Below are 144,179 nucleotides of genomic sequence, written 5' to 3' on the forward strand. Positions count from 1 at the left end.
ACGGCGGCCAGTTATGATGTTTGGTTATAATATATCTACAAGTCAGACATACTATTAGTTAAAAAACTTGTTTTACAAAAAAACAAACAACACCGCACAGAGACTCATTTTAGGTTAACCAATTTTCACGACCTATCAAACAGTACCAAATAATGATAACATCGCATCTCGCTTATTCTTGAAGAATGAGATTGGCCGGACAGTCAGCAGTTTTACGTGTAAACAGTTATTATCGTGATAGTAATACACTATTGGTGCAAGTAAATCCATGCACGTGTACAGGCGCTACTAAATAATTATAATTATAAAATAAATATTGAGTAAATAATGGTTTTTTGCGATTATCCCAAAATGGCAGGATGCGGAGGTTATCGATTTTCGAAAACTATAAATAAGTGTAAATGAGTTATTATATCAAACAAAATTTTGATGTGTCGCGAAATTCTAATTGGTTTACCTACTTATAAAGGTTGAAAAACACTAATCTAGAATACCCATAGTATTTTAGTCTGTGGATCCATCGACGTGATTTGAAACTATGCATAGTAGCCGATAAATAAAAAGCCATCTATTCGAGTATGTACTAAAATTATTTTATTTCAAAATACTACAAAATTTAGATAATAAATTACATTTTGTTGTCATCGGTTATTAACCCTGGCCCCAATAAAACATAGTCGGTGTCGGATTCGGAAGTGCCATCATCAGCTGAACATTACCAACGTTTTCTTGAGAGTTCAATGCACCGTCGACACCAGCAGTTTCCGTAAGCTGATAAAATCTCTGCGGGACCGATTGGGGAATATTTAGAATTGTAGGATTCAGCTGGTACGAAGGCTGTGCCGGATTCGCGGACAATAGTAATTGTAAGAGGTTTGTATTTGCAGGATTGGTAGGATTGGTAACATTTGTAGAATCGGTAGGATTCGTAGAATTAGTAGTATTGGTAAAATTTCGATTAGAGATTGATATAGTAGTATTATTAACCAAATTCATGGATGTGGTTAAATTTTGTGTCATTGGAATACTATTACTGAAAACTGTTGAGGGAATCGTAATAATACTGCTGTTAGGATTGGCATGATGCTCTGCTACGGTATTGCTTATTAAAATTGTAGGATTGATAGAAATTGTTGTATTAGCGTCGTTTGATACAATTTCATTGGCTGATTTTTTAGTGTTGGTTGTGTCAGCTGAATCAACTCGACTGATAGGGTTTGCAGTGTCAATTGTAAGATTTGTAGGATTTATTGGAGTCAAAGAGTAGTTTGGGTGCTTAATCTCCATATGCCGCAGCATCGTGTCATCGTTAAGGCACCTGAAAAATACGCATAAACGTTAGTGTTGTGATAATTCAAATCAGCTACGATTGCCAACTTAAAAAATGCAAAATTACAAAAGTAAATTACAAGAAATGATTCATCTATAAAAATATACTAGCGGATCACTTGTACACATTTAATTTCTACTACTTAATATTAAAAAATTCATCTGGCAACACTGCAAAATACTCTTTACCATAGAGTATAAAAAAAATATGTTTTATAACATGACATACTATCTACTTTTTATATTTTATGAAAGACATTTTATAAATATAAACCAGTGATGCACAACATATTTGATAGAAGGGCCAATTTATCTATTTTCAAATTTTTCACGGGCCGTAGTGGGTAAAAGTGTTGAAAAATAATGATATAAGGTAATGACACGGCCCCAAAATGTAGGCCCTCAGCCGGCATTTTTCCTTAATAAATTAGTGACGTCACAACTTTTCGATCCGACCGTGAATGTCGATTTTACTTGCAAAATACGTGCCTAATCTCTAAACAAAGCTATAGTTATTGTGTATTGAGTCCCGTAGTGCAGTCTGAGTGACTTATAGCCCCTCAGAATGAACTACGGATGAATTCTCTTTCAAGGGGACCAAATGGTCTTATAAGGTGGAATGTAAGTAATTGAAATGTATAGGATTAAGGTTAAAAATAGATAATAAATTGTAAACGACTTATGGGATATCATTTGCTAAACATTGTAAATAAATGTTCATTTGTATTTAATCTGATTTTGAATTATATAAAAATAAATTTTATTTTTTTCTAAATTGAGTCGCGATGTTTTCACCGCGGCCAAAGTAAAATAACTTAAATAAATAAATTATGATATCAAATATTGTCGTATTTAAAATCTAATGATTACGTTTTGTAAGTACTGATTACGCACACTTAATTTAAATAACAAATTAATATTTCGAATTATAATAAAAAGGGTACCAATTTAAGTACCTACTTTTGTAAAAGTTAAATGAAGGAATTTCGAAAATAGAAATTCTGACAATGTAAGTCTAAGGACTCGGTTGCTCTCTTAATTTACGAATAAAAATTATTCTTTAGATCTGTCAATTAACCTCGACAGATCAATATTAAATTACCCAAAGTAGGTAATTTTCAAACTTAATAAATGAAGGCTTGTCATAGAAATTTTGATTGAAACTAATGTTATACCTTTAAGTTGAAGTGTTCTATAAATATAATTGAATAAATTTTAACCGCAACCCTTTCCGATCATCCATAATTAGCCCGCAAAAGTTCTGCATAAAAGAAACGGACAAGTTTGTTTTTCTGCCATTCTCTTTGCAAATACGTAGCCAGTCGGTAGTCTTAATGATTCACGCCTCTGTTACGTATTATTTTTAGCGAAAATATTTTCATTTTTCTTTTCCGTTAGCTCGATAAATGAACTAACAGATATTTGGACAATTTGTGCCAAAAGCCCTATAAGGACTTTCACGATTGTTATCAAACTTGTACCGCCTATAGGTATTAATTAATTATATATTTTTATTCTATTGAATGTTCATAATTTTCCGGAAAAGCCGGGAAATAAACGACTTTTCTGTGATTGGTCCAAAACTTTGGCCATTAGCTCTGTGGAGGAGGTAGAACGATCTCCCATTGGTCCATATTTCGAATGACGTCAAAATCTCGGGTTTTTCCCGCTGTGAATCTATATAACGGCCTGTATTTTATGTACCGTTAGTAGTCGATCTTCTCATATCACCGTGAGGTTGTGCCCGAGGGTGCACCAAATTCACATAGTTTTAATTATTTTCGCGAAGTAATTCGTTCGCGAAGATTATTCCCGACGCGTCACGAGTTGATACGTCATCGCAGCCGACACGTGTTCGGGCTGTCAGTTGATAACGTGAATAATACTGCGACGCGTCATCGTTCGCGAAGTTATTTCCGCGATAAATATTTTCTTTTTTTTTTTTTTTTGAAAGAGCATAGCTCTTCAAAGTTTACGGTCGGCGACTCATAGTTATAAGGTGTGATCGTACATAAATTAAATATAAGAGAATTATAATTAATTAACTTTATTTAATAATTAATTTAAATAAGTTTTATAAAATAATTATGCAATTATTTGAAATTAAAATTAAAGTGTATAATTGTTAATAAACAATTAAATAAAAGGAAGATAAATTTACTATTGCAAATAATTTAATAAATAATTTAAACTGAATTACCACAAGGAGTTTTATTTTGAAAATAATCTACGAAGTATTTTACGGAAAACATCTGATCTGAAAATAGTGACAGGTGGTCAGCTGTCTCTGACATTTACGTAAATATTTACGAAAATAAATTCAAACTAAAAGTTAATTGGATAATTAATAACCTTGACGTCTACCTATTATTAGGTGGCGATTCTAAATAATATAAAGTTAAATAATATCGATCAAGTGTATTCCAAAAGTGTCAATCAAGAACTTTAGTTGATCACCCTCTCCCTCAATAGCACTGAGCTAGCCGAACAAAGGTTCTCGATCGGTCACAAGGTTGGACCGGTTGAAGATAGTGTACCTTTGGGACTATTCGGGGACCGGGGTGAACGTCAGTAAGCCAGTAAGGTAAAACATATTGTTTCCTATCTTAAAAGTGCATAACAATCATACTGAATAACAATCAACACTATTTTTATTTATTCCTTTAAAAAATCATAAAAGAATGCTGTTTTCTTATTTATTTTTTTGATTACTCGTATGAAATCTATGGAATTCGAAATTCCTTACTTTACTTACTTACCCATATGAGTTTAATATGTATTTTCTCACAGAAAAATATACCTAGATTACACTTACCTCATTTGTTGGGGTAAGTGTAACACACGTCCCTAAAATTATATTTTGAGTTATTTAGAAAAAATCTTTGACTTAAATAACATTATTTTCAGCGTATATTTTTAATGAGTTTATTTACGTGATCAAAATTTCAAAATCGGACAACTATTGTTTGACTTTCATTGGTTAAAAGTTGATTTTTTATTTTATAGGTTACACTTACCCTGGCTCACCTCATTATACTAGATGAGACATACATTTTATTATTTTAAACTTAATCGTTACATATCAGCTACTCCAATCACTCTCCACTCTGCATTACGGACATATGTATTTGGATGATAGAACTTAGTATATAGGAAATTAGAATTTTGTCGTATTCAATGAAGAATTTGGTGAAAGTATGAAGATGAAGTACTTGTTATTTTGGGCTGCGGTTTGTGCATCTCTTATATAAACCATTACACTGTGAAAGATTTTATAAAATATTCTTCGTAAGGCTCGGTTCAGACACAGCGGATTCCAGTCAATTTGTACAAGCTTTTATATTCGTTAGTCAACCACAAAAAGATAGATCCCGTGCAGAATCCGAAAGAGTGATCCGACAAGCGGTCCAATCCGGGCAGAATCTGCCATGTCTGAACCGAGCCTAAAAGAGAGTCTCATATAGGCCTAATACCTATGTTTCCAATGCACTGTGAAAATCACCAAACAGTGCTCCGAACCGATTTATTTCTTAGTACGCTCACACGAGGACTGGCTTGTGTTGAATATTAGAGTTGACATTCCGTGCATCACTTCAAAACAAGTCCTAACATGCAATTTTACATGCACACTAAATGTTTCAAGACGCTCATTAATTTCTTTCATACTGAGGTACTTAAATTAATTTTTACTCTTAAGTGAGTGCATAAATTACAAACCTTTTTCTACATATGACGCACTTTCCCCCGCCTCCGGCATGCAATCTGGAGTGCTTCAAAAGATTTTTCCTGAACACCGCTTTGTAAGGGCAATGTTGGCATTCGAACCTCTGTTTGTGTCGTGCCAGGTGACGCTTGTATGACGTTTCCAATGTGAAGCGTTTTTCTACGGAGCATTGTGTGCATTTAAATGGCTGCTCACCTGCAATGATTCATTTTTCAACAAAAACATGTTTCAAATACTCATCATATCATACATCATAAATACTATTCGCGTAAATTCGTGTTTATGTTTGCCTATGTTTGAAGACAGAATGCCAGGCTCAGGCATTTCTTTTGAATAATTTAAAATCTCGGGTATGTGTGAGATATTGTGAGGAATATTCAACACTAATTTAAATTCATTTTAATTTAAGTTGATATGACTGTTTCAAAAAGAGCTTCGCTGTTTATCCGATATATGCCGCTAGGCAGGGTAACCACTTCAAAGCAAAATATTATTCGGGATTTCCCTCTGTTCAAATGAAATATCACTTGTACGCGAATATTTTTGGGAACTCCCTTTGTACAGTTGGAATATTTTTTGTTGAAGTGTGTTATCTTATTTATTTCGCGCCTGGAATTGGAGTGTGTAGTTCATTTCTTTCTTGTGAGCCTTACATATTATAGTACGCACGGGAAGAAAAATTCGTTTATAATATTTGCTAAATTATTTCGGGAATTCGTCAGTACGTTCACAATTGCGATTGCGTTTCTTGATCTGTGAGTGTTTGTTTCAATTGTGTTTCTTCTGTCAAGTGACAAGATTAATTGTATAGTACAAAGTTTTTTTTATTAACAAATTTATATTATCAATTCATAGTTTCTACGGTGTTTGAACTATGTTTGTGACTTTCCGTTTTGATTTTTTCCACTGCTTGAATATGGAAGGAGAATCGAGTACTTCGGGACTTCATCAATCGGCTGAAGATCTCTCTTTTTCTATCTCAACTGGGTTGGCATTACTCCTAAATCTGACGAGAGTGATTTTGAATTAAATGATGACGAAGAAGAAGATACATCTCATTCTTCTACTGTTGATGAATCGATGTCAGTTTTCGAATGGGAAACTGGAGATTTTGGGTCAAAAATAAAATCATTCAATAGCTCAAAATCAGAATCAGATTTTGAAAGTTTCGGAATTGGATTTTTTTAAATTGTTCGTGGAAGATAGTCTTATAAATTAAGAAGAGAACCAAGGCATCGGTGTAAACAATGCAAAGTGGCCCTCTGCTTGGTACCGTGTTTCGAAAATTACCACACAGTAGAACACTATTGACTTGAAAACTCTTTCTACAAGTTTTGTGGCAACCCTGACAACTGACCCTGACGTTGAACAAAATAACATATTGCTGGTTTCGTGGGCAAATTACTGACATGTAGTATGCATTCAATCTTAAAACAATGAAGCGATGATTTTGAAAATAAAGTTGTAATTAGGGATTGCAATACCGGTATTTCAAAACCGGTATTCAATTATTTAGCGATACTGAAATACCGGTATTTTTGGTATTAGGAAAGCATACACGTATATGTTTTTCAAAAATGACTTTAATGATATTTTTTCATTACTTACTTAGTATGTACTATTTACTATTATATTAAATTTAGTGTATAAGTTTTATGCTGCCAAAATGCAAATATAATAACTGAAACCAACAAAAGTTAACAAAACTCCTTAAATATACTCATAGAATTGTCGCAATGAATTAACATATTTCGAAAGCGAATTCGTGGCAAATATTTCCAATTATTCTATAACAATCCGTGACGATGGGTGGAGGTAGGCTGTTAAGACCAGCCAAAAATATTTCAAGCTAAACTTTGTCAGTCGTACGAATTTGTTTTCATTGTAATAAGACTTCAATTTACATACGTAGATATTGGTTAGTTTTCAAATTCAATTAAACACTGCGAAACTAAGCCAGTATTGATATATTCATTCGGTATTGCAATCCCTAGTTATAATATATTGCTCAGCCATGAATTTTTCCATAATAAATTTTCATGTAATTTCATATTATCATACCGGTATGTGAACCCTCATGCTCTAGAAGTGTGTCATGAAGTCGGAAGCCTTGCCCGCAGTGGCGGCAAACCAGCAGACGCGCCTCGTGCCTCTTCTTGTGCTGCCGCAGCCGTGCCGCAAGTTTTGTAGTGAACGGACACCGATCGCAAGAAAACGGTTTCAAATCACTGTGCTTAACTTTCTTGTGAGCTGACAGCTTGCATGAATCTACAGACCTGTTAATTATCAATTAAATAATATATTACACAAACAATATAGTGGAACAACTTAACCTTGAAATTGCGCAGATTGGGATTTCTTCGAAGTACTAATTACATTATTGTTACCGTGATTATTTCCGACTGCTCTTACATGAAGCCAATTGCATCATTTTGTCGCGGTCGGCGTCCCTCTAACTATGTCATATATTCTGTCAAAACTATCGAACTTCACGCTGATGTGGTATATTTATAATATTACTTGGTTTATTACTAGGGTGAAGATTCCAGCGCATCTATTTACACAAGGCTGCTATCGGTGGCTATCGAGGATAGATTATCATATTTATGTATGCATTGAGGTATTATAATTGTTACAATAAGTTAATCGTCTAAACCAGTGTTCTTCAACCTTTTAACACCCGCGGCCCGGTGAACATGAGAAATATTTTTCGGACCAGTATTAGCCAGAAATAATAACCATTATAGATAGAATTTTATTTATTAAATCTGATGTTTTTAAATTACAACTTTTGGTTAGTGCCACATCTGCTGCTGCTTCTTTGTAGGCAAATTTGATATACGTGGTTGCAGCATTGTTTCTGAGAGACGAAGCGCTGCATTAACATCCATTCGATTTCTCTGTTTGGTTTTTATTACTGACATAGATGAAAAAGTCTTTTCACATAAATAGGAAGTCGAAAAAATTACCAATAATCTGATCTTTTTTATTCAGAGATGGATATTCTTTATTAAGGGATATCCAAAATTGAGACAATGATTGCATTTTATGTCTGGACACCAGAGTGACATCAGGAAATAGCTCGATCAGCTTTTCTTTCTCACGAGGATCAAGTGTGCGCATGATTTAATATCTTCCAAAAAGGGATTATCAATCCAGAGGTTAGAGATCCGCCTTTACGTAGATCTTAATTTTCAGAGAAATGTTTATTAAAGTTTTGAGCTGACGCTTTTAACGCGATGTTGAATATGACTTTCTGGTATCTGCAGCATTTCATCTAGTACAAATTCCCCGAATCGTATAGCGATATAGTCGGTTGTTAGCATGGTGAAAGCTTTCGCGGACCAGTAATAAGTTCTTGCGGACCAAAGGTTGAAGAACACTGGTCTAAACAGTAAAAAAGTGCTATTTTTTGACTGGCAGTTTTCATACTTTATGATATTGTTTGTTTCAAAAATTGGACTCCTGGTGGTAGCCGACCTTCAGTAGAGAATGGCAAAAGAAGTAGAAAAATGTTTAGAAGATGTCAACTAGATTATTATATATAAAATGTAATTGCAGTTTCTAGAATCTGCTAGAAGTTTACTGACCTGTAATCACATTCGTCGCATGCGTATGGTTTTATCCCTTGATGTTTGTTGAGATGAATTTTGAGGTATCCCTTAGTTGTGCATCTAAAATCACACTGGCTGCATATATACGGCTTGTCACCTGAAATTTGACAACCATTCCTATCAAAAAAGTCAGCATTCACTCGACAGTAATCGTTTATTAAATGTATTCGTCTGGTATTTCACTACCATATAAAATATTTAATGACCCATGTTTCGCTTATGTATGAGTGGATACCTACTAAAATTGACCACACTATTTCAAAACATCGAGAATAATTGAAAAGCTGAGCATAAACACGATCTAAGTAGCATAAGTATCTGTGTTGAGTAAATTGATATCAAAGTTAAAAATGCAATTGTAAATTCTACATAATTGTTTCAAAACTATATACCTAAATGACGCATAATAAATTTTAGTTTCCAAATAAAAGGTTAACATTATACCAGCACATCTATTCTATACACAAGACCATGGCCCCCACAAAGGGGGGGGGCTGACAGGGCTCTAGCCTCAGGCCCAAGCTCAGGAAGGGCCGGCGTGGCGAATCGACCAGATAAGTAATTTGAACACACATCTCAAATTCTCTCAAATAGTAAAAAAAAGTCGCCTGCTGCGCTATTTATCTTTATTTCTTATTTTAAATTATGTGGTTGTACGATAGAATTTTTAATTGTTTATCGATACTCGACAACTCCATAATTCAAATAGATGAATTCAAATACTTATACAAAAAACACTAAATATACACATTAATTTTACCGCGTACCTACACCATTTGGAAAACGCTACTGTAGAGCGTCACACTGCCTTTATCTTTAGCAATAGGTAGGGGGCCCGTCAAAGATCCTAGCCTGGAGGTCCGCTTCAGGATGTGGGGGCCATGCGCAAGACTACTATCGGCGGCTATCAAAGGTAGTTTATTATATTTTTGTATTGAGGTATTATAATTGTTACAATTAGTTAGCTGTCTTAACAGTAAAAACTGTCTATTTCACACAGCCAAGAGAAGTGCTGTTAAAACATAGCACTTATTGTAAATATAATAATTATTACAACCAACTTATTGTAAAAATTATAATACCTCAATACAAAAATATGAAAAACTACCCTCGATAGCCTCTGATAGCGGAAAATAGCAGTCTTGTGTACAGAATAGATGCGCAAGTTTAAAAAGTTTTGTTCAACATACACATTATGAGATTGTTTTCAAAAGTAGTCAACTCCATAAAAAAAGTTTTTTTTTAGGAAATGCTAGTAATTATCTCTCCAAAGTGTTTGACATTATATTGTGATTTTCAGAAATTCAACATCAAATTGTTTAACCGGATGTATGCCACAAGCATATTTACGGACATAGAAATTCGCGGCTCACCGGGTACCTACCGCCATGCAGCTTTCAGCATTTAATGGGTGATAAAACCTACTAAAGATGGGACTAATTTTCGATAGTGACCAAATCCATTTTATCATTGCAAAGGCCAACATCTTGCTGAATGCCATACATCATGAAGGTGATCAGAGAGACGACGTCTTTGTTTTGTTGCTAGTAAACACAAAACGTTTAAAAAAGACAAATTTGATGAAAATATCGCATTTTCTCACTTTGTCAAAAAGTAGATTTCGTCATTGAAACTAGAAAATTGTGTAACTCCAAAAATGCTACTTTACAGGAAAGACAAAAAAACATTATGGTTTCGAATACAAATATATGGTTATGGATTTGAATCATCCATGATTTAAAAATGTTACAATTTTTTTGGAATTACGTCATTTGCAAGACAGGTAGATATTAAGGGGGAGACGCATGCCAGCAGAGAACCTAGCGGAAATATACGAAGCTTGCAATTTGAGATTTTTTTTGATAATTTACAATTTCAACTGTATTATTTAATAAATGTGTATCCGAAAACATTAAAAAGATTTTTTATTTTTTTTTAAACTTAAAGATAAACTTACAGTTGTAAAAAAATGTAATAAAATGTGAATTCATTGCAGGGTCAAATCTTATTATTGCATTATATTTTATGGTCATAATTATCATTAAAATTTAGTTTATTAAGTTTTAGATTTTATGTGGTTTAGATTTTTGACTAATTCATCGTTTTAATATTTTTTATATATATTTTAAAAAACATCGATTTTTATAAAAATATAAATGTGTAGGGGAGAGCAGGTAGGATTCGTACACTTTTTACTCTAAGCCGTATAAAAACAAAACTGTAAGATATTTTTAAATAACTTCAATGCTGTTATATATCCAATATATTTGGCTTTAATAATAGTGAAGTATAGTTTAGATACAAATCAGCATGGCGAAGCTACGGTAACTTTTCTGAAAAATGGAAAACGTACGAAACTACCCCACACGTGGGGTAGCTTCGTACATAGTGTGGGGCACATTCGTACATAATGGGGAACCTTCGTACAGTCAAAGAAAATGCTATTTATTCAATGTAATATATTCATGTATTGAGATCAAAGCTAACACAGAATCAGCCTTCATGTAATAATAATTAAGAGTTATTGTTTTTAAAGTGCTTATAACTACTTAGTCATAAAAACATAACACTTTTATTTATTTTTTTGTTAATAAAGGAACGAATAAACCAACATTATAAAATTAACCATTAGAGTAATAGGTCTTAATCGTATTTAATAGTTGTACTATCCAACATTATATATAGATAGGTCTTTTTCGAAGCTAAATATTATCCGGGCTGTTCTTGCTGTAAAAGCAGATTTTGATACCGGGAAAACACATACCACATCTGATATGTAAACTGTTCCTTCATCTTTGGTAGTGGGAAAGACAAATTTCCAGGTATGAGGCTTCTTCCTTAAAAATGAAACTTTGTATTCAACAGGACTATATTTTTTAAGCACCTGCCCAAGATAATTTAAACGGTCTTTGTTTTCTTGAACTCTACTATCATAAAGCGTTCTTCTTTGATGTTCTCTGACGTAACTGGAGTTTCATTGTCAGTATCCGATCCTTCAGACGTCTCTTCGATGAGAGAACAACAACTTTCTCTTAAACTCATATTAGCCTCATCCTTACAATCAGTTTCATCCTGACTATCAGTCTTTACAGTTTTATTTTGCCTCTTTGGTTTAGTTGTCCCTGAAGTTTTCTTCTGTCTCTTTGTTTTGGTTCTTGTATCTGACAGTAAATATAATGCTCGCTTCATCTCCTTAGCCCCTTGTTTCCTCTCTTGCTCTTGCTTCTTCAACTGTTTTGCTTTTTCTATTTCTTCTAGTCTATTTTTTTCAGTCCATAATAGTCCAGATAGGGCCGGATAATTTCTGGAGTTATTAATCCTACAGTTGATGAAGATGCAGGTGCAGTTGCAGGCGATAGCAAGGAGGGTGATACTGGCGCTGAGCTCCATGGAAGATCTTGTTGAGTAATCTCTGTTTCTGCAGGTAGAGTTTCTGGCACATTGGCATCTTGGCCCGCTGTAGAAGTTGATTGTCCACCTTACGTGGATTCTAACGGCTGCATCTTGCATCATTGCATCTTCTGTTCCTGTCCCCTTTTTCACATATATTCGCGGCATGGTTCTGTAACAATAATATTTTTGGTGAACAATCTTTCTACTGCCACGCAGTTAGGAATGGGGAGCATTCGTATTGTACGAATCTACCCCACTTATAACTGCACGAAGGTACCCCAAACCGAGAAATCAACAAATTAATTGAAAATAAAAATAACCGCTACAGTTAGCCTAAAATGACTATTTACATATTAAACAAAGTTATCACTCCATAAACTATACTAAGTCACTTATAACATTCGTGCAAAACTTATAACAGTTAAGCGTGTTCAAAAGTGAATACAAAAAATACTTACGTAGAGCGAAAACACGTATCGGCGTGCTCCGTCGAAGCTGTTGGCCGCACTGATGCCCTGCCCCGCGGTTACACTATGCGTATGAGCGGGAGTCTTACATACAAACGTGAGCACGCCAATGAATTGGATAGTGAAGATATTGCCACTGTACGAATGCTCCCTGTGTACGAATCCTACCTGCTCTCCCCTATAACTTGAAATCTTTTTATTTATATCAACTCGAGCTTCAATATTGTGACCATGCCTAAAATAAAATTTGAAAATAAAGATACGCGAAAGTCTATTGTATTGAATATTATGTTTCATTTGGAGCAGATCGGGTGAAAAAAAATATGTATTCTAATGATACCTGAATGTGTCCGTTTGTGGACAAGTAAAGTGTAGCGAGTGGCAGCCGAGTAATCACATTGGTCGCAGCTGTGCGGGCGCTCGCCTGTGTGTGTTCGCAGGTGCTTTGTGAGTGATTCCCTCTTTTTGAACCTAGAATGAATAGAATCATTAAAACAATTTTAATTTCAAATTAAAAACTGCTACTGTTCTATTTTCAAATGCTTTCCCTTTCCGGTATAAACAATACAAGTGACATCTTTAAATCTGCGATGATTAAAAATACCGTAATGTGTACAACTGATATTTTTTAATAACTAAATAACATGGATATCCACCGGAGCCTAATAAGTAGAGGTTGTAATACCATGAACCAATAATATTCATTAATTCTGATTAATTAATAAGTGAGTATTAAGAAAGCATTTCAAGCAAGCACAAATTTTCATGACCCTAAAGTTGTGATTATATTGAGATGCATGTCGCGTACCGTCACGCTGTCACGGCGACAAATTTAGTCTATGGTTTCGTCATTTTGCAGAATATTATGAACAAACACGATCTATGTAAATTCATTGATGGAGTAACCTAGTAACGAGTCTCTATAAATTCAATAATATTTTGAACAGAACCTAACCCGCAGACCATAGATAATAGACATCATTATAGTAGAAAATACATAGTGCCAACTTCTAAAAACAAAAAACACGCAATATTGACATGATTTGAAAATGTGTAGGCATTAGAAAATGATAAAAAACGTTCATTGAAAATGCAGGTGTCGATGCAGTGCAGTTCATCGTGAGGTGACCTCATCGTTGTTTTGGTAATTGTGGCAGATTGTGCTAACTGAAAATGTTCGTTCAAAGATTTAAAATGTGCTACGGCATGGGAGCATCAGTATGATAACATTTTAAAAATCAAGAAAAACGATATTACACACTTTTTTCCCATAGCGGCAGCTTACTGTGACGTCACGTGATAGTATGCGACATGCACCATAATATATTTCGCGCTTTAACGGATTAATAATATAAAATGTTATACTCACGATCGACCACAGAAGTGACAGGTCCACGGATTACAGCATGTATGACGCAGACCAGATAGTTGGGGCCTACCTAATAATGTGTCACCATTAATATCACCCAAGACCAAAGAATTCTTCCTATCGGCATCTAAAATAATATAATAATATGTGGTACGTTAATAATCAAGACTTGTACATACTTACCTACAATACATACATAGAAGGATACTTGAGTTGCCAAGTCAGTTATCACTACTTTTTCTATTTTTACAGGTTTTTCAACCTGTCATAGCTAAACACAAAGGGACCTGGGACACCAATGATGTCTTTAGGCATGTCGACTGCTTAATCTACAACCCAGCCAACTGTACTTTTGACCAAAAATGAGATTTTGATGGCGTTTTGCTAAAAAGCATGTTTTCTATGCTCATCATGGCTCATCATGGCTGACAGGGCTCTAGCCTGAGGGCCCGGCGTGGTGGAAGTGAAAAAAGCACGCACTATAAATTTTCTATAATGGTAAAGAAGTCGCCTGCGGTGCTAATTTCCTTAATAACATAATTAAAATTAAAAAATATGTGGCTGTGTGATATAATTTGATGTCATATGAATACGTGTATTAATTAAGGCGCTAAGTACCAAAATAATAAAAACTGAGATTATTATAGAAAAATGTTCTACATACCAACGCCAATAACTTCAACTATAGTCTAAGTGCCTCAAGCAAGTCAAAAAAATACAGCAAAATAATTAAACCTGTCGACGTTGTAAGTCCGTTGCCGTGTTTTATTTATAATCATGTAAGTAGTACTGCAGTGGTCAACGGCATTCAATATAAAATAGCTGACGATGGTGTGTTGACACTTGCGAGTTCTTAATACCTAAAATTATAGAAGCTGCCGTGATTGCTTCACACTGTAAAACTACATTTTTCAAAAGGTCTGCTTCATGAAATTTTACTGCAATGACTCGGTATTTTGTAACTACAGGCAATACTACTTTTTGGTACTTAGAGCCTTATTTAATACACGTATTCATTATGATGATTCACATAATTAAAATAATGATAATTCACATGTAGAATTTTATTTTATAATTAATTTAAGTGTGTTTCCCGACTTACAAAATGGCTTTTTATCTAATATGGCGATGGGTTGCATGTTATTTGGTTACCACAAAAGGAGGTTGCGATCAGTGCTTCGTAATATTATGCTGAGCGCCGACATCTCAATAAATCAAATGGATTTATTTAAAAATCGCTAAGATACACGGAATACCCTTAACCTTATCATTCTAAGGAAACCACTTGGGGAACATTATTGTAGAAAATCACACTGCTATTAACCTTAGCGATGGGTAGGGGGCCCACCATGGATCCTGGCCTGGGGGCCTGCTTCAGGATGTGGGGGCCATGATGCTCATACAAAATTTCAAACTCCTAAACCTATAAATAAATGCATTACCGTTCTTCACACAAAATAGCCAACTGCAGGTGCCAAATTTCCGACATCGTAAATTGTTAAATTCCGCTTGCTAGTTAAATTATTATGTTTTTTCTCCTTCCTGAACAATTTGCCAAAGTGGAGTTAGCCGGTTTGAAGATTAAGCAATATGTAACTTTGGCATACAAAATACATTCGATATACGATTCTTGCTTTAAACATTTATCTTAACTATATAACATTTGCTTGAGCATACACACGCTCGAAATATGAATTAAATGATGCCAGTTATTTTAGAAATACGTTTTATTTGGTTTTCACATAATTTTCATTCAACCAACACATATTTTTATCCATCTAAATCCAATCACGTGGAGCGTCATTTGGCGCCGTGTTTATATGTATGCCTGTTGGAGGGAAGTAAACAATGGGAATGTAATTGGAAAAATGCACATTCGCCAGCTATACTTACGGGGCTTGAATTTGAATTTCGGTTCACTATTATAAATCCTTTCTATGCTGCAATTAGTTAATTGGTGTAATTAACGTACAGCAGTTAAACGGTTAATAAGTAACTACCTACTTAAAAAATGCTTCATTGTTCACATAATATGTACATGCAATAATTTATTTATTAATAATGTTTATAGGTAATTGATATATTTTAATCCATGTTAATATTTAATGATTTTAACCTGGAATTTTCTAATTTTATTTTTCATTTTAAATAATTACAGCCAAGTTTCAAACCAAACATTAACACCAGAAGAATAAAACCGCCGTCGGCAGACTATAATTTCCATACATTTCTCTCTTTGCAAAAATACAGTTTTGTTTTTCTGATTATGCCCGATTACATAATACGCACTTAGGTATAAAAAACGGTGTGTGTACTTATGTATGCGCATTAGAAGTTATACTTCTTTGGCGTAACAAAACAAAAACAAGACTTGTGATAACCTAGATTCTTCGACTAGCTCTGGTGTGGTGATTTAGAACCAGGTTCACAAAATAAATAAAAGTGTTTCTTTGGTTCATCGAACTATTCAAATTATTTGTTTTTCTTATTGGTAGGAAGTTGAAATGGAGTGTTTAAAATTATCTTGTTGCTTCATTCCGTATTTATTAATATTATTTGATATTACTATTTCAATTATCTTGCTAACTTACACACTCAGAAAAAGGGCCGCTTTTTCGAGCGCCGCTGGTTTAAACCTATTTTATTGCTTCATTCCGTAGTTATTAATATTATTTAATATTACTATTTCAATTATCTTGCTAAATTACACACTCAGAAAAGGGGCCGCTTTTTGGAGTGCCGCTGGTTTAAACATATTTTATTGCTTCATTCCGTAAATCAGTATCAAATATTGACATCCGCCGCAGTATTAACAGCCTGCCAATAAGGGAATTTATTGGCAATGACAACACAGTAACAATATAAAAAAACAAGAATATCAAATTTATTTTACCTCCATTCATAGGCGATATTTTATCTTCATCGTCTGTTTTTCCTACTGCTGTGGATTTTAAAGACAAATTTTCTGTATCACTACGAAGAGATTTTTTTAATATGCCGCAAGCCAAACATGGTTTCGTATCAATAATTACTGTATCATGGCTTTTCCGGTGATTGATCATTCTGGAACTAAAATAGGAGAGAAAGAAAACATATAATTTAAACATAGCTTATGGATATTAAGATGTGGTATAAATTTGTTTGCGTATCGATGTATGCGACTTACCGCTCGTCAGTCTTGAAGCCGCAAATATCACACTCGTATGTTTTTAGGCCGGTGTGCTTCTCTTTGTGATTTACAAGCATATCTGCTCGATATGTCCTGAAAATAAAACCACAATATTATGTAATAAAACCCTGAAGATCACATTATCACATCATGTATCGATGGGGAATCCCCACTCAGGCATCAAATCCCTGTAAAGCTGTGATTATATTATGATGCACGTTGCGTACTGTCACGGCAACAAATTTAGTCTATGGTTTAGTCATTTTGCAAAATATAATGAACGATCCCCATCTCCTAAACTCAATGATGGAGAGATGGATTCATGCTAATTTCAATTAATTTTAACAGTGTCTACATGTGCGTATGTAAAAATCACTTGCAATATTACATCCATAGATAATATTTTGAACAGACCCAACCTGCAGACCATAGATAATAGACAACATTCTTATAAAAACAAAAAAAACATGCAATTTTGACATGAGTCGAAAATGTGTAGGCATGTAGAAAATGATAATAAACGTTCATTGAGTATGCGAGTGTCGATGCACTGCGGTACACGTGAGGTGACCTCATTGTAGTTCTGGTGATTTCGGCAGATTTTGCTAACTGACAATGTTTGTTTAAAGGTTCAAAATGTGCTACGGAATGGTAACATCAGTCTGATAACATTTTAAGCATCAAGAAAAACGACATAACACACTTTTTTGACTTCACGTGATAGTGAGCAACGTGGATCATAATATAATCGCAGCTTTATAGTCCCTTTCCTGGTGTGTGTGGTCTAAATTGAGGAGACTCATAAATTCGTAATGTACTATGATTTCTAATAGGTATGTATCTGAAATGATCCAAATTACATATTGTCAATAAAGAATGCGAGGTTCTTAAATCTTGTGAATTATTCATTGAATAAAAAATAGTTTAATTAAAAATTATTAGAATGTAGTATGTTAAAACTATAATTTTGAGAGATCCTGACACCGTGTAGGACTGATTCAAAGTCACAAAAGATGGTCGCCAATATTAATGAAATTTGATAACATTTTGGACGCATATTATTGTTGGTTAATTACGGCTTGTTTAGGTATGACACAGGTTACTTAACTCATACAGCGCTGACGACACGGCAGCAGTATCGGCATTAGATGGTCATTAGATATAATTAGCATGTTATTTAACTTGTTGCATTTAATTACTATTTAATTACCACATTTAAATAATATGCTAATTATATCGAATGGCCAATTAATGAGGGCAGAAACGGGTGTGCTGTCCGCGTGGAAAGGATTACATGTGGTAATTACGTATTAATTAACTGGTCTGCAGTGAATGAGTTAAATGGTAAAGCACATTGTCCGGATGCAGGATCAAGTGTTGCAATAATAACATTTTTTTCCTTATATGTATATTTTTAAGTTGTTGATATAAAAATAAAAATTAAATAGATTATAAAAATGTAAGTTATAAAAAATATGTGAATAATAAAAAAATAGAATAAAAAAAATGATTATAAAGTATGTATACGTATATTTCCAGTTTATGTGTATCCAGGTATTATACTACCCAATGTGAAAACTTTTATTCCGTATTTGTGCCTTTTCTGTTTATTATACTATCTAAATCTAAATATAATTCGACCGCGAAATGGCACCATGCTCTCGTCAACACATATGGACAGGTGACCGGCGAAGTGGCCGGCCCGGCGCAATAGAATAAATTAACTTGTTGGCGCCGCGACGGACACATGTGGCCGGCACATCATAAAAACCAATATTTACGTAAAAAAAACATTATATTCTTTCATTACCTATCAAATAATACCTTAGAGACAAATAATCATTTTTTAACTATTTTATGTAAAACTAGTTGGCGATCAATGTGTCAAATTATGCATTTATAAATAAATATACCACATTAGCAGCGTGAAGTGCTATAGTTTTGACAGAAAACAAGATATAGTCAGAGCGATGCCAAGTGGGAGATAGTGATGCAAAAGACGGTGTAAATGCAGTTGAACATAACAACCATAACAATAATCACATTCACCCTACCTAACTGCTGCGCACAAGAAAAAAATCGCATCTATGCATATTCAAGGTTAAATTGTTCCACTAGATTACAGTGATTTTTAATCAGTGGCCATGTTCATAATGAGTGTTCTACGAGATAAAACTATGTATTACTTAGATACCCATTATATTACAACGTTTTTCTTAGCTCGTATTCTTATTTGTCCGGTGGTTGTTTGTCCGGTACAAATCTTGCAATCGATTTTTAACTAACTTCCCGACTAGCTAGACATTTGAAACTTTTAGAATATATCAGAACACGATGCCAATGCATTTTTTTAATACTTTTAGCCATCTTTAAGTGGAATTGATTTCATTTTCAGTTAATTCTGTTTTGTATGAAAAGTTATTTTGGAAGAAATCCGTAAAAAGTAAAACAATTATTGGTTGCTAAGTGGGTCCTAGCAACTAAATTATTAATATTAATATATACGTGCGTTACTATGGAAATCAATATGAAGTGTCAAAATGACATTTCAGTATATTTAATCAGTATTTCTATCAAGTACAAATTTTTTTGATCGTTTAAGCTAGTCAAGTCAAGTTTATATGATTCAACAGATAATTTAAAAACGTTGTATGTAAAAAGTTCTTTTTATCTTGTAATTATTTATTATAAATTCATAGCTACTCAAGTAGTAATTTTTTAATGATCAGGACCGGTTTCGTTCGACTAAAAATACATTGTCAAAATCGATCTACACGAATAGGTGTCTAAAAATAATGAAATTGTGGTTTATATTAATATTTTTGGGAACCAGTATTGTAAAACAAATATAGATAATAAACAACTTCTCATCATCAACTACATTTCGACAAAAATTTCAGTTAGGGCTATTCATGTTATGGGGACAGTATAGTCACATACGTGTATTGGCATTGGTCGCACGAGAATGAGAATTCCTTTTGAGTGGCGTGACGCGCGGAGTGCATCTTCAGATCGTTCGATGTGACGAAGCGTCTTTGGCAATGTTGGCAAGCGTGCGGACGATCGTTTGCATGACGCCGCAAGTGAATTTCAAATGGAGTACGTTTCACGCAGCGAAACTCGCAACTGTCACAAAAGAATCTAGAACATAAAATCAATAGGGTTATAATCATGAGCTCTCTCAGAAGACGATTAATGATTTTGACATCATATCATTGCTGTAAATATGGTTACAAATAAAGGGAAAATATATTTTCACATATCAATGGATTATTTTAACATGTTATATTAAAAATAATTACAAGATAAAAAGAACTTTTTATATACAACGTTTTTAAATTTTCTGTTGAATCATATAAACTTGACTTGACTAGCTTAAACGATCAAAAAAATTGTATTTGATAGAAATAATAGTGAAATGTCATTTTGACACTCATATTGATTTCCATAGTAACTCACATATATATTAATAATTTCCTAGCAACCAATAATAGTGGATTGGATTACAGATTTCTTCCGAAATAACTTTTCATACAAAACAGAATTAACTGAAAATGAATTTAATTCTACTTAAAGATGGCTAAAAGTATTAAAAAATTGCATGTGCATCGTGTTCTGATATATTCTAAGAGTTTCAAATGTCTAGCTAGTCGGGAAGTTAATTAAAAATCAATTGCAAGATTTGTACCGGACAAACAACCACCGGACAAATAAGAATACGACCTAATAAAAACGTTGTAATAACTTTTATTTGGCTCCTATAAGCGAAATCCATCTCCAAATCTGTGAACATGCCTAATACATGAATAATTATTACGATTCAATTCTATATTGAATAGTTATATGATGACCCAGTAATTTTAAGATGGCCTCTGTTGCATTTATATCATCATAGTAGGTATGCCATTTAAAGTTAAAACTTGTTACAAATTGGGCTTAGGTTTTACTGAATTTAAAATGGTGTTTGAATGGTTATTGTTTTAGACAGATGCCAACAATAATAGTGAAGTTTGTTACAAACGAATCCGCAACACTGAATGAAGTGCAGCTAATTTAAACAGTACGCGATTGCAGAACTACAAGGTTCCAACTGTTAATTTTTTGGAGAAAGAAAAGTCAACAATGAGACAATTCAGAATACTACTTCATTGTTAGGTTTGTGTCAAAAATAAACACTTAGAACCTTGTAGTATTAGGCTTGCGAGTAGTCTATGATTTATTTTTTTCAGCTTTTCAGAATTTCATATCTTATTTAGGTTTTGTTTGGTAGACTAAGTTTGCTTTAACACCTTCAAAAAATGTTTCAGAAATACCATTGAGTATTTTAATACTAAAATTTCATAATAATTATTGTAATCAAACTTTTACTTCTCCAGGTTCTAGCGGGTTATGTTATCGGAATGAGCTCTAACCTGTAAGCTCCTTTCTCCTTTTTAACGGGAGGAATGTAGATGGATGACCCGATTGAATTATTGTCGTTTAAACTGGACGATCCACTCTGGAACTTTGTTTTCTCTGGATTTGCGAATTTCTCGTCATTAGACATCTCGTTTGGCTATAAGAGTGTCGAAATAGGTTATTGCTTGTATGGTGGAGCGGTTATAATGCCATGGGTTCCTGGCTGATAACCCAGGTTTGGCAAATTAACATGTCCTTTTTCAATATGTGTTTGAGCCCAAAGTATGGATATAGGTTGAGTAAGTGGCTAACATCCATTTCTCATAAAAAACAAAAATCCGTTAATACAATCTCCACTCCGCAGAGGCCTATATGAACAAACAGGGTGAAGTAATATAATATCATTTTTAATCGTTTTCTCTTTTAAACTGTACAAGCTCTTCATTCTTGGAAGTATTAACCGGCGTGTCCGCGTTAATTATCATAAAGATTGGCAGAATTTGCTCTCCAAAGGCGCACAACTAACGCACCCTATATTGGTAATGCCAATATTAGGGCAACTGTGTTCAATTAAATTGCTTCAGATATTGATATAGTCCACTTACGTGAGTAAAATTTTTTGGATATTCTTAAAAATATGGTCTACTAAGCTCATTCAGTGTACTTCCATGTACTTTTTAATGATTTTTTCTATTTCCTCTTCTGATTACCTACATCATTTTTTGTACATATATAAGATTTAAAATGCTGATTATATATTATTATACAGTCTGGTCTTACCGCATTATTTTTATCAATGACAGTAGACTTCAATCGAGCGAGTAACTTGTTCAGTTGCACGATTTCATCCTCCAGTCGGACTCCATTGAGGAATCGAACCCTCATCGACAGTCTTAATTGCTTCTTCATTTTCATATTTGACATCTTTAGGAGTTTCAACTCTTTGCGGATTTCTATGAATAGAAAAAAATATTGCACATTTGTATAAAATATAACTGTTTTTCCATACATGGTCGATCCCTCTGAAGGATACTGGGAGCATACTCCCAAGATCATCGCCATAATCAAATCCCGGCACGAGAATAACTAATGCTATGTTAAAATTGGTGACAATACTACAGAATAGTTTGGGGTGACGAAGGGTTGTCTCCTTGCTCTGTTTCTCTTCATCATCCTCTTTGACTTCATACTATGAAAGTCGAGCCATCGCTACCATCTGACCAACACGTAGGTGTCATCGCCACAGAAACTACATGACCTGGAGTACACCGATGAGAAAATAAATGGGAAGAAAACCAATGATTTGTGCAATAGCACCTATTAAATCCAGATTTCCTTTCATTAGCGATGGGCAATACGTCAAATATTGACAGCTTTAAATACCTGGTGGTGACCATTATGGGAGATGACACTTTCAAAATGAGCTTGCTATCTGAATGGGAATGGCTGGAACAACATTCAACTCAACGCGGAATATCCGAGTCACACAACTATACTCAGTTAAAACCTAATGCCGCTTATTTGACTCTTGCTTTCTGATGGTTCTGCTTTACAGTAGTGAGTAATGGTACCGGATGAAGAGTCGGAGCAACCGTATACTGAGTTTACTTTATACTGGATGAGTGGTGGTATAACTTTAGGAGTAATGAGAGGCTAAGAAAGCGGACCATATCTTGCAACATTTTTACCTATAAAAATTCGGAAACAGTTGTTTCCAGGATTATTCATATCCTTTCATTGTCATTTAAAATGAAGAAGCATCTCAGCAACTTCATAAAAATCCATCACTGCGTATAGATCCGAACACTATAAATGAGTTAGTTTTCTTTAACATCTTTATTTACCAGTACTAAACCAAAAGAAAATGTAAATTTTAGCATGCTCATCTCTGTTATAGTTCCACCGGTATAAGTTGTCTGCTGAGTGAGAGCGTCACATGCTAACATTTGACATATCATTCAATAGGTACTTGTTAAAATGTGATGAGCTTAGTTCTAGATTCGAACACCGGACGATTTATGATGGTATATCTATAGTCGGTAGATTCTTAACGCCGGTTAGTAAGTACCATTTCGTGACAGATCCTGGAGCATAGATCAATTGGTAACGAGGCACTGACTGGCAGAGTAGTAAATATAACTAATAGTTTGTTATCATAAAATGGCACCATGACACATTCAGCATTTACGACTCTCAGAATTGTAGCATTTCCCTGAATAGAAACACTACATCTATTTATTTAAATTAATCAAAGGGTAGACAGTAATTTGATATTAAGGTTCTTGTCTGTTTAGTGGAAGCCAGCGGCAAACAAATTTTTAAAATATCCGATATACCTACTGGATTATTTGTTAGGTTAGGTTATCATTCTTCATGAATTTTGCCAAAATCGGCTATGAAAATTGCCGCTGTTCCCGCCTGGCTTCCAGTAAACAGACTTGTACCGACATTAATAGTATTTCTTTACCATGCCTCCTGTCTTTACGGTTCGTTTCGGGTATTGAAGAGTCTTTGCAGAAACCGCCTTCTGCTTTTTCATACTTTGCAATGTCTTTTTGGTCGCCGCCAACATACATGCCTCTGATCTGACCACCATAGTTCAATAAAACGTCCATGTCCTTCCCTAATAAATCCATACCTTCATAGGTTTATTATTAGTACCTACTTAATTGAAGTTAAGTAAGTATGCATCTGAAAATCACAGAAAACAATAACTTTAACTAGGAATTAATCATAATAATACTTAGCCAGTAAACCATCTCTCAAAAAATATACATTATTATTATAGAAGAAGAATAGATTAGATAAAAAAATAACAATGTTAATGATTTCCAAAATATAATAAATACTACATATCCTACTGGTATCTATTACCTGTTCATAATTTGGATCACATCAACGAAAAATAATGATTAATGCGTGATTCAGTAGATCATCAGTAATGTATAATATTAGTCTATGATCAGTAGGTTTTACAGTACAATTTTAAACAATTAATAATTATATATCGTCGGCTTAACTAGAAAACTGCTTATCTACGTATTTGGTCGAAAAAAAGTTGAGAACGCCATTTTGTAGAGAATTTTGTACGTCATCGAACTGCAAACTACGTATAATTAAAAAAAATATGGCATTTGCACAATCTTCGCTTTAGAAAAATGCGTAACTTCTAACATCATATTAGTGACAAGAAAAGTGCGTATCTGCTTTCATTCGCTCTAAGTTTGGCGAGCAGCGAGCAACGTTCCTGTTCAGACTAGTTCAATTGCTCAAATTTGGTGTTTTTAAACGAATCTTCACATTATTCTAGGTATGTTATGTCATTATAATATCATTAAATATTAAGTTTACATAAAAAAGTGCTGTTTACATGTTTAAAATGAACTTTAAATTCACTGTGGTAGATACCTACTTTTCTCATAAGAGTGTGTCAGTAGATACGCAGTTTGCGGGCGTTTGTAATACGATTAATATGCTATTATTATTTTTGTTGATCCCATTTCTTGTACTAAAACTTAATTACTGACACTACAAAAGTATAAAAAATAATTTACAGTTTGATAATAAATATTATTATGGTTATTTACTTGTTTTATTAAAATTCACGGAAGGGGTTAGTGACACATTGAATTTTTATGTTACAGAAATCAACCATGTCGTCGTTAAGAGCCCATAAAATTATGAATGCCCTTAAAAATTACGACGTCAATGATGATGGTAGTCTCACAAAGAAAATTGAACCAGTGGAGACAAGGACTGTAAATACAATTGATTCAAACAATCTTGAATTAGGTGAAATTTGCATTTCGGTAGCACAGGTGGAAAATGGTTATGAAGAAAAGACAACTCATTGTTTGAGCAAGCGGAGACTCAAAACTACATCCAAATGGAGTCAAATAACAATTTAGAGACAACTCATTGTTTGATTGAGCAAGTGGAGACTCAAAACTACATCCAAATGGATTCGAATAACAATTCGCTAGACGATGTGTTAGTCTTTGCAGAGCAGGTGGAAGGAATACATACAAAAAAGGAGGTACAGCTAGTCTGTCAACTGAAGATAACACAGTTGATAAACGAAGATCTCAAACGGGTCAGATGGATAAAAACCAATGGGCAATCGCAAAAAAGAGAGAAAAGGGTGAATCTTACAAAGGAAAAAAGAAAATAAATGGAAAATGGAAGTATGGCATCAGCAAAGAGAAAAGAACACTGAAAGAAAGGTGTAATTGCAGTTCCTCAAAGAAAGATCGCTCTGTTATAAAATGTCAGTCGATATCAGTAGAGAGGAGAGTTATTTTTAATGATTTTTTGGAAGTTATCTTGGGCAGAAAAGAAAGTGTTGGTTAATACGCTTGTAACAGTTAACGCAACAAATAGAAAAACCAGTACGAAAAAAGCATCAAGAAGATCAACTTCCACTGTGCTATCCTTAAAATGCAGAAATAGATATGTCAGAGTGTGCAAGAAACTATTTTTGTAAAAATTTTATATGTAAACATTTTAATAAAATATTATTCTTCCCTAAGTTAATAGTTCAAACTTATTTTCCTATGATTATACTTGGTAGGAGAAAAGCTTGCTATGTAGGTACTTCTTTCAGCTTGTTATATCATGCTGTTACATTCATTGTGTGTTGATAATTGGGTAATATTAGTATCCTCACACTAAATTTGCATACTTAAAATAAGTTACGCAAACTGCGTATCTCCAAATTTTATGTTTGTAAGGAAAAGAGAATAATACGTATCTGCATTTTTTGTGTTTTTTGGGAGACAGGTTGAAATTTTTCTTAATATTTGAATGCCAAATCAACAAAAATTATTATTTACGTAACATATGTAAAATTCACAACATGATATTGGTTACAACTGATTTTATTCAGTTTTTATGCTCTCCTGAACATTTTGCTAAACTGTAGATAAGCAGTTTTCTAGTTAAGGCGACGATATCTACTGTCAGTGTCAAACTCGAACTGACAGATAAACAAGAGTCTGGCCATATTAAAAAATCTAACTTCAGTATAGCCATTATTAAAAAATTATTGTAGTAATTTTTTTTTGAGTGATACTTGCACTATTTTAATAACTAGTTTTATAAAATTATATTATTATTCTATTTATATCTAATATGCCTATACCTCTTTGTATATAGCTCAATAAATTAGTCAATGCTACGTTGCTAGATACGTTGAATCTAGTAAATCTCCATTATTTTACAAGGGAACCTTTAGTTTGTAGCAGTGCTCGAAATAGAAAATCTTACGAACCGGAGCGCTGAATAATCTTTCTAAAATATGAAAGTGGGTTAAATATTTTTCGGGTATCATAAGGGCGATATGCCTAGTAATCAGGGGTTCATTTATACTTGAAGGGGCCCTGCGCTAATACACATTAACCACCCCTCCCAATACACGATTAAAAATGTAGCTTTTTTTAAAAGGGTACCTACTCATTTTTTCCAAAATCACTTATTTTTCATCAATTTTCTTAGAATTAGGTTCTTATCTTCAAATTTCTAGAAGCTCTTACATTGTGTATTCCTTCACTGCAAGGTTCTTTTGTGATTTCAAATTATTTTTCAGGTTCTGGAGACCTACTAATTTAGAGTCCCGGACCTGTAGCTCTTTTTGTAAATTCAGCCCTGCTTGTAAGGGTAAATAATTATAAATTTGGAGCACATCTGAAGTCCGAATAGCCTATATTATATTATAGACCTTGTACGACTAATCATTAATAAATAATATACATATTTTTTTTCCCACGAATCAGTTCTTACAACTTTAAAAACTACATACCTACATGCAATATTATCTCAATAACACGAAACGGAATGCAATTTTCAAAGAATCTACGAGCCGGAACGGTATCTTTTAGAATTTCACGAACAGGAACGGCGCTCCGGTGCGTTCCAGTCCATTTCGAGCCCTGGCTTGTAGACGTTCGACCAGTACCGATGGTTTTGACTAGACCTCTGAGCCGCTCCCAGAGGACATGGGCGAATAACGTCAAAGGGAACGCAAAGAGTTTTAGTGTGACCGACTGAAGAGAGAGATCTTGGGATAAAGATTCCTAGAGGACGATTGTGCAATCGGCCATAGACCTGAATGGTCTGAAGCGCCAAATTAACTAACCTAACATTACTCAAAGTAGGTTCTTGAAATTTGGGGTGACAATCAATGGTCTAATAATCTACGTGGGCCAAGTGGTAGGGCATGGACATAACCACACTGCCGTACTAAGCACAGAGGCCATATCTGCATGTAAGGCAAGTGGGAGATCTGGGCTTTCATATTATTTTACTTTTCCTGCTAATACTGGGGAACTTTTTGCTTATTTTATTTGCCTATAATACTTAATTTTGGTTTAAGATTTGTTTACATACCTTTAAAATTTGATTTATCCTCCATACAAAGCTTTTCTTAGACCGTACTAAGGTAATTTGGGCGTATCTACATTGAGGATTAAATGGAATAGAATGATATTTAGAATTTGTTTAGGATAATAAAATATAACGGTTTATGTATGATCTTTAATATCATATAGTATGAAAATCTATTGAAATTATTATAAAATATACCAAAGAACAGAATAGCAGTTATATTAGTTAAAAAGAAAAGTATTAAAATTATTCGAAATCTAAAATAAGTAATTGTACATGCATATTATTTCTCTGGTTGATATTTATATGGATATGTCACTTTTTTGCAATTATTATTCCACAACTTTCTATTATTACGGGGCGGGACTGCATAACATTTTATTTTTTGTGTTCCCTTTCATTTACTGAATTCTTAAACATTCTTCTTTTTCCTATTTCTGCTTTGTTAGTAAAAAAAATAATATCTTCAACATGAGGGTTATCAATTTGGATATATATCTTCAACTATATTTGATCGGTTTGAATGCCGCCTAGTTGTATTTTCATTTATGCGGATTTGTCAGAACTAATAATGTTTACACTGTTAACAGCCACAAAATGATTTTACGTGGCACGCGTTTGAAGAGAAAAAAATACCTATAAGTACTAATAATAAATGACAGATCGGATTGCATAAAAAATAGCAGGAAAATACTCTTCAAGAATAGGCGTTACGTTTAATGTAAATATATAATTGCATAGGCCAGTCCTTAGACTTCATGCGTCACATATATTTATCACACTAACCTCATAAGGCGGCGGAGGATGCCGCGCCGCGAACCTCTAATTTTGATCGATTTCCGATGCTTGGAACCACTGTAGCGAGAGAATGCCTCTTCTGATAGGAGCAATTCTCGTGTCAGTTTGTGCGATAAGAACCAAACTAATTAATATATTAACAAACAATTTCATTTCTACCCACAAAAAATGACTGCACTAAATAAGAAATAAAAAATTTGGTGAAACTAGTAGTAGTAATAATTCTGGCAGACAGTTTTAAAATTGGTGGACCGAAATGTACCTATGGCGTAATTGAAAAAAGTGACAAGACTATTTATACGTGTTTTATGTTCTGCGAGTGGTAATTATATAGAACATCAATTTTTTAATAGATTTTTAAAAAACTATTTTTCCTCGTGAAAAACTGCTCGGCACGTCAGAGAGTTGAAAAATATTATTTGGGAAATTTTGGCAAGCGTACATGTAAAGGTTCGCCAACCTTGCCGTATATAGATCTCACGGCAAAAATGTAAATATTATCTACTATAAATAGATGAATAATATTATGTACCTACTACAAAATTACCTGGCAGACAAAGAGGTTGGTCATTTTGCAGGTAATTTTTAATCGTCAGTCTTAGTAACCCCTTTCAGTTTCACCTTCAGATATGAAAGCATCAATGTCTTTCGATTTTACACATTTTTTTATAAAATTAATGTACATACTTAGGTAGTGTTCTAGGGAACAGAAAATGTAGTGTAGTAATTTATTGAGTTGTGAATAATTCATAATTATGGTAAATTTATCGCTTCTGTCGTATCGGCTTGTTTCGCTTGCCCCTCCTGCTATGACTTGTTACTCACCTGAAATATCGAAGTTGTCTTTCAATGTAGTATGTACTTAGGTATATTTAGTATAGCGTATATTATATTATGATTATGTTGTTTACAGTGCTCGAAATGGAAAATTTCACGAACAGGAACGCTGTATAATTTTTCGAAACTAAGTATGCTAATTTTTTCTTTACATACGTACGTACTTTTGATGTACAAATGCAACAATAAACTTTAAGCTTCTTACGCGGATGTATATTGGGCAGGTGGGTAAGGATTGTCAGCGCCGCAGGCGAAATAATCTAGTTTTATCAAAGTATACCGTCAAAAATTGTATTATTCTTTATTCTTACTGTATCTACCACTATAACCAGTGCATGATACCTCTACCACCACTCGTCACTGATTATAACTTATATTACTGTCTCATTTGGGATAGTTAAGTTTGTAATTAATTAGTCATAAGAAACAACATATCCACATACCTTAAAGATTCAAATTAAAAATTTATTTACGTACTTAACTTTACAAATTACAAATTAAATACGAGCAAAGAATATCAAACATCAAAGAAATAATATTAAAATAGTGTTTAAAAAATAAAGTAATAGTATAAGAAAAAACAGTAAGTGCCTACCTATACTAAGAATTTATAAAACAACGTTCACATAAACTCGTTCTCACGCAGGTGGAATATACGATTATCCGAAGCGATTTGGTTGAACATAGTTATTTCCTGCCCAATTATCATTAGCAATTATTGCAGGTTAGCTCTGCATCTTGGCAGAACAAACAACTTATATGTTCCCGATTTTTATAGAATAATATAAGTCAATACTAAGTACCAATAATGGCAGAGTTCTCATTTTGTACTGCGTACATAAAAGTTGGAAAAAGTACGTAGCTTAAATACCTAGTTCTATTTTAACTTTCAGACTACAGTATGTAAGCATACGTCTTGAGAAATCAATTGGATAAAACCATGGATAGTATCCACTATCCACACAGCTTTAAAGGATCCTCAAAGATTTATTTTGAACCTTCTTCCCTAAGTCATCAGTCATCACCAAACAATGTAAACATAGCATTTGTAATTACCAATGGTGTGTCATTTTCATTTATATAACGCACCCGGGGAATAATAGTGGCACAAGTCCAATTTGTCATTTTTGAGTTGAGTATGCAGAAATGTTCCAAGATATCATTCCTATCCGCACAAATAGCGGCATAATTCTTAAAAATATAATGGTGGCCTTAAAAGCATTTTTGTCATTATCATTTTATAACAGTTTACTTGAATTCAAGCAAAAATAGTGGCACAATGATCATTGTGCCATTGTTATTGCGGACAACATTCAAAATGAGATGACTCAAGTGTGCCAACTTCACGCTATTATAAAGTAAGTAAATAAAAAAAAAACTGATTTAACACACCAAAATAAAATATTCAAACTGCTCTCCTGCAAAAACAAGTTTTTCGAATTGTGACACTATTATTTTCCGGGTGCGATAAGATAAAACATGACGGAAGGTGAAACTCGGGTTGCTAAATGCGACTCTGATAGAATAATATAAAATTGTCATTGATCAGTACCTACTATATTCAATATTATAAGGACTAATATTGTAGTGTATGCATGTACCTACATTATGTTACAATGGTGATGCTTTGGTTACCATTATTGTAATATACATCTACCACCGTATTTATTTAATAATCTATGACTAACTACCACCTAAAATTAGATGTCCGCACTGGACACGTAGGTACCTAATTTGTGAGTACCTACCTATTCTAAACGATTCAATTCATGTTGTTTGTCCTTCCCTACTTTCATTATTATTGACATGGTAATGATAATAGGTACCTACATACAATACAGATATTAATATGATAGTCGAAAAATTTTATTGGAGGATATTCCTATTTTTTTTTAAACAAATTTACAAACAAAAATTAACTAAAAGTTCTCTACACAGTGTGTATTATTTCTATTATTTTTAAAGTCACAAGCTACAACGCATGTAATAATAATTGTAATACAATAGGAACGTCCCATAAAAATAAACGGTACTGTTCGGTTACACGGAATACAGCGAAAAACGCATTTTGAAAATAGCCGATAAACTGGATTATTTGTTAGTTTGGGTTAGTTTAGGTTAGGTTAGGTTGTGTTCGGGTTAGGTTTGGTTAGGTTAACCTAACAGTACCAAATAAACTCTGCAGAAGGCTATTCAATATTTTCCGCCCAAACACAGTTTTGTAGAAAAATTCATTCATTATTCATTGTAAAAATGGGGTGCGACTTATCATAAATATTTTTTAACACGAGTCAATTGTTGAGATGATAATATTGAATCACAGAACAAATGTTGCCACTGTATTGTCTACCGGAAAGAATTCCTAATGTTTTAGCAGATTTACACGAAGTACCTACTACGTAATTAAGCTTTCATTATTTTATAAATATCCACAAAATGATCAAATTGTGCGTGTGGCCAGAATTATCTTAAATCAGTTTGGATACCAGCGACAATAGTATATATATATATATAGGTAATAATATAATTGTGTAAAAACGGCGAATTTTAAGACGATAATTAACGATAATACTTGTAAGGGTGAATATCCACTTAGTGTTACAAATAAAAAGCGAATTTAACATAATAGGTTTTTTAAAATATAATATTATAAAGCCTATTTTTTTATTATAACGACAGTATTCTTGCTAAGCTTTATTATAAACTTGTTAGACATTTTTTATAATCATTCACAGGTAATTAATAAATAAATGTCAAAAGTTAAAAATCCTCCTCCTGTAAAATAGCATTTTGGTTAATTTGCCCTTTTAACAAAACACCGACGATATAAAGGTATTCGAATCGCCTGCTGAGAATTTTAACCAACTTTTAAGAAAAAGAATTTTTATTAAAAAAATATGTTCAACACAAAGTTAAAATTAAAACACAAAACTTACCAGAAGCAACAAAATTCACTTACAAAAAAATATACTAAGTGTGAGGCCTTAGTGCCGGCGTTCGGCGCAGCGTTGAGCGTTATGCGCAACTCAAACGTATAACCGTATAAATGTATAACCAAAAAAAGACATTGTCTACGAACATTTTCACACACGGTTATACGTTTGAGTTGCGCAAAACGCTCAACGCTGCGCCGAACACTGCCACTCAGGACGTACACTAATTATGACATATGGCAAATAAATGAATGAATGTAGTAATTATATATATCACACGATTTATTGTACTATAGTCGCAATTCAACAAAATGTAGATTACAAAATAAATGTAAACATTGTAAAAATAGGGGTTTACGACACGTCATAAACTTTTTTTAACACTAGTTAATTGTTGAGATGAATATTATCTTGCCACTTAAATGGTTATTGAAGTGGATTCCTAATGTAGTGTTTTAGCAGATTTACACGAAGTACCTACTTCTTTATTATACCTTCATTATTTTTATAAATAACCACTCAATATCATTTTTAAAATGATCAAATTGTGTAGGTATGTGGCCAGCGTTATGTTACCAGCGACAAAATATTTTATTATTTATTTAATTTAATTTGATATTAAATAGTTTCGGTTAACACGTTTCGCCTGATGAGATTTTTAACCAACTTTTAGGAGAACAATTTTTTATTAAAAAATCAAGTTAAACACACAGTTAAAATTAAAACACAAAACTTACCAGAATGTAGCAAAAAAACATAAAACTAATAACAGCTTAGAAACGTATGTATATCTTAAATACGAGGGTGGGTCAATAAGTCCTTAGAAAAGCCGACAGGTGGCGCGACTAGTACTGTCAGCGGTTTGTTTTCATGCAGCGGCACTACCGATTCAGTATGCTGCGAAGTTTCAATCAGATTGGTCGGGTTGTTGTGTGTTTCTCGTACATTTAAAAAAAAATTTGCTTGTGGAAAATGGAAAAATGGAAAATGGAGAAAATTGAGTTTAGAGCTGTTATTAAACATTTTAATATAAAAAGGTTAACAGCAAACGAAATAAAAAATGAGTTGGATTTAGTTCACGGCATATCTGCTCCTTCACTTGCAACTATTTATAACTGGTTAAATGAATTTAAACGTGGTCGTACATCAACAAAGGATGAACCACGCTCAGGACGTCCTGTAGAGGTGACTACACCAGAAATGATCAATAAAATCCACGATATGGTGTTAAGTGACCGAAGATTAAAGTTGAGTGAGATAATTGAGGTTACAGGGATCTCAAAAGGTAGCGTCATTTCTATTTTACATGACAAATTGGGCATGAAAAATATTTCTGCAAGATGGGTGCCGCGTTTGCTCACAGTCGACAATAAACGCAATAGGGTGGTGGCCTCTAAAGCCCTGTTGTCGCTCATGCAACGCAATCCGGATGAATTTTTTCGTCGCTTTGTGACTGTAGATGAAACATGGATACACCACTATACTCCCGAGACGAAAGAACAGTCAAAGCAGTGGATTGCGAAGGCAAACCATGTCCAAAGAAGGCGAAAACCGTAAAATCAGCTGGTAAGGTTATGGCTACTGTATTTTGGGATGCACGTGAAATTATTTTTGTTGACTATTTGGAAAAAGGAAAAACAATAACAGGGGATTATTATGCATCTTTATTGGACCAGCTAAAAAACAAAATTGAAGAAAAACGGCCTCATTTAAACAGGAAAAAAATCCTCTTTCATCAGGACAATGCCCGTGTTCACACATGCTTACGATCAATGGCTAAAATTGAAGAATTGAAGTTCGAATTGGTCGACCACCCACCGTATTCGCCAGATTTAGCCCCCAGTGACTTTTTCCTTTTCCCAAACTTAAAAAAATGGCTAAGTGGACAACGTTTTTTTTCAAATGAAGAAGTCATCGATCGGACAAATGCTTATTTTGAGGACCTTCCGAAAACTTATTTTTCTGACGGTTTAAAAAAAATTGAGAAACGTTTAACCAAGTGTATTGAGCTCCAAGGAGATTATGTTGAGAAATAAAAAAAAAAATACAAAAATAAAAACTGTTTTAATGCTTTTTTCTAAGGAATTATTGACCCACCCTCGTAATACAAAATGTTTTAAAAGGCAACTAATAGGAATATTATAGCGGAATTGCACGATTCAAATTATCAAACTTTTTTGTGTTACTTTAACCACCGAAAACACAATTATTCATTCACCCGAAAATAAATGGCGAGGTCATAATTTTTGTCACTCCGAATAAAATATTATAATTAATTAGTAGGTAAGTAAATTAATAATGCGTATTTGTCAAAGGCAAGACTGTATTGAGATTTGAAATGTTTCATCTTTTAGAAATTATTAAACAAAATATACTTTATTTTATAAGAGTTTTCAAATAATGTCAGCAAGGCACATTTTTTTGGGTGAGAAAGTAATTTACGCTTGCAGCTGGTTGTTTCTTATTAATTAGACAATGCATTTAGGCATGGACATATCGACACAAAATAAGAAGATTGAAAGAAATTTAGGGATGTCATAAATTTTATTTTTAACCCTTGTGCTCCCGGCACAACGTAACTTCGTTAATATTTAATTTTGACAAAAACTTTTGAAGAAACATTCATGCATAAATATGTCAATGTAACGAAACGGAACGCAATTTTAAATAAATCTACGAGCCGGAACGGTATTTTTTAGAATTTCACGAACCGCAGCGGCGCTCCGGTGCGTTCTGTTCCATTCCGAGCGCTGATTGTTTAGCAGTAGCGGCTGATGGTTTCCAACATTCTTTGTTCCACAAAAATGTCCATTATTTTTACAGTTGTTAGTCAAACTGATTTTTGATCTAATAGGTAAGCCATTATGTTTATATTATATTTGTTAAGATCAGGTAAATTCTTAATGAATATATCCATTCGTTGAAGTGGAATCACATATCCTATGGATATTCCGTATATCATATATTTAGCGTGGGTTTTCTGAAATCAGTCAAAAGAATAGCATATTTTGTAATATTATAAAATACCACTGCCTCACCAAGAGAACCGTGATCAAAAATATGTAAGTTTTATTCTGTCGGTAAAAGTGACGTCTCCCACTGCGACATTATTGTCCACCGGTTACTAGTGTAGTTAAAACTTTGGTTAGCACGTGTTGACATAAAACACATTGTTTTTATGATCGACACCTAATAAAAAACAGAGTCTGTTCGCTGAAGGCTGAAATTAAATAAATTAAGATTACTTACAAATTTATTCTTTGAAACAATAAGAACAGCATAAAATCTTTCGACTGTTTGTAGAAATAGGTGTGTACGACAATATGACAATTCCTGTTATAGATTATTAAAGACTGTAAATTTACGTAATGATTATCATAATAATTCCCGATCCGGAGTGTTATTTTTCCACGAGACGGAGCGGAGCGGTTGTCTCGAGAATTTCTCGAACTGGAGCAGCACTTCGGTGTGCTCCGGTCCATTTCGAGCGCTGATTGTATCATTGAGTTAAATGCGTGGATTTTTCGTAGCATAGGTACTTACGGGATATGGACAGTAAAGAATATCATGATCAGCTTCCCGCTTTGGCGCAACGAAATCATCGAACCCCTTGACTTTCCGTTTGCAATAAAATGTTCCACCCAATACATTGCAAACTTCCGGTTCATAAAATGGAACTACGTCCTGTTCAAAAAAGAAGAAGATGGATGAATGAATAACAAGTTGCAAATTTTAGTATAGTTTTATGTTTTAAATCGAAAACAAAGGATAGGCAGGCAAATGTTTAGATTTATTTTGGAAGAACAAAATGGACTCTCACCGGCTTTAAAGTTGAGGAAAGATTTGATAGCAAAGAGTAGCAGGTTTTTATTTCTGTTGGGTTAATAGTAAATTGTGGTAAGCAAACTGGAGACATTGTACTGCTCTCTTCATATTCACGGTGTAAAACCAGCCACATTCCTCCCGTTATGTTTCGTATTCCTGTAAGTATTTATATTGTATTCACTTCACGTAAAAAAAATGTTGTAATAGGTAATAATTATGGTTATTAGTTTTAAATTAATCTGTTATTGGGAAGGTATTATTAGACGGATAATTGTTTATGTACCTATTGCTATATTATTTCTATCGCTTTGGATTTTGTTTGATAAATATTGTTTTAAAAAATATATTCAGTTGAAAATGTCCCACTGAGGCGGACGAAACCGGTCCTAATATATTGATTAAAAGTGGAATAAGTACTACAAAAAAATTGCGTTTTATTTCATAAAAACAACAATCCATTGGTTATATTATATTTCTCAGAAGTGTTTTCAAATTATGTATGTTCAATAAATTATAAAATATTATGTAGTTAAATGAATTTTCATTATAAAAATTTGAACCCATGATTTTGTAGAGAGGTGACATTTTGTCGGACAATTTAATGGAACGGATTACTGAAAAATGTTGCTGAATCGTTATTGAAAAGTTTATTAGTCGATAAATAAGGAAGCAGATAAGGGTTTCCGATGTGATAAAGTTCATTAAAAGCCTCAAATGGAGATGGGCTGGACACATAGCTCGAAAAAGAGACAATCGTTGCACAAATTTAGTCATCCAGTGGTATCCAAGAGGTACAAAACGTCCGCAAGGTAGACCTAGAGGCCACTGGATCGATGAAATTATAAAGTTCTGCTGAAGTACGTGGCAACGCAATGCATAGGACTGAGAGAGGTGGAAGCAGCACGAAGAGGCTTTCATCTTGCAGTGGATAGATTCATGCTGATGATGATAAAAATAATGATGATGATGATGATGATGAAATACATATTTTCTAAAGGTTAAAAATATGTTCTTTTAAATGGTTAGTAAGTTATTAAATAATTATCGACAGTGCCTATGTACTAACTTGCAATATAGAGCAATAGATGACAATATAAAATAACTTGATTTTCCACTTGCCTCACGTCAGACTTACCAAAATTTAATTTGTCACTGTGCACAATGTATCTATCCAAATAGTGAATATCATGATACAGCAATGAAGGGTCAACCTTTCCATGTCGCACTATAGAGAATTGCATTGTATCATTCATTTTAGCACAATTCTCTGATAGAACCACCAGTTTTGGATGAATTAGGGTCCCGTAGCACATAAATATGTAAGGGCATTTTGACCTAAAACAGACAATAAATTATTGTTAAATCATTTGTTTCAGATTGGGTACAGCAGGATCAAGTTCAACTTAAGGCGATGTCTTTAACTACCAGAAGTACCTAGCGGAAAATTACGAACAGTGACGTCCCGTGGGGATAGGCAGATTGAGCGTCGCTTTCGGGCGGCAGTTACTCAAAGGGCGGCATATCGAGGAGAATTTTTAGGTATAAATAGAAAGCTACCTAAACTTAGTTATAACGGAAATATCTTTACATTAAAAAAATCAGCTCACTGGTAGGAAACAAAATATATCTTTATTATTATTAATTAGATAAGTACTATACAATTTTCAACGGGACGTTATTTTTTCGTTGGGTTCGCGATGTCTAGTTTACTTCCGTTGTCCTTGGACGTCACGTTCTTCACAGTCACTCGCGAGTTATGGAAGTTGTCAGGTGTATTTTTAAATGTACCTATCTGAAACCATAGACTCACAATATTGTTTATTGAAGCAGAGATGGCATTTCAGTTAGATTTAGTAGTATAGGTGCCTATATCTTATTAGTAATGTATCCATACAACACCATTTTTAGATATTGGAGTCATGAAAGAATGATACAAAGTGCTGTATAAAAAAAATGTGGCGGCATTTTGGCACTGCCTAGGGGCGGTATTTTGTCTAGGGACGTCACTGAATACGAAGCTTGCAATTTGAGACATTTTTTTGATAATTTACAATTCGAACTGTATTAATTAATAAATGTATGTATCTGAAAACATTAAAAAGAAAAATATTTTTGTAAATTATCAAAAAAAATGTCTCATATTTTGCAAGCTTCGTATTTTCCCGTAGGTGCCTCTGCGCATCTATTCTATACACAAGATTGCTATAGTCCGCTATCAGCAGCTATCGAGGGTAGTTTTTCATTTTTGTATCTAATTATTAGCACTTATTGTAACAATTACAATAAGTTAGTACAATAAGTGCTATGTTTTAACAGCACCTCTCTGGGATGTAATACATTTTAGAGCGAGATATGTACAGCTTTGACTGTTTAGACGGCTAACTTATTGTACCTAATTGTTACAATAAGTGCTAATACCTACTTTGAGACAAAAAATTAAAACTACCCTTGATAGCTGCCAATAGCGGCCTATATAGCAGTCTTGTGTATAGAATAAATGCGTAGACTGTGATATACTACCCAGTACCAAAACTAGCAGTAATCTACAATACTATCTCATTGTCACTCTCAGCGCTCGAAATAGAAAAGTTTACGAACCGGAGCGCTTGAAAATTTTCTGAGGATATTAACATAAGTGTGGTAGATTTTTTGTTATATGTCACATCTAGCTCAGACGGTCAAATTATTTTGTCAACGAGACGGAGCGATAACTTTACAGATTTCACGAACCGGAACGGCGCTCCGGTCCATTTCGAGCCCTGGTCACGCTTTAACTTAAACCCCACGTATTTTGGTTGAGGACACAAATTTTACGGCACATGACTTTCACTTGCAAAAAAAAATAAGTTTTACTCTTCTTTTGAGCACCTATTGTCAAACTATTATCAAACTATGCAAAGAGCATACTGCGCGATTGTAAGAGAAAAATATGCTTTAGTTTAAAGCGCGCGTATTCGCATCTTGTTTTTCTCTCACTCTTGTTGCAGACCGTGAATGCACATATGAATCAAATGATACGATCTCACATGGGGTCCTTCATGGTTAATTTGAAAACGATTCTCATTATAAGCCGGTTAATGAATAATAAAAATTAGTTTCCCGAGTACATATTTTGTACAAAAATTATCATATTATTATATGTACTAATTCACACGTTGAGTCTATAATAGAAACCCGGAATTCTTAAAATAATATACCCATGACTACCTACATTAAATCTTAAGCCGCATTTTCTCGTGTGTTCTTAAGTGTTCTTTTAGGTGATAAGCAGGGTTCGAAATGGACCGGAGTGCACCGGAGCGCTGTAAGTTCCGGTTCATAAAATTCCCAAAATTAATTTGACCGTCTAAGGTCCAACACACTTATTACCACGTTTTTATTAGCTCGTAGTCTTGTTTGTCCAGTACAAAATTTTTCTTGTTTGTCCAAGATTTGTATTGGACGATTGAAGATTTTTAACTAACTTCCCGACTAGCTAGACATTTGAAAATTTTAGAATATATCAGAACACGATTACAATGCATTCTTTTAATACTTTTAGCCATCTTTAAGCAGAATTGAATTCATTTTCAGTTAATTCTGTTTTGTATGGAAAGTTATTTCGGAAAAAAATCGTAAAAAATACAACACTATTATTGGTTGCTAAGGGGGTCCTAGCTAAAATTATTAATATATACGTGCGTTACTATGGAAATCAATATGAAATGTCAAAATGATATTTCAGTATTCTATATTTATTCAGTATTTCTATCAAGTAAAAAAAACGTATTTATTAATACATAGAATTGTCAAGTTTATATGATTCAACAGAAAAATTAAAAACGTGGAATATAAAAAGTTATTTTTATCTTGTAATTATTTTTATAAAATACAAATAAAATTAGAAAACGATGACGTATTTATATATTTTATTTATGTAAATATTTTCGTTAAATTATCCAGCGCTCCGGTTCGTAAAAGTTTCCATTTCGAGTGCTGGTGTTTAGGTATGAGTAGTCTGATTCTATTTAAGAATATGTATTGTAAATTAATGATAGTTTATTATTACAATATATTTTACCCTAATAGTGCGACAGTCCACGGGAATAATGACTCAATTGGATAATAGGTCATCACGCCACAATGTCTCGCAGTTTTATTGTTACCAGTAGCTGGACATTCTCCTTCATCCAACCTTAAAATATAATAAAGCTAAATTTATTGAAGTTATAGGTACTTTTTTTGGGGCGTTTGGTAGAGAGTGTAATTTAGAGCTGCGCGCGCACACCGTTACGAAAGTGCGCGACAGTATGAAGTTAGCTGCGAATCAGTCAGCTGTATACAAACCGTAAGATTGATAGTAGAATTGTTCCATTGCCTAGGCAACGAATTTATTATTGTCGGCCATTTTTAATTCCTTACGTAAACAAACGATTAAACGTCAGAGTGACAGTTGTTACTTTAAGAATAAAAACAACGAGAAATAATAAATATAATTTAGTAATATAAGACGTTAAAGTGTATAGAAATAAACCAAAGGCGCTCCAATAAGTGGCTGTTTTTCTTGATTGTGTAATTTAACAAGATAATTAAGAGCTAGTCGAAGAATCTAGGTTATCACAAGTTTTATTTTTGTTTTGTTATTCCAAAGGAGTATAACTTCTAACGCGCGTACATAAGAGTACCTTGGTATCAAAGTGGGACAAACGCCACCTCCCACTAAATTCATGTTTTAATTGATTATGGTAGTGCAAGTGATGCTCTTTTCAAAAAATCTGCCAAAAGTAAAAACGGTATTTTTTGAGTTTAAAGTTGGTATGTTATATGAAAAACGGACACTTTTCATACATGTTTGTGAGTCTCCTGTAAAATTTTGTAAATGGCTTATGTCCCACTTTGATACTAAGCTACTCTTAAAGTACACACACCGTTTTTTATTTGAGAAATTCATTCATATCGGACAAATTACTAAAATGACGAGCTAACTTACCACTTGACAGTTTTATCATTTAGCATCTTAGTTATATTGATTCCTGTGTTTTTGACCATTACTGCAAAGCTGGCCTTCATTTCGTCATCCGATCCTTGCGTCGCCTCTATTGGCTTTTCCGGAAAACGAAAATAAATACCTGCACTCTTCAGAATGTGTCGTTTGGCACGGTTGATTTCGCTAAGTTGGTGCCGTAACCGAAGATTTTCCATAATCAAACTCTTCATACGCTGGTCGCAATTGTCAATGCAAGATTTAATAATCTTATCTGTCATTTTATTCACGGAAAAAATAATTTTTCTATGGAGCTTTGATATTATTTTATCGTTATAGATTTTCTTTGTAAGAAAATTCTTCGTTTGATTAAATTGTTCAAAGTTTACCGGTAAGTTTGCTAACAATTTGAAATCGTTGACTTCCAATAAGACCAATCTCCAACCTTCGTGCTCGTCTTTTTCAATAAGCATTACATCTCCACTAATGTTATCAACGGATAGCGTTCTAATATAAGAGCCGATTTTTTCAATTTCTGTAACTATTATTGTGTCAGTTGTTGTATTTGGTTGTTTAGTATTCAAGACATACAACCTTCCCGTGGTGGCATAGCTGTCATCTGTACCGATCATGAAGACCCGGCTTCTTTTCGTATCCATGATGATTTCGTGGAATTTGTTATCCTCTTTCGATTTTATCTGTGACAGAATAATTAATAGCAATGAGATAATACACAAATGTGTCGCTAGATTTCAAAATCAGCCAAGTCCATAAAAGATGAATAAGAGAAAAGCAGCTTTTTGTTTTCTCAAATACACAGTCACAAGGGTGAAAGTTTATATTAATTCGAGTATAGAATATTTAAAATTAATAAATCCCGCATTTTGATAGTGCAGAAATGTTAGGAAGCAGTAGTTCTTCAGCAATTCACAAAAAAGTCAAAAATACCTAAAGGTGGACTTGGCTGATTTTGAAATGTAGCGACACAAATATTATTATAATTGGATGATTTAACACATTTTTATAGATCAAATTGACTTTCGGTAAAAATACACGGAGTGCCCTCAATTTTACTTCGTAGAACCTTGTGTCTTCGCGGAATACCATTTGGGAAACGCTGCTGCAGAGTATCACACTGCCCTTAACATTAGCGATATGTGGAAGCCTGCCAAAGATCCTGGACTGGGAACCCGCTTGTGGGTCATGCAGTGACGCGTTTAGAGTTTTTGGATTGCACTTTTGACGGTGCACTGCAAACTTACCTTATTGAAAGATGAGATCAATTCAGTGATGTTTTTGATTTGATTAAACTTTATTTATAACTTTTTTAAACTATCTTATTGACGTTTGGGAAATTATCTGTATATTTTACATTTATAAATAATTACTATTAAAACATTTTTTCTCTCATAGTAGAAAAACACTTCCCACTTTTAACGGAAGCCATCTTAATCAGTCATATGATTCAATAGCTACCCTATAAGACAGTAAAAATCACCGGTACCTATCTACCTATCCATATTTTTTTTTTTAAATCAAAAATAGCTTGCCATTTTCCCCGATTCAACCATTTTGTCAGTGAAGATCAACAGACCGCCGATATTCAAAATTGCATTTCCAGAGTCATCGATCATCTTTTTTGATTCATTCTTTATCTTTCCGCCGGGAACGATTTTATATTTCGTGAAATCAGATTTGGTAAAATGTAAAGTCTCATTACCGATGTATACCTGTTGAAAACAATATGTTACATAATAGCATTCAAGTAATAGGTACAATATATTAAAAAAAACTATACATGCCCGTACCGTGCAAATTAAATTAGAAAATAATTGTGTCGCTAGATTTCAAAATCAGCCAAGTCCACCTTTAGGTATTTTTGACTTTTTTGTGAATTGCTGAAGAACTACTACTTTCTAACATTTCTGCATTATTGGAATGTGGAACTTATTAATTTTAAATATTCTGTACTCGAAATAATATAAACTTTCACCCTTGTGACTGTGTACAGAAAACAAAAAGCTGTTTTTCTCCTATTCATCTATTATAGACTTGGCTGATTTTGAAATCTAGCGACACAATTATTCTTTGCTAGAGTTACATTGAGAGTTTGGAAAATAGGTCAAATGCGTAGATTGTACATATTATATTATATATTTCAGTAACAATGGCGTCAGTGGTGGGTTCAGGGACGTTGAGACTCGATGCACTGAACGATTTTGAGGTACTCCATGATAAAAAAAATGTAAACCATAAACAACCCTAGTACAATATTATCAATGTAGATATCTGTTTAGGTACGTATTTCATTAGTTGGTTGTGATATGGGCCCCTTTGATGTTAGTTTCAGGAATTTGTTATACATATTTTTAAGATTCTAGCATAATTTAACAATTGGTTTGAGCTGATTCGAGGTCTTTTAAATCTTCTGATGAATAGATTGCGTCGTCTGCTTCAATGAAAATCGCCACTGAATAAGGGTAATATTGTTTAACTGTTTCTCAAAAATTCACTTGATCTATAAGTGCATACCTCTATAATATTTTATTATTTATAATATTTTATTCTGAAAACGTTAATAACAAGAAAATAATAGGTTGGTCAGTTATGCTTTGATAATAAAAGTCTCAACCAACTGAATAAAATTATGAGAGTGTCTGATACTACAGTTGTGTAAACAGGGCCTCACACCTAAAATCGTCTCGACATTCTACGTGATGTAGTTGATATTGACAAAATGCATGTAGGTAACTGAATGGAGTTTGAAAAAAAATAGCTGGGGTCGCGTGCAACAAACTTAACTCGACATGCGGCTCAAGTATAATCCCAAAATGTCGCATTTCATCATTCATTTTGGTTGGCTGTGTGACGTCACTATCCAGGCATGGCCTCGCCTATGCGCCCGGAAGAAAGTTGCAATGTTGCGCCCAGTTTTGATTTATGACTATATCCCAGTCGAGACGATTTTAATGTGCGACCGGGCTGAAGGCATACCTTTGTCAGTGGTGGCTCATAATCTATTCCATCCGGAATAGCCAAATGCCTTTCATGGAAAATTGTCCTTCTCCAGTACTTTTTGCCCAAAATACTGATATCATCTCCTTTGGCCTCATCAGTAATAAACAAGAACAATATCATCACCAGGTTCATAATTTGATTCATAATTTTATTTCCTCCGCTGAAGTAACTCTGAAAGAAAGTTTTGTTTATATTATACGTCATGTTGTCTGACTGGGTATTTCATAATATCACTCCCCGGAAGAATAATGACACAAATAGGCCATATCATGTGATATGAATTAAGAATACAATTTGCAGATTGTGCTGGTTAGTTTTTAATATTCAATTAAACCCTGCCTAAACCAGACCATAGTAGATAATAGTAAAAAAATAATCGTTTATCTATAAAATATCTAAAACTATGCTATTAAATCATAGAAAATTTTAGATATTTTATAGATAGTAATTATTATTAGTAGTAATTGTGTGGGGTTCGATGTGGGTCATCAATGTGGGGTTCGGTTTGAGTTACCACTGTGGGAGTCGTCGACGTGTCGTAGTCATGCTGTTGAGGATGTTGATGAAGAAGTCGAAGGTGGATGCAGGATCGAGTTTTATTTGAGGCGTAACGGTCGCTACAATAGTTTATTACAGTAGTTATGTTATAATATTAAACTTATGATACGGATCCGAGGTCCGCATCTCGGTACAATCAGATGTTGTGCGGGACGATACGGAGATTGAGATAGTAACAGACCGGACACGTATATTCGAGTGAAATTTCCGATGAATTATTATTCGCTATTTATACAATCAAAATAATGTTCTTTTTATTGAAATAATCGAGACAGCTATTATCTGGAGTTTGCGGCAATGGACGACTGACTTAGTGAAAAACGGATTTGCAGAATTTATTATTGCGGTCAGCTCCTTACCGAGTTTGCTATAATATTATGACACTACGGAAAATATTCTTCTATAATAATTGTATAAATATGTTTGACTGACAAAGTTCAGTGTGCACTATTTATGTACTATCTTAGCAGCCTACCTCCACCCTTCGCCACTGGTAGGTACGCAACCTACTTAATTTACACATTTTAATACTTATAACATTCCGTTTATAAAATAAAATTTAATATTTTAAAATAATTGTAATTAATAATGATGTACATCCGTGTATTGCCGCTCTGTGGGTCTATTCTATGCTTATCGACCGCTAAAGTGATAAAGTGATAAATATTATCAAACTTAGGGTAGGTTTCTATCAAAATATTAGCACTTATTGTAACAATTACACGAAGTTGGTTTTTATTGTTGCAATAAGTGCTATATTTTAACAGCACCTATCTTGCTGCTGTTAAAATATCGCACTTATTGCAACAATAAAAACCAGCTTCGTGTAATTGTTACAATAAGTGCTAATATTTTGATACAAACCTACCCTAAGTTTGATACTATTTATCAATTTAGTGTTCGATAAGTATAGAATAGATCCACTGGTGCTGTGAACCCTTAATCCTGAGTACCTCTTGGTAGAGGAGAATAATAATAAAATTAAGCATTGAACAAATGTGAACGTATGATCAGAACCTACAAACTACAGAGTAATAAATTGTCGGTAAGAGAAGAAACAATATATGGTTTTAATTGGTTTTCATTAAGTAGTAATAAACATTTCAAAAAATATTTATAATTTAAAAAAAATAATATTCTGCGACATGTATTTTTCTATAATCTAAGGCGACATGGAACATTATAAATACACAAATATCATAGAAAAACCGTAATGATGCTGGGCATATAAGTTAGTTTTATATTTAATAGAATTGAAATAAAATTACATAAGTAGTTTATAAATGTGGGTATTGTCTTAAAAATTTACATATATTTTAAGAATAATAATTTTATTTAAATAGTAAATCTGATTTGTGATATCGAACCAAGTACTTTTAATTTTATTAATTGTGTCTCAAACCTTATAAAAACTTCTTCAAAACCGTGTTGCAGATCGAGATCCTTTCGTGTGCTTATTAATATAACTCAAACAATAATAATGTATTACTGAAGATGCAAACAAATACGGCCTATTGGTTGATAAATGATAATATTATGATGTCTCGATATTTTATAGCATATACATTTAATATTCCTTGTTCGGGTGGAAACCACCAACTCAGTTTGAGATTTTGACATCGAATGCTGTATGTTGTAATCTCCACAAATACATCAAATTTGTTGTTAAAAATGCTTTCGTCAAAACATACTAAGGCAAAATTTTCACAGTTTGAGGTGGCATAAAATATTAATATAGGTTAAGTCAGCCCCCAAAAAACCTAAATTCGTTCGGGATGGACTTTAAAAATCAAGCGGCTGAGAACATTGCGAAAGCGGGTGTTAGGCCAGAAAGGATGAGAATCTATGTGGCTGCCGATGCCAAGATTACAAAGGTGAGAGTTTATGTGATTTATCTGCTTGATTTATCATTTCATCCCCCAGTTATCCCTACGCCGAGTAGTCATATTCCTGTCATCATATGTGTATAATATTAATTATATTATATACCTAGTGTGATACTAGTGCTTGTATACGGGGAATGACAGAAAACTGGACACAATCTCAAATCAAGGGATAATTATTGACAACCGGCACTTTATTTTCAAACATACACATTTATTTCGGTATTAATTAATTGTCTACACATTTTTATAGAATTATACAATATACGAGTATTATATACGGTTATGAAAATGATTTTTTTTTCTTATTGAAAGGGGTTCGAGGTAATGCATTCTCTCACACCGGAAAAAATAAGCCTAACAAATTTAAATTTTGGATTGAGTGTTTGTTCGCATTCGCAAGGGTGGCGGTCAACTGCCATTTTCAGGTATTTCAAAGAATTTCGCCACAATGCAAAACGCGCGTCTTAATAAAAATGTGGCAATTTCAAACAAAATCAAATCGGCTGTGCTTTGTTCAATCTATCACAATAATTTCAACATTGAATCTCACGCGTCATCGTTCTATTATTACGATAGTATATACATAGTATGTAATAATATCAGTAAAATTACTCAAAACAAAGTTTTTGGTTTAGTGTTTTCTTTTAGAACAGCGACGATAATATTATAATAATATGTATATTTTATGTTTTTATTTATACGTCTGAATTATATCTAGCTGATAAAAGAGGTCAAATGTTATTATAATATAATATACTATTCTGTATTTCAATAATAAGCAATAACAAAATAAGTACAAAAATTCGTATAATTTATTACTGAACTTTCCATAATGAAGAAGCAAAATAGTAAGTAATTTAATTTCTAGATCAGGGGTTCATAACTAATTTTTTATCAGGCGCAGTTATTGTTAAGCATGGATTGATGTGCACATATTTCCGTATAGGCACTCTTATTAGGTATCATACTTATAGATTAGAATACTTAAATCAGGGAACTCAGAAATAATTGGAGCTGAAATACCTAACGGGTAAGATAAAAAGAACTTTTTATATACCACGTTTTTAAATTGTCAAGTTTATATAAACTTGACAATTCTATGTTTTAATAAATACTTTTTTTTGTACTTGATAGAAATACTGAATACATAATATAGAAAATACTGAAATGTCATTTTGACATTTCATATTGATTTCCATAGTAACGCACGTATATATTAATAACTTAGTTGCTAGGACCCCCTTAGCAACCAATAATATAGTGTTTTACTTTTTTACGATTTTTTTCAGAAATAACTTTCCATACAAAATGGAATTAACTGAAAATGAATTAAATTCTGCTTAAAAATGGCTAAAAGTATTAAAAGAATGCCTTGTTGTCGTGTTCTGATATATTCTAAAAGTTTTAAATGTCTAGCTAGTCGGGAAGTTAGTTAAAAATCTTCAATCGTCCAATACAAATCTTGAACAAACGAGAAAAAATGTGTACTGGACAAACACAAAAACGTGGTAAAATAGTGTGGTATATGATGTCATTAATAATAAAATTATTTATTATTATTTTAAGTAATTTTGGAAATGTAACTAAAATATTTTATCTTATGTGACAATATATAGTAAAATGACAAGTGTAGTATAATTAAATAATTTGTTGTCTTTTAGGAAAGATGTACAGGCCGCGCCAAAATTACCGCTCCCCATAATTATTATTGTAAATATATTTTTAATTTCAATAATACAATTAATTGACTTTCAGAACACAATTATCAATTCAGTACCTTATTTTTGTTAATATATTCCATGTTGACATACAAATTTCTGTCCCAAGTAAAACATTGCTACTTTAATAATGCATTAGTTTCTATTTTTTCGTCACCTTTTTCTAATCATTGCATAGCCCTGGGTGGGAATCACTATCTGTCACTATTGACACATGGAATGAATGCTTTTCAGTGTTTTTGTATACATCCGTGATGCATTTATTGGTCATATGCTGGGGATCCTGAACTTATAAATATCATTAGTATTATACATGTATATAATACTAGCTAACACGGCAAACGTTGTTCTGCCATATAAATTATTTCTAGTGAATATTTTGGTTGTTAAATAAAAAATAACGAATGTGTTGTAAGTGTGTGGGGATGGGATTTATGACAGAAAGAGGAATGGAGCGCTGTAGACGATGACCGCCGATAAAAACAAAAATACACCAACCATTAATTTTCTCAATTCAATGTATTTCATTAAATTAACGGACATATTCATTGTTTGATCTCTTAAAAGTTAAATGTAAAGTGAAAAAAAGTAATATATTTTTTATCCTAAAGTAGGAAAATGAAATAAAGAAAATCCATATTAATTTCGAAGAGCAATTGAGTGTACGATATTTTTTGTCAGTCCGTCTTTAGTCAACACAAATAAGCTCGATGGTTTGCACACGTGAGAATATGCCACGTATAATAATTGTCCGTGTGAAAAACATGGTGTGCCCAAATCTAAGCCACAAACAGACATCGTTTGGCCTTGCGACTTATTAATTGTCATTGTGAATGCCAATATAATAGGAAATTGAACGCGTTTAAATTCAATTGGAACTTGGAACCTGGAATTTCAAAAAAAAATTGTTCAAAAAATATATTTTTTTTTCTGGACACCCTAATCACCTAGCTGTATGAAATATACTATATATATATATATATACGACCTATTCTCATACCTAACAAATATACATTAAAAAAATTATAAAAATCGGTCAAGCCGTTACGGAGGAGTGCGACCACAAACACCTGGACACGAGATTTTTATATATATAGAGATATATTTAATGGCATTTGGGTTATTTCTTTGATTTGCCACGCTTGTCCGTTGTTGATACAAAACATAATATTTAGGTAGTACCTACTTCATATATTTCAACATTTTTTTCAGATTATGTAATAATTGAATGTATTTCTGATCCGGCTCTCACATCTCAACTTGCCTCGTCTGCTGCACACTCATAAATCAAACCTTCTAGGAATGTCGATCCGATGTTGCATATGAACATATGTGCGACATTCGCACGTAACCTCTCGAAAAATATTATAGATATTTGGATGCGGCGACCGGCGAGCCGGTATAGGAATGACCAATTCGTAGGTGTGTGTACATGCGTTCTGGCATCTTCAACTCGCAGACCGAGATACATTCGATTTGTTGCACTAGATGTTTTGTTCAAACTAAAAAGTCACATTCGGCCAATTTGAGGAGCTCAATTTGGCAACGCGAGTTTTGATGTGCGAGCCGCTAATACTTTTACTAAAAAAGGTTTTTTTCGGGGATTTTGCGCTACCTAAAATTTCCCACCCGGGTGCTTTGCACCCCCAACACCCTCATCAACATACTTGGCGCGTCCCTGAATCGTTATGATTCACTGTATTTTCTTCTTAGAAATTTACATGTTATTATCACATGAAACATAAATATTAATGGTATAAAAGTGCACCTACTATTAATTGTCAACATCGTCGTGCTAATATTGAGAATAAAGTTGTTTGTTTAATCCGATGTCTGTGGTTATAGCACCTTTTCAAACGTATATTATATCTTTAATTTTTAGCCAAATTTATTAAAATTCAACCTATATTATCTTAATAGAAGATTGGAAAAAATGTATGTATATATCTGAGCGGCCTCGGTGGTATAGTTTTGCAGTGTGGAGCGTGCATATTGTGTGCATTTGTTTCATGCATGACACATGCCTCGCTCCGCAAGACGCGACCACTGAGGTCTAATAGCGCCTGTACACCTGCATGGATATTTGCACCAATAGGTAGTGTGTATTTTAAACTATCGCGATATTAACTGTTTACACGTAAAAGTGCTGACTGTCCGCAAATCTCATTCTTCAGGAGTAAGCGAGACGCGATGTTGTCATTTTATGTTGCTATTTGACAGATCGTGAAAATCGGTTAACCTCAAAATGAGCGGTGTGGTTCGTGTTTTTTACCGGCTGGTTCGCCACTACCGTTCTATTGCGCAGGCGTAGATATCGAACAAGTCCCAACTGTTCCGTGGAAATTCAGAAGCTTCCGAACTTTTTTTAACCATTCGTGCAACCTTGCAACTTGCACGATATTACGTGTTTACACGTGCATTTTCTTATTATGGCCGCAATAATACTTACCGTCAGAAGTAAATCCATGCAAGTGTAAACGGGGTATTTTGTTCTAGCTACTTCTAATTCGTTTTAGTGTCCTAGGTTTAGTTTTTTGGTATCTGGTACACCTACTGGGCTTTTTAATTAAGTGAAGTTAAAGTCTAAGTTAAAAAAGTTTACGTTATTTTAATTGGTCCAAAATAACACCGATATCAAGCGAAGAAATTTCATAAACAAGGCGGTTATATTATACAATAATGAAATTGTTAACACGTCACCACACTGCATCTTATTTGATTCTAAATGAATCTGGTTAGAATCAATAAGACAGCGATATAAGATAATTGTGTTACTCAACGACATTTTAGCTAGCTTGCGGTGAACACTTTTACAGTTTTTAGTTTATACTAAATTAAAAAGAAAAAACACCGTATTATTTGTACAAAGATGTTTAATTATTTATTTATACAATTTACAATGTTAAATAACTAGTGGAAATATTTTTTTTTCTCCATTATTTTCAGTCAAATAAATACATTATTCATCTACAATTTTATTAATAGGTTGAATGTAAAAAATATTAATAAAACCTATTGAAATTATAACATTTAATCTATCCAAAATGCATGTTCCTATTCAGCAAAGCTCATAATAATGATCAATATAATATTATAATCCAGAGCATCTCTAGCTTTTTTGTATTACAAGCACATTATTTAAATAATATTTTTTTACGCTCGACATATAATTCAGTAATGCAATGTGTAGATAAATATGTATCTTTTGATTTTTATATTGTATTTAATATTTTTTTGACACACTGGCCCTTTTGAATTCCTCTTCTCATTTTTGCATCACGCGCCTATCAGGAGTAGTCAAGTTAATCGAGAATGCCTCCATTATATATATCGAAGCATTCAGAGGGATCGACGCAAATGCCGTAATTCCGAATGAAACCCTTCTTGCAGAAACATCCTGGAGTACATTTTACCGATGAACCACTTATTGGGTTTTTGTCGTCGCACGATGGCTCATATGGTGGCCCGCAGGCTTTGTATTCTTCATTAGGGCCGCTGCATTGTTTTGCTGAAAAGGCAAAGTCAATATTATTACAAAAAAATATGTTACGTAGGTACCTACCAAACAAGATACATGACGATAGCTCGTTACTTCGTCTGTGAAATAGATACAAGTAGAATGAAAAAATAGACAGATTCAATTTGATTTTTAATCAACGGTTGCTTATACGTTTAGTACCGCACATGAGGCTTCATTCTAGAAAAATGGCCTCTGAGTATACAAGAGGCACTAATCGCCCATCTGTAGAAAGCAACATAGCGACGAATTGAATAAGTTCGGCGGAAATATATTACAGCAAAAAAAAAAAATATAATTTGTAGTAAAATGTACTTCATTCGACAATTTATCGATCCCGTTTAAATGATGATGATAATAGAATATTATCAGAGAAATATATAACTGAATATACCTACATAATTTGAAAACATCTCATGCATAGGTATAGGTACACAATAGAAATAATTACGTTATTAATAATTAAGATAAAAAGAACTTTTTATAATATTCTTACAACGTTTTTAAATTCTGTTGAACCATATAAACTTGACTTGACTAGCTTAAACGATCAAAAAAAAATGTACTTGACATGTCATATTGATTTCCATAGTAACGCACGTATATATTAATAATTTAGTTGCTAAGACCCCAGAGCCCCAGCAACCAATAATGGTGTCGAAATAACTTTTCATACAAACAGAATTAACTGAAAATGAATTCAATTCTACTTAAAGATGGCTAAAAGCAGGGCTTTTTTTTAAAAAAAAAAGGTGCCGGAACTCACTTCATGTCAAGCTTTTTACTAAATAAAATTATATTCAAATGTCACTTAAATGAAATTTAAAGGAGCTATGCCACGAAGCGAACAAAAAAAGGTTGATTTTTACGATAATTTTTTATTTTAGTCAAAACAAAGCTACAGAAACAATAAAATACATACATTATATTTGAAATATATTGTACAAATAAGACTAAATAAGACTAACTTTAAAATATAATTGTAAATACATATGTAATGTATTTATTTATGAACTTGAATAAAAGTTTAGAGTGATTTCCAAAGTTTTTTCCAATTCTCGTCTGATACATCATCTCGATTCCTTTTCTTAGTGTTAGAGTCTAAAGCCGAATGTCTTCCTTTAAGTAACCACCTATCAACATATTTTGAAGGATTGAAAAGTGTCAAGGGTGGTCCCACGAGTTTGATGAACAAGAGTGCCGAAACTGTTTTAGTGTTTAACGAAGCTCTTGTTGGGGTAATAATAAGATTCATTTGCGAAAACCCCCGTTCACATTCACTTGAAGAAATGGGAATAGAATTCAGAGCATATACCAAACGCAAGAGTTTTTCAGAATATGTCTTTTCGAGAATGTATTCGCGAAATCCACGAATCATTTCTCGTTCATCTAGTTGTAGCCTGATCGAAATGTTTCTAATTTCCATCTCTCCAAATGTCAACCGATTATCAATGTCTTCAGGCCAATATTTTTGGTCAAGTACGCGAGCCCAAAGTGCAAACTCAACATCTTTATTATCTAGCAGCCTTTTTTCAATTGACGTTTTCAACGTGGAATAAAATATTTTCGGATCAATAGGAGGATCATTTTTAGAAACTTTTTCGTGAAGTAAAACTCCACGAAAATGCAGATTGCTTATAGCAGCTGCAGCACATTTATAATAGGGTCCAAAATTCTGTTTTCTTTCTTCAAAAACTTGAACGAGTTCATTTATTTTTCGATTTGCAATGTAAAGGTTCACATTGCGATTTTGTAGGTCCAAACTAAGTTCCGACAATTCTTGGAGAGCGTCGCACATCAATGCTAGATCCAATAAAAATGCTGTTGATGTTATTTTGTTCTTTAAGCCACTGTAAGTACACTTGTCATTTTTATCTCTTGTAGGGTCATTCATCGCTTCTTCAAAATGACGCACAAGGGATTCATAATTATTCCACACAGCCGAAACTGAACGAAAACTAGATGCCACCCATCGGGTACTTAAAACTCTTCCGATTTTCAGTACCTCAACGCCTACGTCTTTAAGTTCAATCAAATCCAAAAACAAATTAATTGGTGAATTCATTCCAACACTTTCGACACAGCATCGAACATACACAATGAGGGTGGTTTTTTGGCTTATGGTGGTAGACTCATCAATTATCAAAGAAATTATATTTTTCGATTGAACAATTTCTTTGAAAACATTTTTTCTCATTTCATCACATATATGATTTACAATGTTAACACATGCGTTAGTGGAATGGAGAATATGACCCATTTCGATCCCATTTAGTTCTTGGAGATTAATTTCACTTTCAAACATATTGAATGATTGATTTTCCTTAGCTACTTTATATGCAGTTCGAAAAATGTTTGCTGTTATTACTTTTTCGCGAGATAACGATTTTAAAAAAGTATTTTCAATCTGCTTTTTTTTGGCTTCAGAAATGATTTTTAACGCTGCTTTGTGTGCAATAGATCCTCTGTGATCGAAAATTTTTTTTCGAAGTGACCCCAATTGTAGCTTCCTCTCTTTCCCAGAATACGTGATTTCATTATTGGCCCATTCTTTGGATATTTTCATTCCCATTGTCGTTTCAGTTCCAAGAGTTCCAACGTTTCTGCAAATTGTGCAGCCAAGTTTCATTTTGTGTACGTTCAACCATTCGTTTTTTGAGCAAAAATCGTTTTTTTGATCTAATGATCAGCAGTCTGGCCAATCGTTTTGAGTTCGACCTTCATCCCCGAGATCAGCTAGATATGATTCAGGAACATCTACATGTACCGATATTTCCATATCTTCTGTCATCGTTTCTGTTTTGAGCTTTTTATTTGCGGAATCGGCGCCGCTGCCGGTGGTTGAGAAGTAACAGGAAATTTTTTTCATATTTAAACTTGGGGTTGCACTAAATAATATATAAAATAGTTGCACAACACGTAATCGTAACACAAACTGACTAAACAAACGTAAATAACAATATACGCAGATGCTGCCATGCGATAAACGTCAAACTGTCAAAATCATAATACGCAGCATACGTATGAAGCTAGTTACATACGCATGTTTGCTATTTAAACTATACGGTTACTTCACTAACACTAACACGCCAACATTCAAAATGGCTTCCACCTGTACCTTATTTTATCATTTTAACGAATTATTATTGTAATTACTTAAGCGCAAATATTTTTTCGTTTAATTGATTTTGAAATAAAACCGTGAAAAAAGGTGCCGGAACGCCGTTCCACCGCGTTAAATGGAAAAAAAAGCCCTGGCTAAAAGTATTAAAAGAATGCATTGGCATAGTGTTCTGATATATTCTAAAGGTTTAAAATGTCTAGCTAGTCGGGAAGTTAGTTAAAAATCGATTCTTGTACCGGACAAAGAACCACCAGACAAATAAGAATACGAGCTAAGAAAAACGTTGTAAAAATCGTTTTTGTAGAAAAAAATATGAAACCTGACGGGACTTGAACCTGTATCTGCTGGATTCGCGCCAACATGTTTTACCAATTAAAGTACGGGCGCCTGAGATAATTACGACGATTTTAACTAGTAGTTATTACATGAAATGCTTGTCGAATTGCGTTTTAAGGTTGGCTATTAGTTTTGGTATTTCTAGTGTGTATATGCATGAGATGTTTTCAAATTATCTATATTCAGTATATAGAATGTTACATTCTGAAATCTTGTATTTTATTCGTTGAACTATTTGCGCCATAGTTGGTTAGTGGTTTTTACAGGGCGCAGGTTCGAATCCTGCTGGGTGTCGTCCTTTTTTCAAAAATATTTTTTCCATTAATTTAACAATAAAGAATGTTCTTAAATCTTGTGAATTATTCGTTGAATAAAAGAAATAGTTTATAAGATGACGATAATATTAAGTAAATTCTTTGTTGGTCGGTAGATTTTTATAAATTATTATTTCCCGAAAAGACTTACGACATTGTTCAGGTTTGATGCACTTTCCTTTGGAGTCTCTGACGAAGCCCGGCCTGCATGTACAGCCAAGACTTAAACACATTTTGGAGCATGGAGTTTTGCCATGGGTGCTCAAATTGTCGCATGTTTTGGGACACGGGTTTGGACACTTCACAGCAATTGCGTTAGGATCGTCGCAACCTGTAAAATTATTACATATTATGTTATTAATATTTCAATATATTATTATAGCAATGTCGAAGAGTTTAGGTAGGCTGTTAAGATCCGTCATAAATAAGACCACCACCCGTCATATATGCACAGCCGTGGATATGCACCGCCGCTTTCTATGACGCTTTAAACGTGTCTGAAAGAAGTGATTTTAAGTGCTCATTGAGCCGCATGGGACTGATGCTGCAACCATGCACCGTAGTGCTTAAAGAAGAAAGTTAAGAAAGAATTTGATCGAACAATAAACATAACATTAAATGGACGCACGTGGGATATGACAAATTATATTTCGATCAGCATGCGTCATTTGCAACCGCGACCCGCAATCCGCGCATCGCTTAACCGCGATCTTTTTAGACCATGCCTCAACTGACTACAAATTCATACAAATTCAAGTATAAGGAACCAAAGAGTCATTATTAAGCAATGGTTTGACTCCCTGTTAATTTTGACGATGATAATAATTATTGATCTTTTAAAAATTGTGTTAGATACAAAATCCAAATAATCATAGATAACCTGTTGGGGTTTATTTCGTGTTGGTCGCTATAAATAAAGCACACTTACAATCCTCTTTCTTCACGCATATTCCTTTCTTGTCTCTTAAATATCCTTCCACGCAGTCACATCTTGGTTCACACTTAAAGTCGACAACAGGAAGGCACTGTAGGGGAATATTTGAAACATATTCGGTGCAGTAAGATAGTTGTCCAGGTCTGCATGGTTTCGGACATCTGTTATACACTTCATTCGCTTTGCAATTCAGTTTTGGAACTGTAAAAATATAAATACAATATTATTACTATTGAAAAAGTGAAATTATTATATTCGCTCTTCCATGGAGAGGCTACGCACTTTAGGCTTCGCTTTACAAGATAGAAGTTATGTTAACAAAGTTTTTATGGGGAATTATTGTTAGCAGAAAAAATGCGTCTTTCCACTGAATTAAACACACATTGAAAAAGACAATTTGTCGATCCCAGGATTCGAGTTTGTGACCCATGCCGCCCTGCTAAGTAAAAAGACAGTGTTTTTGGTTTCAGTGAAAAGAGAAACCAAGTTTTAAACTAAAATTTCTCTTATAATATACCTACGTATATTTTGAGATTATGTCAAAACAATCCAATAATTTTACAAAATATAAGAAAAAGAGTAGTTTAAAACTTGGGTTCTCGTTTCACTAAAACCAAAAACTTTTTTTAAAAAAAATCTTTTTACTTAGCAAGGCACTTTCATGACTGGAAATGGAACCGGAATAATGAATCTTGAGAATACATTAAGTAATTATTTTGGAACTGCAACCGGGGCCGAAATTTGTTTTTTTTAATTATTGTAATTATATATTATATTCTATTATTTTTTGGGCCATATTTTATATAAGTATTGTAAGAAAATTATACAATCTGAATTGTTTTAAATGGTTGAATAACTATAAATTATTTAGGTGTATGCAGTATAAAAAAGTAGGTATTTAGATTTTTTCATTTACTTTTTGGGTTTTCAAATTATAATTCATATTTTAAAAAATTTTTTTTTTTACATTATTATGGTAAACATTACAAATTACGGTACTGTTCGGTTATACGGAATACAGCGGAAAACACATTTTGCAAATACCCGATATACTGGATTATTTGTTAGTTTGGGTTAGTTTAGGTTAGGTTATATTGGGTTAGGTTAGGTTACCGAACAGTAACCAAATTACTAATTTAAGGTGTTGCCAAAAAACAAAGAAAACAAGTTTAGTATTAAACAATATTAAATTAAACAGAAAACATGGTTATAAAAAGAGTACCTACAAATAATAGTGGAAGTACACCGAATTAGCTAAATTGGCAATACTAATAATAAAACATCCACAATATAATATCTATATCTAGGTAGGCAAGTAGGTAATTCTTATAATTTTTATAGACACAGAACCAAACTCTGGATCCAGGGTTGAGATTTTTGATTTGATGAGACCGAACCGTATTCGGTTTTTATACTTGAACCAAATCTTACATCCTACCGAATATAAATGAAAAATAATGAAAACTTCAGGGGTTTCACTCATTTTTATTTAATTAAAGTGTTATTGAAAGCCATCTTATTGTACTTAAACCAAGGAACACATAATTAATTAGATCTGAAATACGTAGTGTGGAAAATATGGGATAAACTTAAGCACCAGTCAAGAACACGTCATTCTAAACTTCTCAGTTCTGACAACTGCTCACGGTTTATGAACTTACGCTCATTCAATGTTGGTGTATTTGAAGGTTGCAACACACATTATTGTACGTCTATAATGTTTGTTTCATTTTCGTAAGACACTTACACATTCAAAACCCTGCGTCAAAATGTAGCGTATCTGAATTATATTTATTAATCTGTTCTGTGACTTCAACCCACCATAAAGAAATTGTCAGACTTGAGACTAAACAAGAGTCGCAACTTTGAATTATTGGAACACATTCATACAATATGTACCTAGGTACTATTTTCTATAGTCAATTAGTGACCAATTATAACGTACCTACTATATTAAAATCACTATAAAAGCGTGCCACAAAACAAAAAAATAACATAAGAGTCTTTGATAATTTTGCTTACTGCACTTGTCCGGAGCCACACATTTTCTGGTTATATCAAACAGGAACCCTTTCTTGCACCTGCAGACCCTTCCTTTGCAATTGTCCACGCAGCTGATGGTGTCTGTTGGTAGCATGAAGCATTCTTTTTGGCATCGCGCAGGACAGTCCAGTACTTCTGCGTTTGGATCATTACAGCCTATAATAATACAGGCATAGATATATAAATTTTTAAAACAAAAATATGACTTTATATAGAGAGGGGATTTGCTTTCGTTTTTTGGACGGAGACGGTCTGTCAGCAATCTGTCTTCCCTAGGATTCGAGACATTTTAAAATAGAAATCCTCTTTAAGGAAATTAGTGATCGGTCGTCGCTTAGCAGATATACCACATGAGCATGGTCACCACATTCTAAAAAAGCCCCCCAGGCCAGAATCTTTGGCGGAGCCCCCTACCTATCGGTAAGGTTAAAGACAGTCTGACGTTCTACAGTGGCGTTTTCCAAATGAAGTTCGAGGTCAAATAAAATTCAGTGTATTTTTAGCGATTTTGACCACAACGAATTATGGAGTTGTCGAGTATTAACATACCTATTAGAACGACTATTATTTTTATTAATGGTAATAACTCTCTAACACCCACGGTGGCCGCGCGGCATAAGCGTTGGACTATCATGCCGTGGGTCTCAGGTTCGAATCCTGGGTCTGGCAAGTACACATATTGTTTTTCAATTTGTGTGTGAGTCAGGGTATGGACCTAATGGGTTGAGCAAGTGGCTGACATCCATTTCTCGTAAAAAACAAAATCTGTTAATACAAACCTCTACTTTGTGGAGGCCCATATGATCCTATTAGGATCGGACATGGTCGGAAAATAACTCTGAAGCAAAATAGAGCCGCAGGCTACTCTATTTACTATTAGAGCAAATTTAATATGTTAATTTATCTCACTTATCTGGCCGACCCGCCATGCCGGGCCCCTAGACTAGAGCCCTTTTAGCCCCCCAGTGGTGGCCAGGTGAGTAATTTAGTCTGCGAATAAGCATATAAATCTATAGCAATTGAGGTGTCCAAGGGAACTTGAGCAGGGTGACGGTTTTACAAAGATTAATTCATCATCATCATCAGGGGCGCGACAACCCGGTGTGGGTCCTGGCCTCCTTCAACAAAGATTAATTAGGTAATGGAAAAGATCTTACAGATATTTGGTGATACACAATTTCCGTTGACCCTGACCAAACCGGGTTTGCATTCACAGCGTGGTTTGCAAGGGACGCCACCTTTCGGAGTAGTTGTACAATCTTTGATGATGCCGAAAAGATATGAGTCGCAGTTAGCGTCGAATGTGCAATATTTAGGGCAAGGATTCAATACCTCGGTCGGCTTGCATTGTGGTGCTGAAAGATGTCATTATAATAAATTATAATACTTGGTATATTTTGTACTTCTATTTTTACCTAACCTATCGGACATTTTTCAACTGACTGGATATCCTAATGGACAAAATCAAAGTAAAAAAAGTAAATGCATTTTTAACCTTGACCATAATATTATTACAAATAGTTTGACAGTAACAAAAATATGAAGATATTAATAATTAGAATTAAATGGCGAAGAACGTGTATTGCTAGACTCTTAACATTACTCTATCACCCACTAAATCAGGGGTTCACAAACTTTTTCGTCAAAGGGACAATTTTGAAATTTTAAAAAACATAAGGCAAAAAAAAATAAAAAAAATATTTCATTATGTAAACTTATATTTTTAACTAAATATACATTATTATTATTTACTTTTATCATATACTAATAAATATTATTTAATTTTTTCACCATATTGTGATTTATGCAATAATTGTTTGTTTGAAACTAAATCCTGCAATCTAGGCTGAAATTTTATGGACCATTCATTATTGCCAGAGGATATTTAATTATAAATGTAATTTTTAATATTCGATATGAAGAATAAAAACAAAACAAATCTAACATTAAGTCTCGCGGGACACATCAAAAAGCCACGCGGGACACACTTTGTGAACACCTGTACTAACTGGATGAGCAAGATCAGATACAGAATAGATCGAATAACATGAAACATTAATTTATAGGTATAGTATAATGATTCCGTAGGGGCAGTATCGTCATTAGTATGTGTCATTTTATGTGTTTTAAGTGTTAACAACTTGTTATAGACCAAAAATTGAATTGAAATATAATTTCACTAGATGACATAAAAAATTTCTTAAAGGGTCTGAAGAAGTTTAGGAAACTTTAATTTAGGTGAATAGTCACAAATATGTCAACAGTATTCATAATATATTCAAAACAACTTACAAACATGCCAATTAGAAAAAAAATCTGGATAAAAATGTTGGACCGAGTGGGAGTCGAACCAACATCTTTCACTTTCCGAGTGAGTATGTCTCATGTATTTTCTACATAATACCAAAATGACAAAATAAGATCTACCAACATAATACCCCATTTACACGTGCATGGATTTACTGTTGACAGTAAGAAAATGTGTGGGTAAACATGTATTATCCTACAGTTTAGTTGGCAAGATTGCATGCACGAATCAAAAAAGTTTTGAAGCTTCTGAATTTCATGCGACGGTAAGAATTTTTTCGATCTGCGCCTACACAGTAGAACGATAGTGGCGAACCTTCCGCCAAAAAAACGAACTATACTCACTTTGAGGTTAACCGATTTTAACTACATGTCAAATAGTATGAAATAGTACCATAAGATTACTTAAAGAATAAATTGGAGAGACAGTCAGCACTTTTACGTGTAAACAGTTATTGTCACGATAGTTTAAAATATTCATTATTGCTGCCAGTAAATTCATGCATGTATACAGGCGCTATAATATTTATAGAAAACTATTTTTTCTGCGACCACTGATTCAATAAGGTACACTAAATTGTTACAGAATTGCCACATAGTCCAAACTCTTTCGTTATTCATGTTCATTTTTTTAGGAAACCAGATTATATATATATTACAGAGAGGTAGGCTTACGGCAATCAGATATTTTGATGCATTTTCCATTGTTCCGTATATAACCCTTTTGACAAAAGCAGCCCGCATTACATCCTGATGCTGGGGTCGGATTTTTATTGCTGCAAGTCGCTTCATAGGCTGGTCCACACTTGTTATACTCCTCGTAAGGACCCTTGCATTTTATTGCTAAAATTATAATACAATAATTAAAACTATATATACTACTAAAGGTACTTATTAAATGACTATTACCCTCTTCTGTTGGTCAAATTCGTTTCAGATCAAATTCGAGACGATTTTAGCATTTCTTATCAAAAAAATCACAGCAGAATTTAAAAAATATCGCTTTCGCCTAAGTCAATAGCTTTTTTATAGCATATTATCTTCCTCAAAAATAATTTTTCTCGAATTCTAGAGATTCTGTTTGATCCTTTCTTGAGAAATAAGAATTCTTTAAGTTTCGACAATTTATTTCTAAAGATTTGAGAACGAAATTTTTGACTATTTCTCGTTGAAATTTACCAAGCCATATCTGAAGTATATCCACTCTTATCATTATGTTTTCTCTATCATTTTATTTGAGCTATCATCACTTGAAGCATGTACCTATTGATAATAGGTACATTAGGAAGGTAAAGATAGAGTTTTAGCTAATATAGTCCAAACCAGTTTCGATATTCATAGTACCATAATAATATATTATAAATTGACATGAGCTCATTGACATACCACCATGATTATTTTGTTTTCAATAATCAATGATGATAGCTAACATTATTATCAGTCAAATTCATTTAAATCCTTAATTGGGGAGTCCCCAAACTGGAGAACTCCACATTGTGTAGACTAAGTGCAATATTTGGAACATATCTCAGCACTCGAATTGGATTTTTTACGAACCAGAGCCATCTATAATTTTCCGAAAATATTAACATGATTATCTAATTATAATATGTACCTACCTATGTTTTATAAAAATAAGCAATTATTTTGGTTTTATAAAAATAAGCAAAGGAGCAATTATTTTGGAGATTTCATGAACCGGAACGGCGTTCCAGTCAATTTCGGGCCCTGACCTACCTGATCGAAGAACATTAAATTATAATTATGCAAAGGTACTTACGACAATTTTCTGTCGGAATACAATTTTTGTTGTCGTCTCTTACGAAGCCAGGAACACACCGACATGTTTTGTGGAAGCAATCACCCTTGTCACAGTCTGGAACGTCATTTCCATCGCAATTCTTGTCACACTCCAGTTCGGGAGTACAATCTACAACTATGGCGTCCATTACTTTACAGCCTGAAAAATAATTTAATTACGTTAGGCATTGTGCGGATTAACCCAGCAAGACATCGGTAAAAATCCTGGTAGGAGAAGCCCAAATTCAAAACTAATCTGAATATTTTTATTGGAAATCATGAAAAATGCATACTATAATATAGATTCTATAATAGACCTAACATTAAATTTGTAAAATCGTATAATAATATTATAGAAATTTGATATTTTATTTGTCTCCCAAGAGCTTGTCCAGATGACGCGTGTCTCGCCGCGATACACCGTGAGTGTATGTGGACAGCTCAATGATGTCGGTACTTTCTAACGATGCGACCGCATCATCTGATTAATGAAAAACCGTCATTGATTTCAAAAGTTGCAATTATCGCATTCGTTTTTTCATTGACGCAAACAATGCATGACCTGCCTACCCCCACAAAATTTCACTTTTTTATAAGCCTTTCAAGCAATATATCCTTGTCTACCACACAAGCTTCTGAAAGGGAGCACACGTGAGTGAATACCGTACATCGATTTAACTTAAATACAAATTATGAACATCTACCATGCAGAGGCCCATTAAACCCGCTTTCGAGCGAGCAAGTGCGTAGTCTAGAATGTTGTAAGTCTATGATGTTGTAAGACTGATATATATATATCTCAACGCAATAAGTATAACTTACAGAAGTTAGGCGATACACAAGTACCGTTGATCCTCACAAAACCGTCAATGCACTCGCAGCGGGGTGAACAACCTTGGCCAGCCGGAGTAGTGGTGCAATCTTTGATCCACCCGTAGACGTATGACTCACAGTCTGCGTCAAAGGTGCACCAAGCTGGACACGGGTTGTATCTCTCATTTACCGGACATTGGTGAGCTGAAATTATAACATCATGACGTATTGCATATCAACTGTGGAAATGAAAAGGGGCTTAATCCACACAAATTAAACTTTATAGGAGGGACAAATTTTTGTTATGGTTTTCAGTTGAAGTTATAATACGAAATAGACATAACCTAGAAGTGCATGATAATTAATAATTTTATTTTTATATTCCTAATTTGATATTAAATATTATTGAGTTAATTAAAAAACTAAAATGAGGATTAAGTAATTTTTCCCATGTCACTTCTTAAAAAAAATGCTAGCTAAATTTAGATAATAAATTGGCATTTGCAGCTTACCTACATCCATTGGGCACAACGTGTATTTAGTCATGTACAACATTATTATGCAATAAAACCTATTTTGAAAAACTGTGAGTTACGCCCTTTTTCCTTTCTAGAGTCGACATAATTTACATTTTAGCTACTATAGAAATCTAAATTAGGTTAATTTTTAACCGCAATTTTACAAAATCGTGCAAACATTATTCTTTTAAATAATGTATTATAATAATTATATCAGCTATTCAACAAAATTTCTCAACAGACGACCTTTTCACCATAGTTACAATTGAATGACAAATTCATAAGAAAATAGTGATATGATTTATCAAGAATTTACTTAATTTTAATTATGAATAATATTATGTAGATGTAATTGACATCTCTCGTGCACTGCAGGCTATTGCACAATGTATGAACTGTCGCCAATGCAATTACTGGAAGAAGTCTTATATATTATAATGTGTAGTTACTTTTTTTAAAGCCGCACGCTTAAAACTAAATGTCAAATCAGCTTTGCTGAACCAAAAGCAATCGTCATCAAGTGCACTCAAATCGAGTGAGTCTACAACTACGTCTACCTTGGAAAACAAATGTCAATTGACGGTGGTATGTATGACGAGATTGCTTGCTGAGCCAAACTGGCATGGGGCGCATTCGGGCGCCTGAAAAGTGATCTCCCATCATATCTTCCAATGTGTGCTACCAACGGTCATGTATCCATGTGAAACTTGGACTCTTAATGTAAGAGAATTCCAAAAATTACGATTAGCGCAAGTGGAATGGAAGAGCGCATGTTGGGCATAAGGCGTAAAGATCACAAAATAAACCAACGGATAAGGAAGCAGACAAGAGTACGCGATGTTGTAGATATAGATCGCTTAGCAGATGATATGGCAATGTGCTGGACATGTCGCTCGTCAAATAGACAAGCGCTGAAAAAATGCCGTCATAAAGTGGTAAGTAAAGGTCAAGGGGTACTAAATGCCCACAGGGATGCCCGCTGGATACTAGATATACGATCTCATAAAGTTTGGTGAATGTACGTAGCAGCAAAGAACTAAGGACCGATAAGAGTGGAGAGAGCTAGGCTTCATTCAGCAGTGGATCGACTCCAGTTGATGATGATACAGTTAACTTTATGAGCTATTGGGTCATTATCTGCCATACTGTTGAAGTGAGCGTCTCCTGCACCTGGAGGTAAACCACCACCGATATATAGAAATGGTTACTCACGGCATTGATCTTTCGGAATACAATTTCCTTTGTCGTCTCTAACGAAACCTGGAACGCACCGACAAGTTTTGTGGAAGCAATTGTCTTTGTCGCAGTCGGGAACATCCTTTCCGTCACACGTTTTGTCGCACTCGAGATCAGGGGTACAATCTACAACTATAGCGTCCAGTACTTTACAGCCTGAAAAATTATACATTTTAATTATGGTACCAATGTGTTGGTACAGCGTTGCAATTTTTCCCGACGTATTCGAGCTATCACAAATCAATCAGATTTAACTGAGTTTATAATAATATGGACACCAACAGGAATTTTTGAATCTTTCTTATTTGTGCAGAGTGCGGTGCTAGTTGTTTTGGTAGAAATATTAGTTTCGATTATAGACCAATAATTTTGTGTTATTTAAGAAGTTCATAATTTCTCATATTGTAATAATTTATTTCATTGTCAATCTGCACCTCATTATTTTCAAAAGTTGGTCAAAATCGAAAAAAAAATGCAACTATCAAAAAAAAATGCGACGCTTTACAGCAGATCAAAAAGGTCTTTTTTCATCATCACTTTACGTATTTTTAGTAATCATACCACTCAGCATTACAAAGGTGACACACTTTAATGAATGTATGTTTTGTTGTCAAAACAAAACAATGGAGTGGAAACAAACGATTGTCAGCATTTTCTGAATAATGACAAGATCAGTAGGGTATGAACCCTTGTTTAATTGCGACAATGTCTTTTGTAATGTATAAACTGCATTAATTGTATAAATAGCAAGGACAATCCATAAATTCACATTCCACTCGAGTCCGTCACTCGGCGCACTACTCATCTTGAGTCCAGTCTGTCGGTTATATTAACATCTCGGTATATAGCCTATAGTCAATCTCATCAGTACATCCGTATCCGCAATTATAATATTACTCTGTCATTTTTCTCATTGTATTTTTTTTTCTTGTAATGACAAATAAACTCACTTCTCACAACCGACAATGACAACATCGCATTTTAACCTAGTATTTAATTAAAGGCTTTATGGCCCGCTTTCTTGATATAATATATTCTTCTTTTTATCGTGCCATCCCTTATGCCTTGATTACACGTAACGAGTACAGTGGCGAGACAGCAAAATGCCGAGAGAGTGTTTATATGTATTTTTCTCTTTTCGATTTTTGTGATGAGTCAGTCACCAAAAAGCAGGCTAGTGTTGTGTACCGAAACATAGATCGTAAAACGTACATTAAAAGATATTTACAAGAGAAAAATAAGTTTTTATATACCACGTTTTTAAATTTTCTGTTGAATCATATAAACTTGACTTGACTAGCTTAAACGATGAAAAAAATTTACACTTGATAGAAATAATACTGAAATGTCATTTTGACATGTCATATTGATTTCCATAGTAACGCACGTATATATTATTAATTTAGTTGCTAGGACCATCTGCTTAGCATCCAATAATGGTGTCGAAATAACTTTTCATACAAAACAGAATTAACTGAAAATTTATTCAATTCTCCTTAAAGATGGCTAAAAGCAAGATTTTTATCGGATAAAGAACCACCGGACAAAGAACCACCCGACAAATAAGACTACGAGCTAAGAAAAACGTTGTAATATACTAAACTGCTCATACCACTTCCGATAGAAGAATTATTGCGATTTATAAGAGACCGTTTAAAAAAAAATCGGTTAGGTACATGTTCAAACACGCGCGTTAACATGATCTTACTCCCTACTTTAGTTTTAGTTTGTCAATTTATGGCTACGGCCGTATGTTGTAGCTTAACCACTGGGGCATTCCAAAAGAAATGGCGTATTTCAAAAAAACACTACCTTATTCTTAGGTCAATAATTATTATAAAACAATCAATATTCATAGGATGTTTATCACACATGAATGGTCAGAGATATAACTTATAATTAATGTCTTTAGAATTATCTTCAAATGTGTTAATCTTGCCCATTTTTTGAATAATAAAATGTCTAATTCTTGTCAAATTTGGGATCACAGAGATTATCAATTTAATTTTTTATCGTAAATATTTTACTATAATAATCTCAACATAAATTATACTAATGGTTTTATAAATGCGTTTAAAAATTAATAAACGTAAAAAATCTTAACACCACTGCACATTCATGTACTGAAATTTGACTATATTCTAAAACATTAGAGCGAGAGGTTTAAAAGAATACTATTTTATGTAATAAAAATACTTTATGCAGTCATCAAATGTTTAAAATAAATATAAAGGATAATAAGGCTTCAAAATTATATAAATTGATTATTTACAACGTTTAAGGAATGTCCAGGGTTGTGCTTTGACAATGCAATAAAAGCTCCATTTTCACCTACGCTGAGCATGTCCCCCCTTAAGTCTACAAAAAAAATCTATTTCAAAAGTGCTCGTGTCAATATGAAATGAAGAAAAATTAAATTTGTCGACTTTTGCAATGGGCGGATTTAAAATGACAATAATTATGAATTGGGAATTTGGCAAAGAGCCGCGCGCCAATATCCAAAGAGCCACATGTGGCTCGCAAGTCGCGGCTTGCCGACCCTTGTACTAGGCCGAGCGCTCGGTAAGATGTTTATACCAGCCGAGCACTAGGCCGAAAACGCTGTCTCGCCACTGTACTTGTTGCGTGTAATCAAGGCATTAGGGGAAGTGACCGACCTCCGACATAAGAGGATATCGATTTGGCTTATCATCTGTTACCAAAAACATTGCAGTAGAGCTATACTCGTGCCTATATATATGCGGTGTAAACAAGGCATAAGTAAAACTTACAGAAGTTAGGCGATACACAAGTACCATTGATCCTCACAAAACCGTCAATGCACTCGCAGCGGGGTGAACAACCTTGACCAGCCGGAGTAGTGGTGCAATCTTTAATCCACCCATAGACGTATGACTCACAGTCTGCGTCAAAGGTGCACCACGCTGGACACGGGTTGTATTTCTCGTTTACTGGACATTGAAGGGCTGAAATGAAAACATTATTAATTGATTTAATGTGTTTTTTGTACAAGTTCTCGTTACAATGCTGTATGTCAGCAACTATACAGAATTCAACAAGGCTAAAAAAATAATGCATTTTTCTTAAAACTTTATAAATTACATGTGTTCTGAAAATTTTACGTATGCGGTTGGCAATATTACATTTCACCGTGAGGTGTTGCATCAAAAACTGATGGCCGCATAGCATTAAGATCAAATCCACGCATAAAAAAATAAAATAGTAATAAAAACCATCGGAATAGAAGGGAAAATAATTAAATTAGACATACAATCGTACATGTTTATATAAAATTCTGAATGATGAAGTAATTAAATGAAGCTTAGCAAGTAGTTCAAATTAATGTTCTTATTGAATCTAATAAAATTAGAACATTACAGTCTGCAATGCTCCATGACCATCGCATGTTTTTTTTTAAAATCTCAATACTGCTATACGGCCATCTCCTTCCGGTATGACATATCACGGTGAACTGTGATACGGCGAGATGTACAATTATTGTACCTAAGCAAATGACACTTATGTACTTTCGTTGATTAACTTATTGATGTTTTTTACAAAATTGAGATAATAATTATCTTTAAAGTTATCTACGTAGGCATGTCTTTTGTTAAATATTTAATTTAATTCATTTATTTGTTATATACCTAAACATTACAAAGTACATGACGTATAAAGGTATGATTTTACTTATGCGACCGCATCCAATCATTGAAAATTGCAACTTAATTGAAAAGTGGGCATTGCCAGTGAACCAAATAAGTTTGTGAACCTCTGCATTAACCCATCAATCCGTATATTATAATATGAGCCTTCCGGAATATTAATAATAACTACGCTCGATGTTTCAGATGTAGTTATCATTTCATTTTCAAATGTCGTGTATATTCAGTATTGGCTATTAATGGATTTAAATTTTGTACTATTCCATTTGAGTTGTTTTTAGAAACACAGGTTTCGCCTTTTGGCACCTTCAGCCACTGCGTACACTCACAAAAAGCCAAATAAACACTGACAACGAATACTAACTCTAACTTATAACAAATAGGTATAACAAATCAATACAATAAAGTAGGTAAAAACTCCATTACTTACCTATCAAGTCAAGGGTCCATTAGGATTTAAATTCCAATTCCATCAAGTAGGTACCTTCGGTCGATAGTAGGTATTACTATTAATATGTATTGTTAGCAAAGTCATATCTAATATTCGGGAATCTTTGGCTGAATTTAAAATACCTCACATAGCGTCGTTAGGTATATTATATTAATATCAATAATTTGCATGAATCATAGATGAATTGATATCTTAATCAATGAGCTCAAATCCCGCTCAATCCAACCCATTTTATGGGATTTACTATAAATAATAGGTATTTTTCTATATTATTCAAAATTATGTGTTTTCATTTTTAAAAGTGGAAATTTGTATTGAAATAATGTGAATTAGTTACTTACGGCAATCTGATATTTTGATGCATTTTCCATTGTTCCGTATGTAGCCCTTTTTGCAGAAGCAGCCCGGAGTACATCCTGATGCTGGGATACATTTCGGGTTTCTGTCGCTGCAAGTAGCTTCGCACGCGGGTCCACACTTTTTGTACTCTTCATTAAGGCCTTTGCATTTATTTGCTGAAATAATAACAAGTAGTACGAAATAGTAAATAGAATATAAGCCAGAGCAGAATGGATGAGGCATGCCGAGCATTTTGTTTATATCGCCAAAGGCTTGGCTAAGGGGCCACGTCATCTGGGCCAACCGCTTATATTTTTTGTTATTTATTTTGTTTTATCGATCTGCATTATTCGTCAAAGGATTCTTCCTGGTTGATTTCCAGGAGGAAATGTAAAGAAAAAATATGATTATGATCTACTTTTGACGATAATTATGAGTAAAGATTTCACTACTTCGATACTAAGAACAATGCGGGACTGTCTGGTTTTTGTAAGCGGTAAGTGATGCCTAGTAAAACCTTCACAAATTCTGCATGCCACCTCCTGAAGGCCATTTCATAGTAGGAATCCAGTTATTGTTCGCATGAACAATATCTTGAAGTGGCATCCCACTGTGCCTAAAGCGTAAATATTCTACTAATTTGTGCTACCAGTGCTCATGTATACATGCAAAACATGCACCTTTGATATACTATAAGAGATATTAAAATATGAGTAGTAAAGCAATGTGGCATGGAAACGTGCATGTTGGATGTGTATTTTACTTGTAGGGGAGGGGTCTGATGATAATATATCGTTTAGAATCTAAGGTTTAGACTTTAGATAGTGTTTCTAGTCTATGAAATGCAGGATATGGCCGCGGAAATGGTTTGAAGAATGGACGATAAGCAGAATTGGGATTGAATCAGGATTTCACAAAGTAGAGGTTTTCTTCCGCCGGATAAAAAGCATTTACTAGTAATTTATTGTTCTTTAGACAGTTGCATCAAAATCTTATGGATGTCCATTCCGATGAAGAACTTGTTTGAAAATTCGATGTAGGCTGTTGATACCGGCCTTTCTCCGTCGAGGAAAATGGTGAAGGCCGTATCACTAGCAGGCCAGAAGCGGAGTGGAATTGAGAGAAAACACACGTTGAGGTTGTTACTGGCAGTTTATCATATCGCTATGTAGGGTAGTCGTTGGCGGTGGGTTGGTCATGGCGATGGTAATGTCGGTTTGGCGGACTGCAGACGCGGCGTCGCTGGCTGTTAGCTTGAGATCTTGTGGCTTGGGATGCTTGATGCTTACTTGGCGCCGACGCGGTCTTGTTGGCTGGAGAATTGCAGATGCTGGCCGGGCTACAGATGCTTGTTGCTCTGCGTCCGAGGCGAGAGAAGAGATGCTGGCTGGTCGACGTCTGATACGAGAGGATCGGGGCTTGCGGCTTGGTTGGAGAATCTGGAGATGCTTCTCGTTCGGCGTCCGATGTAAGAGAGAGCTTTTCGCGCCTATCCAACTGACAGATTCGCGGCGTCCTGTTTTCGTGTCGGTCGCGAACCTCCCTGTTTTATCGACGGCGCTGTTTCGAGCGGCCGTTTTTGGTAGACCACGTCTGTGTTTCGGCGGGAGCGTAGATGAATTCGAATTTCGGATTTTTGAGGCGGGCTCTAATCGGCCGAGGGTTGCGAGAACCGCGAAGAGTGGACGTAGGCTGTGGTGTAATGGGAAAGTTGATGGTTCGGTCCGCCCTTTGAGGTGGTCTCCTGTGGGAGACTTCCATCTAGTATCACTGTTTTGTAGATGCCAGGATCTTTTTCTCAGGACGTACTTCTGAGACATTCCTAGCATAATTGTGTAGGTACGAATACAATACATGCTTTAAATTAATTCATACCACCATCAAAATCGGTTTAATATTGAGACTAATGACAAAAACATGACTACTTTATGAATCAGCATACCTACAAGTGGAAATATCTGATATCTTAGAAGCTCAGAAGTCTTTTGGGGAAACGATAAACCAATACAATAATTCTGAGCTTTCAGGTTATAGGATATCAATAGTTTACAAGATCAACATGAAGATATGAAAAGAAATAGGTAGGTACATACGTAAGCCCATCTACATGAACCATCTTTGTGATTGCTAAGAACTTTGACTAGGTACCTGTAGACCATATCTTTGACTTTGGGACCAAGACACGGTGAGTTTTTTTTACACTTAGGAAATGAAGCCTTTGAAATACACCAGATCAGACCCCAAATGATATTATTAGGGCTCCAATATCCGGTCTGACAAAATAGTCCAGTTTAAATCAGAACGTCTTTGACCAGTATATTCGAATTCATATAATTTATATCCAAGACTATATTTAGCTATATTATCTCGAATGCCCTTTCTAACCACCCCGACACATCGAGGGAGGAAGAAAATTAAAGAGTGCACAGTGAGATAATCCAATCAATAACGGACCAAAGCTAAATATCAAGACATGTGAAGATATTAAAAAAAAAATCGGTGTGTTTACTTATGTACGTGCGTTAGAAGTTATACTTCTTTGGCGTAACAAAACAAAAACAAAACTTGTGATAAACTAGATTCTTTGGCTAGCTCTTAATTATCTTATTAAATTACACACTCAGGAAAAAGGACCGCTTAACGGAACGCCGTTGGTTTATTTATATACACTTTAACTTTTACATTAATTACTAAATTATATAATGATTTCTCGTTGTTTTTATTTTTTAAGTAACAACTGTCACTCTGACGTTTAATCGTTTGTTTACATAAGGAATTGAAAATGGCCGACAATAATAAATTCGCTTCCTAGGCAACGGAACAATAATTCTAACTTATACACAGTTATAAAATTCTCAGTTTTTATATTATACTGTGTAATCGCCACGATTGCAGTACCATACCGTGGCGTAAAGGTAGTGCGTTCGGCTGATAACCGAACAATCGGTGGTTCGAATCCAAGTGCGTTTTTTTCGTGTGAAAAAATAAATTATGTGTTACAATATGTCACACGCCTAAAATACATTCTGATCTGATTTCCCAAACGCGCCAAAAGAAGTATAACTTCAAAAACGTATCAGATTTTCCCCCCTTAAGGCTACTTTACAAACTAAAAGCCGGCGAATTTACAATCTGCTTGTAAACTCGCCCAGTGTCATCATCGAACTAGCTACCAAGCAGATTGTAAACAGTCTACCTAGAAAAGTTGAAAGGCGGGCTACTTTACTCGCTATTCGCTGGCGTGTGGGCCGATCTGCGACTGCGCAGTAGAGCGATAGTGGCGAACCTGCCGGTAAAAAAACAAACTACTCAATACGTCCTCTCAAATAGTACCAAAAATGACGGTTTCAACTCGCTAGCTTGTTGGCTTCTGAGCGATTGGAAAGTTCTGTGTGTCATCACCACAATCGCACTAGCTGCCTCGCCCGATTTTAAACTCGCCGACTAGCAGCTTGTAAAGTAGTTCAATGTCATCGACGCTTTACTGAGAACAATACATACAATGGGTAAAATCCTCAAATTGTCCACTCTAAAAGCTTGGAAAACTACAAAAATTAAATAGTAAAATCGAATCCATAGTCAATAAAATGTCTAGAATTTATGCAAATTCACACTACTTATCTTATTCATTTATTTTTTGATTCAAAATTAATTAACTGAACATTTATTATTTTTTATATATTTCAGAAGTAGGTACAATTGAATTAGTATACAGAAAAAATTAGTTATTGGCTTAAATTAATTGATAATATATAAATAATTATGGTTTTTGTCGATTCTGAACAAATTGGAATTTGGCACTATCATCCATCTGTCCCTGAGGTACAGTGTACTATACTATAGGTGCAAAATATATTCCTAGTAGAAATAATTAAAACAGGTGAACGTTGATTCAAAACTAATGTCAAAATATTATTTACTTGCACCTTTTACTCTGTCGATAAGACATCTTTGTTTCTAAAATAATTGACTACCCTAAACCCTCAATTAGTATGGATACCTATCACCATTTTTTAAATTGTAAACTTTTGTTTGAGATTGTAAATATTATGTACTTATAATAAATTGTTGATATATTTTACTAACTGCAATCTGCTTTGAGAATGCACTTTCCGTTCTCATCTCTGACATATCCCGGTAGACACCGACAAGCTCTTCTAAAGCAGCTCTTGCAGTCAGCCGTATTACTTCCGTCACACTTTTTATCGCAAGGAGCAGGACAATTCACTACTTGGGTATTCGGATCATCGCAACCTGTCAAAACATACAAGATAAAATTATTTAGAAGTACATACTCGTACCTAATTGTAACTATGAAAAAATAATAATGTGCTGCAAAAGATGGTGGGGTGCTTTCTTGTCATTTTATACGAAGGTAATGGAGATTCTAAACAAACTACGAACTGTATTAAATCAACCCGGAATTATCAGGTTTTATATTACCTAACCAATTTTATCAATTTAATAGGTTCGATTGTCGTCTAAGTCACAATATCATACTGTCAACATGAAAACAAACAAACAAGTGGGCAATTATGAAAAGCTTTAGTCAAAAGTAATTTTTGAAAACTTTTGTCATATCTATAAATCTTATAAATGAACTAAATGGCTACCTATTCATGAAGCTTTATTTAAATTTTATTACATTTAAAATAAATGAATACGACAGTTTGTTAAATTCGTATTATTGTAGACGACGATAGGTTAGAATTTTATAACAAGTTGACGTTTCAATAAATGTGTTTCTGTTTTAGAGACTAATATGTTATTCAATTAATTTTAAGTACTGGCAACACAAATTAGTCGTCAGAAAAGCGTTCCCGTGGACATTCTGCCAAACGGTCCCAAATCAAACCGTTCCATTTGATTTGTTCGATTCAGGTTGAATGATGCAAACCTTAAATGCAGGAGACTGCTTTTAGTTCCAGAAACGACCGTGGTGACGTAGGAGACTTGATATAAAGGTCGCATTGTAGAAATAGTACTTATATCAAAACGTGAACCCTTTATATTACTGTTAGTTATAATCAGTGAACACAAAACACAAGGAAAGCAGGTTGCCTTCTGGGCGAGGCTGTACGAAAGTATAACTCTCGAATGTGCATAAATATGGAATATGTATAGAATGTAATGTAAAGAATGTATAGAATATATTACATTCAATAGTTACGTCTGTATCATACGCAAATACATTTGATAATATTTTAGGACGCTCGGCTGGTTTTGTATTTCTTGTGTTTTATGACCAGACCGTCATAGAATGTTATATTATTTAAGAGGTAAAAAATATGTTAAATATAACAGCCCGCGATGGCCGCGCGGCTTAAACGTCGGCCTATAGTGTCGTGGGTCCCAGGTTCGAATCCTGGGTCTGGCATGTACCTACACACATATATATATATATATTGTTTTTTTTTTAATTTGTATATGAGTCAGTGTATGGACCTAATAGGTTGAGCAAGTGGCTGACATCCATTTCTCGTAAAAACAAAAAATCTGTTGATACAAACCTCCACTCTGGAGAGGCGCATAATATGATTTTATTAGGATCGGACATGGTTGAAAAAAATAAATATACTTAATAATATATTATGTTATAATTTTGTTTGATGACAATAGAATATCTAGGTACCAAATTATTTCAACTTTTCTTTGACTTCTCTCAGTTAAGTGTTAATAATGCAATTAAATTAAATTTATCTTAAAGATACATAGGTATATTTTTGCAAGCATTAATGATGTATTATTTAATTCATTTCAACACTTATGTACTTACATTTAACCGGCAGTTGGCAGGTTCCGTCAATACGAACGTATCCTTTCTCGCAATCACATCTTGGATAGCAAGGATATTCTTCAGGAGGCGCTGCACAATCTCGTATAAATCCATAAATGTATGAGCCACAGTCTTCGTCAAATGTACAATAAGCGGGACATGCATTGTACACTTCATGTTCCTTGCACTTGCCTGCTAAAATATTCATAAAAAATCATTACATAATAATTATTGCACACTTTTGATAGGGAGTGAATTAAAATCAGAATGTAATATTTTTGAACCTGTACCTTTCCATTAATATCAGCAGGGCTATTCTAACATATCACTTAACTCCAAAATCAATAAAAATGTGATAAATAATATTATAATATTAATAATAATTTTAATAAACCATTTTTTTGAACTGAATCCACCTTTTTTATATTAAATAATTAAACTGGTTTCGTCCACCTCAGAGAGACATTTTCAATTGATATAAAATAAAACAGACATTATTTAAAATAACCGAATTCAAAAAAAAAGAATCATGACATTCACACAGCCCTGTAGTTATATACCTACTTAAAATATTTATTATAATAAGTGGATTCAGTACATACAAAAAGATAGGTTTAATAAAATTATTATTACAATGCAAATCCACCATGAATTGTAAGTTAACACAATTAAAGAAAATATGATATTGTGTCGTATTCTGGCAGTTAATTATTTCAACTGTCAGGCGAAAAACCCACTTAACGGAGCGGCGAGTGGGGCTCTCGCGCAAAATTTCACAATTGGCGTGTAAATCATCGAAAATACAACGTAATCAAATACGCCAGCGCACACTGGATTTGACGACGCATTGTGCCCGCCTGCCCCATGATTCATCGTTTTTTGGCTTCTCAGCGATACGACTTAACAAAAATACAACGTAGTCCATTCATTGAACACGGCCAACAAAATTACGCTTCTGGCAGCGTCGTCGATAGACGGGCGAGAAGCCATTATTTAATAACAGTAAACTCTTTGTTTAGTTATTACGTGTCCGATATTTCGCTGGTATAATGATGTCATCGTGAATATTAATTACAAGCCTAGAGGGGGCCTACTTCGTAGAAAGCGCACCGAGCGCCGCGTTGGTAGGCTTTATGCCTCAGGCGTAATATTTTTGAACACATTTGCTCATGACCGCGTTCACCGCAAGCTAACTAATATTGTTGAGTAACACAATTAACACGTCTTATTGATTCTAACCAGATTCATTTAGAATCAAATAAGATGCAGTGTGGTGACGTGTTAACAATTTCATTATTGTATATAACCGCCTTGTTTATGGAATTTCTTCGCTTGATATCGTTGTTATTTTGGACCAATTAAAAAAATAACCTAAACTTTTTTAACTTAGCCTTTAACTTAACTTATTTAAATAGCCCAGTAGGTGTACCATATACCAAAAAACTAAACCTAGGACACTAAAACGAATTGGAAGTAGCTAGAACATAGTACCCTGTTTACATGTGCATGGATTATTTACTGCTGGCAGTACGTATTATCGCGGACATAACAAAAAAATGCACGTGTAAACACGTATTATCGTTCAAATTGCAAGATTGCATGCATAAATCAAAAAGTTTAGAAAATTGGACCATGCAATATCTACGCCTGCAAAGTAGAACAATAGTAGCAAACCTGTCGGTAACCACAACCCCACCGCACAGACTCATTTTGAGGTTAACTGATTTTCACGACCTATCTCGCTCACTCTTAAAGAATGAGATTGGCGAGACAGTCAGCACTTCTAAACAGTTATTATCGCGATAGTAATACACAATATTCAATTTATTTATTTATTTTGAACATATTGTAGACATTACAAATTATAATTTAAAAGACGTTCACAACATGACATTTAGAAACAAAGAAATATAAAACAGTATTACATAAAAAAGAGATAGATCGGTATTAAGTAAAGTTATTAAATAGTAGAAATGTGTAAATACAAAAAATATTAAATAAATATGTAGAAGAAAGTACACCGGATGAGTTAAGTAGACCCTATTTTAAGAATTTATAAAACAACATCCACCTATACTCATTCTCACGTAGGTGGAATATATCAACATCCGAAGCAATTTCGTTGAACATAGTTATCTCTCTTCCAATTGGCATTACCAGTGGCAGGTTGGTTTTGCACCTTGGGAGAATAAACAACTGATGGTCTCTATTTCTAAGATAGTTATCTGGGACACACAGGTCAACACTGCCCAGAATGGTTCTCATTTATACCTCGTATAAGTCGAAAAAAATACATAGCTAAATAAAGATTTCTTCTAAATTGCAGATTGCAGTATGTAAGCATGCCTAAGAGAAAGTCAGTTGGATAAAGCCACGGATAGTATCCATACAACCTCAAGTAAAAGAGTCTCAAGAATTTCTTCAGAACCCTCTCCACCATAAGGCCATACTTCAACTGATGCGGTGCCCAAACAATAGACCCACTCTCAAGTCTGCTTCGAACTGATGAATAAAATAAAAGTTTTAATACTATAACATCCGAATATTGGTGCAAGTAAATCTGTGCACGTGTACACGAGCTATTATATTTAATTTCAATGCTATATTATGATATTCGGATCGTAAACAGGACAGCTGCTATATCAATAGCTTTCAAAACAGTGACTTACGACAATCTTCTCGTTTAATACAAATATTGTTTGAATCTCTGACATAGCCTGATAAGCAATCGCATCCTCCAGGACATGGCCATGGTAAGGAGCAAACCGGCTGAGGTTCAGCGCTGGTGATGGATTCGCATGTATCCGGGCATGGATTTTTACAGTTCTTATATTCCTCATTCGGACCTTTACAAAGAGGTTTTGCTGGAAAAATCGTAAAAAACACACATTAGATTAAATTTGATCATTTTGTAGATACTCGTACCTACTTGTTTATTTTTAAGCTTAGCTTTTAATTAAGGGAAATAAAAATGTCTGTATTTTTTTTGCCATAGGAAATGGTGGGAAATACTGCCATTAATTTTTAATTAACAATTTTATATTATAATAATCGAATAATTCACAAGATTTAAGAATGTACCATTCTAATTATTGAACAAACATAATTTTGAAAAACGCTTCTGAGAGAATATATTATAATTTCGAAGAGCGCTGATGAGCAGGTATTAAAAAGGCCAATAGTTAAAATTTGTCGCTATTAGTACGTCGCCTTGTAGCATAGAGGATAATGCGCGGACGGAGCGTAAACACAAAGATGCAGGGTTCGATTCCCTTTCGGGGTGGCTTACTTTTTTCAAAAAAGATTTTTTCTATTGGTTATAATATATTCGCGTTTTATAAGCGTTTTTCAAAATTATGTATGCTCATTAATTTTTGTTACATCCTCACTTTAATTACTTGTCACACATTTTAGGTTGACACTATGTTTGGTTAGGTACCTCAAGATATTTATCGAAATGACATTGGCTAAAAATATATCATAATAATTTGGGTTTCATAATTTTTTTGAGACGTGACCCAATTTAGGTTCAAAGATTTGGTTTCATGGCGAACAAGTCATGAAGAAGATTGCTATGACTTAGGGATCCCAAATCCCGGGATTGGTAAACATAATCCTGAAACATTCGGAATTGATTTTTTCATCAATTTTTATGGAAAATCAAATATAACAGAAAAAATACTTTTAATAACATAACACAGGGAGAATATCCGCATAATAAGCCACTATTTTTTGCAGCCTTACGTCATTGTAACAACATCGGAAAAACAAAAAAACTAACACTTCATGCTTTGGTAATACTTAGGGCATACTATTCAGAATAATGTTTTAATTACATACTTACATTTAAATTTTTTATTATCACAATATTATTTACTCCATCAATGTTTTTTGTATAAGTACTAAATAATTTTATATTAACTATCGAAAAAATTGACAATCCCGGGATCGTCAAATTGTAATCCCGAAATCCCGGGATCAATATTTTGTCTCGGAATTGGATTCCCTAATGACTGTTTTTATGATATACATTTTTCTGTGTTTTATTTCACATGGGTAAACTTGATTTATCTCGAAATTGAGAATATGAGGTCACTATCATTGTTTGGTTGTCAATATATTAAATCGTGATGTTGCTGCAAAAAGTTGGTAATTTGACATTTTAGGTATTTTGAGTAATCATAAATAATTAAGTGTACCTATTCAGGTAAACATCTATATGTCTAAAAATATTGGACCCGATTAATAAGTCATTGACCCGATCCGACCACGGGAAGGTCATATTATTATAATTAGTCATATTATTGATAAAAGTTTGTAACTGCTGATTTTATAACGTTTTTATTAGGTCGTATTCTTATGTGTCCTGTGGTTGTTTGTCCGGTACAAATCTTGCAATCGATTTTAACTAACTTTCCGACTAGCTAGACATTTTAAACTTTTAGAATATATCAAAACACGACGCCAATGCATTTTTTAAAGGCGTGTATTTTTGAAGTAAGTATTAATAGCGAATTTTGAAAAGTTTTTAAATTTCAAGTGTCAGAATTTTTAATCATTGGTAAGTATTTATTTCGAAGTGTCAGAATAAGGACGCCAGTTTTAATGTGGAGGGTAAAATAATGTTTAAGCAAGTAATAATATTAAAATATCGGTTGTAAAACTAAATAATCATTATTTAAATTACGCGTGTCAGTAGATTAAACATATATTCATTATTATTATGATAATTTGACAAGTAAACAATTTTATATGGGACGCATAGCAATTTAGGGTTACCATCCTCGCATGTAAAGGATATTTGTCTATGCTCGCACTCCAAATTCATGAATATTCGGTACAAATAACCATTATTGTGATTGTTAAAAGAACGCCAACGAAGTGATCGAAGGTGCTGCAAAAAGAGCTATAATTATATGAGCGCATCACACATAGAGGACAGAAGATAACCTCAATTCTGATAACTTTAAACCAAAAATATAATAATTTAGTGATGTTTGATGGTTTATAAATATTATGAAAATTAAAAATATACCTATTAAACTATTATTATCTAATTGAAATAACCTGTTTCATAAACTAATTCTATTGAAACGATTATGAATAATTTGTCTTCAGTTGAAATTACGTGCAAAATAACTAAGTAGGTAGGTAGTAGCTTAAAGTTAATTGATAGTTAATGGACTATTTCAACCTATATCAATATACTTACTTAAATATTTTTAAAGAAAGTAATACTTAATGAAAAAAATACCTCATTTTAAGGTTAAATTTGATTAAAAATGTTATACGGTGAAATATTATTCATTCAACCAAATTTTTCATACCTTTTGAATTAGATTAAAATAGGTACCTACATAATATGATTGATCGAACTAAATCGATAATCGAATGAGTTAATTAGATATTAGTATTAATTCAAAAAAAAATAACTACTTTCTGGTTTGCATGTCGATTATACAATAATTACTTATATTAGTATAAATCTTTTAGATAACGAACCTATTTAATGTCGAGACAATGGAGACATACCTTTTACCTATTCCATATATCAAAATTATGGAAATCGATAAATTATACTAAATAATTTTATTTACAAAATACAAGGAATGTTCATTGATCGACAATGGCTAGGCATTTTTTGCTGTGGGGAAATATTGATATATTTTTATAAAATTTACAATAACCTGGTCACACCGTTCACCGTTGACATGTTTACAGGACAAGCGTCCCTTCAAGTTACCGTGTATTTTTTTTGTAAACAACTGAAGTCTGCCTTATTCTTATGTCAAAAATAAGCCTATAATAAACACATCTGGTGTACCTAGCTAGGTACCTGTCTTCTATTTTTTTTAAATGTTAAAAAATATATTAAAATACACACTTACTAGGCATACAACATAATTCTATAATGAAGCATGTATTTTCAATAGTCCTAAGCCCAGTGTAGATACCTACTGAAAACAGTTTCTAATAAACATTAATAATTGCTTACAAACTAATTCTGTTGTACCCAGAACATAGAACCAACAGTTACAGCTGATGGCTAGAACGATTTTTTTAAGAAACCTGCTCAGAAGATCCACATTGAATTGTGGAGCCATTTCTTTAGATACATTCATTATAATATACTTAAAGAAAAAATACTATTCTAGATATCTAGTGTTGAGAAGTCAACTGTCATCTGTCAAGGTACCTACCTACTACATAATCATAAACGCTTATGGTATTAGTCTATGATACAACACCAACTCGAATATTAGTCTATGGTATATAACCCTGGTTGGAATGACAGAGAAGAATAATATCTTCTTAAATTTTTAAAAACGGCCAATTAAATTATTTCTGCCCAAATTTTAATCTATTCTGACACACAAATATTTATACTTAACATTAAACATTTTAATAATTCCCTGTGCTTATTTAAATACTTTCTCATATATTATTTGAATACTTACCATTGAACATTTTTTACTTCCAACTGATTTTTAATTATTCCCAAAAATTAATAAAATACTTTTATTAAGATACTTCTTATTTTTGAATATTTATACTTACCAAATAATTAGAAGCCTTTTTTAAATACTTTTCAGTTAATTCTGCTTTGTATGAAAAGTTATTTCGGAAGAAATCCGTAATCCAATCCACAATTATTGGTTGCTAGGGTTCTAACAACTAAATTATTAATATATACGTGCGTTACTATGAAAATCAATGAGTGCCAAACTGCCATATCAGTATTATTTCTATCAAATACATTTTTTTTGATTGTTTAAGCTAGTCTAGTCAAGTTTACATGATGCAACAGAAAATTTTAAAACGTTGTACTTATATAAAAAGTTCTTTTTATCTTATAATTATTTCAATATGTGGTTAGGGAAAAGTTGGGAAGTCGATACTTACCAATATCTTCTAGTTTAATTATTGAACCTCTGACACATTACCGCTTGGTCATTGCGGGCACCTAAGGAATAGTTAATCAGCGGCGAAGGGTGGAGGTAGGCTGTACATATCCGACATAAATAGTGCACACTAAACTTTGCCGGTCAAACGTAAGAATGTTTTCATTGATCTAAGATTACAATGTGTATACCTACTTATAGTTTTTGTTAGTTTTTAAAATTCAATTAAACCCTGCCTAATCCAAGCCATAGTAGATAATAGCCACTAAACCACACATAATTTTAGATATTTTATAGATAGAAGAATGTTTTTAATCGATTATGGTTTGGTTTGACATGATTTAATAAATAAAAAAAAAACTAACTAACACCGTCTTTAGTATGTATTCTTAATTCAACAAAAACAAATAGGTATGAATGAAAAAGTGTGTACTGTTTTGTCGGACCGCCCATATCCTACCTAAATTATTATTGTTTGGTTAGGCAGAGTTTAACTAAATTTTAAAAACTAACCAGCACCATCTGCAAATTGTATTCTTAGTTCAATGAAAACAAATAAGTATGACTGATAAAGTTTAGTGTGCACTATTTACGTCGGATCTTAATAGCCTACCTCTACCCTTCGCCACTTTTCTTAATAACTAACTTGTGTATAATTATTCCAATATATTAAAAAACCTAATTTCAATTAGTTTTACGCTAAGATTGATTGTATAAAAAAAAATCAAATTTTAAATTGGCCATAACTCTATTACTTACCTACACTTACCTGTTTTTGAGACTTACAAACTTTTGGCAGTAACCCCAGAAAATAGTAGATATTATTATGTATTGGGAACTTACGGCATTTATTGAATTTGATACATTTTCCCCTTGTTTTATCCAATATGAAACCAGTTTTGCATTGACAACCTCTGAGCCTGCATAGAGCCCTGCAAATGATTTTTGTATCGTCACACGTGTGCGGGCAAGGATTTGGGCAATCAACTACCTCAGCGTTTGGGTCATCGCAACCTGAAAAATAAGTAAGAAAGTTTGTTATCTACATTGTTACAGGGCTCGAAATGGACCGGAGCGCCGTTCCTGTTCGTGAAATCGGTAAAGTTATCGCTCCGTCTCGTGGAAAAAATAAATTGACCGTCTGACTCTAGATATGGCATATAATTATTTATATAAAATACACATAAAATTTGAGAACTGACTCTGGTCGCCAGACCAGTCGCCGAGACCAGACCGATGCATGTAGTTATATGGAGCATGCCACACCTGGTCGCCCAGTAATCGCGCAAGCAATAAAGTCGCGCGATCAGTAAAATCTCGTTCGTGCGCTCGGTCTGGTCCCACGGTCTCTCTGGTCTCTCTGGTCTCTCTGGTCGGGCGATCGGTAGCGATGTATGAAAACATATAGCTATGTATTGAGCGCTGCCACACTAGGCGACCAGTCGCCGGCAGCCACGCCGCATTTTTTGCATAATTGAGTGTTTATTCATTATTATTATTATTATTGGCTGCCTCTCTGGTCGCCGGCAAGTCGCCCGAGTAAATCGCCCGAAGAGACCAGAGTCGCCCGGTGTGGCTCGACACCTAATATCTTCAGAAAATTGTCGAGCGCTCTGGTTCGTAAACTTTTCTGTTTCAAGCGCTGCATTGTCATATTTGGCAATAGAATTTATACATAAATGTATATTTTTCAATTTTTTTTGATGTAATTGTTAAAAGAACACGAGTAAATACAGAAAGTATTTTTTGTACAATTTTCAGAGATTATTTTATAACCCATCGCCGTCAAAAATTATTTGCGTCGAAATATTGAAGAAATAAAAACAGTAATCGTCTGGATTTTTATACGACTAAATAGCAATGTTATTTAACTATGGATACACTATTTTGGTTTTTGATTTACTTTGAAATTCAATCGCCAAACATAAATTATTGCACACGCCGGGAATATTCAAATTTAAATTATTACTCCATGAATGGTCTGTACAATCGTGTGTTGGATTCATTAAACGTGCTGAAGTTGATTCACGGTAGACATTTTCATGCGCCAGATAGTAGTTTTAAACAAAAATAATACTAAATAAAGATTTTAAAATTACATTCTTGCACAAAAAAAGGAATAAATCCAATGAATATTTTTATTCTAATACGAAAATGGTAATAGAAAACTACAATACGAATTTATTTAGTCAATAAAAAAAATCATGATTAAGAATTAATCACATATTTATTTTTACAGCTCGTAAATTTGCATAGCGGGATCACTTTGGATAGATCTGAAAGAGTGTACTAATGAAGAGTGGACTGTTCTACAAACTTAACTGTAGACTTGGTGGGGGGTCACGTATATTATACATGGCGGGTGGAGATGGGGTAACTCAAATCAGTCGATATACTGAACAAAATCTAACAGCAAAATGACATAATTATTATTTAAAATGGCATCGATAGGCTTATGTGCATGTATAGCTTCTATTTTGTTCCCCCTACAGATACGTTTGTGGAATTGTTTAATACAGGTGTATTTTGTGTTTATAACAACATATTGTCTATGAATATGTCAGTGCTCGAAATCAAAGATTTTACAAACCGAAAAATATTCACATATTTACGTAATAGTTGTATATTATTTGGAAAAATACCTGCCAAGTTTTAAAGTTGTGGCATGCAAGTTTAGGGCATAATGTTGTCGGCGCAGATAAAATCGAGGTTTACGTAACGTCATAAATATATTTTTTCTATGATTCTGACAAGTTTAGTTTAAATATTCATTTTATAACTTTTTAATAATTCACAAACTGGAATGCAATAGTTAATTTAACGGAGCAAAAATCACGAGCATTTCACGAACAGGAACTGTGTTTCCATGCGTTCGGGTCCATTTCGAATGCTGGCAATATTGTATACTTATTATTTTTTCCATAAAATCCTCCTTCAAGTTGTAGAACATTTTCAGCATATTAAACCACCAACAGGATTCCTCGTTGAAATTTACTAAAATTATAAAGAAAAAAATACTCCTAAAACGTACATTGTTCAGGTTTGATACACGTGCCGTTTTTGTTTCTGATGTAGCCATCAATGCATTTGCATCTTGGGATGCATGGAGAGTCAGATAGGGGCTGGGCGCATAGATATTCAACTGGTTCGAAATATGTCTCGCAAGTCTGCTCCGGAGGACAGGACGATGAGCATGGATCCAGTTTCTCGAATTTTGTACATACCGGACACATAACTGTTATACAAAGAAAGATATTGAACTAAATTAATGAATGTATTTTAATGAGGAAATGTACTTATGGGTACTAGGTTTTGATGCAAAAATTTAAGAAAATATACATTTTATAATATTGACGAAGATTATTTGCAGTTAGAGTAAAGTAAATGATGGATGATGAAAAACTATAATAGATACTTACTTGTAGATTCAAATAGAGTCATTTTAAGACTGGGCTCTTTTATTTCCAATTTTTAGTATTTTATTTTTGTATCACATTATATTGTTTGCACGTCTAGTTCTCTTTTTGAGTAGTAGGAGTGATAGTAACGGGGTAGAGTTCCAGAGGCTATCCGTGTAAAAGAGGTAAGTTGCACATACAAAAATGGGAGATAGGTTTCATTACTTAAAATTAACTCAAATATAAAATAAAATTCTCGAACTCAAAAATATATCGAATTTATTTTTTATTTAAGTAGGTAATAAATTGACTTGGCTTGCGATTTTAATTCAATTTAATATAATAAGACAAATTTATTCGGTGTAGCTAATTCTGTTTTAATTCGGTAAACAGACATTAAAAAATATGAAGGATAGTGACAGATGATAGTGAGAACAGTAAGTATGTGTCAAAACAATAAGAAGTCATGCATGACTAGGGATTCAAATCCCGGGATCCCGGGATCCCGAGCTATTTTCGATACTTATGAATCCCGGGATTATGATCGGGATTGATTTTTTTATCAATTTTTATGCAAAATAAAATAAAAGCGAAAATACTTTTAATAAAAAATAACTACATTAGAAATAAACTGAGTTTGAATGAAGTTTGATTTATACCTATATGTGGGTTGCCCATTTATTTTATTTTTTCACATAAATTATTAAAAATGAGAAAGATTGGAAAAAAACAATGCTTCGCACTTTTAACAAAGTAATTCCACGATGATATCATACGTTTTACGGCAGTTTCATATTTGGCTGACTAATTAGATTTATGAAGCGGAAGGCCACAAGTACGCCATGATGATTTGCTTTACTATTTTCAATCTCGCTAATCCATTCATTATGCCTTTACTATCAGAAACAGCAATCTCATATTAAATTCACATTATTATTTATATAACAATATTATTTACTCCATTAAAATTGTGTATTTCCAAGATTGAACGTATACAATATTAACAATAAATGTCTTAAATAGTATAAATTATACTAGATTTATTTTTGACCGATTTTATCAATGTTACTTGTAAATATAAAAAAAAATATATTAACAATAGAACAAAATGCCGATCCTGGGACCAGTCAAGGGATCCCAGGATTGTCAAATTGTAGTCCCGAAATCCCGGGATCAGAATTTTTGCTCGGGATTGGATTCCCTATGCACGACTCATGCATACCTGCATTCAGGACTCGAAGTAGACCGGAGCGCCGTTCAGGTTCATGAAATTTCTAAAAACTTTGCTCCACTAGTGGCAAAAATATTCTGACTGTTTCTTTATACTACTCGGTCTAGACTATTCGGTCTGTCAAATTATATTACCAAAAATCTAATACAATTATTTTTATTCATTATAATTAGATAACTATGTTATTATTTTTGAAAATTGTCGAGCACTCCGGTTCGTAAAATTGTCCATTTCAAGCGCTATCTGCATCATTGTCTAAGCCTGCATCTTAAGATTCGCCAAACGGCGAAAATGTCCATTTCAATATTCACAAATGGCTGTAGTTTTTTTTTTAAATATGAATATTTAATGTCAGTTTTTATTTCTGTACCAAACCAAACCTAACCTAACTTAATCTAACCTAATCTACCCCAACCTCATCTAACATAACCCAACCTTAGTGTGTGATAATGATGCACCATGTATGAAGATATCAAACATAAAATTATCAATCAATTTCTGTATCGAAAAGCATCTCCGCCGAGAAAAAAATGTATTTAATATTATAATATTTATTAATAATTATTAATAATAATTATTGTCGACATAGGATAAACTTTTTCCGCCAAAAAAAATATAAATGGTCATGCGGTAATCTACGGCACTATAACTTATGTATGTATGGTATGGTTTTTTTGTAACAGTGCAAAAGCAAAACAATAATTGGTCCATTTTCTTGAATTGTGCTAAAATAAAACGTGCAAAAACCGTGCAAAAGAGAATCGGGTCACTTGAAACTCAATGTGAATGCCTCTCAACTTCTTCTGATACACTAGCCTTCAAAACGTTGATGCGCTCCAATCGCTGACATATTATTATTATTTTGGTCAATCGACGATAAGTTTAATATTATGCATATAAATTTCTAAACCTAATATAATTATGCATATTACTTAGAAAGACCTCAGAAATAATACCAATATTAGCAAAAATATTTCCTAATAAAAAAGTAAGGGCTGACCGGTATTCGAAGACACGTCTTTTTGTTGGCGGGAAATCATCTACTCACCAACACAGGTATTCTTCTTATAGACAGATGATACTGGATGTATGATGGTATGAGTTTAAAAGTAACGAGGAGATAAGAAGGTGGAAATTTGATTTGATTTTTTTGAACAATCATTATGTCGAATATTTACATACCTAGAGATTTTTCTAGACTGTTAGGCCATCCGCTCACGTGCATACTCAAGTAAAGTAAGTGAAACTCCAGTAGGTACGAGGGTGGGTCAATAAGTCCTTAGAAAAGCCGACAGGTGGCGCGACTAGTACTGTAAGCGGTTTGTTTTCATGCAGCGGCACTACCGATTCAGTATGCCGCGAAGTTTCAATCAGATTGGTCGGGTTGTTGTGTGTTTCTCGTACATTTCAAAAAAAAAATTGCTTGTGGAAAATGGAAAAATGGAAAATGGAGAAAATTGAGTTTAGAGCTGTTATTAAACATTTTAATATAAAAGGGTTAACAGCAAACGAAATAAAAAATGAGTTGGATTTAGTTCACGGCATATCTGCTCCTTCACTTGCAACTATTTATAACTGGTTAAATGAATTTAAACGTGGTCGTACATCAACAAAGGATGAACCACGCTCAGGACGTCCTGTAGAGGTGACTACACCAGAAATGATCAATAAAATCCACGATATGGTGTTAAGTGACTGAAGATTAAAGTTGAGTGAGATAATTGAGGTTACAGGGATCTCAAAAGGTAGCGTCATTTCTATTTTACATGACAAATTGGGCATGAAAAATATTTCTGCAAGATGGGTGCCGCGTTTGCTCACAGTCGACAATAAACGCAATAGGGTGGTGGCCTCTAAAGCCCTGTTGTCGCTCATGCAACGCAATCCGGATGAATTTTTTCGTCGCTTTGTGACTGTAGATGAAACATGGATACACCACTATACTCCCGAGACGAAAGAATAGTCAAAGCAGTGGATTGCGAAGGCAAACCATGTCAAAAGAAGGCGAAAACCGTAAAATCAGCTGGTAAGGTTATGGCTACTGTATTTTGGGATGCACGTGAAATTATTTTCGTTGACTATTTGGAAAAAGGAAAAACAATAACAGGGGATTATTATGCATCTTTATTGGACCAGCTAAAAAACAAAATTGAAGAAAAACGGCCTCATTTAAACAGGAAAAAAATCCTCTTTCATCAGGACAATGCCCGTGTTCACACATGTTTACGATCAATGGCTAAAATTGAAGAATTGAAGTTCGAATTAGTCGACCACCCACCGTATTCGCCAGATTTAGCCCCCAGTGACTTTTTCCTTTTCCCAAACTTAAAAAAATGGCTAAGTGGACAACGTTTTTTTTCAAATGAAGAAGTCATCGATCGGACAAATGCTTATTTTGAGGGCCTTCCGAAAACTTATTTTTCTGACGGTTTAAAAAAAATTGAGAAACGTCTAACCAAGTGTATTGAGCTCCAAGGAGATTATGTTGAGAAATAAAAAAAAAATACAAAAATAAAAACTGTTTTAATGCTTTTTTCTAAGGAATTATTGACCCACCCTCGTATCTAGCTAACGTATTTTAATGGCGGCTCGCTGACGGTAAGACTGGAATCTCTCAGTTTCAAAACGTCCGCGACCGAACCCGAAGAGACGCGACATGCTAGTCTCCCAGTCTCCAGTCACCCATAAAACAGTGGTACCAATATCAGTAGATTAGATAAAAAATCATATTTTCTTACCAAAATTAGTAGCACTGAACTGAACTAAATAAGCAATAACAAGTCAAAACGTCAAAAGTTAAAGATGGGCGAACCGATTTTTAATTTAAGATATGTGGCAGATGTTGAGAAATACTCCTGCCTGTATAATAATTACAGGCTGCCAGAATATTCCCATAAAGATATTACGGAAAAAGCTTAGAATGAAATAGGAAAGACAATGGGTTTGACAGTTTGAGGTTATGAGATTTCTAGATTTCAGTTGCCTCGTGTGCAAAGAAGCATCAGTCACTGGCCAGTTTATGAGTTCCATCAGCAACCAGTTTGTCGGATTTTAGTTTCTGCGTGAGCGTATGGCCTACTAAACTTTATTAATGTGCCAAAAGTGATCGTTCACTATAGCGTGACGGTAGGCGACATGCACCATGACATACTCAATTTGATTCGCTCTTAACTGGCATTCCAGAGTGAGGAAAAGGAACTTATGGAAATCAATGCTGGAGGTAGTACAGATGCCATACCAGATTGAAGCACCAAGGTAATAATAAACTTTAGTTGTTAATCATGTTACGCCCACGATAGCCGAGTGATTAATGTATCAGCCTATAATGTCATGGGTCCCAGGTTCAAACCCCTCGTCTAGTAACAACAAAAGTTGTTTTTAATTCCAATTTAAATTTTTTTAAAACATATTGTGGACATTACAAATTATAAGTTTAAGATGTTCACAACATGACATGAAATATTATTATAAAGAAAAAAGTAATAAAAACGATAAAAATGAAAATATAAACATATAACATAATGTAAGCATACTAAAGCAGTGAAAATACAATTATACATCTGTAGAAGTTCATATAAGTACACCGAGTTTGCTGAGGAGATCATATTTTAAGAATTTATAAAATAGCATCCACCTAAACTCACCCTTAAGCAAGTGGAATATATCAACACCCGAAGCAATTTGGTTGAACATAGTTACCGCCCTCCCAATTGGAATTACCAGTGGCAGGTTGGTTCTGTACCTTGGGAGAACAAGCAACTGATGCTTGTGTGTTGTTGGTGCACAGAGTATGGACTTATTAGGTTGGGCAAGTGACTAACATCAATTTCTCTTAAAAACAAGCATCTGTTTAGTTATTATCTTTTTAGGACCTGACATGGTTAAAAATAAAATAAGAATATAAGTTATCTACTGAAGTCAGTCTTTAACTTCGGTACCAAAGTAAAAAATTGTGTAGGTACCTAATAATATATTTGGACAAATCAATGGATAAGAGCACTAAGCGGCCGTAGGCGCATCCTAACCCTCGGTAAATTTGACAAACTTATAAAGTTTGGCGGATGCACGTAACGGTAAATAATTAGCAGCCGAGAAGAGTGGGAGGAGATAGAGAAGGCGTTCATCCAGCAGTGCTGATTAATGATGATATTTTACCTGGACATTCCTCCAAAGGAATACAGACTCCATATTCATCTCTGGCGTATCCTTCCATGCAGTAGCAGCGTACGACACACTTTTTGTTAATAATGTTGCACGGTTGTCCTAGAGTGGCGCATGTCCTGTCACAGGCCGACCCGCACGCAAAGAATTCATGTGGTGGACATCGCACTACAAACGGTAGTGGTGACATTTTAATAGATTAATTATTAGGTATCAATTATTATTTGCACGGTTACCTCACCACTTAGCGTTAACTCTAATCTGTATGTTGCCTCATCAGAATGTCGTCATTTCATGTCCCTATACTTAATAATAATGAGAGTGACAAAACGATACATACAGTGAAACCTCAATAAAAAGGAGTTTCGAATATAACGGGCAAAATTCATCCACAAGTAGGTATAAGTTGTCAGCTGAACGAGGGCGCCACATGCTTACATTTGACATAATATCATTCAATATTTTTTATACTGTGGTGAGCATAGTTCTAAATTCAAATACCGGACGATTTATGATGGTATATTCAGGGCTCGAAATAGACCGGAACGCAACCGGAGCGCCGTTCCTGTTCATGAAATTCTAAAAGATACCGTTCCGGCTCGTGGCTTCTTTAAAAATTGCGTTCCGTTTTATGTTACTGAGATAATATTGCATATAGGTATGTAGTTTTTAAAGTTGTAAGAATTAATTTGTGGGAAAAAAATTCGCCTACGGCGCTGACAAAATGTGTATATTATTTATAAATGACTAGTCCTACAAAATCTATAATATGATATAGGCTGTTCGAACTTCAGATGTGTTTACATATTGGGCTAAAGAGGCTACAGGTTCAGGACCTTAAATTAGTAGGTCTCTGGGACCTGTTTTAGAAATTGAATCTCAATTTGAAATCACAAAAGAACCTTGCAGCGGAGTAATACAAAAATGTACGAGCTTCTAGAATTTTGAAGATAAGAGCCCAATTCTAAGAAAATTGACGAAAAATAAGTGATTTTGCAAAAATGAGTAGGTACTCATTTAAAAAAAATATATTTTAATGTTGTATTGGGGGAAGGCGGTATTGTGTATTAACGCAGAGCTCCTTCAAGTATAAATGAAACCCTGATTATAAGGTATATTGCCCTTATGATATCCGAAAAATATTTAACATAATTTGATATTTTTGAATGTTTATTCAGCGCTCCAGTTTATAAGACTTTCTATTTCGAGCACTGGGTATATCTATAACCATTTAAACGGTCAAAACTGTCTATCTCGCTCCAAAAGTTAACGCAGCCAAGATAAGTGCTGTTAAAACATAGCACTTATTGTAACAACTATAATACCTTAATACATAAATATGATAAACTACAGTTGATATCCGCCAGTAGCAGCCTTGTGTATAGAATAGATGCGCATAATTCCATCTAAATAATATAATATACGATTCGATTGTAGGTAGGTACTTATTTAAAATTTCGGTACTTAGCAAGGTACTTAAATATTTTCTTAAATCTTTCTCTTATAATCCAGTGGTTTTTATTATGTATTTTGAATTATTTTGCCCCCCCCCCCATTTAAAAATAAATTTATGGCTCTTCAATGTTGTTCTTCTATTTAGCTGTTCTTTGTTAAAAGTAAGCCGACCCATGTTAGTGCCAAAATTTCGCAAATATTTAATGACGACTATCTAACGTGCCACCGAGCAGTGCTTCGTGGAGAAAAAAAATGAAAATACAGTTTTTAAGAACCATATTTAAAAAGTTTAAAAATAACTAGGTACTCGTACCTATTGAGTTTTTGAGATTCTATCTTCCACCGTGTTTCTATCCGAAGGCATGTCATTTATTCTTTGAATAATTTTTTCCTTGTTAAGAGATCGTGGGAGCATTTCAACTACACTTCTGTGACTATGTCGTTATTATTTATTATGTGTATTTTTTTTTTTCTTCAAATAAGTACAACATTTACGTGCCATAGGTTCGCCGTGACTGCCCTAGACCGTTTATTCAAAAAATATTCCATATACCTACTTATCTCCTATATATTATTATCCTAAGAGATTTTAGAAAACGCACCGACTTTTTTATTTAAATATCGTTTTGTTGATTATTAAAGGAAATCACTTCAATTTTTGGAGTCCCTAATCTACTTGAACCATTTGTATCCGGCACAATATGATAAAACTCCACACAATCACAGATAATATCGTTTTTAAATCGCGTTTTATATCCGTCACCATACATTTTCGAATCTTGCTGTCCGTGTACCTCAAATTGATTATAATGTCGTTTAATACTTTCTATATAATTGATATTTCACAAATCTAAATTAATATTCCACAAAACTATTCAAATCTGTAAGTGGCAGATTGGCGTACTCTTTGTTTTAACTAGAAATAAATACATCTTTCTTTACCAATTACTACGAAAATATAATCTAAAACCATGTCACTGATTTTTATCTGTCAAACTAATACACTAATGATTGTCATTTGTTTTCTTTTGCTTATTTAGTTGACGTAGAATATTTTCATATTTAAAATTTGTGAAAATCCTAGAAAACATCGAACAGTAATGTGACATTTCAAATAGCATAGACATTTATTGCAATATTATATGTGTATTCATTGCCAATAGTAATAATGAAGAATTTTAATACTACTATCAATGAATTATAATTTCAGATACCTTGATTATCCTGATATATTATGTAATAGTATTCTTTTTGCATTTAGGTAGGTAGGTAAATAAAATTAATGTGATGTTTATTCCAAATAATAATTAAATCGTGATGTTATTAATAATAATTAAATTGCAATAATGTTTCTCCTTATTAATATTGTAAAAAATGACATTACGTATCATTTATTCTTTATCACCTGTAACATCGCTTATATCTTATCGCTTATTGGCAAATAATATTCTAATAGTCAATTTTTATTATTTTATACCATAATAAGGTAGGTACCATAAGTAAGTAGCTACTACTTTTCCATTTTTGTACGTGATAAAAATAATACCATTTTTATTTCCTCGCCCAGATAATTTGTTAAATAATAAATTAAGCATGTTGGAATTTATTCAGTAGTATTACTAATTTTAAAATAAAATAGCATTTTTGCTCCTAAGCAAAGCATATGGACACACCCCTTCAGAGTGGTAATTATGAGTATCTTAAAAGACTTTGTACGAGACATAGTTTTTACATTTTTTCAATCTAATGGGATCTTCTCCCAATCAATAAATAAAACGTATTGTAGCAATGTAATAATCTAAAAATGTATGACAAATTAGACTATCCTGCTGTGGCGATGAGTGGAGGTAGGGTGGATCCACCATAGATACTGCAGACTAAGCTTTGTCAGTTATATGTATTTGTTTACATTTAAATAAGACTAGAATTTACAGATGGTATTGGTTAGTTTTAAAAATTCAATTATACCCTAGGAAAATCAAGCCATAATACGCATTTGCCTATAAAATATTTAAAATTATGCCATTAAATCATACATGATTTTAGATATTTAATATCTCATTCGCCGCGGAATCTCCTATATATTATTATCCTACAGCTTTGCCCGTTTTTGCGAGCGATTGTGTGCCTTATTCGTCATGTCCAATAGGTTTAAATGAAAAATCGGCTCTCGGATCGTGAAATATCGGTAAACCATAGTTGACAGCCGTTTGACGAAATTCGACCCGAAGTCGGTGATTTTTATTCATTTCCCGATACATTTTCCAGCGACACGCCACTTTATTGACAACTGATTATGTCGGGAATTTATTTTTTCACAATGTTTGCAACACTCAAACCGACTAACCAAAGATGGCCGCTTTAAATTTAAAATGCGTTTTAACCGATATATATACAATCGATTTTCACAAACTAATCATAATAAGATTAACAGATAAACATATTAGAACTGATTTATTTAAATTTTTATGAATTAAGTTCTTTGTTTAAGTTAAGTTTCTACACCTCTGACGTCTGAAGTCTTTTGACACTGCGCGTATTTATCACGCCATGTATACTAAATTACGGTATTTCAATTGACTCACCACATATTTACTTATCAGATGCATTCGAGTAAAACTAGGTAAAAACTAGGTACCACCCGTCATTTGTTGTTTCACAGGTCACAGGTGATATTATTTACGTCTCATAATGATTAAAAAATGCACAGCACTATATAATAACTCACATTTATAACAAGTACCCGTATATAACTATAATTATTCAAATAAACAATAAGATTTATACGAATTCACATTAAAAATGTTTATTTCATTTCACTGCGGGCGCGCACGTATTGTCATTTCAACGCAAAGAATAAAATTTTAAAATTTTATGTCACTTTTGTTTTTTTTTTGTAAGGCTGTTGAATGAATTTTTTTTGAACCAATGAAACATATATACATTTAATTAGCTCATTATAACCCAAACATATATTTAAAAGGTATCAACCAGTGTTGTCGACTAAAATTGTCAAAGTTCAGTAGATTTTTTGATTTTTTCTTCAAAATATCAGTAGATTGAAAAAAATGTATGAAATTCAACGATTGTGTTTGGTGAAAGCGTGCATATTGACATAATCACACAAGTGTCTTTTCATAATCATAATTTCTTCTTTTCCTGACAAAAATTTCAGTAGATCGAAATTTCAGTAGACATGGCAACACTGACTATGCGATCAACCCAGTGTTGCAAGTCAAAATTTAAAAATTCAGTAGATAGACATGGCAACACTGACTATGCGATCTACCCAGTGCTGCAAAGTCAAAATTTATTTTTTCAGTAGATTTTGAAAAATGTGGTTTATTAGATATGATTTAAAACTAATAAGAATAACAATAACTAATAATATTAATTTATTGTAAACAATGATGATATTAATGGGTAAAATGGCGCTCTTGGGTAGAGTTACAATGCTTTTTATGTCAATTTAGAAGTGTATAACATCAAAAAACGTCATGCGTAAATCATTTCAAGTTTTTTATTAAAAGAATCATCAGTTAATTTACAATCATGGAGAAACACAAATATCAGTAGATTTCTTGAATTTCGAAAAAAAATAAAAAATTCAGTAGGTATATTGGCAAAAAATATCAGTTGATCTACTGAAATTTCAGTAGACATTGACTATGCGATCAACCCAGTGTTGCCAAGTCAAAATTTAAAAATTCAGTAGATAGACATGGCAACACTGACTATGCGATCAATCCAGTGTTGCCAAGTCAAAATTTAAAATTTTAGTAGATTTTGACAAATAATTCAGTAGATTTCATAAAATATCAGTAGATTTTGAAAAATGTGTTTTATTAGATATGATTTAAAATTAATCAGAATAACAATAACTAATAATATTAATTTATTCTAAACAATGATGATATAAATGGGTAAAATGGCGCTCTTGGGTAGAGTTACAATGCTTTTTATGTCAATTTAGAAGTGTATAACATCAAAAAAGGTCATACGTAAATCATTTCAAGTTTATTATTAAAAGATTCATCAGTTAATTTACAATTATGGAGAAACACAAATATCAGTAAATTTCTTGAATTTCGAAAAAAAATCAAAAATTCAGTATATTGGCAAAAAATATCAGTTGATCTACATAAAATTTCAGTAGACATGGCAACACTGGATCAACCATAGAATATTATTTCAAAATTTGATAACGTAACATTTTTTTTATGGCTGTTAAATGATAATTTTTTAAACCAATGAAACTTATATACATTCAATTCGCTCATATAACCCAAAAATATTTAAAAGGTATTCAACAATAATTGGTGTTATACATATTATTTAAATCATTATCAACCAGGATCAATCCACTGCTGGATAAAGGCCTCCCTAGCCTGATTCTATTCCTTTCTTTCATTTGAATTCCTGTATTTATCAAAATCGGTGGTATTATATTTATCCTCATATTCATATCGTCATCATAATCATCTACCTGAACCAATCCACTGCTGGATAAAGGCCTCCCTACCCATATTCGACTTCTTTCTGTCATTTGAATTGCTGTATTTATCAAAATTGGTGATATTATATTTATCTACATATTCATATCGGCATCATCATCATCATCAACTAGGATCAATCCACTGCTGGATGAAGGGTTCTCTAGCCTGATTCTATTCCTTTCTGTCATTTGAATTGCTGTATTTATCAAAATCGGTGATATTATATTTATCTACATATTAATATCGTCATCGTCACTATCGACCTGATCCAATCCACTGCTGGATAAAGGCCTCCCTACCCATATTCGACTCCTTTCTATCATTTGAATTGCTGTATTTATCAAAATTGGTGATATTATATTTATCTACATACTCATATCGTTATCATCATCATCATCATCATCAACTAGGATCAATCCACTGCTGGATGAAGGATTCCGCAACCTCATTCTACTACTATTAGCGAAATGTCAAACTGTCTGACGTGAATAAAAAACCCATCCCAAAGAGAAAACTATGGCGCCATCGATGCATACTTCACAATTATATTTAAATCCAACACAGCCAAGCCGTCTGCAAGACCTAGCGAGACAGACTGGCGAGAGCCAGCTGGCTCAGCTAGTATTTAGTTAATATTTAATTACCACATTTAAATAACATATTAAATTTATCGAATGCGGACACAACAGATGTGCTGTAAGGATTTTAATAGATAGAATAATATTTTTAACTATTATTGTTTGGTTGAGGCAGGGTTTAATAAATTATAAAAAAACTAACTAACATGTGGCATTATTCCATAGATAACATAATCGAATTCCAAATTTGATTTTTTTAAATACTTCTTTGTGGTTGTTCACGCACTCTTTTTTTTATTGAATAATTAATTACCTAGGCTACTAATTTCCATAGATTAATATAGTCATATTAAACTAACAAAGTTGCCATTGCAAACAATGAAAGAAATGAATACGAATTGTCATAGTAATCAAAATTTGTGATATAAGTAGTATAATATATAGATATTTTTATCGTCCTTATCATCATCAATCTGGACCTATCCACTGCTGGATGAAGGCCTCCCTAGCCTGATTCTACTCCTTTCTGTCATTTGAATTGCTGTATTTATCAATATCGGTGATATTATATTTATCTACATATTCATATCGTCATCATCATCATCATCAACCAGGATCAATCAACTGCTGGATGAAAGGTTCGGCAACCTGATTCTACTACTATCAGTTTAACAAATTTATGATATTATACCTATTTTTGTCGTCCTTATCATCGACCTGAACCCATCCACTGCTGAATAAAGGCCTACCTAGCCTGATTCTACTCCTTTCTGTCATTTGAATTGCTGTATTTATCAAAATCGGTAATATTAAATTAAATCTATTTATATTGCATATGAGCCTAAATCAATCCACAGGTGGATGATGGCCTCTTAAAGTTGTTTGCATTTTTGTCGGTTATATGAATTGCTATATTTAACAAAATTGCTGATATTATATTTACCCATTTAAAATGTCGTCATTATCATCATCAACCAAGATCAATCCACTGCTGGATGAAGGTTATACCAATATAATTCTACTTTTCTTGGTCATGTAAACTGCTATATTTTTTTTAATTTGTGATTTTATATACCTACCTATTTATATCGTCATTATCGTCAACAGCCCGTATCAATCTACTACTGAATGAAGGCCTCTTTAAGCTGATTCCACGTCTTTAGGTCTTATAAATTCCTATTCTTATCAGAATTGGTCTAGAATAGACTCAGATATAATATGTATTGCTTTATTATTTATCAACATTTGTTAAGATATGAATGTCCCGCACCGGGAAACTATATTGTTGAGGGTTAATTTTTAAATAAAAATATGATTTAAAAATTTTATTCTATGGCTGCGAGCATTTATTTTTATAGATAATGAAGCAAAATAATGTTTAAATTTATTTTTAATGCTGCTAACCTTTTTCTATTATGTAAATGGGACCCGAAAGAGATTAATATTCACGTTATACACGTTATATACAATATACACATATATTGTATTAAAATTAAAATTTCAGTGGTAGCAATCGGCGATTGCCAGCTGTTCTACTAGGCATAGCAGCCTGAAATGGTGTCATACGATATTGTGAAGGCCATACTCCAGAGTAAACTACGCATATGACTCCAAATTTGTATTGGCAATGACGACATACAAATCTTAAAACTGACAAATCAGCGAAACGTCAAACTGTCTGACGTGAATGAAAATCCAACTCAAAGGGAAAACTATGGCGCCGTCTATACGTACTTTACAATTATATTAAAATCCAACACCGTATCATTATGACGAAAAGCTGTCTGCAAGACCTTGCGAGACAGACTGGCGAGAGCCAGCTGGCTCAGCTAGTATAATTAAATTTCATTCAATCTCAAAATGTACCTAGGTAATTCAAACAGTGTTTATTATCATATTATATCATTATTAGTTTTACATTTTTTTTAAATTGTTAATATAATAAAAAACGAAAAGTCATTATTATATATTATATTAATGGGTAAATCATGATTTCTAAAAATATTATAGGAACATTGTTAACATATACCTAAGTCATGACTCATGACAATCATGACTTACGCTACTAATACTAAAAAATATCTTTTTATGAATGTGTTATGACATGACGTTATGAGATTGTAGTGTTGCCGTTTCAGGCGGGACACCGATGTCGCGCTCGTATATAATATAGGAGACCTTTGTATTCGAATAAAGAGGCTTTTGCATTGTTTATAAACGCCCCAGAGATAAAGAGTCAACGCATAATTTCGCGTTATAAATTAGAACATAAAACTGGCTGCGATAATAAAAACAAGTGTATCGGCGGCTTGAACTTGAAAAGTGTACTGGTCACGCGTTGACTCATTAGCTCTGGGGCGTTCATAAACATGACACAAAGGCCCCTTTATTCGAATACAATGGCCTCCTTATTATTTACGAGCACGACACCGGTGTCCCGTCTGAAACGGCCCTTATTTTTATTAAAACATCCAAGTTATATGCACTTATATTAAAATTTAGTCAAGGCCTTTTTGCAAAAAAAACAGTAAGTAAATCAATATTTCTAAGAAGTGACCAATAATAAAAAAAGACAAATCACAGTTCTTCAGAACTCCTCAGTGCGCGAAAATCTCAGAAAAAAATTTCCACTATGATTTATTTGTCGGCCATTTTCTTTTTTTGACCATGTACAATCCTATTAAGATCATATTGGCCTCCACAGAGTGGAGTTATGACATATTAACAGATTTGTTTTACGAGAAATCGATGTTAGCCATTTGCTCAACCTATCGTGTCCATACTCTGACTCCAACACAAATTGAAAAACGATGTATATTTGCCTGGCCCAGGATTCGAACATGGGACCCACAACGTTATAATATGCTGACGTTTAAGCTGCTCTACCATCGTGTGCGTTCACTCTGGTCAAAATCACATATTGTTTTTTTTCATACTATATATTCTACGTTTTTATCCGATACATAAAGTTAGGCGAAACGCTCACGATAATCCTCGTAAAAAATCTCTGTAGTGACGTAGGAGACTTGATAATTTGCACTGTAATAGTTAATTTCGTCGTAATTAAATGATGATGCAGGTGGTATAAAAATACTGAAGATGCAATAAAATCACATTGGCCAGAATTCGATGGATAGAGGTTTGAAATCTTTTTTCAATAGTTTTTTCTAATACCTACCTATGTTTCTGTGGCATATTATTTCTCAAATTATGTGTATTATTCTATAAAATTATGTATGTTTATATACCTGGGTTTGTAATTCCTTGCGTTTCACATAATAAACTAAACATAAAAATTGGTATATAAATTTTAAACATTGTGTTTTTTTAAGAAGTCCTACTATCTAAAGCGCCTGACCAACAACTAATCGCATAATTTTCCAGAACTGCTTTTTATACCATAAAGACAAACAGTTTTTTTTATCATATTTTTAAGTCATTAAAAATAATTATATTGGTATGTAGTAAATAGTCTGTGTTTATTCTTATCTGTGAATCATGGATATTTTTTAATTATAATAAATCTATGGCTGATTCTATAATATTTTGATTTTATGTTCGGTTGGCTTAGGGTTAGGTTGGGTCATATGGTGTCACTTTTATTATGTCAGTAGTGAATACTGCCTTATCTGATCACCTTCCCGAGGGCTATTATAAATATTGTATGATAAAAAAATTACAAAAAAGCATCATTGGTATTCCTATATCTAGAAAATTCATTAATTTTTTTATTAGCCCTTAAATGCATGATGGAAACCCTTTAATGTGGATTTTACTTTTCTAATCAATAACATTTAATAATATATTATTATAAATTAGCAGTGGCATCTGTGAAAAAACACTATAACTATTTTCTTAGCACACTTTATCCACTGTTTTAGAGAACTGCAGGCTATTAAATAACATTTCATGCAAACACAAAAATATTAAGAATACAGTTTGTTGCTGTCAGGCACTACCATTCAATTAAGGATTAATAAAACATTTCATGAATTTTTCAGATAATAGGAATATCAACGATGCTTTTTAATGTATTTTTTTTTTATAAAGAATGATTGAAATTGGTGGAGGGTTAGGAAAATGCTTACAATTCGTTGCAGAAAAAGTTATTAATTTAATACTCCGCTCTTCCGTACATATTCTATTTTTTGACAATTTGACATAGTACCTACCGTCTAGTAATAGGCAACGATATTGATTTTCAATTTTTTTTATATACCTGACACTTTTTAATGACCTTCAATTGCTTGACAATCGTCGTTATCTCATTAGAAAATAAAATCAATACCCAATGAAATATTTGATGTAATTTCTTTGTACGTGATCAAATTGTTTACATTTGTAAGAAAAACAAATACAAATATTCTAACATATATAAATGATTTTGTTTGCTCTGAAGACAGTGAAGTAGTTATAAAACTTTAAAAAAATATTATTTTACTCTAAAGACCCGTTATCTTTTAAATTTAAATAATTAATCTGCATATGGAAGGAAAAGGGAGATTAGTATAAAATCACCAAATATTTTCAAAAGAGCCAAATGATAATTTAGTGATAGACAACTTTGTATGGGAGAAAAATGCGACTCTTTTGCAGTAATGCGGGGATAACTTTAAGCTACGAGATGAATCAGTCCACTTGAAATATCCCCGAAATGGGATATGGAACATGTCAATGGACGAACTATAATATTATATAACAGTCGCTAATGGTGGAGGAAGGCTGTTAAGATCCGCCATAAATAGTGCGCATTAAATTTTATCAGTCATACATATTTGTTTTCATTGAAATAAGACTAAAATTTACAGATGGTTTTGGTTAGTTTTTAAAAATAAATTAAACCCCGCATTTGCCCTGCCCTGTATATTTTGGGCGATATGACAAAATTTAAAAAAAATTAAAATTCAATAAAACCCTGCGAAATCAAGCCATAATAGATAATAGTCAAATAATACTCGTCTAACAATGAAATTATGCAATTAAATCATAGTACATAACTTTGGATATTTTATAGATAGAATAATAATTTTTTATCTATCACCAATAGTTTGGTTTAGGCAGGGCGTAATGAATTTCAACAGCATGTCTAATTTATGTATTCTGAATCCAACGAAAACAAATAAGTATGAACGAAAAAGTGTGCACAATTTTGTCATATCGCCCAAAATATACAGGGCAGGGCAAATGCTGAGTTTAACTTATTTTTAAAAACTTACCAACACCATCCGTAAATTATAGTATTAGTTCAATAAAAACAAATACGTATGACTAACGAAGTTTAATGTGCACTATTTGAGGCAGATCTTATCAGCCTACCTCCACCCTTCGCTACCGATATATAATTATAATTGTTTTCAGTATGACTGCAATAAAAGTATCACTTATGGACTCGTCTTGTGTTATCAACCCATCAATTCCTTGTTGATTTCACTCTTCAATAATGTCAATAATAAGGATGTGACATTAGTCAATCTGGTTTATCTTTGTTTTAAATCAATTGAATTCCAACATCCTGCGGGCTATACAGAAAATATCCAGTACAGTTACAGTATAGACAGAGGTTCTTGGAGGTATCCTGTCCATTGTAAACATGATCGAGTAGGATATTAGGTAGGTACTTAACCTACGCCAATGTAGGTACATACTTATCACTAAAGAGTAATTCAAACGAAAAACAAGTGTTCTATTGTTTTTTCAGATGTTGTATGAATATTTAATATAGAAATACAAAGATACAATAAGTAAATAAAAGGAGATGCAACATTTATTTTTATAATCAAACTTTTTATATTCTAATAATAGATGTCAGTCTGCATTTTTTTTTTGATTTCACATTAAGTATTTGTTTACAAACGGCGCTTGCAACTTAGTGTATATATATTATAAAAATAACACGAGCATTATGTTAATACATATTATTTTGTATTTTATTAATAAGCAATAATAAAATATGAACAAAAATACGTAAATATAATTTATTACTTACCATATTGAAGAAGCACAATAAAACCGTAATTTAAAATACAAAATTTCTAGATCAGTGGTTCATAACTTATTTTTCATCTGGCATATTTATGATTGGGCATGGATTGGTGTGCACATATTTCCGTATTTGCACTCTTATTATGTATCTTACTTATATATTAGAATGCTTAGATCAGGAAACTAAATAACGGGAAATAAAATACCTAACGGATAAGGAGTAGCAGGCAACCGATCTCGAGTGCGGAAGAATACGGGATAAACTTAAACACGTATCAAAAATTCGTCATACGTCGAATGGCAACAGCAGTGATGTCCCTAGACAAAATACCGCCCCTAGGCAGCGCCAAAATGCCTCCACATTTTTTATTCAGTATTTTTATCATGCTTTCATGACTCCAATATTTAAGAAACGTGTTGTATGGGTACATTGCTTAAGTACAACTTTTGCTTCAATATACAATATTGTGAGTCCACGTTTTCAGATACATTAAAAAATACACCTGACAATTTCCAAAACTCGCGAGCGACTGGCAAACATTTTAAACAAAATTAATCAAGTAATAATTATTAATACTTTGGACGCGGAAGACGCACACGGTGCGTAATGACCAGGCGGCTAATCGATGTAATTAACGTGCATTTTAAAGGGGGCAATTAAAATCTCATTATCTATTCAGCAGCGAAAGCGTTAAGTAATTAAGTAGTAATAATAATTAAAGGTAGACTTTAATTCAAATTTAATTCGCAAATCTGCACGTGTCATTGCTATTCACCAATGACGTTACGTCCAAGAACAACGGAAGTAAACAAGACATCGCGAACCGGACAAAAAATTGTAGTCCGATGAAAACTAGTGGTATAGTAATTAATACATTTTGTTTCCAACCAGTGAGCTGAATTTTTTAATGGAAAGATATTTCTTTTATTACTAAGTTTAGGTAGCTATTTCTATAGGTACCTTAAGATTCTCCTCGATTTGCCGCCCTTCGTGTAACTGCCGCCCCCAAGCGACGGTCAATCTGCCTATCCCCACGGGACGTCACTGGGCAACAGCTCTCGGTTTATGCATTGACGCTCATTTAATATTGGTATATTACACATACTATTGCACGTCCATAATGCGTGATTCATTTTCGTAGGACACTCACACATTCAAAACTATGCGTCAAAATGTAATGTATTGAATATAACCTATCAGAATTATATTCATTAATCTGTTCTGTGGCTTAGATCATTGACTTGAATTTTATTTTTGGTAGGTACATTTAATGACCAAGGAATCATTCCGGGATCTTCTTGGTGTCAAATAAAAGTGTAATATATCGTTACGACAGCTTATAGTTTGTCGACTTTTTTCGAATATAATTTTTCTCGAGAAATCGAGATTGGTTTATCGACTTCTGTTTTTGTTTCGGGCCATACTTTCAGTGACCGACTTCATTTCAGACTAAATTAAAGACCTTTACATAGCTTTTCTTGTTAATTGACTGTTGTTGATTCCAGTTCAATGTTGGGACCATAGACTATAGATACATCTAGACGTAACCCCTTGCATTGCTAAATGAAGCTACGTGCCGTGCGTTTGGTTTGTGGGTGAGCGAACGCATTCGCCTACAAATGTTCGAGACCATAGACCATTTCGCTAGTGCTCGCCCAAAGTGCTCGCACTAGACGCTCAGAATTAAAATATAATTTTCTGTATTTTTAAGCGGTCAAAATGCAACCAATTAGGTAAAGATATCCATAGTTTAAGTTATTTTAAAGAAACACTAGGTCACTGATATTAAAATAAATAATAATATACAAATAAATTGTCACGGACATGTATCAACTTACCTATGAAACGTAATACCATCTTCTTGCTTATCAGTACGGCTACCATATTTTAATACAACGCGCAGAACCACCTTTCTTACTTAATTAACTAAAAATATTTACCACTGACTTTATGTTTAACACAAAAAATAGCAAATTTAGCAATACGAACTCGCAGATTATCGACGCTACGTGAAGCGATTCAGCACGATTTGCCGGCGATACTTTTGGAAACCAACTCAAAAATATGTAGACCTTTTATCTTACTCTAGCGCGTGTCGCAGAGATTATAAGGGTGCCGAATACTTTCTCACTCGCACTCATGCATCGTTTTTGTTCAGGCCTTGGTCGGGACCGTTATTTTAGCCTTTTCTTGCCAATTGGGTAGTTATCACTATTATTTTAAGGATCCGCACATTATGTTATAATTACTCAATAACCATTTTTAGTACGTAATGCGAATGACAGCAACGCTATTTTCATATGTTTTGTTAATCTGCTATCGACTTCATAACAATGCTTTTTATAATCGAAACTACGAAGAAGACCTGAATATATTTCAGGCTTTATGTGAAAATAGTATAAGATAACACTCTATATTATATTAATGAGTAGGTATATTATAATAATATGTATATTGACAATACACAAACCGTTGAAATAAAATTATTTGACAGTAAAATTATCATCGAACTCCTGCTAGGACTTATATTTTTAAAAGACAGAATGGGTTTTTTTTTGTACATCTTGAAATAAAAATAGTGTGGTTTATGATGTCATTAATAATAAAATTATTAAGTATTATTATTTTAAGTAATTTTGGAAATGTAACTAAAATTTATCTTATGTAGATAATATTATTATTTATAGAGTAAAATGACAAGTGGAGTATAATTACATATTTTGTTGTCTTTTAGTGCTCAGCCGTAGCGGGTTGGCGGGCGCGGTGCGGCGGCGTCTTGCGAAATTCAAATGTATAACCGTGTGTGAAATGTTCGTAGAGAGTGTCTTTTTGGTGCATAATACACACGGTTATGCGTTTGAGTTTCGCAAGACGCCGCCGCGCCGCGCCCGCCAAACCACTACTGCCGAGCACTTAGGAAAGATGTACAGGGCCGCGTTAAATGTGGTACCAACCCAAAATTACCGCTCCCCATAATTGTAAATATATTTTGCAATTGAAATGTCAGAACACAATAATAAACAATTCCGTAGTACATTTTTATTAATACATTCCTTGTTGAAATTTCTTATTATGGCCGCGATAATACTTACCGTCAGCAGTAAATCCATGCACTAAATTAAAAAGAAAAAACACCATATTATCTGTACATAAATATTTAATTATTTATTTTATTATACAATTTACAACTAGTAGAAATAATTTTTATTTCTTCATTATTTTCAGTCAAATAAACACTTTATTCATCTACAATTTTATTAATAGGTTGAATGTAAAAAAATAATAATAATGCCTATTGAAATTATAACATTTTAATCTATCCAAAATACATGTTATCTATTCAAAACATATTATTATAATTAGCAAAGCTCATAATAAATATCCAGTGCTTCTCTAGATGTTTTATATTACAGAACATCATTTAAAAAATAATATTTTTTTAACCTGGCTGGATACAGTAATATTGTATTTAATATTTTTTGACACTGGCCCTTTCGAATTCCTCTTCTCATTTATGCGTCACGCCTGGGTATCAGTCAAGAATCGTCAAGTTAATCGAGAGTGCCTCCATTACATATATCGCAGCATTCAGAGGGATCAACGCAAATGCCGCCCTTCCGAATGAAACCCTTCTTGCCGAAACATCCTAGAGTACATTTTACCGATGATACGCTTTTTGGGTTTTTGCCTTCGCACGATGGCTCACATAGTGGCCCACAGGCCTTGTATTCTTCATTGTTTTGCTGAAAACGTAAAGTAAATGTATCACAAATGATGTTGCGTAGGTAACAAACAAGAGACATAGCTCGTTATTTCGTCTGTGAAATAGATACAAGTAGAATAAAGAAATAGACAGATTCAATTTGATTTTTTAATCAATGGATGCTTATAGGTTTAGTACGGTGCATTAGGCTTCATTCTACAAATGGCCTCTGAGTATACAAGAAGCACTAATCGCCCATCCATAGAAAGTAACATAGCGACGAATTGAATAAGTTCGGCGGAAATATATTACAGAAAAAAAAATAATGATATTTTGTAGTGAAATGTACTTCATTCGACACTTTATCGATCCCGTTTAAATGATGATGATAATACAATATTATCAGAGAAATATATAACTGAATATATATAATTTGAAAACATCTCATGCATATAGGTACACAATAGAAAAAAATCGTTTTTGTAGAAAAAAAATACGATATCTGACGGGACTTGAACCTGTATCAACTGGATTCGCGTCACCATGTTTTACCAAGACAATTACGACGATTTTAACTAGCAGTTATTACATGAAATGCTTGTCGAATTGCGTTATAAGGTTGACTATCGGTTTTGGTATTTCTAGTGTGTATATGCATGAGATGTTTTCAAATTATGTATATTCAGTATATAGAATGTTACATTCTTAAATCCTTATTCATTGAAAAAAAATAGTTTATTAGAAATATATATCCACTTGAAAAAATATTTTATCCAGAAAGATTCGAATCTGCGGGATTCACGCTATAATTGTCCTATCTATTTGCGCCATGGTTTTTACAGGGCGCAGGTTCAAATCCTGCTGGGTGTCGAACTTTTTTCAAAAATATTTTTTCTATTGGTTATATTATAATATTTCTCAATAAAGAATGTTACATTTTTAAATCTTGTGAATTATTCGTTGAATAAAAGAAATTGTTTATTAGATGACGATTGTGTTATGAAAATTCTTAGAGTTGGTCGGTAGATTTTTCTTAATTATTATTTCCCGAAAAGACTTACGACATTGTTCAGGTTTGATGCATTTTCCTTTGGAGTCTCTGACAAAGCCCACCCTGCATGTACAGCCAAAACTTAAACACATTCTGGAGCATGGAGTTTTGCCATGGGTGCTCAAATTGTCGCATGTTTTGTGTGCACAAACTTGGCCAGCCGGAGTAGTGGTACAATCTTTCTGTACTGTTTCAGTCTGCGTCAAAGGTGCACCACGCTGGACATGGATTGTATCTCTCATTTACCGGACATTGGTGAGCTGAAATAATTATAACATCATAATGTATTGCATATTACAGTTAACATCACCTACCATAAAATATCTAAATTAGGTATAATTTACATATTATAAATTTTAAATTATAAATATAATTATTATTATATATCATCATCATCAGCCTAATTCTATCCACTACTATATGAAGGCCTCTTCAAGCTGCTTTCATTTCTCTCGGTCATGTGCGTTGCGTTGCCACGTACTTCCGCAGAACTTTATCATTTCATCGATCCAGCAGCCTCTTGGATACCACTAGATGACTAAATTTGTCCAACGGCTGTCTCTTCTTTGAGCTATTCCTCTTTTTGTCCTTTCGCGGTATGCCCAGCGTGCACCTCTCCATACCACGTTGTGCTACCCTAAGTTTCTGGATCTATATATATTTATATTCTTTTTATGAATATGAAAACATATTAAAAATTAGGCAAATTTAAAAAAAAACGTGCAAACGTATTTTTTTTAATGTATTATATTTATAGGCTACTCACGGCATTGGTCTTTCGGAATACAATAATACGAAACCTGGAACGCACCGACAAGTTTTGTGGAAGCAATTGTCTTTGTCGCAGTCTGGAACATCCTTTCCGTCACACGTTTTGTCGCACTCGAGATCAGGGGGACAATCTACAACTATGGCGTCCGGTACTTTACAGCCTGGAAAATTATACATTTTAATTATGGTAACAATGTGTTACATCATAATATATTACACTGTCGCAATTTTTTCCGACGTATTCGAGTTATCACAAAAAAAAATTGATTTAACTGAGTTTATATTATGGATACCTACAGAAATTTTTGAATCTTTCTTATTTGTGCATAGTGCGGTGCTCGTTGTTTTGGTAGAAATATTAGTTTCGATTACAGACCAATAATTTTGTATTATTTAGTTTCTCACATTGTAATAATTTATTTCATTGTCAATCGTCACCTCATACTATTTTCAAAAGTTTGTTATTTAAATTTGTTCTCTTGAAATTTGGTTAAACATCTCAGCAGGCGATACCTTTCTATATATTACATATAAGTATATTTTTTGTCGTTGGTATCCAAACTGATTTAACATATAATGCTGTTGACCAGTGGCCACAAGCAGAATTTTTTCGTTTTGAAAATGATAAATATGAGTGGATATTTATAAATTTTATGAAGGTTTAATTAAGTAGTAGGTACTTCGTGTAAATCTGCTAAAAAAATAAGAATTCACTCCGATAAGCATTTAAGATCGACAATACAGTTGAAACAGGGTTTTCTGATTCAATGTCATTTCGACAATTGACTCGACGTGTTAAAAATATTTATGACGTGTCGTAAACCCTTATTTTTACAATGAGTAATAAATAAATGCACCATTATGCCATTTTCCTACAAAAATGTTTTTGGTATGAAACTATTGAATAGCCTACCGTAATTAGTTTATTTTTAAGGGACGTTTCTATTGTGTTATTACATACGTTGTAACTTGCTACTTTAAAAAAATAGAAATAATAGATACCTACTATGTAGAGAACTTTTAGTTAATTTTTGTTTGTAAATTTGTTTTAAAAAAAAGATCCTCCAATAAAATTTTATTACTATCATAATAATAAATTATTGTTCTGTATTATCATTATTCATCACCGTGGCAATAATAATGACTATAATGAGACTAGGTAAGGACAAACATCACAAATTGAATCGTTTAGTTTAAAATACACTCACAAATTAGGTAGGTACGTGTTCAGTGCGGACAACAAATAATTTTAGATGGTAGTCATAGATTAAATAAATACGGTGGTAAGTTCTTTAATCTGAGGTGGTAAGTGTACGTATATTACAATAATGGTAACCAAAGCATCATCATTGTAACATATATGTCATGGTCTCCACAACGAGGGGCTGAAAGGGCTCTAGCCTGGGAGCCCGTGCTCAGGAGGAGCCCGGCGAGGCGAATCGACCAGATAAGTGAGATAAACACACATCACAAATTTGCTTTAATAGTAAAAAAAAAGAATTTTCTTACAATACTATTATTTATAGTTATGTGGTTATACGAAACAATTCTTAATTGTTTATCAATACTCGACATCTCCATAATTCGTATGGATGTTTTAAAATATACAATAAAACACTAAATATACAGATTATTGTTACCCCGTACATACTGCCTTTATTCTTAGCGATAAGAAGGGGGCCCCACCAAAGATCCTAGCCTGGGGGCCAGCTTCACGATGTGGGGCCTATGGTATAGGTATATACATACACTACAATATTAGTCCTTATAATGTTGAATATAGGTAGGTACCTACTGATTAATGACAATTTTATATTATTCTATAGGAATCGTGTTTAGCAACTCGAGTTGCACCTTCCGTCATGTTTTATCTTATATAATTAATGATACTTCTTCTTCTACCCTGTCATGTCTTAATATTGGGGCATAGGGCAAGCATTGGCGCCACTTCCCTCGGTCCATCGCCATGAGCCTCCCGCCATGTCAGACCTGCAGCAAATAGGTCGCTTTTGTAGCAACGCTACAGGGTGAGGGAGAGGCGGCCACGGTGATGGAACCCTTGAGGCTGTGCCACAAGGGTACGAAGTGCCGCACTCTTTGGCGGCATCCGGAATACGTGTCCCAGCCACGTAAATCGTCTCTTCGTGATAACTTCAATCACCGAAGGCTGCTGTGCTCACGAAATCGGGTATTTGTAACGCGGTCGTACCAATGTACCCCTAAGATTCGGCGGAGACATCGATTCTCAAAGTTCAAAAGCCGATAATTAATGATACACCATTGGTAATTTAAAATGCTATAATTACGTAGTTTGGTGATGATGGCTTGAAGCTTTTCTTAGAAGTAGGTATGGCGTAATGGCCCTTATGGTGGAGAAGGTCGAAAAGAAATCTTTGAGGATCCTTTGTTTGAAGCTGTGTGGATGCCATCCATGGCTTTATCCGATTGATTTATCTTAAGAACGCTTACACACTGTGTTCAACCAAATCGCTTCGGATATTGGAATATTCCTCCTGCGTGAGAACGAGTTTATGTGAACGATTTATAAATTCTTAGTTTGATAACTTCTTAAATAATTAAATGGCGTAGTTAGCTCTATCGGTATACAGATATGTACTGTATAAATTTTGTATTTACTCGTCTCTGTATAGGTAATTACTATTTTTTCTAATAGTTGCTGCATCTATTTCTTTATTTTTAAACACTATTTTAATACTATTTCTTTAATTTTTTTTAAAATATTCTGTGCTCGTCTTGAATCTATAATCTGTAAAATTTGTTATATGTAAATTAATTTTTAATTTGAATCTTTATGGTAGGTATGTGGATATGTTGTTTTTTAAGTTTAATTAATTAACAAACTGAACTATCCCAAATGAGACAGTAATATAAGTTATAAGCAGTGACGAGTGGTGGTAGAAGTAACATGCCTGCTGATTATGGGTGGTAGATAAAGTAAGAGTAAAGAATAATACAATTCTTGACGGTATACTTTGTTGAGACGAGGTTCTTTCGCCTGCGGCGCTGACAATCCTTGCCCACTTGCTCAATATACATCCGCGTAAGAAGTTCAAAGTTTATTGTTGCATTTATACATCCAACGTACGTACGTATGTAAAGAAAAAAATTAAGCATACCGTTTTTTCGGAAAATTATAGAGCGTTCCTGTTCGTGAAATTTTCCATTTCGAGCACTGCTAAATGCTATTTATATTGTTCATTTACATATTATGTAGACTCGAATATGAGTTCGGAAAGCTATACCATGTATTAAAAATCGTAGTATCTACCTTATTATGTAGATCTTTTAGAGCGCTCCGTCATCATCATCAGGGGCGCGACAACCCGGTGTGGGTCCTGGCCTCCTCCAACAGCTCCCACCACCTGTCCCTATCCAGTGTAGTCGCTTTCCAATTTGGTACCCCCAGAATACGGCAGTCACTGGCAGCTCCATTCAACCAGCGAATCTTTGGCCTCCCTCTTCTTCTACGTCCTATTGCTATTGCTGGACATCACTTTCTTTGCCGGTTCATTATCATTCATACGGTGCACATGACCTAGCCATCGCAGTCTCCCAATCTTAATTGATTGAACTGTACTGCAATCTTCGTTCAGCCCGTAGAGCTCAGCATTATATATTATCATTCTTCTCCTCCAATAATTTGTGCCATCCCTGATCGGTCCATATATACGGCGGAAAATTTTTCTTTCAAATATGTTCTGGGCTCGTTCATTTTGCAGAGTTAATGTCCAGGTTTCCGATGCGTAGGTGAGCATTGGCTTTACAAGTGTCTTGTAAAGAGCGCTTTTAGTTCGGCGAGATAGTATGCTGAACTTAAAATGTCTCAACAGGCCAAAGTAGCATTTATTCGCAGACATGATTCTCTTGTTGATTTTTTCTGTAATATCATTATGTCGAGTTACAAGAGATCCAAGGTATATGAAACTGTCGACCATATCAAACTTGTAAGCACCAATATCTAACTTTGGTGCGATTTCTCGTAGTGTGACATAGACAGGCATGTATTTAGTTTTTGCCTCGTTTATTTGTAAGCCCATCCTTTTGGCAGAGGCTTCTAGTGCTGTGAATGCCTTTTTCAGCGCCAATTCTGATACAACAATGATGTCGATATCATCGGCATACGCCAGCAGCTGCACAGGTTTAGTAAATATCGTGCCGCTGCCACGGACATCAACCTTTGCATCCCGTATCGCCTTTTCTAGCGCAATATTGAAAAGAAGGCATGCCAGAGCGTCACCTTGCCTGAGGCCATTCAGAGCCATTAGAGCGCTCCGCTGTGTTGTAAAATTAAATTGCATTTTTCTCTCTCGAAATCCTCAATTTTGGTGGTAAGATCTAAAAATTTTGAGCTACATAACTCTTTGCTTGTTAAATCCACCAAAAGAAGTCTATTTTGAAAGTGCTCGTGTCAATATGAAACGGAGAAAAATTTAATTTGTCGACGACGACGACGAGGACGAATGGGCGGATTTAAAACGATAACAATTATATCTTTTTTGTAAAAAATGTGTATTGGGAATTTGGCAAAGAGCCGCATGTGGCTCGCAAGTCGCGGTTTGCCGATCCCTGTACTAGGCCGAACGCTCGGCCGAGCGCTCTGTAAGATGTTTATTCCAACCGAGCACTAGGCCGAGAACACTGTAATCGTTGCGTGTATCAAAACTTTAGGGGAAGTGACCGACTTCCGACATCAGGGGATATCGATTTGGCTTATCATCTGTTACCAAAAACAATGCAGTAGAGCTGTACTCGTACCAATCACGGAGGTTCTTGACCCATAAATGCGGTATAAACAGGGCATAAGTAAAACTTACAGAAATTAGGTGATACACAAGTACCGTTGATCCTCACAAGACCGTCAATGCACTCGCAGCGGGGTGTACAACCTTGGCCAGCCAGAGTAGTGGTGCAATCTTTGATCCATCCGTAGACGTATGACTCACAGTCTCCGTCAAAGGTGCACCACGCTGGACACGGTTTGTATTTCTCGTTGACGTTGAAGGGCTGAAATTAATGAAAACATTATTCATTGATTTTGTGTGTTTTTGTACAAGTTTTCGGTACAATATGGTCTGTCAGCAACTATACAGAATTCAACAAGGCTAAAAACATTATGCCTATTTCTGTTTCTGTGGCCCTTGACTTGATAGGTAGATAATGGAAATTAAACTACTTTATTGTCAGTGCCGTCCCGTGGGGGTAGGCAGATTGAGCGTCGCATGGGGGCGGCAGTTACCCCAAGGGCGGCAAATCGAGGAGAATCATTTGTGAATATATAGAAATATCAACCTAAACTGAGTACTTAATAACGAAAATATCTTTCCTTTAAATAAATCAGCTCACTGGTTGTAAATAAAATGCATTTATTAACATAAAAGGTTTAACAGGACTGTATTTTTTTGTCGGGTTCGCGATGTCTAGTTTACTTCCGTTACCCTTCAACGACCTTGGTGACCAGAAACGACACAAACACGGATGATAAAAAAATATTGTTAACAAAAATGGGGCGGCATTTTGTCTAGGGACGTCACTGTTTATTGTATTGATTTATTATATAAGTTAGAGTAAGTTAATAATATTTGTTGTCAGTGTTTATTTGCCTTTTGGTGAGTGAACACAGTGCATTAAAATGCCGAAAGGTGAAACCCGGGTCGCAAAAAACTACTCAAATGGAATAGTACAAAACATAAATTCATTGGGATTTAAATTCAAATTCCATCTAGTACTCACCTTCCGTCGATAGTATTAATATTATATTTATTTTTAGCAAGTTAGGATGTCACAACTAATATTTTGGCTGAATTTAAAATACATACCTCACATAGCGTAGTTAGGTATATTATATTAATAACAATATTTTGCATGAATCATAGATGAATTGATAGCTTATCAATGAGCTCAAATCCCACTCAATCCAACCCATTTTCTGGGATTTACTATAAATAATAGGTATGTTTCAATATTCAAAATTATGTGTTTTCATTTTAAAAAGTGGAAATTTGTATTGAAATAATGTGAAATAGGTAGGACTTACGGCAATCTGATATTTTGATGCATTTTCCATCGTTGCGTATGTAGCCTTTTTTGCAGAAGCAGCCCGGAGTACATCCTGATGCTGGGATACATTTCGGGTTTCTGTCGCTGCAAGTGGCTTCGCATGCGGGTCCACACTTATTGTACTCTTCCATTTATTTGCTGAAATAATAACAATTAGGATGAAATAGTACATATAATATGAGCCAGAGCAAAATGGATGAGGCACGCCGAGCATTCTGTTTATTTCATCCGCTTATATTTTTTGTTATTTATTTTATTATTTATTTTGTTTTATCGATCTGCATTATTCATCAATGGATTCTACTTGGATGATTTTCAGGTGAAAATGTAAAGAAAAAATATGATTTTAATCTACTTTTCAAGAAAATTATAGGCACAGATCTCTCTACTTCGATACAATTCTTTATGTTAAGCATGAACAGTGCAGGACTGTCTGGTTTTCTAAGTAAAAACTTCACAAATTCTACATGCCACCTCCTAAAGGCTACCTCACACTGAGAATCCAATCGTTCGCATGAACAGTACTTGAAGTGGCATCCCACTGTGCCTAAAGCGTAAATGTTTAACTAATTAGTGCTACCAGTGCTCATGCATACATACAAAACATGCGCCTTTAATAATATAAGAGATATCGAGATATGAATCAGGAAGCAGACAAGTGTAAGTATGTTATATTGATCACCAAACTAATAAACGGCCATAGGCTGGCCACATAGCCACCCTAAAACTTATAAACTATTTACATTCAGCAGAAATAGATGGCAGTTAAAAGTGACCGGAAGGAGGTTGGGGAGGCCACCATCAACTAGCACTAGTAGAACTACCGTAGCTAATAATGTTAATGACTATATTACTTTGAAATTAATGTAGAGATCATGAGTTTTAATGGCAACATTGAATTCTATTATTTACCACACTAATCACAAAAAAAGGTGTGGAGATTAATTTATTGTGGCAATTTACTTATGGTCAAATGAAGAGATGTAAATATTAAGTTAGCCTATGACTTTCAGACTGGCTTGGACGGGGAAGTACAGGACTGTTGAATTAAAACACTGTGAAATTGAGTCATTTATTAACAGGGGTACATTCTCGCATCACATTTACACATAAAAACAATTTACAATAATACACCTAATAATCACAACATGTATCACATAAATTTAGTAGATAAAATTAGATAATAAACATACCCAAAGAAACGTTATAGACATGCAATTGAAATTAGAAAATTTATAAGAAATGTTACAAAAAGAATATGAAATGATTCACAAAAGAAAAATGTCACAATGAAAGTTATAGTAAAAGTTTCAGAACCAAAATACCTGTCATGCCTGATAAACACCACAAAAAAGCACAGGAAACAATCATTATAAGTCAAAGTTAGTGATTTACCAGTAAGAAGCGGCTTGGTGACCTTCCATTTCGCACAGTCAGGATCATAGACTAATATACTTGTCCGGATGTCCAGTAGCACTGCTTGATTCACAATTACTGGTTCAGAGATCTTCTAATTCGGACCGGTTCAAGAAATTACCGGTACCGATAACTTTCGGTTTGGACCGACTGTGGGTTTAGCTAATGCAACGTCTGAGACAAGCGCAATCCAAATGGAGGCACACTCCTAAGACACACTTACATTGGATGCAGGACCCGACCCGATCACACTTTGAAGTCGACGATCCAGAAAGTTTGTTACGACGGAATCAGGCGAAGTTATGATGATCATATTTGTTATATTTGTGTCGATGTTATGTATTAATTATTATCCAAGCGAAAAAGTGAAAATGAACTTCAGTGTAATCGGCCTACGAATTCCAGACTATTTAATGGGAACAAGTGGTGGAATCAATACGTGACGTAAAGTCCATATGAAAAAAATTTAGAATTATTTGAAACATAATCCGACCTTTATTTACGTCAAGACAGATGGCGCGCTGTGGTAAATTTTTTAAAACCTTTGCAGATTGTTTTGTAATTATCTGTGTAATTAATACATTCCTACACCTATTATGTCATCTCTCGTTGGAAAAATAAATTATTTTATAGAATAAATAATCAAGTGATTCAATATGCAATTAAAAAACATTTTTCTTAAGACGATAGGCTTCAAATAATTGCCTTGTATGGAGTCTTCGCCACTGGTAGGTACCTAACTACGTCTTTTTATCAGATAAAATTTTCAATGCAATATTTGACCAGCGAATCATTTATTTAATTTATACCTAAAGACTATTATATTTAGCTATATTATCTCGAATGCCCTCTCTAACCACCCCGAAACATCGAGGGAGGAAGAAAATTAAAGAGTGCACAGTGAGATAATCCAATCAAAAACGGACCAAAGCTTAGTTATCAAGACATGTAAAGAATATTTAAAAAAAAAAAAATTATTAAAGTCAGTTTGCTGCTGTGTAGTCATCGCGCATATAATATAGAAGTGGATACGGTCCATTCTGTTACAGAAACAACCAAGAAAACTATTCAGATTTTCCTCCCTTATTGAGAACAATACATAAAATGAGTATAATCCTCAAATTTTTCACTCTAAAAGCTTGGAAAACTACAAAGATGCAAGTAGTAAGAATCAAATCCACAGCGAAGAAATGTCTATATAAACAAAATGATGCAAATTCACACTACATAATATTATTTTATTAATTTATTTTTAAATTAAAAATATATTATTGTTATATATTTCAAAAGTGCAGTACATATTATATAGTATAATAACAAAAAAATGAGTTATTGGCATATATCTAATAATATAAATTGTTTTTGTCTCCTCCGAACAATTTGAAATTTGGCACTAGCATCCGTCTTTCCCTGAGATACAGTTATGAAGTGCTAAAGGTGCAAAAGATGACTAATTGACAGTTGTTAGTGAAAATAATCAAAATGTTGATACAAAACTAATGCCAAAATATTATTTACTTGCACCTCTCATGCTGTCCATAAGACATATTTGTTTCTAAAATAATTTACTAATACCCTAAACCTAAACACTCAATAATAAGTATGGACACCTATCACCATTTTGAAGACTGTACATTTTTGTTTGAGATTGTACTTAAATATTATGTATAATAAATTGTTGATATTATATTTTATTAACGGCAATCTGCTTTGAGAATGCACTTTCCGTTCTCAGATCTGACATATCCCACTAGACACCTACAAGCTCTTGTTGAGGAGCTATCGCAGTCAGCCGTATTACTTCCGTCACATGTTTTATCGCAAGGAGCAGGACAATTCACTACTTGGGTATTCGGATCATCGCAACCTGTCAAAGCATACAAGATAAAATTATTTAGAAGTAGATATCTAGTTTATTTAAATTGTAACTATGAAAAAATAATATTGTGCTTCTTTTCATTGCTTAAATTTATAATGTAAGTATATCATTTTCAGATAGGATGTGTATATTATTGTATAACTTAAAAAAAACCTAAAAATCACCAAAAAGTAAGATACGACGTGTTTGTGGAAAAATACTCGACGATATGCAAGGGCGCGTCAAAAGGGGGTGTTACGGGTGCGAAACACCCGGGTGACAGGATTCAGGGGCGGCAAAAATCCGAAAAAACATTTTTAATGATGTTATCAAACATAACAAACATAACAAACATCCTAAACTTCTCGAACTCTTACAGGAGAAAGGCATCGATGCAAGAGACATTCAACTGATAGCTAATTTATATTGGAATCAAACAGCGAATATAAAGATTGAAAACGAAATCAGTGGAGAGGTAAAAATTTATTGCGGTGTAAGACAGGGGTGTATATTGTCACCTTTGCTATTTAACATGTACTCGGAAGCTATTTTCAAGGAAGCCTTACAAGGTGTATCGGTGGGTATTATGGTTAATGGCAAACATATTAACAATATACGATATGCCGATGATACTGTGCTGATTGCTGAGAGTTTACATCAACTGGTAGAAAAGGTTAATGAGGTCAGTAATTCTTATGGTTTAAAAATGAACCTCAAGAAAACAAAACTATTACTAGTATCAAAAACAGCGACACCAGACACCAACACAAATTTTGTCATTAACAGCGAACCAATCGAACGTGTGACCCATTATAAATATTTAGGTACATGGGTCAATGAGAAATGGGACCAGTCTCAGGAAATCAAAACTAGAATTGAGATCGCAAGGAGCGCCTTTCTCAAAATGAGACGCCTCCTTAGCAATCGAGATCTTAACCTAGGTCTGAGACTGCGTATGGTACGTTGTTATGTGCTCTCAATTCTTTTCTATGGTATGGAAGTATGGACGCTAAACCAAGAGATGTCACGGAGACTTGAAGCTTTCGAGATGTGGCTGTATAGACGCATCCTCAAAATTCATTGGACTGACCGGGTGACAAATGTTGAAGTTCTGAATCGAATGGGGAAGGACCGAGAAGTTCTACGTAGTATCAAAACCAGGAAACTACAATACCTCGGCCACATTATGAGAGGACAAAAATACAGCGTTCCCCAACTTGTCATTCAAGGAAAGATCAATGGGAAGCGTAGCAGAGGACGGCGCCGCATTTCGTGGCTTAAGAATCTCCGTGATTGGTAGGAGTGCAGCTCCACCGAACTGTTCCGGGTAGCAGACGACAAAGATAAGATCGTCTTGATGGTAGCCGACCTCCGCTAGGGGATGGCACAATAAGAAGATCAAACATAACAATTAACCTGATCCGTGCCACGGACGAATTAACTCGCCAAAGCATGTATGTCGCGTCAGGCCACGGACGAATATATTCGCGGATTCTTGTAAACGTCATAACTTCTGAATAAATGTTCTGTGTAAGTATATTTTCTAAACAATATTTATCATTTTAGTGTGAAAATATTCACGATAAACTTGATAAACAAGTTGCTAAGTTTTCACAAATATTTATCATTCCGTTTATATTTCATATTTTTTAAAGGATTTATTTTATTCCGAAAATAGCTGGCCTACAAGATAGTGTCCACCTAGGAAAAATTGGCTGGCAGTGATAAGGTTAAATAAAATGAGCTATAAGAAAAAGAATAATATCGCCTGCGGCGCAATTTCTTCCATGTTAATAAATCGTCACTGTTCTGGCAGAAGACACTAATTCGAAAAAAATACATATTGAGTTAGTTATCTATACCAAAATGTTCCTTATTTTATTTCAAACTTTACCGTCTGGAAACCTTCTTAATAAATAAATAGTCTTTATTTTAAAGTCATCCTTTTTACGATTACTTAATAAACTCACATGATAGACCATTTCAAACATTTTAACAACTTCAAAGTCAAATTACTCAAAACTAGTATTCTCCAGTTAGTGTGTTCTGCCAGAACAGAGACGAAATGTTTTTATATAAATAATTTGTGCTTCGGTGTTCCATCGATAAATATTATCTAGAATGTTATATTATTTAAACATAAAATAATATGTTATGATTTCAACAATTACTTACATTTAACCGGTAGTTGGCAGGTTCCGTCGATACGAAGGTATCCTTTCTCGCAATCACATCTTGGATAGCAAGGATATTCTTCAGGAGGCGCTGCACAATCTTGTATAAATCCACTGATGTATGAGCCACAGCCTTCGTCAAATGTACAGTAAGCGGGACATGCATTGTACACTTCATGTTCCTCGCACTTGTCAGCTAAAATATTAATAAAAAATCATTACATAATAATTATTGCACACTTTTGATAGGGAGTGAATTTAAATCAGAATATAATATTTTTGAACCCTGTACCTGTCCATTAATATCAGCAGGGCTATTCTAACATATCACTTAACTCCAAAATCAATAAAAAAGTGATAAATAATATGATATTAATAAGTGTACCGGTTTCGTTAACCTCAGAGGGAGATTTTCAAGTGATATAAAATATTATAGACATTTTAAAATAACCAAATTAAAAAAAAACATTCACTGAGCCCTATAGTAATGTATTTATATACCTACATAAAATTTATTTAATATAAAAAGTGGATTCAGTACCTACAAAAAATTGTGTTTTATTAAAATTATTATTAATACCTTGCATTTCCACGATTAATTGTCAGTTAAGAGCGGAATGCACAATCTAAGATTTCGATCCTAAGGATAAGTGGCCGAAAAGCATGACTTAACTATAGACAATCCTGAGTATAGAGTTAAGGAATTCTTAACCATAGACGTTTCTAAGAAGTTACCAAAAAAGCTAAGAAGTTACTATAAAAGGAAGAGTATCCTCCACGTAACCTTGCCATTGTACACAGTGTCAAGGGTTTGTGTGTATACGCAACCGTATAATTGTTTAGTAAAAGCCAGGCGCTTGATTGGTTTGCTCACGTACGCGTACGCCGTATAATTGTATTAGTAAATTCCAAGGACTTGATTGGTTTACTCACATTTTAATTCAAAAAAATCTATTCCAAACGGCAATGTTAGTGTCGGCCACTCTAAATCACAGTTCTTCAGAACTCTACAGTGCGCAGAAATTTCAGCAAAAATTTTCCACGATGATTTATTTGTCGGCCATTCTTTTTTCTTTTGTCCATGTACGATCCTAATAAGATCATATTGGCCTCCACAGAGTGGAGTTATGTATTAACAATTTGTTTTTACGAGAAATGGATGTTAGCCATTTGCTCAACCTGTATATTTGCAAGACACAGGATTTGAACATGGGTCCCACAACGTTATATGCTGACGTTTAAGCCACTCGACCATCGTGTGCGTTCAGTCTGGTCAAAATCACGTCATATTGTTTTTTTTCATACTATATTATAATATTCTATGTTTGTATCCGATACATAAAGTTAAGCGACACGCTCACGATAATCCTCGTAAGTAGTGACGTAGGCGACTTGATATAAAAGTTGCACAGCACTAGTTAATTTCGTCGTAATTAGATGATGATGCAGGTGGTTAAAAATAATTGATAAATTAATCACATTTGCCGTAATTTTCAATGTATAATGGTTTGAAATCTGTCTGGCATCATATCTCTTCAAGAGTTTTTTCTAATACCTATCTATGTTTCTGATTATGTGTACCTATGTATTATTATATAAAAATATGTATGTTTATATACCTGGGTACGTAATCCCCTGCGTTTCACACAATAAACTAAGCATCAAAATTGGTATAAAAATTGTAAACATTGTTGTTTCTTTTCTTTTTCCAAAAATATGTTAATTATATTAATTCAAAGAACTCCTACTATCCAAAGCACTTGACCAACAACTAATCGCATAATTTTTCCAGAACTGCTTTTTATACCATAAAGATAAACAGTTTTTTTTAATCATATTATTAAGTCATTAAAAATAATTATATGTTGGTATGCAGTAAGTGAAGTAGTCTGTGTTTATTCTTATCTGTGAATCATGGATATTTTTTTAATTAAAATAAATCTTTGGCTGGTTCTATAATATTATTTTGTTTTCATGTTCGATTGGCTTAGGTTAGGTCGGGTCATATGCTATCACTTTTATTATGTCAGTGGTGAATACTATCTGTTGGACGGAGGGAAGTACCTACCTATATGAAAAGAATAATAATTTAGACCTTGACACTTAGTTAATGAGTTATAGGTAATATAGAATTATTATACATTAAACCTGTGGTTCTTAACGGGTGCACCGCTAGCTTGTTGCGAGTGCACCGCGAAAAAAATGATAAAAGCAGAAAAATCCGTGAAATAGTGAAAACCGAAAAGTCTGACAATTTATTTTGTTCAAAAAATTTTTTTGACATCCACTGGCAAATTGACAGGATTTCAGAGAAAAATAACTAGAACTAAAGTCAGTGACGTCCCTAGACAAAATGCCGCCCCTAGGCAGTGCCAGAATGCCTCCACATTTTTTTTTTATACAGTACTTTTTATCATCCTTTCATGAGTCCAATATCTAAGAATTGTGTTGTATGGATACATTACTAACAAGATATTGGTACCTATACCTACTACTAAATCTAACTTAGATGCCATCTCTGCTTCAATAGACAATATTGCGAGTCTACGGTTTCAGATAGATACATTTTTAAAAATACACCTGACAACTTCCATAACTCGCAAGTGACTGTGAAGAACGTGACGTCCAAGGACAACGGAAGTAAACTAGACATCGCAAACCTAACAAAAAATAGTCCTGTTGGAAATTGTATAGTACTTATCTAATTAATAGATATATTTTGTTTCCAGCCAGTGAGCTGATATTTTTCCGTTCTTACTAATTTAAGGTAGCTTTCTATATATACCTAATGATTCTCCTCGATTTGCCACCCTTTGAGTAACTGCCGCCCCCAAGCGACGCTCAATCTGCCTACCCCCACGCCGAGGGAACTATTTCCGCTGTAACAGAACATTTAACTTTATTGGAAGAAAAGATTGCATATTACTTTCCTTCCTTAAATATAGAAAATTATTACTGGATACGAAATCCATTTGCTACGATTGATTCATCGAGTTGTAAATTTTCGTACCAAGAAGAAGTTGAATTGACCACCTTGTCAACGGATACTACTCTAAAATTAAATTTTCTGAAATAACTATGGAGGAATTTTGTATTTCTTTTTCTTGTCTAAGACGAATATCCAGCTCTCTACACGAGGGCACTGAAAATCTTGTTACAGTTTTCGACATCATATTTGTGTGAGCTCGGTCTCTTAACAATAACTAATACAAAAACTAAAAAACGAGAAAGACGAATTTAGACGAAGAAATTTAGGGTAGCTATATAAAATATTCGACCTAATATTTTCTGAAATTTGCAAAATCCGATCACATTAATTGATTTTCACATCAAATAAATTCCATTTTGTTAAGGGTAATTTTAGTTACTTACAGTTTTTTTTCCATATAGGTATATAATATTTTTTGGTACTATTCGGTTATACGGAATACAGCGGAAAACGCATTTTGAAAATAGCCGATAAACTGGATTATTTGTTAGGTTAACCTAACCAAACCTAACCTAACCTAACCTAACCCAACCTAAACTAACCCAAACTAACAAATAATCCAGTTTATCGGCTATTTTCAAAATGCGTTTCCCGCTGTATTCCGTATAACCGAACAGTACCTATTTTTTCTTTATTTTCTTTCTTTGACGGTTAATCTGTTTAATTTGTAATAAAAGTTATGTATATATTACATATTTTTCTTTATTTTCTGACCGTTTGATTTTGGTGCACCGCAATTTTTTTATGATCAAAAGTGCACCGTGACTTCGAAAAGGTTAAGAACCACTGCATTAAACACTCGACTCGTAAATTCCAGATAACCAGCATTTTTTTAGATACTGTTCTATGTTCAAATACGCACGTTACCATGATCTTACTCCCTACTTCATTTATCGTTTGTCAATTTATGGCTACGGCCGTATGTTGTAGCTTTACCACTGGGAAATGCCAATAGAAATGGCGTATTTCAAAAAAATACTTCCTCATTCTTAATGTCAATAATTATTATAAAGCAATCATTATTCGTAGTCATTATTCACATCGCAATGGTCAAAGACATAGCTTATAATCAGTATTTTTAGAATTATCTTCAAATGTGTTAATCGTGCCCATTTTTTGAATAATAAAATGCCTAATTCTTGTCAAATTTGGGAACACAAAGATTATAAAATATTTTTTTTTTATCGTAAATATGTCACTATATAATGTTAACATTAATTTTACTAATGGTTTTGTAAATGCGTTTAGAAATAAATAAATCTAAAAAGTTTTAATACCACTGCACATGGATGTACTGAACTATGACTATATTCTAAAACATTAGATCGAGAGGTTTAAAAGAATACTATTTTATGTAATAAAAATACTTTATGCAGTCATCAAATATTTAAAATAAATATAAAGGATAATAAGGCTTCGTAATTATATACATGGATTATCTACAACGTTTAAGGAATGTCTGAAACGGTTATGCTTTGAAAATAGAATAAAAGCTTCATTTTGACCTACGCTGAGCATGTGGGCCCTTAATGTGGTTTTTACTTTTCAAATCAATAACATTTAATATATTATTATAAATTAACAGTGGCATCTGTGAATAAACACTATAACTATTTTCTTATCACACATTATCCACTGTTGTAGAGAACTGCAGGCTATTAAATAAAATTTCATTAACACAAAAAAATATTGAGAATAATACAGTTTGTTGCTGTCAGGCAGTACCATGCAATTAATGATTAATACATGTTTGATCCACAGAAATTTGGTAGAGGATTAGGAAAACGGTTAATAAAAATTTGTTGTAAAAAAACTCTGTTAATATAATACTCCGCTCTTAAAATGGTACATAATATTCTATTTTTAGATAGTTTGAGATAGTACCTACTAGCAATAGGCAATGATATTGCTATTTTAATTTTTGTTTATACTTACCTAACTCTTTTTACTGACCTTCAATCGTTTGACAATCGTCCGTTAGTTACATCTCATTAGAAAATAAAATCAATACCCAATGAAAATATTTGATGTAATTTCTTTGTACGTGATCAAATTATTTACATTTGTAAGAGAAACAAATACAAATATGCTAACATGTAAATGATTTTGGTTACTCTGAAGACAGTAAGTACCTAGTTATAAAACTTAAAAAAAAACCATTATTTTACTTTATAGTTAACTTTTAAATAATTTATCCTCAAGCCAAAGGAAAAATGAGATTAGTCTAAAATCACCTGATATTTTCAAGAGGGCCAAAAGATAATTTAGTTTTAGACAACATTGTATGGGAGAAAAATGCGACTCTTTTGCAGTAATGAGGGGATTACTTTAAGCTACGAGGAGAATAGTTCCACTTGAAATATACCCGAAATGGGATATAGAACATGTCAATGGACGCACTATAATATATAACAGTCGCGAAGGGTGGGGGAAGGCTATTAAGATTCGCCATATATAGTGCATAATAAACTTTATCAGTCATTCGTATTTGTTTTCATTGAAATAAGACTACAATAATTTACAGATGGTATGGGTTAGTTTTTAAAATTCAATTAAACCCTGCGAAATCAAGCCATAATAGATAATAGTCAAATAATACTCGTCTAACAATAAAATATCTAATATTATGCAATTAAATCATATATAACTTTGGATATTTTATAGATAGAATAATATATTTTATCTATTACCTATAGTTTGGTTTAGGCAGGGCTTAGTGAATTTCAACAGCATGTGTAATTTATGTATTCTTAATCTCACGAAAACAAATAAGTATGAACGAAAAAGTGTGCACAATTTTGTCATATCGCCCAAAATATACAAACACTAATATGGTTTGGCTTAGGCAGGGTTTAATTTATTTTTAAAAACTAACCAACACCATCCGTAAGTTATAGTATTAGTTCAATAAAAACAAAGTTTAATGTGCACTATTTGTGGCAGATCTTAACAGCCTACCTCCACCCTTCGCTACCGATATATAATTATAATCGTTTTCAATATCACTTATGGACTCGTCTTGTGTTATCAACCCGTCAATTCATTGTTGATTTCACTCTTCAATAATGTCAATGATAAGGATGTGACATTGGTCAATCTGGTTTATCTTTGTTTTAAATCAATTGAATTCCAACATCCTGCGGGCTATACAGAAAATATCCAGTAGCGTTACGGAATGCTGGCATGGCCTCGATAGACGGAGGCTCTTGAGGTATCCTGTCCATTGTAAACATGATCTTGCCAGATATTAGGTACTTAACCTACGCCAATGTAGATACATACTTATTACTAAAGTATAATTTAAACGAAAAACAAGTGTTCTATTGTTTTTTCAGATGTTGTATGAATATTTCTTACGTAAATAATACTTTGTGTGAAGTAAATAAAAGGAGATGCAACATTTATTTTTATAATAAAACTTTATTCTTAATAATAAATATGTCAGGCTGCACCTTTTTTTGAGGTCACACTTAGTATTTTGTTTACAAACGGCGCTTGCAACTTAATAACAATTGTATGTAGGTTATAAAATAACATGAGCATTATGTTAATATTTAAAATGTTTTAATCTTTAAATTAAAAGTTGTACAAAACCTTAGGCAACCGTAATTTAGGGCTCTATCCATAGTTTTAGTTACGTAATATTTAAATAAGTCGATTTACGCACTCGTCATTAAATTTCTGGGTAAATAAAAATAAAAACTCTTCGAAGTCCATCATTCGTCTCTGTTCTGGCGGAACACACTAACTGGAGAATAGGTACTTGTTTTGAGTAATTCGACTTTGAAGTTGTTAAAATGTTTGAAATGGTCTATCATGTGAGTTTATTAAGTAATCGTAAAAAGGATGACTTTAAAATAAAGACTGTTTATTTATTAAGTAGGTTTCCAGACGGTAAAGTTTGAAATAAGCAACATTGTGGTATAACTAACTCAATATGTAATTTTTTCGAATTAGTGTCTTCTGCCAGAACAGTGACGATATCTTAGATGCATTAATTGTCTTTAGCAAGGGTCGAGGCCATATAAGAACCTGAGACCCGCTACTGACCATATTATAAGCCTGATGCATAACCGCGCAACTATTGTGTGTGTTCTATGAATAGAAATACAGTCTAACTTAGTTATTACGAGGAAGATGGGACCGACAGAATTTGCTCGCTATAAGCGTTACTCGTTTGTTATATTAGAGAAAATGTATTTTTAAATGAGCGGTTACATAACACAAAAAGTCGCAATTCAAACAAAAATACACAATTAGAATTTTTCCCCGAAATAAGCATGGCATTCATAAACTACAAAAGAAGTGGTTTTTTGTAATGAACGCTGGTAGGTACTTACCTACTTACTTCACAAACCTTGGATTTTTTTTTCAACCATATGCGTGGATACTTTTTCAATCTTGTCGGCGAAAACACCAATTAGGTAGGTACTTAGACATTTAACTAGTGTCATAAATGTAATCTGAATCCAGCAGCATCCTGTCCAGTAGGATTTTATTGCTTAGAGTCGAAATGTTTTTAAACGATCCACACATTAACAGTTTTAAGAAAATTTTTGACGATATTTTAGCTCAGTATATCCGATAAGGAGCTCGTTATAAAAATGAATAATTGTATGGAGAAAATCATAAACTAAAATGTCAACAAATGACATCCGAGATCTCGCTATATCCGTGATCGTAATAACCGAGCTCGACTGTAGTAGATATAGTTTCGGATAAAATAATATTGTGTTGAGTACCAATTATTTAGGCAAACCCCAACTAGAAGGGAATAAATAGTTTGTAAGCATTTAATAGATTGATACATAGAAAATTTTGTGAACAATTCGTGGGTCGGGATGTGTAGTCAGGTAAGTCACAAAACAGCAAAAATGAGATATGAATGCCACTATACTAAAAAAAAAAAAATCTTTCGTTGTGTGTAGTCAGGTAAGGCTGCGCGCACACGGCAAAGCGAAGTTTCGGATTCATCCGCCAAACGACGTTTGCGTTTTATTTGCGAGCCGATTGCGTTTTATTTGCGAGCCGATTGCGTTTTAAATGCGTTAATATTTCGACAATGCTGTCCAAGAGAAAACACGGTTTTCAAGGGGATTCATAAACGCCTTTTTTTGAAACTGCACCCTGCTGCGAGAGTATTTATCTTTCATTACAGTGGCGTACAAGGATAAATAAATCAATATAAAATCAGTACATAATATTGCATTATACCTACATTTATTTTCCCACTATTGCTTCTTTTGGAGCTGGACTGTTTTAAATCGAAAGCGTTTTGAAAATTACCTATTGTTGAGCCTATTATATACCATCATCATCAATACTATCGACCGAGGGTACTTGATGGAGTTTGAATTTAAATTCTAATTGATTTAAGTTTTGTACTATTATTATTTATTAATAAATTATTAATAAAGATTTTTTTTATCCTGTTTGCTCCTGTCCTTGGAGCGTCGACAGGCTATGCGACATATCGTATGAGGTATCTCAACCAATCCCGATCGACCTGTATACATCACGCGATGTATCTAACCCTTTAATGTTGACTGACTAATATTATTATAATTAATACTACTTATTTAATATTATTATTATATTTGAATGGTAGCTAGGAGGAGGGTTACTTACTTATTCAAGACCAGCTGACTAATAGACTGGAGGGCGATGATCCGGTCTTTTCGTACCCTAGAGGGGCCGTTTGCTGAAGGCAGACAGTTCTGTCGGTATTAATAGGTACAAGTTATCTATTTAGCCGCTACAGTACCATATTCAATTACATATTCAAAAAAAGTTGGTAGTTATGAATTCAAAACACCTTTCATAAAAAATAGATTGAAATATTAGTAGGTACACTAACACGAAATTACCTGATATAGTCTCATTACAATAGCTATCTTTTTAATATGTAGCTATTGAATTCTAAGCAATAATATTCTATTGGAAATATGAACAGATTTTAAGGGGAGATATTTCAAATGTTTATGAATAATATGTTTTAAATGTTTATTTAATAAAAGATACAATAGGTATAATAATATATTACATTGTTCTAACAAATTATATACAAAAAACCTATAAAATATTTTAATTAAATTATATCTGTTTTCCCCATTGCATTAACGCCACTGTGAAATTCTTGATGACACTAATTAAGAAAGAAGGAAGATTTTTTTAATTTTTTCGGACTAAAGTAATAAATTATGTCATACAATATGTGCCTTATTGTGTTTGACAAACAAGAATTTATTTATTGCACTATCCGAAGAATTCAAAAAAAACTTTTTTTTGTCGCCAGTGGCGAACTAAGAAAAATAAAATATAAAAATATAATATGTAAACATTACCTACATAATTATTAAGTATTTCTTTTTTACCATTTTACCTATATTTATTTTTTCCACTATTGCTTGATTTGGAATAGAATTCTGTTATATTATATCGAAAGCGTTTTTTAATTTGATGATATTTTCATAGTGTAGAAATTATTTTTAATGACTTTCATGCGGATTTTTGTTAGCTATACGCAAATGCAGACATAGTCCAAATAAGCATTAAGCATTCAAGTGAATCTTTCTGGTTGCAAACAATTCATCATGACTTCGACAACAATAACAATACAGAACATGATAAAACAGAACAGCCAGGTTTTCTCCAGGTGTTCTGTTTTGTCACTGTCCTGTTTTGTCATGGAACCATTTTTTCATGAATGAAGTCATTATGAATAATTGTATTAATATGTATATTTGTATATAAAACCAGATCAAATGTTTCTTATACACATAAATTTTGCGTGTAAACAATGGATTAGTTGATTTGAAACCTTTAGTAAGTAGGCATTATTGAAAATACAAAGATGGCAATACCTACCTACTTTAACTTTTACTATAGATAAATGCTGTTATTTAATTCATTTAGGATATTAATGATTTTTATAGATAAGTACGTAGTAGCGTAAAGACCCAATGGGTTGGGCGAATGGTTAACAAGTGACAACATTCTTTGTAAAAAGTTTATTTATTAATATAATTTCCATTCAATGGAGCCCAATGTATTGCGCTATGGAGCAAAAATGTTAATTATTTAGCTAGTTCCAGTACAAGCGATTGTTTAATACCTTTCAGACTTGTTAATTGATAATTTTAACAATAATGGTGCACTATAGATTTTTTTTTGTTTTTAATACAAGTAAATAATTTGGACAAAACTAAACATTTATTTTTTAAATTTAAAGTAGGTATTGCTATCTTTGTATTTTCAATAACACCTACTTACAATAAGTTTTAATTCAATTAGTCTACTGTCAAATTCAATTAGTGACTATACTACTACTACTACTACTACTATGACTTATAGATATACCTACCTAATATAATGTTTTCCTAATTCCCACCAATAAATAGCTGGCACTACATATTATTACTAATAAAAATCATCAATTATCTATACTTACATGATTCCAATATATTACACAAGGAATTATAAATCTGGATCTATGTAAGAGAAGTGCCTATGTCAAAATTGTCTAATATGTAGTTAAGTGTTGAAAAGTTCTTAAAAATTTTCAATAATTGCTTTATTTTTTAGTTTTGTCCAAATTATTTACTTGTATTAAAAACAAAAAAAAAATCTATAGTGCATCATTATTGTTAAAATTATCAATTAACAAGTCTGAAAGGTATTAAACAATCGCTTGTACTGGAACTAGCTAAATAATTAACATTTTTGCTCCATAGCGCAATACATTGGGCTCCATTGAATGGAAATTATATTAATAAATAAACTTTTTACAAAGAATGTTGTCACTTGTTAACCATTCGCCCAACCCATTGGGTCTTTACGCTACTACGTACTTATCTATAAAAATCATTAATATCCTAAATGAATTAAATAACAGCATTTATCTATAGTAAAAGTTAAAGTAGGTAGGTATTGCCATCTTTGTATTTTCAATAATGCCTACTTACTAAAGGTTTCAAATCAACTAATCCATTGTTTACACGCAAAATTTATGTGTATAAGAAACATTTGATCTGGTTTTATATACAAATATACATATTAATACAATTATTCATAATGACTTCATTCATGAAAAAATGGTTCCATGACAAAACAGGACAGTGACAAAACAGAACACCTGGAGAAAACCTGGCTGTTCTGTTTTATCATGTTCTGTATTGTTATTGTTGTCGAAGTCATGATGAATTGTTTGCAACCAGAAAGATTCACTTGAATGCTTAATGCTTATTTAGACTATGTCTGCATTTGCGTATAGCTAACAAAAATCCGCATGAAAGTCATTAAAAATAATTTCTACACTATGAAAATATCATCAAATTAAAAAACGCTTTCGATATAATATAACAGAATTCTATTCCAAATCAAGCAATAGTGGAAAAAATAAATATAGGTAAAATGGTAAAAAAGAAATACTTAATAATTATGTAGGTAATGTTTACATATTATATTTTTATATTTTATTTTTCTTAGTTCGCCACTGGCGACAAAAAAAAGTTTTTTTTGAATTCTTCGGATAGTGCAATAAATAAATTCTTGTTTGTCAAACACAATAAGGCACATATTGTATGACATAATTTATTACTTTAGTCCGAAAAAATTAAAAAAATCTTCCTTCTTTCTTAATTAGTGTCATCAAGAATTTCACAGTGGCGTTAATGCAATGGGGAAAACAGATATAATTTAATTAAAATATTTTATAGGTTTTTTGTATATAATTTGTTAGAACAATGTAATATATTATTATACCTATTGTATCTTTTATTAAATAAACATTTAAAACATATTATTCATAAACATTTGAAATATCTCCCCTTAAAATCTGTTCATATTTCCAATAGAATATTATTGCTTAGAATTCAATAGCTACATATTAAAAAGATAGCTATTGTAATGAGACTATATCAGGTAATTTCGTGTTAGTGTACCTACTAATATTTCAATCTATTTTTTATGAAAGGTGTTTTGAATTCATAACTACCAACTTTTTTTGAATATGTAATTGAATATGGTACTGTAGCGGCTAAATAGATAACTTGTACCTATTAATACCGACAGAACTGTCTGCCTTCAGCAAACGGCCCCTCTAGGGTACGAAAAGACCGGATCATCGCCCTCCAGTCTATTAGTCAGCTGGTCTTGAATAAGTAAGTAACCCTCCTCCTAGCTACCATTCAAATATAATAATAATATTAAACAAGTAGTATTAATTATAATAATATTAGTCAGTCAACCTTAAAGGGTTAGATACATCGCGTGATGTATACAGGTCGATCGGGATTGGTTGAGATACCTCATACGATATGTCGCATAGCCTGTCGACGCTCCAAGGACAGGAGCAAACAGGATAAAAAAAATCTTTATTAATAATTTATTAATAAATAATAATAGTACAAAACTTAAATCAATTAGAATTTAAATTCAAACTCCATCAAGTACCCTCGGTCGATAGTATTGATGATGATGGTATATAATAGGCTCAACAATAGGTTATTTTCAAAACGCTTTCGATATAAAACAGTCCAGCTCCAAAAGAAGCAATAGTGGGAAAATAAATGTAGGTATAATGCAATATTATGTACTGATTTTATATTGATTTATTTATCCTTGTACGCCACTGTAATGAAAGATAAATACTCTCGCAGCAGGGTGCAGTTTCAAAAAAAGGCGTTTATGAATCCCCTTGAAAACCGTGTTTTCTCTTGGACAGCATTGTCGAAATATTAACGCATTTAAAACGCAATCGGCTCGCAAATAAAACGCAAACGTCGTTTGGCGGATGAATCCGAAACTTCGCTTTGCCGTGTGCGCGCAGCCTAAGATGTAAACATTACCTACATATTATTAAGTATTTCTTTTTTACCGTTTTACCTAGATATTTTCATAGTGTAGAAATTATTTCAAATGACTTTCATGCGGATTTTTGTTAGCTATATGCAAATGCAGACATAGTCCAAATAAGCATTAAGCATTCAAGTAAATCTTTCTGGTTGCAAACAATTCATCATGATTGGGTTTTATTTTTACACTGCCCAGACACGTGGTATGACTTAGATGGTAACCGGACAAAACAGGACATGACAAAACAGAACATGACAAAATAGAACATGACAAAACAGAACATGACAAAACAAAACAATAACAATACAGAACATGATAAAACAGAACAGCCAGGTTTTTTCCGGGTGTTCTGTTTTGTCACATATTATAAATAAACATTTGAAATATCTCCCTTAAAATCTGTTCATCTAGATGATCTATATATATATACACTAAAATGTAAACGGGTACCAATAATAATATATTGTAGTGAGAATAATGAATACCTACCTACTGTCGCACACTGAATTTTCTGCCCCTGTGGGGGGCGCTCCCATAAGGAGTAGTGCCTCCCAGCCGCTCGGTCTGACCCTGGTAGTCAATGTGCCACCGGTGGAATAATCACGACCCTCGACAAAGCTGAACAAAAATTAACATATGTAGAAGTCCCACGGTTTGCCTTGTCGAGTGTTAGCACTCCGCAAGGTGAACTGTAGAGGAGATAAGTCGGTCGCAGACCATGTACATATAGGTAATAAGGTAATAGGGTTAAAATTTTGATCAAATATAATATGCTTAGGTAAAGGGTAATTAAATTAAATTAGATATAAAATATGATTTGGATGTAAGATAATATGTAATGTAAATTGTAATATAATAGGTAAATTTAATGTAATATGCAATGGGTTAGAGAAATAATAAAGTAGGACGTATGGACTGGCGTTAGTAATATGTAGTAGTTAAAATAATTAAGATAATTAAGGAATTAATGTAATTTAAGTAATATTAATATTAATCATATTATGTACATCGATATCACTATATGTTTGGTCGATAGACTGACATCCGTCAACCTTATATAAATGTGTAGCATATGGCGGTATCGGTTTTGAATTGGTAAGAAATACGACCACCCCTAACAGATAAAAAGGCAAGATTATTAAATCCAAAGGCAGTCTGTTTTGTCACTTGTGGGTTCCGGAGGTCGCTTCGGCGACGCTTGTTGTCCCGGGACCCTCACGATTACGTCTGCATAACTAATTAGAAATAATTAAGTTAATGTTAAATAATTAGTTAATAATAATCAAGTTAATTTTTAAATAATTAAATAATAATATTCGAATTAATTTTTAATTAATCAGTAATAAATGTGGTTATTTTTGTGACTTCGGATATTAGTTGACTCTTGTTTATTGAGTCTTCGAACTGTGAACTTCGAATATTAATTGATTTGACTTTTTCTTTTTTTTTACTAATTGTGGTGTATGGATAATAACAATAAATCGAGTTTCTTTTAATTATTATAACCTTTGGGACTTTCGATACCAATGTGAATGATACCTTTGGACTATAATCCTTGATGAAGGAATGCCATAAGGCCAAACATATTCTAATAACAATAAAATACGAGTTCTGAAGATTTCATCTGGTGTTTAATTGACTTTGTGCCCCGTGACTTCTTGGTTACTCCACGTCCATGAGGTTCCTGCCTGTTCCTCCACATTAATGAACCTCCACTTCCAAGTGCCTGAGCTAGTCAGGAAGTCGGAGGCCTTCATTTGGCGCCCAACAGAATGCTGCTATTCAGGTCGCATAAACCTGATCGGATCCCGACCCTCAGATCCTGTGCAGCATCAGAAGAAAATTAAAATTGTGAGTACGATTTAAATAACAGTGTATAAATTGAGCTCACTAGGAGGAGCAGTGCAAACAAGTGGAACTTTTGACATTTCCTACGAACTATATATATAATAATACTTAAAAAAAATACATAGTAATTTTCTATGTTTTTTTGTAAACACATAAAAATCATTATAATTGTTTTTTTATAAATACACATGCAACGCGAAAGGAGTCGCCAGTAATAAGTGCCAATTATAAAAATAATAACTTAGAAAATAAAAACCTAGTAACTTTATATAGTTTCTGTAAAAATAATCTTCTCTTGTTGGATAACGAATCCGACTAAATCGACGATGCCCGTTAATAATAAGTGAGAATTTTTACCATTTTACTATAATTAGCATAAATATATAAAAAACTTTATAAGTATAAAATATTTTTCTCTCAAACTGTTTTACAATAATTACCCGTATGTCGCGAGTGCACGATGACGTTAGTTAAACGCTAAATAACTACGTCAAAATAAATAAAACTATATGTTTTTAATTAAAATCAAAAAAATTATAACTTTTTCTAATTAAAACAAGATGCCAAAACAACATGGCTCTAATCGATGCCCTGTGTGCATATCTACAATATATAACTTTCCTACAACATTCGGGCCACCAGGGGCTGAGATATAACGTTCGGCCCAAACGATCGACAACCATTGGTGCACGAACGCCAACGTTTCGTCAATATCTGCCAAACAAAGCAATGCAGCGATGCCAAACAAACGCTGATATGATCGCATAACTTGTCCGCATGCGTCGGCAGAAGCCAGGATCGGTGGAACCCTTGTATACAGAGTTACGGGGTGAAACATGAACGAGCAGACGAATCCAGACAGGAGTCCGCGTGCGAACGCGAACGCGGCCCCTGCAGGACCAGAGGCATCTGAAGGATGGAAGGCGGCCGTGGAGAGTGCAGCTGACACGCCCGGCACCGCATCATCAGCCATGGAGCTGACGATGGTCTTCTGTCAAGAATAGTGTTAGTGGGTGAAATACGAAATGATGAATAGAGGACACGCATCGAGTGCCATGAAGGTGGACGAATATTATTGACTTTTCTTCGAAAACGTAATAGATATATTCTTTTTGTAAACCTGAATAAAATTTATATGTCATGTCCAATTTTTACTAGGTACTAGGCAAACGCGAGCTTATTCAAATATTATTTCAAAACAAGTCACATTTTATTAGATTTAGGAATTTTGCATAAGTCCAGCGAAGCGTGTGAATTGCACAAATGTATCCGAACGTGGGTGGCATATTTTGGGCAGGTAGCCGTTTTGGGGTCAAGCCATGTGGTCCACAACACATTATGAGGCTGACCGAATTTGTAAAAATGTACGGATCAATTCACTTCTTTTCTCTGTTGAAGATAAATCATAGTTTGGGTTTGTTTTTTTTAACAAGATTAGCTTGGGTGTCATATTTGAGCCAGTAACCGTTTGGGTCAAAGCCATGTGTCCCACAACACACTATATTAAAAAAAATATACGCATCAATTCGCTTCTCTTTTCTGTTGAAAATAAATCATAGTTTGGGATTGTTATTTTAGCAGGATTAGTAAACATTAAATCCCATTTCTGGCAACAGAAATAGTATTAAGAAAACAAACCATAATATTAAGTCAATTTTAGTATGAAATCGCCATGCTTTTATGTGAAAATACCAATGCCGACGTGGTAGGCGGCGCGAACCAGCTGCCCGCCCGAGGGGTGGAGGAGGCTGCGGTGAGACTACAATCGAACAGCCGTTTGACAAACAGTAGGTACTCAGTATCGACGCCGAAACTGGCGTCAACATTGTGTAGTAAAATAACCGACTAACATTGTGTCAACTCTGACTGATAATTATTATGCTAACCGATAAAGCTGAATCTAGCACCCTGCGTAATTAATTGGTGATTAATACTAAAATTGAAACTAACAATTAAGAAAAATTAATAGTAATGATAATTTTAAATTGTGCATGGGAGTTTTTTTTTTTTTAGACATACCACTTGTAGAATATTCATTTTCCGATATAACTGATAGAAGCGGAGGCGGCATGTTGCGTCATTTGCCGTAGCTTCTGGTGGCTTCGACCACGCGCGTAGGCGAGACACGACGTCCCAGAACCTGTTCGCCGTGCCTGGAATGAACAGACGGAGGTGGCCGGATTGCCCCTCGCGTCAAAGACCATCACCAAAGTTCACCGTGACAGGGGAAGATGTAATCTTGGCCGGCTAGAAACGATCGCCCCCCCAAGACACTGCATCGAGGGAGCCTGAAGTGGTCGCGAGTGCACTGTCGGGGCACACTGGAGTGCGTTGATGTGTGATAGTGACACGTCGCCTCATACAAAATAGATTATGGCAAGAGTGGCGGGTTGCGTCATTTGCCGTAGCTTCTGGTGGCTTCGACCACGCACGTAGGCGAGACACGACGTCACAAAACCAGTTCACCGTGCCCGGGATGACCAGACGGAGGTGGCCGGATTGCCCCTCGCGTCAAAGACCATCGCCAAAGTTCACCGTGACAGGGGAAGATGTAATCTTGGCCGGCTAGAAACGATCGCCCCCCAAGACACTGCATCGAGGGAGCCTGAAGTGATCGCGAGTGCACTGTCGGGGCACACTGGAGTGCGTTGATGTGTGATAGTGACACGTTACCTCATACAAAATAAATTCTAGCAGGAGTGGCGTGCGAGCGCCGCCGGCCTGAGCTTCTGGTGACCTTGGCGGAGCCCGTGGGCGAAACGCGACATTCCAGAACTCACGCACGGCGTCTGGATGATCGACGAAGTTGCGCAGAGTAACCTCTCGTCCAGTGCATCGCCGGAGTCTGCCGTGGTGAGGGAAGGTGGAATCCTGGGTAGCTGACACGATCGCGCCCAGGACAGAACGCCGTGGAAGCGTGTACTAGCCATGGACGCGTCATAGGAGGGCGCTAGAAGGTGACGGTGGACGGCCGTCGCACGTAGCTCAGGTGCAGCGTAGCAGGATGTGTGGTTGTCTATTTTAGGCTTCTTTTACAGGTTCTTTCTTTTACTACTTTCCTCATGTGCATGCGTAGACTAACAATTATACAATAAACCCATCTATGTACAACTGACGTCGCAGATACGACCAGGGGAATCTCCCTGACGTATAGTCTAGAAGTCCCACAGAACAGGTTGCCTGGCTCACAACGGGAAATCTGTACGCCCAACCCTGACGATGGACTGGTGGAAAGATGCTTTTCCAAGATCTTGTCCTAGAAAACACTCCTCGTCAGGAAGGTAACAGACAGACCACTTCGTCACCAGCAGCCTGGGAATGAATTATTCTCTAATCCGAATTTGCATTGTATAATTTCTTTGTTCTCTCCTTATTTCTATATTCTTGTTACCCGACTCTGGGCAAATCAAAAAAAAAATTAATTACCCCTTTATTATCATGTGCATGCAGTAGTGTTACTTAAGCAATTTTCTTTTCTTTATTTTTTTTCATTTGTTATTAAGCATGACCTGTTTTTGTTTTGTGAGGCGGAGTCGAGGGGGCCAGTGGCTGATTGAGGTCAGATCCTGGCGGTGGTTTTGCTTTGGTTGGAGGGATTTGTCGCACACTGAATTTTCTGCCCCTGTGGGGGGCGCTCCCATAAGGAGTAGTGCCTCCCAGCCGCTCGGTCTGACCCTGGTAGTCAATGTGCCACCGGTGGAATAATCACGACTCTCGACAAAGCTGAACAAAAATTAACATATGTAGAAGTCCCACGGTTTGCCTTGTCGAGTGTTAGCACTCCGCAAGGTGAACTGTAGAGGAGATAAGTCGGTCGCAGACCATGTACATATAGGTAATAAGGTAATAGGGTTAAAATTTTGATCAAATATAATATGCTTAGGTAAAGGGTAATTAAATTAAATTAGATATAAAATATGATTTGGATGTAAGATAATATGTAATGTAAATTGTAATATAATAGGTAAATTTAATGTAATATGCAATGGGTTAGAGAAATAATAAAGTAGGACGTATGGACTGGCGTTAGTAATATGTAGTAGTTAAAATAATTAAGATAATTAAGGAATTAATGTAATTTAAGTAATATTAATATTAATCATATTATGTACATCGATATCACTATATGTTTGGTTGATAGACTGACATCCGTCAACCTTATATAAATGTGTAGCATATGGCGGTATCGGTTTTGAATTGGTAAGAAATACGACCACCCCTAACAGATAAAAAGGCAAGATTATTAAATCCAAAGGCAGTCTGTTTTGTCACTTGTGGGTTCCGGAGGTCGCTTCGGCGACGCTTGTTGTCCCGGGACCCTCACGATTACGTCTGCATAACTAATTAGAAATAATTAAGTTAATGTTAAATAATTAGTTAATAATAATCAAGTTAATTTTTAAATAATTAAATAATAATATTCGAATTAATTTTTAATTAATCAGTAATAAATGTGGTTATTTTTGTGACTTCGGATATTAGTTGACTCTTGTTTATTGAGACTTCGAACTGTGAACTTCGAATATTAATTGATTTGACTTTTTCTTTTTTTTACTAATTGTGGTGTATGGATAATAACAATAAATCGAGTTTCTTTTAATTATTATAACCTTTGGGACTATCGATACCAATGTGAATGATACCTTTGGACTATAATCCTTGATGAAGGAATGCCATAAGGCCAAACATATTCTAATAACAATAAAATACGAGTTCTGAAGATTTCATCTGGTGTTTAATTGACTTTGTGCCCCGTGACTTCTTGGTTACTCCACGTCCATGAGGTTCCTGCCTGTTCCTCCACATTAATGAACCTCCACTTCCAAGTGCCTGAGCTAGTCAGGAAGTCGGAGGCCTTCACTACTACTATTGATAGGTATGTGCCTATGTACTTGTATAGGTATATGTATATTTTTTAGTTTAGTTTAGTTTACCTTCTAGTTATGGCGAGCCTTTCTTCTGATGAAATACTTCTTCTCATAGCTGTGCTGTGTCAAAACTTTTTATTTTATTTTGTAAAACTGCTTACCTACCGAATGTATTAATAGTATTTACAACAAGTTTTTAGAAACAATGCAAGTATTCAAATTATTCACAATATTATGTTTTTATACTTCATCCTTTACTTAGTGGGTATCTAGGTAATAAGGTTTTTACCCTTTCTTCGTGTATTAACTTATAATCTTTTTTTTTTATTGTATTAATAAATAATAATAGTACAAAACTTAAATCAATTAGAATTTAAATTCAAACTCCATCAAGTACCGTCGGTCGATAGTATTGATCAGACAAAGTTTATGATGATACATAATAGGCACAATAATAGGTAATTTTCAAAACGCTATCGATATAAAACAGTCCAGCTCCAAAAGAAGCAATAGTGGGAAAATAAATGTAGGTATAATGCAATATTATGTACTGATTTTATATTGATTTATTTACCCTTGTACACCACTGTAATGAGAGATAAATACTCTCGCAGCAGGGTGCAGTTTTAAAAAAAGGCGTTTATGAATCTCCTTGAAAACTGTGTTTTCTCTGTCCAGATGTTTGGACAGCATCGTCGATATATCGCCGTAAACGAAACGCAAACAAAACGCATTCGACCCGTAAACGACGTTTGGCGGATGAATCCGAAACTTCGCTTTGCCGTGTGCGCGCAGCCTTAGCCCGCGTTCAGACGGGACACACGAGTGTTGCTCGTATATAATGTAGGAACCCTTTGTATTCAAACAAAGAGCCTTTGTATTATGTTTATGAACGCCCATGAGATTTAATGTATATGAACGCCGCTTAGTCAACGAGAACATAAAACTTGCTGCGGTAATAAAAACAAGTGTATCCGCGGCATGAGAATGTAGCGGCCGACGGAAAAGTGTACCGGACACGCGTTGTCTCATTAGCTCTGGGCGTTCATAAACATAATACAAAGGCCCCTTTATTCGAATACAAAGGCCTCCTATGTTATAACAAGCGCGACACCAGTGTCCCGTCTGAAACGGGCCTTACACTTCGGGTTGTAATGTCGTGGGTCCCAGGTTCGAATCCTGGGTCTGGCAAATACACATATTGTTATTCAATTTGTCAGAGTATGGACCTAATAAAATCAGCAAGTGGCTAGCATACATTTCTAGTAAAAAATCACAAATCTGTTTATACAAACCTTCACTCTGTGGAGGACCATATGATCATGTTAGAATCGGACATGATCAAAAGAAAAAGAATAATATGATAGTAAATAATTGCTGAAAGATGGATGATTTTTTACCACGTTTTGCTTAGCTCGTATTCTTGTTTATCCGGTGGTTGTTTATCCAGTACAAATCTTGCAATCGATTTTTAACTAACTTCCCGACTAGCTAGACATTTTAAACTTTTAGAATATATCAGAACACAATGCCAATGCATTCTTTTAATACTTTAAGCCATCTTTAAGTAGAATTGAATTCATTTTCAGTTGATTCTGTTTTGTATGAAAAGTTATTTCAGAAGAAATCCATAATTCAATCCACTATTATTGGTTGCTAAGGGGGTGGTCTTAGCAACTAAATTATTCATATATACGTGCGTTACTATGGAAATCAAATTGACATTTCAGTATTCTATATTTATTTGTTGCAAAATAGCAAAAAAAATGATTTGTCGACAATTGCCTTATTTGTCCTAAATTATTAATACATATAATTGTCAAGTTTATAGGATTCAACAGAAAATTTAAAAACGTGGTATATAAAAAGTTCTTTTTATCTTGTTATTATATAAAATGTTTTTGCACTCGTTCCAATCTATTGACATGGATAGTGTAGTGAGGCTTTCATACTGAACTGCAGTATTCGAGTTGCGATCGTACCAGAGAGTTATGAAGAAGAATTTCGGGAGAAGTCTTTTTAAATACCACCTTTGATTACCTCAAAAGAAAACCTAACATTAAACTGGATTTGGAAATAATCAAAACAAAATGGTATTGGAACGTCAAAGTGGAATCAACATACCAACGCGCTTGAATAACAATTTAGTTGCTAGGACCTCCTTAGCAACCAGCGGTAATCTTTTGCTTCAATGTATTTGTTACATATAGAAAATTAATAAAAAAAGCTCTATATATGTTTTATTCAAAATCTTTGGTTTTTACTTGTGTGAACCATGCTCTACTATTCTCCACTTTAAAATTTATAATAGCACCTCTCTTACCACAGTGTAATTATCATAACCGTCATTTTCCAAAGCATAACATTGCGATCCTGGCGTTAGAGCAACTTGGTCTTTGGGAAAACAAACAGGTCTACTTTCAGGCGTCCCATCAAAGGCTTCGTTGAGAATTAATAATCCGTGTTCAGCTATAACAATAAATTGTATGGCGTTACTGTAGTTCATCACTTAGTGCAGAACTGTATTCGCCATAATTTTATACATTTTTAAAATATTTCTCTTGATGATGTAATATAATATTATCATTATTTCATTCAGGATCCATTCTTTTTCATTCAAAAATTATAAAATTAAAATATCAGTATAGTATATTATTATAGATATTTAAAAATATATAGTGGGGTTGGCAAAAGTTAGCAAGTCTCAAAATCATGACGTTATGGAGAAATTGCAATTTGAATTTTGACATAATGATTTTGACTAAAATCAGTCATACTGCTTATTTCTTTGTCCTTTATGTGCATGTTCTATAAATATCGAATGACCTTGAATTTTTTTTCTAGCTTACATATTTATATAAATATACACAGTTATAATCCGCTATTAAATCTATATACGTAAATAATTATTGACTTACCAACTTTTGGCAGCAACTCCACGATCTTGATAATGGAATGTGATTTTAAATGACTTCTTCCTTTAAATAATTAATGTCTGCCGACAAATAACCGATGAAAAATCACATTCATCAATATTTTATTTAGGTTTTTAACTCGATTGATCTATGTGCAGCAATCAAATTTCTCATGTGCGCTACCTTTAAAGATTGTGTACGCACGGACAGACCAACAGTTTAGAAAGAATACTGACCGTGACCCAGTGGCGAGGGGTGAAGGTAGGCTGTTAAGATTCGACATAAATAGTGCACGATAAACTTGGTCAGTTATATGTTTTTATTGAACTGTTAATACAATTTTCTTATAGTGCTGGTTAGTTTTTAAAATTCAATTAAGCCCTGCCTAATCAAACCATAATAGTTTAGGTATGCCGTGGGCGATCCAACAAAAATAGTGTGCATTTTTTTGTTTCATTGAATTAAGAATACATAATATTACAGTATTATTTTATTACAGTATACAGTAATATTACACCCACGGTGGCCGCGCGGCATAAGCGTTGGACTATCATGCCGTGGGTCCCAGGTTCGAATCCTGGGTCTGGCAAGTACACATATTGTTTTTCAATATGTGTGTGAGTCAGGGTATGGACCTTATAGGTTGAGCAAGTGGCTGACATCCATTTCTCGTAAAAAAAATCTGTTAATACAAAACCTCTACTCTGTGGAGGCCCATATGATCCTATTAAGATCGGACATGGTCGAAAAAAAAAAAAAAAATATTACAGATGTTGGTTAGTTTTTCAAGATTCATTAAGCGCTGCCTAAACCAAACAATAATCGATAAAAATTATTCTTCTATCTATAAAATATTTAAAATGATGTATGGTTTAATGTAGAGGTGAGTTGGAAAT

General features: G+C 33.7%; 4 protein-coding genes across 10 annotated transcripts; all 4 read right to left on the minus strand.

Annotated features, from left to right (window-relative positions):
• Positions 1-572: 572 nt before the first annotated feature.
• LOC147066915 (uncharacterized) lies at positions 573-26,486 on the minus strand. Its single transcript, XM_085954413.1, has 14 exons — positions 26,420-26,486; positions 24,338-24,482; positions 23,931-24,154; positions 22,244-22,416; positions 21,478-21,620; positions 20,006-20,206; positions 17,063-17,158; positions 16,790-16,965; positions 13,897-14,023; positions 12,868-12,998; positions 8,644-8,764; positions 7,115-7,329; positions 5,047-5,248; positions 573-1,318 (listed from the first exon to the last, which is right to left on the minus strand). Exons 3-14 carry the CDS (start codon positions 24,097-24,099, stop codon positions 652-654), a joined length of 2,421 nt encoding a protein of 806 aa, XP_085810539.1. The 5' UTR covers positions 24,100-24,154; positions 24,338-24,482; positions 26,420-26,486; the 3' UTR covers positions 573-651.
• Positions 26,487-34,940: 8,454 nt separating this feature from the next.
• Positions 34,941-46,314, minus strand: LOC147066916 (uncharacterized). 2 transcript variants are annotated; one of them, XM_085954698.1, is made up of 9 exons: positions 46,179-46,314; positions 44,195-44,389; positions 42,751-42,930; positions 41,207-41,898; positions 40,298-40,411; positions 37,373-37,572; positions 36,233-36,393; positions 35,956-36,096; positions 34,941-35,392 (listed from the first exon to the last, which is right to left on the minus strand). In XM_085954698.1, the coding sequence occupies exons 2-9, from the start codon at positions 44,360-44,362 to the stop codon at positions 35,243-35,245; spliced, it is 1,806 nt and encodes a 601-aa protein (XP_085810824.1). In that variant the 5' UTR covers positions 44,363-44,389; positions 46,179-46,314; the 3' UTR covers positions 34,941-35,242. The 2 variants fall into 2 exon arrangements, with proteins under 2 accessions (XP_085810824.1, XP_085810825.1); XM_085954699.1 differs by having other exon boundaries at positions 41,795-41,898; positions 46,179-46,288.
• Positions 46,315-50,970: 4,656 nt separating this feature from the next.
• On the minus strand, positions 50,971-101,140 carry LOC147066917 (zonadhesin-like). 6 transcript variants are annotated; one of them, XM_085954691.1, is made up of 17 exons: positions 101,023-101,140; positions 85,487-85,690; positions 83,299-83,469; positions 78,223-78,417; positions 75,554-75,748; positions 73,864-74,031; positions 69,780-69,953; positions 68,094-68,288; positions 65,299-65,478; positions 63,578-63,772; positions 62,736-62,915; positions 61,631-61,798; positions 59,806-60,003; positions 58,628-58,804; positions 56,600-56,806; positions 55,823-56,002; positions 50,971-51,888 (listed from the first exon to the last, which is right to left on the minus strand). In XM_085954691.1, the coding sequence occupies exons 1-17, from the start codon at positions 101,090-101,092 to the stop codon at positions 51,683-51,685; spliced, it is 3,063 nt and encodes a 1,020-aa protein (XP_085810817.1). In that variant the 5' UTR covers positions 101,093-101,140; the 3' UTR covers positions 50,971-51,682. The 6 variants fall into 6 exon arrangements, with proteins under 6 accessions (XP_085810817.1, XP_085810819.1, XP_085810820.1 ...); XM_085954693.1 differs by lacking the exon at positions 101,023-101,140 and adding an exon at positions 85,875-86,016; XM_085954694.1 differs by lacking the exon at positions 85,487-85,690.
• Positions 101,141-108,614: 7,474 nt separating this feature from the next.
• Positions 108,615-122,581, minus strand: LOC147066918 (uncharacterized). Its single transcript, XM_085954700.1, has 7 exons — positions 122,428-122,581; positions 120,810-121,004; positions 118,476-118,643; positions 115,338-115,498; positions 114,118-114,307; positions 109,278-109,443; positions 108,615-108,771 (listed from the first exon to the last, which is right to left on the minus strand). The coding sequence occupies exons 1-7, from the start codon at positions 122,495-122,497 to the stop codon at positions 108,750-108,752; spliced, it is 972 nt and encodes a 323-aa protein (XP_085810826.1). The 5' UTR covers positions 122,498-122,581; the 3' UTR covers positions 108,615-108,749.
• Between the last annotated feature and the right edge of the window lie 21,598 nt (positions 122,582-144,179).

Source organism: Rhyacophila brunnea, unplaced genomic scaffold (genome assembly GCF_057557595.1).
Source record: "Rhyacophila brunnea isolate RB1 unplaced genomic scaffold, BYU_Rbru_1.0 scaffold_4, whole genome shotgun sequence".
In the NCBI taxonomy this organism is placed as follows: Eukaryota; Metazoa; Arthropoda; class Insecta; order Trichoptera; family Rhyacophilidae; genus Rhyacophila; species Rhyacophila brunnea.

Bases quoted from the DNA above. Each gene is read 5' to 3' on its own strand.
- LOC147066915 (XM_085954413.1), bottom strand. From the start codon at position 24,099: ATGGATTTATTAGGGAAGGACATGGACGTTTTATTGAACTATGGTGGT. The intron at 20,207-21,477 runs GTTAGAGCTCAT...TTTATGTTCTAG, and splicing joins AAGGAGAAAGGAGCTTACAG to ATTCTTTTGTGACAGTTGCG. The intron at 7,330-8,643 runs GTCAGTAAACTT...GATAATTAACAG, and splicing joins TGCGACGAATGTGATTACAG to GTCTGTAGATTCATGCAAGC.
- LOC147066916 (XM_085954698.1), bottom strand. From the start codon at position 44,362: ATGAATCAAATTATGAACCTGGTGATGATATTGTTCTTGTTTATTACT. The intron at 42,931-44,194 runs GTATGCCTTCAG...TGTTTTCAACAG, and splicing joins ATGAGCCACCACTGACAAAG to GTATACATCGGTAATGAGAC. The intron at 40,412-41,206 runs GTAAGTTAGCTC...TTATATTTTAAG, and splicing joins AATGATAAAACTGTCAAGTG to GTTGGATGAAGGAGAATGTC.
- LOC147066917 (XM_085954691.1), bottom strand. From the start codon at position 101,092: ATGTTTAAAATTTATATACCAATTTTTATGTTTAGTTTATTATGTGAA. The intron at 68,289-69,779 runs GTAAGTAACTAA...TTTTCATTTCAG, and splicing joins CATCAAAATATCAGATTGCC to CCCTTCAATGTCCAGTAAAC. The intron at 51,889-55,822 runs GTAAGTCTTTTC...TTGCCTTTTCAG, and splicing joins CATCAAACCTGAACAATGTC to CAAAACAATGCAGCGGCCCT.
- LOC147066918 (XM_085954700.1), bottom strand. From the start codon at position 122,497: ATGTTTACAATTTTTATACCAATTTTGATGCTTAGTTTATTGTGTGAA. The intron at 114,308-115,337 runs GTAAGTCCTACC...CATTAATTTCAG, and splicing joins CATCAAAATATCAGATTGCC to CCCTTCAACGTCAACGAGAA. The intron at 108,772-109,277 runs GTGAGTAGCCTA...TAATTATTTCAG, and splicing joins TATTCCGAAAGACCAATGCC to CTCACCAATGTCCGGTAAAT.